The sequence below is a fragment of the Agelaius phoeniceus genome, chromosome 3 (genome assembly GCF_051311805.1).
Source record: "Agelaius phoeniceus isolate bAgePho1 chromosome 3, bAgePho1.hap1, whole genome shotgun sequence".
NCBI lineage: Eukaryota > Metazoa > Chordata > Aves > Passeriformes > Icteridae > Agelaius > Agelaius phoeniceus.
Genome location: NC_135267.1, coordinates 58,927,770 through 59,041,183, shown reverse-complemented (window position 1 = coordinate 59,041,183; position 113,414 = coordinate 58,927,770). Strand labels below are relative to the sequence as shown.

Here is a 113,414-nt window from a genome sequence, read left to right as displayed (position 1 = left end):
CTCCTGGGGAGCATACGCTCGCTGGGTGGTTTATGGCTTCTTTTTTTCTGTAAGGAAATGTAGTATTACCCCTTCATGCACACTACGTTTATATACATCGCATACCTGCAGCACTAAAACGCTGAATGCGATCGTTTTCTTCTCTTCGTGATGTGTGCGGGCGTGGGTGCGCGTGAATGGTTTCAGGATAGTGAACCCCAAGAGTTGATATTTCAAGCTATCAGCAATCAGTGTAACAATAAGCCACGTGGAGATGGCTTTCTAAAACGCTCAGGTTAGCATCAGTGCTTTCAGCAGCCTCTCGTCTCTCAGGAGATACTGAGCGAAATCACTGATGGCCCATCCTACACACCAAAATGTGTCTATGACTGCAAGTAAGCAGCCAGCATAGCACAGGCACTGGGTAGGAATGCCAAACCATTAGCAAAGAGGTTCGCCTGTGACAAGGGGCAGAAGTCAACCTCTTGCATGTTCAGAGCTGGGACTGGAAGAGCTTGGTGTCCCAAGTTTGGGTATGGCTGTGGGAATTATCTACTGTGCACACTGCCCTGGGGGTGAATGTCTTAAGTCAGCAGGGAGCAGAGGGGAAGGAGGCATGGATCGCTGGCCACATCTGCCTGGGTGTATCTGCCTCGGTCAGACCCTTGCTGCTGTTTGGCATGGCAATGGGGTAGCAGTAACATTTCAGCTTCTTCTGCTCCTGGCATGTGACACACCACTCAGAAAGAGGCTAGCATGAGGCATTTGGGCCTCATCAGGCTATTTAGGTAAAATACAGATTGTGCCACTAAAGGGATCATAATCTGATAAAATCTTATTACTGGTCTGAAATGCTATGATAGCTTTTAGATTTTCATCTAAAAAAGGCACTAGTTTTTCAAAGCAAAGCATATGGAGTTAAGCTCCTTATCGGTGTGTAGGGACCACATGATTTTCAGAGATACTGAGCAATTGCAACTAGGTACCAGTGTAGGTCACACTTGAAGCTTGGGCTGCAAGCAGAGCTTGAGAAAAATCATATCCCACAAATCTGAGTTTATGCAAGTCTGCCCTATTCACAGGGCAGCCATTACACAAGTGAATATCAGCACTTCCAGATGGGTAGTGCTGCCTGCCTGGCTTTTATAACTCTAGGCTTGTGTAAATGCAGTAGGAAAATACCATCATCAACAACGTGTTCTTAGAGAAACCCAAAAGAATACAAAAGAGTTTTTGAAAGAAGGGAGTGGCTGTTTTTTAAACTTTTGTGTTTGGAGTGGCCTGTAATTTGGGTCTACAGCTCTGCATGTCATGTTGGAAGTCTGGTGCTGACGTACTCAGCCACAAAACTTGAAACTTTCTTGTTCAGAGTAAGAACATTTTCATCTTTATAGACTGGTTGATGTTTACAGTTGCTGAGAAAAAAATTTATTAATGTGAAAGAAAGTCAATATTGCCTAAGAGGCTTTTAAAAGTCATATTAAGTATCATACTTGGATATATTCTATGAGATATAAAGCAGGAATATCCAAACTTTCACCATAATAGGATGTTTTCCAGAGCCAAAAGAACACTGAGGTGTTCCACACTGGACCTAAGCTGACTAGAAAATACTGAGCTTTTTCTTCTCTGCTGTAGCAAATATCAGGTGAACAGATGGCTAAAATATTTTCTTTGAGTGTGACAATCCAAGAGGTCTCAGCTGAAGGACTTTTCTGATACTATCACTAACAGGATATTGTAATCACTGCAGACATTTAAAATCTGGTACCCGCTATTCAAATAACACTTCCACAACACTCTGAAAGTAGAAAATGAAATACTGGTGATTAAAAAGCATGTCCTCAGAGGTTATAATTTCAAAGTTACAATTCTAACATAATGCATAGTGCTTGGTAAATGTGGGTGGATGAGAAACTGGTAGAACTGCCAGCATTGTCATGAGGCAGTTTTATGTGCCATTGGTTTTTCATTCAGTTTTTAAAGAGAGCGCATTCCCCAGGAAGCCAGAGCAAAAACTGCTGCCAAGAATCTTTTCTGCAGTGATTTTGCTTCATTTGAAAGAAAGAGCTAGTTGTTTAAAAGTCAAAGTTGAGCAAAAACGTTTAGATCTGCTAATATCCTGGGAATGAGCAATGCAGTACAGTGTGGGCACAATCTCTGCTTTACTCCTGAGTGGCTGGAGGCATATGAGAACATTTCTTGGAGAGAGAAGTTTCTTCACAAATACCTCTCCATACCACAACGGAACCATTAATGGTTACACCCATAACAAATACAAGAGTAAATGTGGCAGGAGAAAGACAATCCTTCCCAAAACTTCAGCCTTAGTTTTAGACCTACCTTAAGGAATGAATTCAGTGCATAAGAGATTAGGCTTCATAGATGAGGTTTTTTCAGCAGCTGAAGCAAAATCACAGTGCAGCATTTAGTCTAAAGCCAATGATTGATCAATAAAGCCAAAGCGGAGATAAAATACTACACTTCTGAAATTTTGTGCTCTTTCAGTGTGATTATGTCTAGATCTCTCTCACAAGAGCATTGTATAAGGTGGCAGGATGAGTAAAGAACAGACAACATGAAATAGGAAACACCAAAGGCAGAGGAACACTTGCATAACCTGCACTTCCTTATGTTTCTTTCCCAAAGAGTGGATGTGGGGATCTCTTGTGAATGTAAGCAACATGAGGCTGCATCCACTTCCCATGTGTATATTGTACAGTCCTAATCTGTTTTGCAGCCAAAGAAAATAATACAGAACATATGGACTAATTTTTCTGGAGCGTTAGGCAGTGACCCTTCGAGATTCAAGGCCCTGAGTGTTAATTGCCTTTTCATCTTTAGTAACCCTCTATGACAGCACATTTATTCTCTTCCTAAACAATTGATACTTCCCATCAGTGCTGGCCACAAATGTCAGCATAGACTCATTTCTGTACCTAAGAGCTTCTTCTTCAGGCAAGCTTGCTGTTTAGGAAATTAACTTTAGATTTGTTATCTCCAGTGATGGTCTGAATACCCATTTTCTTCTGCCATCAAATACTACAATGGCCAAAACCAAGAACTCTTCTGTAATGCTGCTCTCCACAGGTTTTCCTTCCCCAGAGGTTGCTCTAAGGAAGGAGTCCTGCAGCTTGTGTCTTCTCCATGGTTTTCCATTGTTTCATAGCAACTTCTCTTATGTTTTTCCATTATTTTTTCTGAACAGCTTTGGAAATAATATTTGCTGGACTCTGAAATAAACCAATATGTGTCATAAAATTTCATTTTTTTCAGCATTTGTTATTTTCCTGAGGCATTTGTCTTTCAGGGATTCATGTGAATTTAGTTCTAGTGCTTTGTACCTTACATGATGAGGTATTCATGAAGAAATTAAGAGCTGAGTGAAAGACTCATAGCTGGAGATTTTCAACAACCCAGAATTGTTTAAAACTGAAAAGTACACACCAGTTGGTGATTTTATTTCATTATTGAAATGCACATTTGCTTTTACATATTCTCGGAATCATAGGAGTCATTTCATCCTTGTATTCCTTGGCTTGTTAACAAAATACTCAAGAGTTGCCGGGGAATATCCTAGGTGTGTAATGATAGACTCCATTATTTTTGCAAGGCCAGACAGTTTTTGCCTACTGGCTAACTCTGCCTTTCAAAAGCTCTGTGTGGCATCTTGGTGAGCTGTGAGACTTCACTCTAGGCTCACCAGTGAGATTCACTGTTGCAGGGCTTCTCTTTTGCATGATTATTGGAACCTTCCATCAACCAGAGTTCCACAGTCTGTCTTGTGCCTGGTGACAACATCTGAGGAACCTGTAGACACTATCCTGAGTGTATTGAATTAATTGATGTGTAGGAAAAGTGTATTTTTGTGTAAGAAAAGTGTTTCATCTGTGAGGAGCCTTGACATCCCATTCAGCTGGGAGGAGGTCTCATCTCTCTGGTGTGGGCGCTGGGGTCATGGTTGAGCATTGCCTTGTCTGGATCAGTGTTGCCATCCTGCTCATCAGTAAGCCTCATCATCACTTCAGGGGGATACTACCATACTTCATAAGCCACTGCAGAACTAAATTTTGCTTTCATCACAGCAGTACCCCATGTGTGTCAGACCATGTGTAAGTGTCATTTTTGAGTCTCCTATTTGAATTTAGCTTGGGGCTATGAGCTGCTAATGGGCTCTGTGTCTCTAAGTGATTTCCTACTTTGCATGTCCTAATTAATGCCCCTCCCTCTGACTGATAACTTTCTTGTCTTTCCAGATATATTATGATTTTGTTTTCATTTATAATTGCTTTTCATCTGTTTGTAATATTGATGTTCCATACTCCAAAGACTCTGTGTTTGTGTCAATCTATCATTCTCAACACTGCTGACTTTTTGTTCTTGCTCATCATCCTTTTGATGCTCCAAACCCCTACTTTTTTGGCTTGTTTTGCCTTTATTACAAAGCTCATCACAGTCTGGCTCATACAAATGTTTGTTACCAAGGGCTGCTTTGTCCTTTGTTCTTCCTTGTGAAGAGAATAGTGGCTCATTGCTCAACCTGCTGCTGTTTCACCTATGGTAAAAACAGTAACTCTGTAATATGAGTCAGATAAAATAATGGAACAATGCAAGTATTTGTTATATTGAAGTGTTTGCTCTGGTCCCTTTTGCTTATAATATTATCTGTTTATAGCTTGAATGAAACTTTGGAAGATTTGGATTTCAGGAGGAGAGTGTTTGATACACTTAAGTTACACTGGTGAAGATACACTCAGGTACAAGCTAAGTGCTACATAAGAGAGAAAAAATAGAGGGAAAAATAAATTTCCACACATGCACTCATTATTTCCTACAAAATGTGCACAATGACAATTTCTTCCTGTCTCAGAGCAGAGATCCAAGCATGAAATGTGACTGTAGCTTCACTTCTTCCCTACACCAGTAGTGACTAGACACCACAATGCCCTGAATCTGCCAGCAGTGGCCATATCTCTGTGGTGGAATTCCTCCAAACTCTCACCTTACTCAGGTAGTGCAGGGCCACCAGATACACCTCTGTAGCTGCTCCCAGACAAGAAGACTCATTAGGACCCCTCTATACCAGCTGTCCATAGAGCAGTCTCTCCTTCCTCCAGTTCTGCTGATGGTTGCCCAGCCAGTGTCTTCAGAAGGCAGAAACCTGCCCTTCAGGCACCTTATGATTGCCTCTCTTGGCAGTTTACATGGGATTTGGGATGTGCAGCTCTGGCTCTCCCAGCTGCTCTTGCAGCAGCAGCGGTGGGAAAGGACACAGGGTCCTTTGGAGCAGGAGGTCTCTGTGGAAGAGCTCCAGTGTGCAAAGGCAGGCAGCCTGGGCTCCCACTGCTGTGTCTCAGAACACAGTCAGAAATTTAGAGAGCTCTCAAGTGTCAGGTACAACACCTCCAAGCATCTCTGCTTGGTGCCTGCTGTTCAGACATGTTAGGATGCACAGACTGTGCTGTTATGGCACTTTGTGTGGAGGATAGGTAGCAACTAAAGAAGTGGGTAACCTCTGTTTACTTGCACTTGCCCTCAATAAGATCAGCAATTCCTGGTACAAATAGCCCATGATTGTTCACCTGAGCACTACCATCTGTGCTGTCACTTTTATTTAGAAAGATGTGACAGCCATCCTTTTTTCTGGAAGGGATTAGTGGGGAGGTAGGGAATCAATAAAGGCAAAGATTTGAAAAAAAAGCCAACAGCAAAACAAACCAGGAAGCAGGGTTGGACAATTAACATCCCACAGCCTCTAGTAATATTGATTGTTGTTTTGCCCTTGAATCCCACTCTGCTTACATAGAAGTATTAACCCTTTGGTAAAATGCAAAAGGAGAAAATAAGTGAAAGTATTTGTACTAGTTCATAAAAAGAGATAAACAAAAATATTAAAAGAGAGTATGGGTTAGACAGTAAGACATTAATATCTAGATTGATAATTGTCAGGATCAGTCATCTTCCAGAATGGTACCTATCACCTCTGCTACACAATCCATTTAACTTGCACTCAAGAAATAATGAAGAATGATAATATGTTATTCTGCATAACTCAACCAGCCTGTAAAGGAGGAACATAATGTGGTTTACCCATTTTGCTTGGCAATTAGTGGTGAGTGATGGAATTTAGGAATGAAGCTGGGAAGAAAAAAAAGAAAGCTAAACTGACAGTAATGACTTAGAAATTTTGCCAAAAGCCTGCCTTCCTTCAGGTCCTCTCACCCCTATTTCTTAATGCATTCTGCATTAAGAAGACCCCAAGATTGTCTGAAAACTGGCAGCTAAAACCTGGCTGTTCTTGGTTGTTGTACAACCAGGATGGACATGCTAAACTTCCCAAATCTTTAGTTACCTCCTTTGGGAAAGCAGGAGCCCTGCTGGGCTGTTTAGCAAAGAAAGACCCCGTGCCCTCTCTGCTATAACAAGAGATGCCAAGAGCACATTAAAAACATGAGGTAATGGATGCCATCCCAGTGCACACTCTTTCAAGCTAAATGCCATTTTGAAGGAGGAGGCATAAACAATCAAGAAGGTTTGCTGGTGAAAACTATCAGCTAGGAATAGAAAATAGAGAATAGAGAATGCAAAACAAGGAGCAGAAGTAGAGCAACACTACTTAGGTGCCTTTTTGAAAGATTTTTAGAAGAGTGCTGAATACACTTTTCAAGTTGTTGACTATTCCAAGATGCCACTCAGAATCTAGTAAATGAAAAACATGGAGGGTGCAGGATTGAGGACAGGAGATCAGCAATATGTAGAACTGCAACAAAACCAGTTCATCGGTTTCATATGTATATCACAGGATGCAATTAAATAAAAGAAATGCAAACACCCCATATTAATCTGGAATAGTCAGCTACACAAACACACAATTGGAAAATGTGAATTTGACAGCAGTTCTACCAACAAGAACCAAAAAGGGATCTGAATTGCAGGCTGAACACGAGTCAAAAACATGTTCAGCCTGCAACATGCTGTGCTGAAAAAAGCTACATTGCAGTGGAGTGTATAAAGTATGTCATGCATATGAGACATGAAGTAACTTTACTGTGCAAGATTCTGTGGGTAAGGACTCTTAATTCTCACTTGTTAAGACTGTGAGACTCCAGAAGAGATTGGACCAATTTGGTAGAAATTGAAGAGAAGCAACTGGAATGATTGGACATCTAAAAGACATACCCCTTTTGTAATATCCTACAGGGAAAGACTAAAGGAAACAGAAATATTTTGTTTATAAAATGCAGATGTGTTGATAAAGCTGGGGGAAATAATGTGCTCTGGATCTCATGTGGTGAGTGCAGGGAATAAAGAGCCTAAACTGAAGCGAAAGAGATTTTGATTAAATGCACTCAAAAAATTTCAAACAATGAGGATAGAGAAACGACAAAATATGCTGCCTAGGGAGACTGTGCAATGCACATCTTCAGAGGTTTTTCAGAAAGAAAAAGGCAAATGTTTATTGTCTACTTATTTCTCTGCAGAGAGAGTTTATCCAGCCTGGAGATAATAAGATGAACCAGGAGTCTCTCAGGTTATACCTCTCCCCCTAAGCCTCAAGGGTCAGGAGAAGGCTCAAGCACTGGTACCCCGCTAGTCACTAAGCCACCAGGGCTGTCCCCATTAGAGCTCAGCCCTGCCCTGGTCACTGACCTGAGGAAATAATCTCCAAGGACTGTCCCCAACATCCTCTATGGACAAGGCTTTCATACATAGGGGGAAAGTATTCTTCTGCACCATGGTATTTACCCTTAGGGAGAAAGAAAAGGTCATAACCCCATTTCTTGTAAAGACAAGCCTAAAAGTGCCCTCCAGTCCTAATTTCTCTGGGTATTTCTGTTCCAAGCTATTTTTAACAAGGAGAATCCAGAAGCTCTCTCTAAATATGTGCAATTTAAGTGAATAAGCTTTTGTGTGTACAACAACAGGCTCTGGGGCATTCATGCAATTTTGCTTCACTTAGTAGCTCTGTATAAATAACATAGGAAAAGAAATATTCTATGTGCATGCATAAGATGTTAAATACAAAATAGTTATAAAAATTCATTCCATTATTACCAAGATGCAAGTCCCATTAGCCTAAATACTTTCACAAATCTGTAGCAAGAGACACTCCCTGTCCCAAACATTGCACAGGTTAAAAAATCACGGTCATGTAAGAATATTTTCTTAAGTGAAAAAAATGAGATTGTCTGAAGTAATTTTTAGTATAAGGCACAATTTAGTATTCCCTCCCCCCCACCTAGGCTTAAGTCATTTTCCAGGAAGTTCAGCTAGTAAGCTTTATACAATGACATGAGTGCTCCAAAACTTCCTTTTCTTATACAAATATACGTATTGGTTAATCTCTTAAATGTCCGTCCAGATTGTCTCCATTTAACAAACTTCAAAGAACTGGATAGGTCAGAGATGATTTTGGGGCATTTACTTATTTTTTTCCTATATTTAACTTTCAAATTGTAATGGGAGGAGAGTGAAATGCTGTCAGGTTCTGTAAAAACTAGTTACTCTCTTTTAACTGTAGTCAACTTTAAAGCTATTTTATCATTCTGGCTTTGCATGTTTCTAAGCACCACTGAGAGTCTGGGTATCAGCACTTCATAAAACTGCTTCCTAAACTGAAATTCAGAGAAGTGTTGCAAAATGAGCCCATATATTTCTCACAGTGAAAATACCATGTGAAAAAAGTCAGGGTTATTTTCTTTTCCTTTTAAACCCCCATAAGAAAAACACCACAGGCATTAGCTAGTTAGTAACCTCTTAGTGCACTGACCTGTTTGATGTTCACAGGAGGGTTAGTCAATATGTTAGCCTTAAATAGGGTACCATTAGTAATTTATGCATGAATTTTATTATATAGTTCAGTCTTTGTCTACCCCACAGCCTGCAAATGCCCCTCCATCACACACTGCTACATAAAATGTGAGTTATGAGAAAAAAGTTATTAATTCTACTTACATTTTGGTCCTATGCAAATGGCATGGTATTGAGGTATGTTTGTAATATTTTGCACTTAAAACTGGTATTATGTTTCTACTTTTAAATATGGCATCCCAGCTAATGTTAAATTTATCATTAATCATTTAGGACATTTCTAATGATTATTATTCCTATGCCACTCTCTATTGATTCTGAAAAGCTCACTAGATTGACCTCCAAAAAAACCCTTGGCATTTGAAGAAATGACATGTAGATGTGTGCTAGCTTCTGTGGATGAGTACGTTAGTAATTCATCTCTACAGAACAGACAATTAAATATCCCTGGTATGCTGTAAATGGGAAAAGATTGCAATCTGCCATGGATCATCCTGAGAATGGAAGCTTAATGAATCAAAAGAAAAACCAGTCAGAAATTGAATTTGATAGGATACACCTGCTAAGTTATGTGCTTTCTGATGATGAGGCTATATCTAAAGCAGCTGTTCTAGAAAATGGAAGGTGAGTCTGAAAAAACTAGAGAGGCAGAGCATACGAAGAAGATTGAACCAATGTTTGTTGCTGTGTGAAATGGTCCTTCAGCTCAGATGCCCTGTTGTTGAATTATCTACCTGTGACTACTTTTTGATATACAAGTGCTCTTCACCCTGATATTTTTTCTAGCACCAGTACATTTATTTTCATCCATCTCAATTTTTCCTGCTAGGATACATAGTCCAGCTCTGTAGCACTAGGAAATGAGACAGTTATAGGTAAAGTTAATAAATCCTCTTTGACTGCCTTCCCCTTTAAGAGCTGAATCCCAAGCCCATGGTTAGGCAGCTAGATTTTCTACACAATACAGGAGGCATCTCAGAAAGGAAGCCAAACAAATCTCTTGCTTGTGCAGAAGCTACCCAAATTGAGTTTGAAGCAGTGAGCCTCGTTTAGAATTGCCTCCACTGATTGTGAATGGGAGCACAAGTAGCTGAGCAATGTGCTTGCAGCATTTTATTTGGGTTAATTTAGCCCACTCCTCAGAGCCTGACTTCAGCAGAGGCCGTGGGGGCTGCCCTGGCAGGCACCAGAGGAGCCTCCTGGGAAGAGGCACTTCTTAGGGTGACTGAAGCAATTCTATAGTCAACTTCTCCATCTTTCTATGTGAATCTTTTGACTATGCAGTTGCTCTTTAGGCAGTGGAAAACAAATACTTTTCCTTAGCAGTTAGTAAGCCTGTCACACCCTAAAAACCTTCTGCCAGCAATTATCATGAAAAATACTATTAAACAGCCTTTCTATGAGTTTTTAAGGGAAGCGTTGCACTCTTTCATGGATGGAGCTAGTATCTCCTGCTAGGCTTTCTCAGTTCTCTTCCCTCAGATTTGGGGCCATAGGATTTTGGCCTACTGTCTCTTAGCGAAAAAGAAAAAAAAAATTAAAAATCATAATTTAAAAAAAATGCTTCAATCAAAAGACACATGCCTGGCTTCATCTCTAGTTTGATATACCTGATAGCAGATGCTGCATATCCCTGCATCCTTCTAAAGAAGGTGGCAGAGTGCTTGTGTAAGTTATATTTTTAGGAATCTCTAAAAAAGGTGAAAATTAAAAAAAACAGGTGTTCCTTGTTTGCTGAAGGGAAATGTAGGAATTACTTCTGAATTTACTCTGAATTGATAGTCCTCTCTATTGTACCATGCCTGAATAGGTATATTATACTGTATAATATTGTTATTTTTATAAGAGATAGGGTATTAATGGCAGTAGTTTCAGTTTTTTCCATTAAGCAATTCAGAAATTACCATGTGTTTGTTTAATTTTTTTACCCAGCTGATCTCACTCTTTCCTGTATTAGCTATGGGATTTGTTAGTCCTGAATCCTCTCAGTTCATAGATTAACATGACAGGACACGTTTCTTTTTACGTCAAAACATTTACAGTGTACTTATAAAAACTAATAGAAGGTTTAAAATAAGCCTGTCTCGTAGCCTGTTTAGGTTGTTTATTTCTAATTTTCTTATAAGTACTGTCAATAAATGTAGTTCTTCTTAGCAGAGACCTCTACATTTTTGATAAAGTCAGATGAAGTTTTTTCTCCCTTACTGTTCCCATTAGCCACAACAAATCTTTGTGTTGCTGCCTGTGCATGTTCTGACTGTCATTTCAACACTGACTCATCTCTGAGAAAAGATTAAGACTTTGACTCGACAGGTTATAATCCTCTGCCTGTGCCAGGAATGCGGTGCTCTGCTATCTTACAACTGCCAGCCCGTGCCTAAGGAGGCATGATGGCCCTGTCTGATGTAATTCAGCTTGTCCTGATTAGATAGGGGGGGAAAATACACACATATCTAATTGAAGCATGGGAATTATTTTACTGGATTGCTAATGCACTTGGAAAATCTATGGTAACATTTATTAAATAAGCGTTCGTGCTCATGTGTCACCTGGCTCAGTTCATTACACAGGATGAAGGTTGGAAACTGCATCCTGTGAAGTAGCTGGAGTTTTTCCCCATTGCTGAACAGGCAGGCAGTTCTTTCCAAATCATCCTTATGGTTCACAATGATCTTCTTTCTCTCTCTACTGCTTTATTTTATTGCACAAATGCTAAGAATGGCACTTGTTCCAGAGAGCATTACGAGAGCTTAATACATACTTCAGTATATTGCACACATTGAAGAAAACTTACCTTTAATAAAATGTAGCAGTGCAGTTACATGCAACACAGCCCACGAATTTTCTTATGTGCTCAGTTTCCTACCATCTGCTTTGCACACAGTACTCAGGCTTGTGGAGCAGCTTCCTGGATTTTGGCATTTTTATTGCAGTTGCCATGCTTCTTCCCTGTTACAATGCCAAGCTTTTCTTTAATCTGGAAAGCAACATACACAGGTTATACACTAGCTGACAAAGATGGAACAGTGTAATTGAAGAATAATTATTTCCACGGGAAACAGCCCGAAATGCCTGGTAGGAGTACATCATATCAAGTTGGCACATACTCATTACCAATTTATATTTAATTGTCATTAATTGCCATACTGAGGTAATGTAGCCATTCAATTTAGAAAAATGACAGAAAAGTCCTGATGATCATTATAAAAGCATAGTTTTCATTAATACCTGTTGGGCTTTGGAACTGTGTTTTGCTTCCCAGAGGGCATAGCAGGGAGAAAGACAGAAGTAGGTTTATGGCACTCACGTAAGAGAAGGACCCTGCCTGGTGTCAAGGAAAGGCTGCGTCATCACCTCTTTGACCTGGAGGTTGCCTCAAGCAGAGTGTGGGGAAACAGGGCAAAAAGGTTGAGCTAAAAACGAGTGAAAGCAAACAAAACAATCCAGAAGTATAAATAGGCCCTGAATTTCATTAATTAATCCAAAAGCAGTTCTGTTTATAGCTAATTCCTGACTTGTTTTTGGCAACATCCAACAGGTCCTTCTCTCCCAGGACAGCTGGAGGAAGAAGAGCTGTGCTGGTGCAGGTTTAGGACAGGTCATGTCAGTCCCCTCTGTAGAGCCAAGTAGGAACTTTGGATGTGCAAACCACTGCTACTTCTCTGTGATGCCAGACTCATGCCCACTGCACTCTGGCATGCCTGGAGAATGCAGGGACTCAGGCAGGTCACAGCATGGCTGGTAGAGGTCTTCCCACAGCCCATTCTTCAGCTATCCCTGATATTCTAACCCTTCTAACCCTGCTCCTTCTTTTCTGTGTCCAGTGTGAAGCCTCAGGATGAAAGGCAGCCCCACCAAAGTCAAGAGCAAAACTCCACCTGTGCAGAAGAAATTCAGCTGCTGCCTGGAACTACAAAGTGGCTCTCCTCATTCAGCCTTAGTGTCTGTGGGAAAAAGACTAAGCAAATATGTAATTTTTGAGATGTGTGAACCCAAACAAAATGTCAAGGTGTTCTGACACCATTTCAAAAGCCAAATGCATTCAAATATAGCAATTTGTGTCTCAGCCAAAGATAGCATTAAAGCCAGCAATATGTATTTCAATAGCTGCAGTTTTGTCCTGTTCTTCGAGGCCTGGCCAGGAGCAAGCAGTGTGTAAAGTCAAAGCAGCTACCTAGACCAAGCACCAGTAACATCCTTGAAATCATCATTCTTTCCTGAACACTGAAGGCTTACTGAAATCTATAGCTGAAAGCCCAGCTCAAAGATAGCTTTAGGGGAACTTCTTAACTACTCTATTGCAGCAGTACTTTCTCTCACCAAGTTAGTCACTCATGCCTTTCCTTGCCACAATCTCTGATGACCACGGGAAGCAGATGTTTTGATTTCCATAATACTTTTTCCCTTCTCAGGTGCACTTCATTTGCTCTTAATAATGGAACAGGTTTGATTTGGAACAAATTTGGCTTCTATAGCTGGCTAGGTAGAAGAAGCATCAGATCTTGATGGTTGTTGTGAGATTTTTTTCCCATTATTTAGCTGGGAACCATTTCACATGTGTGGGGCTCTTCTTACACTTACTGGGCACCAGAAATCAATCAGAGTACAGGAAACAAAAATCTTGAAGGTTCATCAATATTTCAGGCCCCATCAACAACACATTCAATTTTATTTGGAAAGAGATTGGGAATTTTGCTCACTTTGCAGCTTTGAAACAGAGCAAGCCCCGTTCAGTGGAACTGAAACCTTGAGCAGGTGACAGCGCCAGATGCGCCACCTGCCCCTTGCTGCCACCCAGTCCAGCAGACCCACGTGGAATGCCATCCATGTGACCACAGAGCACTGCAGAGCAACAGAGATTTCACATGATTTATTTGTTTCTCCCACGCTTAATGTTGCAAAGGGCCCTGACATGAAGGGAGTAGACAATTTTTAGCCTCTCTCTGAGACTTTGGACCAAAACTCTTGCCCTTCTGCCATCACCCTGCTTACAGATGGCACTGACCATTGGGGGAGCAAAAACTGAGTCTTTACTTGGAGTCCCTCCTATCCTCAGGGCTGGCTTTTAGGCTGATGTTCTATTTTTTGCCTCAAGGACAACAAAACGCTATCCAGAACGATTAACCTAATTTTCAGAAAACACAAAGGCAGTAGTAAGTCAGGCATAACAGACCTGTAGACATTTGGAGAGATATAAACATTTATCTCTTTGCTTAAATGTTACAGCTTTCAGTTCTTTCTTTATTCTTTTTGGTTAATTTATTTGCAAGATTATAGCAGTTTTATCTTTGTTTGATAAATAGTGGGAATTTCTGTGGCTTGGACTACAGCAACATTTTGAGAGCCTCTAACAGGACCTGACCCCAACAGGATTGTAGTTTGTCCTCATATTTTCTTTTCTGCAGAAGTTCAATTTTCTGAAACTTAGGTCCTGGCTTCTCTATTTTCTGTGTGAGTGTTTCCTTTAAGATTCAACAGTTTCCTGCCCGTTGAAAGTGTACCAGATTGACTAATGGAACAAGTGTCATGGTTCTGGAAAAGTATTTCCAAAGCGTGTATATTCTTGTTTGACTCATGTTGTTTCTCTCAGTGGGAGAGTTACTGTGCTTAGGAGAACATGTTAAGTACCAGTTAGTCAGGTAGCCTGGTGATTACATGTAGCTTTCTAAAGAAACATCATGCATTTTTGTGCAGTTTTGACTTGCTTTTATGTACTTTTTTGGCAGCTTGATCCTTCTACTTTTTTTAATTCCCCAAACCACACCATTGTTTTCAAGAGTCTTAGAAAATGAGATATGAATGATTTGATTTTATTCTTCCTGCTCTATAATTATGCACTTCTCTCTCTCTTTTTGCTTTCCTCATATTTCAATGTGACTAATGTACAGCAACACAAAAATAAATCTTGCAATTACTGAAAATGCAGTTCAGGAGTACAGTTTCCAGAGATCAAAAAAAGAACAACCCACAAAGAAATGGAGGTTTGATTTGTATTTCTTGGCAGGCAAGGCAACATGTGGAATCAAACATATAGTTAGGGTCTAGCTGAACTGGTAAGCCACAGCCTTCAAGAAGAAGCTGCGTGGACGTGTTCTGCCCAGTGCAATCCCAGGGAGGAATTCCTCCCACTGTGACTGCAGGGAAACCCAGGATTCTGCTGTGCTGTTGAAGGCAGGACATAACTTTTTTGGAGTTTTTCCCACCGTTGCCATGTTCCATGGGTGGGCAGGGATGCACGCTGCTCCCTCACCTTCTCCATGGCCACTGTGATTTTCTCTGCCTGCGGCTGCCCCAGAAAGCTGAGTATGTTAGACAAAACTCCTCTCTTTGCTCTGTTTGGCCCTCCTTGGGATAAACAAGGATCCTTTACTGTGGGCAGGCTGCCCAGAAAGGCCGGCAGGCTTGGAAAAGGAGACTGAGGTTTTTTTTCTTTAACACTTCCTATGGAAAAGAAAAGACGTTTTCTTTACTTTGGAGCAAATAATAGGCATGTGATAAATCAACATGAGAGAATGGGTATGGCAGTTTTACTGCAAGAAAAACTCAGTGGGGAAAAGCACTAAACTCTGCCTCTTGTCTCCAAACACCCTTACAGGTTAAACTCATTTATTCTGTATTAAATTTGCAGAATATTATCTACACAGTCATTCTGGGTTTTTTAATCTCTGGAGACTTAATTCATGAGAGGTACCCCAAGGTGTAAAATACACAATTTTTAACAAAACAAAAACAAAAACCCAAACAAACAAACAAACAAACACAAAAAACCAAACAGACAAGAGCAAAAAATTCCAAACAAACAAAAACCCCAAAACCAAACCAAAATCACCAAACCAAAAAAACCCTAAATCTCGTGTTAGACTGGATGTTGCTCATTTTAAACTCTTCCATCCCTCTTGTTTTCTATAACAGCTGCATACCTGAAAGCACTTCCCTCCTTTAAGTAATGAAACAATGAGATGTTAGTGGCATACAGCTCTTATGTAAGTCAGGGTGAGGGAAAACCTAGAATTAGACACAGGACAAGAGTAGAAAGAAGTTGTAGGGGATCCTCCTTGAGTGACAGAGAAAAGTGTGGGGGTGTGGAGGAAACCTAAACTTCTCCATTTGCAATAGCACTGGGGAGAACGCCAGTGGCCAAAGGCAATTACAAGAGAGAACAAAGAGCAGGACTCACCAGGGACCCCCGAATGGATTTAATCTGACACAAATTGCGTGACATGTGCGGGTGGTTGCACAGACTCCTGAGGGTTAACTCCACACCCTGAAATTCCCTTTTAATAACAGTGAGTATCACACGCAGATAAAATCGCCTGTGCTCCATCATTCTTTCCATCCCCCCTGGGAAGAGAGTATGAAATCTGTCCAGGCTGGCATCCATGCAGCCAGAGGCTCATTCTCCCTTCCACATCCCCAGGCTCATCGTGCACACACCTCCCTAATGCGTTAGAATGGGCTTAATTTGATCTTGACAAAACAAAATTAAGTAAGCGCAAAACCACTAAAGTTATTATAGTGACTTTCTAAATCACGTTTAACTTCATGCCGTGCCAGGAGATAATCCCCAGCTAAATCCAGCCTCAACTGAAAAGAAATATGCAACTAATTCAGCTCACTATGCTTTAGATCTCAACTGCAGAGTAACTAAAGCTACTAACCACTCTTTTAAAACTTCGTCTTTTCCCAGGCTATTTTAACATGCCATGATCTCAATGATCACCCTTAAAATCAATTTCAACTTCCAGGCACAGATGATGTTAAATTTAAAAAATATATCTCTTTCAAAAGTTTCTCTTCTACCAAAGGGTTTAGATGACCTGCCTGTTCCACCACTTTACCAGTTTGTTCAAGCTGAGCATACAGAGGTGGAAAGAAGATTTTTCTTTGTTGCAGAACAACAAGATGTAAGGGTATTCAACTGACAGAAGCGGTGATTAAACTGTGATGAAATAAATTCACATTTAGATGTAAGACCAAATCATAAGTAAGTGTAAAATCATAATAAACCTTGAATTAATTGAATTTCTGATAATTTTCATCAGCTGAGACTGACTAGAGCTGAACTTTTGTGAGTAATCTTCAGCTCTATTACAAGCATAATTACTAATTTGCTTTTCCAAGCATCTTGCAGTGTTTCTATTCATTCATTTATGTGGAGTTCCTCATCAATGTTTCTTGTAGCTTGAACATGAAGCAGGGATCCTGCACCAATTCCTGCTGAATCAGGGCTCAGTGCATATACTACCAATCACTTTTCTCACAAGGGTGCTTAAAATAGCATCTTCAGCCCATCGTAGCTCACTGGGAAATCTGTCAGCAAATTTCACATTTCTATTATTACAAGACCAATTTTAGAACTAGGAAAAAAATCATAGCAATGATAAAGCTCCAGGTGGAGACAGGTCAGTACTGCAAATACTTTCATAATGAAGTGCTTAAATATCAGAGTGAATTCATTTTTAGCATGTTCATATAACCTAGAATTGGTTTTCCACAAACATTTGGTTGATTAAAATGTTGATTGACAACGGTATTTACACTTCATTTCTTACAAAGCTGCATATGCAAGTATTCATGGCTAATGAGTTTGCATTAGCATGAGCAATTACTCTTGATAGAAATGCTCACGCATTTCTGAGTTTAGGAGAGCAGGTAAATCCCTCCATATTGTGGGCAGTATTGAACTGTGTGCTTCCATCTCAAAGCCTTCCTCCAGGCTCAGTTTATGTTCATCTATTGACATAAGGGACCCCAGAAATGAAACTGTAATGAGACTGGGGGAGGTGGAGACTGGGTGCCATATTACTTATTGACTAGTAAGCTTAAATAGCTGACACCATACTATTGCCCAGAAACTTCATAAAAGCATAAACACAAGTGGTTAAAAAATTTCTAATAATACATCTTGAGAGAAATCACAAGTGCTTGCACATGTGCTATAATTAGGGAGCATCCATTATTTAGTCACTTCTGTCAAATATTACTTTAAAATCAATCCAGTCTAGCACTGGGTTTTTTTCTTTTTAGACCAGACTGCATTAACCCTGGTTAATATCAGAAGATAAAGGACTTCTGACATGCTCCTAAAAGAAAAAAGTGCAAAAAATTCCTCAATATCTATGAGACTAGACATCTATTAGTAAAGAATTAGGTAACTGTAATGTCTGGAGTAGTCACTGTGTTGAAGGGAAAGTCTGATATAAGTCATAGAATTGTTAGGATTGGAAGGGACATAGTTCCAACCACCCTGCCATGGATAGGGGTGCCACCCACTAGACCAAGTTTCTCAGGGCTCCATCCAATCTGACCTTGAACCCTTCCAGGATGGGGCATCCACAACTACTCTTGGCAACCTGTACGAGTGCCTCGCTCCCCTTTGAGTAAAGAATTCCTTTCTGACATATTTTCTAAATATCTCCTCTTCTAGTTTAAAAACCTTCCCCTGTGTCCTGTCACTGTCCACCCATGCAAGAAGTCACTCTCCCTCCTTTTTATAAGCCCCCAGTATGGGAAGGCTGCAATGAGGTTCTCCCAGAGCTTTCCCTTCTCCAGGCTGAACAATGTGCACACACACACCTTCTGGAATAGTTTTCTGGGCTCTGTAGCCCTGTTCCAACCACATTCTGAAGGGTGTCTTAGAGTCCCTCCCAGCATACCACAACACTGAGGTGGTCAGAGTGGTGCTGCTGAACTGACTCACTCTTGAGAGGGCAGCCAGAGACCAGACACTGTCTGAAGAAGTTTTAAGTGATGTGGAGAACTGGCTGACTTCAGCTGGAAACCAAAGTAAAAAATAAAATGAGACTACAATAACTTGCTGTGCTTCTGAAATCTGAAGGCTTAACCATGCATTGCAGATATGTCATTATGAAATATGACTTCATGGTTCTTCATGGATGTGTCCCTTGGGGACCAAATACCACTCTGTATAGGTTGTTTCACATTTGGTTGACTTTGAGCAAATCTTTAAAATCTATAACTGTTACAACAGTGAGTGTAAGAAACACAGATCATGAAGAATATATTTAAATCCTTACTATCCTCCTGGGTTTTTCTGAATTTCAAGAAAAAAGACAATAAAAAGCAGGGTTTTTTTAAGGGCAGATTTTTGGTGTAATTTTGTGTTCCAATCAGAGGGACAGGCATCGGACACAGATTTTTACACCATAATTTTGGGGTCCTAATAATAAACATGCATAAATTATTTTTAAAATGCAACAGTAATTAGGAACCTGAAAAATGCATGCTGCTATAAAACATGTCTTGTAGGCCATAAGAAACTTCCTTTACCCATATACTTGTTCAAAGAAAATTAAATTCATAGTCTCTAGGTATTGTTTTGAAAAACCATTCTGAGAAAAGATCTGAAGATAGGAAGCATTCAGAAAGACAAATTAATAAAAACCCCAATCTAACAATTCTGCCTGGACTCTAAACATTCTGCTAATAAGCAAAGGAATTGCTAACTGCTGGCTGGGTGCTGCTGACTTGTGCTGTTCCTGCTTCATCTGCCACCATATTATTATTATTTTGCCTCAAGCATTGCTGTGGAGCTCACTTTAGCTAATGATCATGCAACTAACAGTCTGTCAGCCTTAATATCTATGGGAAACAAAATGGAATTTGTCCCTACACTATTAGCCATGCTTTCTAAACACACTTCCTTTGGCCATATGTATTGAACATTACATTTAGTACCTACTCTACTATATGCCTACTGGATATGAGAAATAAAGAAAAAGTTTATAGGGCAGTATGTAGAAGTCTACATAAACTTCTCTGGCACACCCTTGAAATACAAAACCAGATCAACTTAGATCATTGTTCAGTTTTTGGAGTAAATGCAAGAGCTGAGAAGCAGCAGGTCAGTAGACTGGCAGCCAATAATAATGCCAATTTATTGAAAGACTCAGTTTTTGCCTGAGGTCATCTAATTACATGTATTGTAACCACAATGAGGTTTAACACAAGGGCAATTAAAGCTTCCATTTCGAGGAGGTAAAGAAGTGAACTCCAGGGTGAATCAAAGGGGAGGAGAGGCAGCTGGGGTAAAATCAGCAAGGGTTCCTGATCTGTGAGTCCCTTAAATGTGGTAGGGATTAATATAGCTAGTGATTGCCCCCCTAACCACTACTGCCCCCAAAGCAATGGGCACTGAGCTGTGCCAAGAGAAAAGCTGGCTGCCTTTGGTTCCCAGAATGAGCTGGAAAGGCTCAGAAGCCCTTGTTCTGCTCTGCTGCATTTGCTCCACTACTGCTGAGATGACCTCTTTCTTATGGCAGTGAAGAAATCTGTGAACTGTCAGGAAAGTGTGAGAGAAGGGAACTGGGGAAAGCAAGCAGTGGGTTCCTTTCAGGCAAGCTATTGTTGAGTCAGAGTCTGTCCCTCTAGACTATGTTTCTCTGTTCCACAAATAGCTTTGCATAAAAAAAAAAAAAAAAAACCAAAAAAAAAAAAAAACCCACAAAAAAAAAAAACCAGGAGAAGTGACTGTATCTTGTTTTCACCACTGTTTTTCCATTTATGAACACAATTATCACTTTCTCTCTCTCCTGTCACTCATTCAATTGGTCAGATTTCAGCTCATTAGCTAAGAAAATGAGAAGTACTTGAGATTTAGTGGTTCTTTTCAAGTGTTCAGTGGCAGAGACAGAAATCTTCTCTCTTGATTTGGATTCAGAAAAGCTTGAGCTTAGGACTTCCTAACATACACCCAAATGAAGTGCTAGGAAGCTTTTGAACTTTTAGGGATGTCCACTTACTCTAAAACATGGCTCAAGGAGTAAACAAGGAGTAAACACTCACTGCAGGGCAAGTGTAAGGCTTATTGTCTACACCTCAGCTCTCCTATTTGTCAGCAAGCAAGGCTGAGGTCCTGAGTATTTAGATATTCCCACTTTGAAGCTAGTGAAAATACAGTCAGTTCACTGATAGCTGTTTAAGTTTTGCTAAGAGTAATGGATTTAATTTTTCATGCAGTGGAAGGTAATCACCCAGAGTGCTCAGAAAGGGTTGAGTACTAAATAGGTAGGCATATTAATTCTCTAAGTCCTTTAATTAGTGTCATTTCATCACATTCTACTTCCTTATACCTGCCCCAGGGTCTTACAAAACACCTCAAACCTGCTGCCATGTTTTGCTCAGTACCAGTTTTCCACCAAAGCCAGTTTGTACCCTAGATTCCTGCACAACCTTACTTTACTCTCCTACATATATTTTGTTATATATTCTACATTATGCTCTGTAAGTATGTATTTTACTGACTCTGTAGCTTCAGAGCTGAATATTTCAGGAACAAAGAGTCTCTTAGAGACAGGGGTGGTGTATATCAGCACCCAACTGGAGTTCTGCATGCAGTTGTTTATATCACATGCTTTAGGAAAGATGCAGACCATCTGGAAAGAGCCCAGGGTAGGCAAGAAGAGGAGTTGTGAGAAAAATAGGGCTGTTTAGTCTAGAAAATGGGGGATGTGAGAAGCCTTTCGACATTTAAAACATTATTGCAAAATAACCTGAATGAATAAATTCCCATGTGACTGAAGACAGGGAAAAAAGCGATGGTTTATGCTACAGCATGAAAGATTTCAGATGACCTTCTGGAAAATCTTTCTAATGGTTAATGGCAGTTCAAGACTGGAATATCCACTGGGGAAGTAGTGGAGTACTTAACTGAAGTAATAAGGGATAAATCCACTGCTTTTATAGGGGTCTTGACATAAGATTATTAACAGTTTAAATGTGTGTCTCCATGACATCCATCTCTCACCATGCAGAAAGGCAGCTGCCTTCAATGGGACCTTCTGAGGCAGACACAGAAGGTGTCTTCAGCACAACAAATTCCCCATTGCTGAAGCAGGCCAGGCTCTCTTTCCATTTACTGGTTCTTTGAGGCCAAACTATGGACCTTTCACTCTTTTTCTTAAGTGGAGAAACAGTTATTCCAGTATTCAGGTGGGAAGTGGCTTGCTCAGCTGATTAGTAAACATTGCTAATTATTCGGTGGTTTTGAAGTCTTGAAACTACATGTTCACACTCTACTGAGCATGAGACACCACATCAGAGCCTTGAGGAAATTAAAACAAATGAAAAGCAAGTTTTTGCTTTATAAATCATATGTAAAACCATCAGAAGTCCTTCTGGGTTTTCAGAGAAGTTGTCTCAAGTTAGAGCTTCATCTTCAAGGTTTTCATAAAAACTGAAACAAGAAAAATGGTTAATGTAATAGCAATCGCATAGAGCACCCAAGAGTTATGTTATTAGAATGCTCTCCTCAGCCCCAAACCACCAGTGTTAACTTCATAGCACTGATACAGTCTTTTATTCACTGAAAAGGTCCTTTGTTTAAACAACACATGAGGTTACAGATGTCACCTGGAGGTAAAAACATTCTCAACACTAGAACTGTCAGAATAGCAAAAGATATACGAGCCAGTCCTGCTACAGTGGAAAGCAGGACAGGGATATTTTGTCAATAAGTGGAGAAAGCTTAATTGTGTACAAACTTTTTGAGCCATAAAGGGTATTAATTTTAAACAGTAAATGGCAAACTAAACACAGGATTAAATATAGGGCCTTCTAAATAACTATATTTGCAACTTTATATTAACATTATAAAAATAAAATTATTTCTAAATTGTGTCATTCTTTCTTACTATACAAATTCAAGTGAATAATATAATATTTTCACTGGTGGTTAGGTTGTACATACATACACTTCTATTGTTGTAGGAATTACTGTTTTCATTTCCATCAATTGCAAGGATTATAAATGCTTTCACTTTTTACATCCTTTTCTCTGGAAAATTAGCTGAAAGTGATGGACACACACATTTTGCCACTGAACAAAATTTGCCTAAGCTTGGAAAACATCTCCATTATACAGAAAAGAATATATATTTTTCACATTAGGACAATAATAATATTTTAAAAATCTATTTGCATTTTAAAGGAGTGTGGACTGTTTAGGAAAAAAGGGAAATTTCAGTCTGCACAGTGTATTTGTCTTTATGGTAACTGCTGTCCTTCCAAATATAAACAAAATGGGACTTATAGCAGAATAAGGCACTTAGAGCCCATTAGAATCTTAGTCTCTATTTCATTGGGGTTTTTAAAATAAAGTTTAAAAAAGGAGCTCCTACTTGAAGTTTCAAATTTAAAGCAAAAAGCAGTTAAGTTAACCAACCATGAGTACATATAGGACTCTTGACTGATACTGTAAATAAAAGAGTTATATTTTTTTCCTGCTCAGAAGCAAATAGGTGCATTTTTTCTGACATTCTCTAGCCATCTCACTAGTCCCTGCTACGCTCTCCTTTATAATCAGCTTAATTTGTGGAGCAATCAATATTTCCATTTTTATGACAAAATGACATCTTGTGTGCAAATGAAATCTCTCAAAGCATCTGTATCAGCATGGCAGTAATCAAATTGCTTGGTTGCTCTGTATCACAAGTAGGGAACACATCAGAGAAATAAAGAGGGACATTCACACACAGGTGGAATCTGCTAGTCAGGGAATAGCCATAATAACAAGCTTGTGAGAAACATATTCTGTTTGATTTCCTGCTTCCAGGGACCCACTTAGTTTGGTATACTTAGACACTCTGCATCTCCACTTGTCAGTCAAGCCACCATCTGCTTCTACTCCCTGTAACCCTTTCCAGGTTCCTATGTACCCCCATATAGCTTCAAATCCCTTCTACTTCAAAGAGTTCCAACAACCTCTGATCCTTTCCCTTCTGCTTTGAGCATGTCCCAGCTCCACAGTATGCGGGCTGAGAAGTGCTGGCCTGTTCAAAGGTTATGTCTACATCCTATTTTGAAGACAGATGCAAGTTTGCTTCAAGCTGGTGGGAAGCCAGCCAGTTTGGATGCAGGGGCCACGTGACTGCATTATCAGCATAATGCTGAGCTTGATGCAGTAAGCCTGACAGAGAAACAGAATATATTAGCTGAGCTTCAGTCAGTGCAGAGCTCAGGCAAAGCAAGCTTACATCTGTCTGCAATCTGTCAGGCAGCTCCATATTGTGCCTGAATCTCATAATTCCCCCTCCAGTCTTAATAGCCCACACACAGACTGAAGCAGGGACAGAAAGCCATTCTGTTTGCTCTCTACAGATGAATTTGCTGATACCGGGCTTCTGTCAGAAATGGCACACCTGCATGGAGCCCTACTCTGCTGTGCTGCCATTTCTATCATAGGAACCTGGTCTACATTTGCCAGAAAGCTTTTATACTCCACATCTATATTTACATTTGCTCAGTTACCAGTAAGAGATTATTTTCTGCACTGCTACCTGTCTTCACCCACTGAGAATCAGCTCGAGAGCCACGAAACATTTATTGCAAAAAAAGATTTGAAATTCTCTTTCCATTTTCAATCTGCCCAAAAGCACAAGATTTCTGATAAAATAAGACTCACAAAAGCACTACTTGCTTTCAGTGGTCCAGCACTGCTAAGGATGAAACCCACAGTTAGCCATTTTGAAATACATCAACATAAAATAAAGAGACTATTAATCCTTAGGACCATATACCCCTGGGGGACCTTACATGTTACCTTTCCCAAAGTCCATTTTCAATGTTACATCTATAGATCATAAAGACTGACACTGTTAAAGACTGACACTGTTATATGTCCAGCTGCAACATACTCTGGCCATGGAAAGCCTTTGTTTAATAAAGCTTGAAGATTCCTGGCTTAGAGTTCTCTGTGCACAAGCATTTTCTCTTTTTTTTCTCCCCCCAAGGAATCCCTGATATATAAAAATGACTTCTTCAAGGAGACACCCAAATGCCTGCAGCTCCCAGAAGCTCCCTAATACTTAGATTACTGAACTGATCATACAAAAGTCTTGATCCCTTTTTGCATGTTGCTCTTGAATATGTCAGTAAATCCCTCTCTCAAATTACAGAAATCATCTTGGAGAAATATTCATTATCTGTGTGGCTTTGTTCTGTAAGAAGTGCAGATATTCTTCAAAAAAGAGTGTCTAGCCTCTCACTGAAGCTATAGAGATTATTAACCATTAATTAGCATGCAAATTAACTGAAATTAAGAAAATGAAGAGATGCAAACAGGTTTCCAAGAGCAGGTACCCACTACAAAATCTAAGATACAGATTATCTCCTCATGCCTCCTGCAGCGGAAGTTGGTCCAGGCTGCAGCAAACCACACAACCATCTTCAAGCTAAAGGAGAAGGCAACAGGACCAGCATGTCCATGGCTCAATAGTTCCTGGTTGTCTTTTATGAATCCTGACCTCATTTATCCTTGTAGCACAGAATTCATGACCTCTCTTGCAGGCATGTTCATCTGGCTTGACTGAATTTCCACTGTGTCAATCTGGTCCTCAAATCTTTCAGCCAGCAAAGAACACTGCTGATACCTGAGAGGAAACAAAGATGACCAAAAATACTCTGGGCCATTTTTAATGGGAAATTATTTCACGTTGTGTTTTGTTCAGAAAGGTCTGACAAAAAGTCTACCCCAAGAAACTTCTTTGTCTTACACATCTCGCTAGTTAAACACCAATAGGTTAAGCATGAAATAATTGCAAATATTTTTTTTGTATGAAAGGCCTAGACAACTGAACATTTGAGTGTTATTGCCAAAAAAGTCCTGTTCAGTCTAATGCTTGAAGTGGAGACAGGCAGCTCCTGACAGAATTGCCCTTGAAGTATCATCCTGTGACTATACTCGAGTGTCTTGCAGCCAGCTTTTCAGGCTGGAGCACTTCTGCACTGTTATCCCAGCTCCACAAGCCCTAGGAGAGCTCTGTGGTATTGCCTACACATTAAATGGGTTATCAGGGATGACTGCTTATCCCTGCAGCTCCTGCAGAGATGACACCTGTGTGTGTATCCCCCACAACTCCCCAGAGGCACCCACCAAATTTCCCAAGCGTGGAGGGAGACACTGGCATTCACCACACACAAACTGTGGTGGCATGAGGAGCAGAAAAGGTTCTCCTCAGGAGCAACAAGGAGATGAGGTACATGGATGCAGCCATAAGCTTTAATGCTCACAGGAATCAACCTGATGTGTTTTGGCTTGGCACAAAACCACATCTGTCTTCTGCTTGAGAACTGTGATACAGGCAATGAATCAGCACTGCCATGGTCACAATACCCAGATGCTACACAATTGTTCTCCCAGCCCTGCTTGGGGTGTGCTGAGACAGCTGCTTGACCAGAAATGAATCCTGCTTCAGCAAACGCCTGGCCAGGAGCTCTGCTCTCCACTGGGTTCCATCCGACCCCCAGCCAGGAGCAGCCCCAGCCCTGAGCATCTCCCAGGGGATGGGCACAGGGCAGGGTTTGGTGGGGCCCATGGCTGGGCAGGGTTGTGGGCAGAGGCTGACAGCCCTGGGGGCTGATGTGGGGTGCTTGACTGTGGGCAGCCCCTGGGGGCTGGCAGGCACAGTCAGGGCTGGAGGTGCCCCTGGGGCCCTGTCACCAGATTTTTTGGTAAAATTTCTGTTCTCAGAGACTTTTCTCTCATCTGGACGTGTTGATGGTCTTTTTCTCCCCCTCTGTCAGCACTCTCTGACCTTGCCTGGCTGTAGGAACTCACTGTGGATCACACTTGCTCACTAGTGGCACGAAAGCAGCCATCTCTTTGAGACACACTTGTTTGGCTGCCTTATTGCACAGCCCCCCAGTCCTGCCTTTGGAGAGACTGGTGCCACAGTGGGGAAGTGCACTGCATCATGCCTGCCTGCAGCTCCAGCAACAGGAATTCCCCACCTTTCCCCCACGGGCTTCCAGCTTCCTTCTGACTACCTCCCTTCTGAAGCACAGACTCTGAATCAAGAAAATCCCCATTCCCTGGGTTCAGCAGCAGTAGTCACTGCCCTTTCAGTGCTGCACCCGAGGGACAAATGCTGTGGCTCCCTTTCTACCCCCCGTGCCCCTGAGCTGCCATGACCTAGGAGGCCATTTCACAGCCATGCCACAGCTCCCTGCCTCAGCACTGGGCTGTCTCTGCTTTACAACCCATTTCTCAGCCATCAAGTTTTAGTCAAAATTTTCTACTACAGGTTACAACAGCTTCTTCCAGCTGCTGGCTCATTTACAAGAAGTGGGTTAGCCTTCACCAGCTTTACTCACTGTTAGTCCTCCCTGACTCATGCTCCAGTTCAGGGAGTTCAATCCTGTCATTCTCTGATGACATTTTATTTTAAGTGCATCAATATTTTGAGTGGAAAGACCTACTTTTAAGTTAGACAGAAAGAGAGGAGAAGTTAAGGTTCTTCCCAGCTAAAAGGCCAACTTTGATACATCCAGGGATCAAGGAGATGAAGCCTATTCTGCCAAGGATCTTGAAGAATTGAAAGCATGAAATATTCCCCATTTTTTAAAGTAAAAGATGAAACCAGATATAGAACATCTTTTTGTCCAAAAAAGGTAAAAAAAAAGCCATTGGAAAGGAATATAGACTTCAGCAAAGGAATAGGCACATGAAAAATGTGGTTAGGACTAGGCAAGGAGATATGGGGTGGGTGGATGGGAATAATCACTAGAGAAAGCTGTTTCACAGCATCTGTAGCAGAGTTGAAAAGACAGACCTGCCACTCCACAGTTGATTTAGTCCACGCTGAATCTGAACTCTAATGAAACTGTCATTTTGGCAATATCTTGTAACAAGGAGTCCTATGTGGCAGTTATGTATTTGCCCTTTAGTTTCACAATTCCCTATATTTAAATATATTTTGTTGCTATTAGTTTGACCTCCGCTAACACTAAATTACTGCTGCTCTGGCATTCAGTGCAGAAATGCCTTGTGAAATGTCTCACTCAGCAATTGCCCCCACTGCCCTTTCTTCCCGAGGCCATCATTACTGTTTGCCTCCCAGGTCTGCAAATCTGCCAGCAGCTCCCAAAGTTGTCTCCCAGCCACACATTTCAGTGACCTCATCTCTGCAGGCCACAGTCTCTCTCACACTTGACATAAACTCAGATCAACAAATCCACCCCCTAAAGCACAGATAATTATACTGCTCTACTGCCAGGAAGCTCTAGTACATCCTAGTGAATGAAATGTGGAACAAACCTAGATCTTTGCCAACAGGTGCAATCTTTGTTTCTGTAGATGTCTATGTGCATCTTCAGTTGGAGTGTGAATGTCCTTGGGTCTTGCATGTGCAGCAGAAGTTTGTCTCAGGGACCCTTTCATGATCCCTGGGAGAGATAAAATTTTTTTGAGTTGTCACAAAAAGGAGTGAGTTTGGTTCTGTCTCCATAGAGTCTCACTCTGTTGCTTTTGGATACAACTAAGGTTCAAATTCCTTTCAAAATCATTAAGCTGCATTTTTAGTGGGACAAAGCTTACCTGAAAGTAAAGAACTTATGCTGCAATGAGATAAAAAGAATGCACTCTCATGGAGAAATAAATGGTTAAAGGATAGGACACAAAGGATAAAAAGTCCTAGGAGAAGATCACCAGTGGACTCCCGCTGGGCTGTACTACATGTTGTTATTATTATACATTATATACAGTGTATTCCCACAGGAATGCGCTGATTGATCTAGTCCTAAGTGACCGGTAAAGTGGGATGAGATAAAGGAACAAAGTTTGCTGATAATAATGAGTTATTCAAAGAATTAAATTTAGAGCCAACTGCTGAGAGCTGCAGAGGGATATCATAATGCATAATGACTTGGAAATAAAAATGCAGTTGAATTCAATATTGATAAATGTAAAGTAATGCACATGGGAGGAAAAACCCAACTATACAAATGCAGTGATAGTCACCAAAGTAGCTGTTACTACCGTGGAAAGCAATCTTGAGGTTATTATAGAGAGGCCTATGAAAATGTCAGCTCAGTGCTCAGTAGCATTTAAAAAAGCAAACCAAATATTAGGAAATAAATTAACACCAAATCAGAAAATGGCATGAAGTTGCTGTACAGGTTTACTGTGTGACTGCACTTAAATAGTGTGGGTTCTTGTGTCCCCATCTCAAACTGTTCTTCTCCTCCCAGCTCAAAGAAGTTTGTGGGGAAAAAAAACAAAGATGCTGCAAAATCTGAAACAGTTTTGATGTGAGAAATGGTCAACAAGATCAGAAACCTTTGTCTGGAAGAAGAGAAAACCAGGGAAGGCATATGATAAACGTCTAAATAATCTTAAGTACCTAGAAGGAAACAGATGGAGAAAAAGTGTTCACTGTCTTCCAATATAGCATTAAATGGAATCAGTAGAGGTAGTTTCAAATCAAGTAAAAAGAGGTAACTTTTCAAACTACAGTTCAGCTGTGTAACTCATTGCCACAGGAGGCTGTGGGCACAAAAAAAATCTTTGTGGGCTTAAAACACTCAAAAAAGGGAATCTGTTGAGAATTCCTGGGTATGGAGACTCAGAGTTTTCCAAAGACACAGACCCTGGGAGTGTGAAAGAGGGGTCTGGCAGCATGGCTGTGTCCTTTCTCTGTTTGTCCATCCCTTTTTCTGCTGTGCATCCATTATTGCCCAGTACTGATGAGCTGTGGTGGACTCGCTATAAACGTTCTGGTGCTTTATGGTTGTTCCCTTAAAGGATCACAGTAAGTCCAAAGCTCACTGTTTCCTCCTTGGAAGTGAGTGAGTGAGGCAAACTTAGCTCTGATGCCTATTTTATGCTGGAATAAAATATAGTTTGGTCTAAGTCAGAAGGGAGGTGTAAGCTGTGTGACTTGGATTAATTTGGCATTCAGTGGGTGTGCGAATGATGACATACCCACCAATGGAACAGATGGTCTGGGCAGCAGAAAAAATATCCAGATAGCTATAAAATAAAGCAAGCTCCTTCCAGGCAAGTTCTTATCTTCATTTCACCTAAATAAACCTGAAACAATTTCATCAACAGGACCCAGCTGTTTACCTCTTTCACTTGAGGTGTATCTTTTGTCTTTGCTTAATTTGGACTCATGCTGGGATTTACTTGCTGGAAATTCATCTTCTTTCTCCAGCTTGAATTTGGGTCCATCTGTTATTAAATCTCTTGCTGAATCTCTTACACAGTGTCTATGGAGCATTATTTAGACTGACCGCCAGAAAGCTGAAATCAGTCTTACATGAATTTCTCCTCAGCCCTGTGCATCCTGGGGGTGGCAGCTGGGATGAAAAGATCCTGAGGCTGATGAGGCAGGAGTGATACTTATGTCTCTGCAGGCATTGCATGGGCAAGCAGAAAGTCTGAAACCTCCTTAAGTTAAGCTAAATCAATCCTGAAGCTGTTGAACGACAGCAAAGGTATCAGTCCTTAAACAAAAACTACAACTTTACCCTGAAGTAAAAATACATGCCTAAAAGATGCATCCACTGTCTCTCCTTTTCTTCTCTGGCCCTTTCCACGCACCCACATAGCTCTCTGTGCTGTAGCTGTACTGGTGTCAGTGGCAGATCACACAGATAATAGCCAGTGTTGCATAAGGAATTTATCAGATATGTCCCAAAGCAATACAATTTTTACATGCCCTTAAGTGACAGCAAAATAAATAATGAAATGTGATAAACAAAAGTGTTCAGACTTTGAAGGTAATACTAAAACTGAGAGCTCCCTGTCAGAGCTTTATCCCAGAATATTTTCCACATTGCAGAAAACAGTTTTCTCTATTTTCATGTAATCTGATAAACATAGTTTCTGTTATCCTAAGCATGAATGTTTGTCAATACTAACTTTAAGTAATAAGAGGCTGATTTGGTTGCAGGAAAAAAGAATGAGTCATCCAGCTGAACAAAAAACACTGCATTCTTGTAAATGTATCCTGTATATCTGTACACTAAAAGAAGCCTAAGATATGATGATGCTATATTGTTTCCAAGTAGAAACAGTACCCAGATCTCTGTGTGGGTGGGTAAGTAGTGGGTGGATGTAATAAAAACCTCTATGATGTATTGTACATATCCCTCTGTTGTTTTCAAATATGGTTCTGAATTATTAATACCTAAAAATGGAATTGTCCAGTTCTGCCCTTATGCATCATTGTTTACTTCAACAAACCTAAATTTAGCAGGAAATGGTGAATATTTAATTGTGCAGCATAAATAATGAAGACTCCCAACCATTCTGGAAAGTCCCTGTTTCAGAGATGGCAAGTGCTTGATTTTATGTTTATTGCTGTACTCTGCTGCTTAAGTCTTCTGATTCATGACTCAGCCACTTGATATGCTGTGCTGAACTCCTCACTTTCAAAGGGGGAGAAAACAGAAGGGTCCCTGACTTTGTCCTCCATATCTAGGGCATCGTTTACCAAGCAGGTGCAAACAAGCACCCAAAGCCCTAACTTAGGCTTACCTTTTACTTTGGGACTCACTAGTGGAAGATGCTGAGTCTTTTGCTCATTGTTTCCCTGACTGGTTTATGCAAACCAGGCCCCCTTGGCTGTCCCATCTGTGCTTTTCTTTGGGTGCTGCCTGGCAGGAAGGCCGTGTGCCTGTCCATGGGAGAGGCCCAGTGTGTTTTTGCCTGACATCCCAGACAGTGGAGGTATGGCTGCCTGTGCTAAGGACACACCCTCAAAGCCAGACATTAATTTCCTCAAGTAGTTTATATGCAGGATCTGCCCAGCTTGTGAAGGCAGGTACTGATAGGAGATGCACTGACAGAGGCAATGTTGATTTCCTCCAGTTTTTGTCTGCACTGCCTTTCCCCATTTTTTTCCCTTTTTTGGCACTGGCAAATGTCTGTTGCCTCTCCTTCAATCTCTTTGATCTACACCTGAGTGTTTTGCAGTTATGAAAATCTGTGGTTAAGGCATAATTGGGCTGTTTCCTTACTCCAGATCTCCAGGAAGTCCATGGCTTTTTCCAAAATCCAAATGGGTTTCATAACACTGGATAACTCAAGGAACACATAAAAATGTGGTTCATCTTGCTGTGGTCCAGCATGCAAATGTGCAGCTGGATGCAGTGGGGCTATGCTGGGGGCAGCTAGATTTGTTGAAATCACAGAAACATCCTGGGAGAGTTGTAAAGCATCTCCAGCAAGCTCTGCTCTCCCCCACAGCACAGCAGCCTTCTGCTCTTTCCTAAAATAAAGGTGTTCTGGGCTGGACAGAGGTTTCATGGTCCCTGTCTGGCTCCAAATGCATCCCTAGAAACATCAGAGTCCTTTGACACCTGCTGACACAGGAGTCTGTGCAGTACCTGTCCCTTTGGGGGATGCAGCCTAAACCATCTCTGCATGCTCAGGGCCTCTCCCCCTGTGCATACACACATCTAGAGGGGACAGTGCCAGCTGATACCACACAATCACAGGTTTTTAAATAAAACAGGGAGCTGAAGTTGGCCTCAGACCTCAGCGTGTCACTGCTCAGTCTGGAATAGTAAATATAGTCCATATTTTGTGTGTCTAAGGAGAATCATCCCTATGAATGAAAGGGCTTCACCATTCATCTACTCCCTTTTCTGTACAGAGCTACATCTACCTCTGTAGAGCTACATCTACCTCTGTGACTTTAGTTCTTCTTTGTTCACTTCCATGCACTCTACTAAGAACCAGAGAAAACTGCATGTTTGTTAATCTTTTTAAGAAATAGCCTGTGTGCTACTGTAGGAGTAAGCTGGCTGGCTCTGGTTGCAACCTCCTGTTCCCAAACCCCATCAACCATGGGGCAATGCAGTCTGGCAACACATTTGCATGGAACTTGTGAGCATGGCTTGGGTTTTAAGGGAGGTAGTGCCAGGAAAAAGGAATTTACAGAGGGATAGATAAGCAGATACAAAGGCACACTGCATGTTTCTTTCACATCAGTTTGTATCTTAATTCCTATCAAGACTGAGTATCCAAGTAATGGAAACTTACCCAAGCTAGAAGAGTGTTCTCCATACCATTTCTCCTCAGAACTTCAGAGATGCAGAGATGCCACTTTTTGATTTTCATTCACTTGTCCTAAACACAGTGTACAAAATGGCCTACCAAAAGTCAAAGTATTTCTAAAACATATTTATTAAGCATAAAGGAATAAAACCTGATTATTTCACACAGCATCCACTTTGTATGTCCTTCTCATGTAACGTGAATTATGAATCCTGTAATTACACACTTCCTTTTGTAGACAATGATAAGCAATTTTAACAATTTTATAGTTATTATGCCTGATCTGTGTCAGATCTACAGTTTTATCTACAGTGTAGATAAAAGTGTTGACATCTATATTTTGTGTCACAGAATCCTATGCACACAGTATAACTTCCATGGGGAGGGAATTGAAAGCAGTGCCTCAGCCAGGAATTATGAAAAGGTTTCTGAGTGTGATCAAAAATCTGGAGATTGACAGAGATAACTGGAATTGAATAGGGAATGTTATTAATACCAGAAGAGTAGGGAGTGCTTGCTAACCTGGTAAAAAGGCATATTATTGTGCTGAAGAAGTATGAAGCAAAACTAAGCAAAGCTTGTTTGAATTATCCTTTCAGAGCCTACTGAGGAATGAGTGGCCACAGAGGTAATACAGAGCATGGTAAAGATATTTTACAGCAGTATATTGTGATTGCAGGTTGTGAGACTATTGTTTAAAATGAAGGACTTTATACTCAGAGGTGCTGCATGACTGCAGTGTCATAGTTTAAGCCCAGCCAGCAACCAAGCCCCAGGCAGCTGTTCATTCACTCCCCCACCAGCTGGATTCAGGAGAAAATCAGAAGGTTAAAAGTTTGAAAACTCATAGGTTCTGATAAAGATAGGTTAATAGGGAAAGCAAAAGCACTGCAAAGAAGCAAAGCAAAACAAGGCATCAATTCCCTGCTTCCCATGGGCAGGCAGGTGTTCAGCCATCTCCAGGAGCGCAGGGCCCCATCACCTGCAATGGTTACTTGGGAAGACAAACTCCATCACTCCAAATGTCTCTCCTTCCTCCTTCTTGCCCCCACTTTACATTCTAAGCATGATGTGATAGGGTCTGGAATATCCCTCTGGTCAGTTTGGGTCACCTGCCCTGGCTGTTTCTCTTTCTAACCTCCCTTTCCCCCACAGCACCCTTGCCAGCATGGCAGTAAGAAAAGCAAAAAAGGCCTTGGCTCTGTGTGAGCCCTGCTCAGCAGTACCAAAAACATCTCTGTATTATCAACCCTGTGTTCAGCACAAATCCAAACCACAGCCCTGTGCTAACACAAGTAGGTAAGTGGCCCAGTCTACAGAGAGCTTGGATGCTCTTAACTCATGTATAATACATAGTTCTGGCCTCATATAGGTTAATTACAATGTATGAGGGCAGATAGGAAACTATTCTTCTAATATATTACAGTAATCTTTTCTCACTCCCAGGTAGTTTATGGCTCAAATGCAAACCTGTCATTTGGGGTTTTTTGGGTTTTTGTTTTTTTTTTTTTAGGAATTCATTCAACTGATATTGAAGTCAATTTCAGCTTACTGATGGAGCTTGCTGACAACTTTTTTACCACTGGCAGCATCCCAGCTGATGATGGTTATCAAGGGCCTAGACCTTTTAACAGTAATTCTGGGTTTTTCATGTTGAAAAGCAGGTGGGAAGAATAGCACAGTTACTCATGCATTTGTATAAGACATAAAGAATGCCGTTAAAACTCCATTCCTAAGATAAAATGACAATTTCCACAGTGAGGATAAAGCCCACCTAACAATATCATCTTCAGGACAGAGCCTCAGGCTAAAGAATGAACTCTTGCATCCAGCAAGAACCATCTTAAATATTATCCTCCCTGCCTTTCAAAAGAGACATTCCTTTTGAGCCTCGCCTTCTCTGGGAAAAAAAAACAAAACTTTAATTACATTTACATAGGTTTAGACATACAGATATACACATATTTGGTTTATTTATACATAGAACAGAAACAAGATCCTATTAAAAGAAAACCAAAACCTATTTTAAGAAAGCATTGCTCCAAATGCACAATTTTCCCCAAGAGAGCCATGAGCTGAGCTGTTAGTGGCAAATAGCAGATCCATCACTTCAGACTTGTACTTGGATATTGCTATGAAGAAAGTAAAATGAAAAGCCACATGGAGCATAATGGAGCATTCACTCTCCATGTGCCAAAATCACTGAATGTGTAAGAGAGAGCACCCTTGTAAGAACAGAGAGGTGGACACAACCCTGAGCTAGCGTTCCAGAGTGCCTGCAGGCTTCAGGTAACAACATGCTGGGGTGACAATGACAATGTGCTTCACCATGTCACAAATATGTAGATTATTTGCATCACTCAGATTGAGGAAGCGTGGGGACCACAAGATTTTCCACTCTGAGAGAGTTCACTCGTTTCCCTCATTCCCTCAGAGATGGGGTAACCTGTGTGCAAATGGGTTGGCAGAAAAAAAATTGGAGCACAAAGACTCAAGACCTGACTGAGCTTCTTCAGCTCCTTTCCTTCAGCTTGACAGCTGGAGATGGTCTGGCTTAACTGAAGTCTTGAGCAACTCTCCACACCACGGCAAGCTGGATCCACAAACAATTCAGGAAAAGGGATGCAGAAAACTCTGATCTCAACCTATGTCTTTCTAGAGCAGACCGGGATAAAAGTGTCGTGTTCTCATTCCCCAAACGAATCACAAGATTTTTTTCAATAAAAGCTATGGAAAACTATCAAACAAAATTACTAAATTCTTATCCCATTGTTTTAATGTAGTCAAAGTTCAGAAGGATGCACAAACTTGTCTTAGCTAGATAAGAAATAGTGCAACAGCCCTGGGACCTTACTGGGGGAAGGAGGCAAAACAGTCTTTTCATGACCTTGGTGAATGTGTTCCTTTACTTTCCACTGTACTGTGTATAATAAAGGCTCTACACCCAGAAGTCTCCTCTTTTTGCATAACCAGAATAAATCAAATAAGGGTTGGGGTTTTTTAAAAGAATTAAACCCAGATCACATTTAGCTGGGAGAAAGTTATGGGCCTGAAAGGGAGAATAGAGGGATACAAGCACAGAGGTCTGGTTGGCAGAGCTGGTCCCAAAGTGCAGAGGAAGGAAAAGGGCTGAAAACGTCTGTCCTGTTTGTGGCATGTGCTGTAGAGGATTGTGGAAGGCAGGGCAGAGGAAAAGGGAGTAGACTGGTTATGTCCTGCTTGGGAGAAGTGAGGCATGATCAGGCTGGCTAGCGTAGGTAAGGAGAGAAAACTCATAAGGGCTGTGGCCTGTTTAAGAGAGACAGGGCACGCACAAGACTATTCATTATACAAACTTGGGGTGTAAGGAAGGCAAATTTATTTCTAGTACAAATTAAAGCTATTTCTCAAAGTGCAGGGTCAGACTCTTCCAACAGATCAAGCTCCACTTACTCAGTGTCCTGATCCAGAACTGGGATATCCTAGGGACATAAGTGCAAGAGCAGCACTGAGGATTTTCTCCGGGATGTCAAAGGTATGGAAGGAATTCACTTAGAGAGAAAGTCATGCCATTTTTCAAAAACTGTTGAATGTGAAAGTTGTTTAAGCAGATGTTCCCTTTATTCTTGTTGTCTAACAAGTGTTATATCCCATAATGCCAAGATAATAACATCCCCTCAGATAAATAAACAAAAAACCAACACGCTATTTCTCAAATTCTAAAGCTGAAAGTGTTGTGTAGGCTTGATCCCAGTGTCTCTGGTTTTGGAAAGGCAGCCCAGATTAGCGTGGCTGCCTGGATGTTGAAAGGCCATGAGCTAGCTGGGACACAACAGGGTGATGTTTGGGCAATCTATTGTGAGGATTTGGCAGCTTTGTTACAGGAGAAAATTATACTGGGTATTCATGCAGGCTATTGCTAAGCTCTTTAAAGCAATACACAGATTAAAAAATAATTGAAAGAGCTTAAAGGAATAGGAGGATGAATTTGCTGTAATCAAGGGACACATGGTACGAAAGAAGGCAGGATCCCAAACTCCATTAAGAATAGGTGCATGACTAAGTGGTATCCTGACCAAAGGCAATACCAGCCCATGGATAGGTGTGTTACAGTCACTGAACAGCCTACAGGTGCTTAAGCAATTTTTAAATGTGTAACACATCTGCCATTCCTTTCTGTGTCAGACCAGTGGAGAGACAAAGAGAGAATATCCAGAGGCCATGGAAGACGCAGACATCATGGAGTCAGATCCCAGAGTTTAAACAGTCTTTACCTTGAGATGATATTCCATCTTATGACATACTGAATATGGAGTAACACCAAAGAAATGATCCTCAGACTTGAAGTTTCAACAACAGCTCGTGAAAAGTGAGTAAGCAAATCTGAAATGTCCTATTAATACCATAGCTGACAAAACAACACTAAAGTCTTTCCCTCTTTGCCATGCATGCTGTGACTAAAGCATTAACTGGCTAATGGCACCATTCTTGAAAAAATTATTATTATTATTATTATTATTATTATTTTTGAGGAGGGTGCTTACTCACAAAAATTGTATTTCTACTAAGGGGAGGAGAGTTTTGCTGCAGGAGCTTAAAAATTTTTCTATGAAGTATGGAAATTATCTAAACATATTTCACCTTGTTTTTTCTTGAAAATAGGAGTTGAGTAACAATTACATAAATAAAATATTATGACACTATGGTTAAATTGCTAATTCATGTAATCATTAAATTACATTATGTGTCTGCCCCTTTTCTTAAAAAAAAAAAGGGGTAAACATATTGTTGCCTCCTCTGGATTGAAAAAGTAGATTATAAAAATGGTAAAGCTAAGAAATTAGAGGAGAGGTTTTTTTAACAACATTAAATGAAGCATATAAAATTTCCTGAGAGCTGCTAAAAAATACCAGAAAACCCTATAGCACATACCATTATCACTTTAATCTACCTCTCAAATAAACTGTCAATCTCACACACTATCCAAACTTTCCATACCATCTGGCGGGAAGTTTACACAGAACCTGAGAAAATTCCTCAGATTCCAGTCTGGATGGACCCAACAGTGTGATTTGTGAGGTTGATCTAACTAAGCAACACATTTGACTACTGTTCCACACATAGCCAAGTTTCTTAGCCCTTGGAGAAGACTTTCACTTTTTATACAGAGAAAGGAGAATAAAAAAGAAAAAGTATGCATTCCAGTATTTATCTAAGTATTAGCAATCTGAACACTTGTAGATTGTATATTGGCAGAGAGCAAGAGGTTGAGGTCTGGCCTGGCTGGAAGAGATACAGCAAAATGTATTCTGCAACACTTACTTAGATTAGAAAAACAAATAAATTCAGTAATTTTATCAAAATGAGCTATTGCAGTGTGTGCATGCTTTACAATCAAACAATAATAATGAGGATGCTTTACAGTCAAGCAGCTCCATAATATCCTATAGCAAAACCTCAGTAATTCTGCTGAATATGATATGAGTTCCAGTCAGGAATATGAGTTACCAGCAAAAGACATCTCACTCAGAGAGCTAACATTACACCAGTGACACAGGCTCAGGATTAGTCCTTTGGTTTTTCTGCAGCTGCTGGAGATGTAAAAATATGGGCAGGCTTTCAACTCCAGAAGTGCCAAGCACATATGCACTACACAATAACTTGACTGTGCAGGGAAAGCCTTTTTAAATGGTTTCATGATTCAAATAGAATATACTCTTACTGTGACTTGCACCACTTCTAATCACAGTTTCCCAGTTTCAGGTATAAATAACTTCTGTACAATATCACCAATGGGAAAACCACCTAAGTGAAAAGTGTATTGCCTAATGCATTTAAACTGTGTTCTGTCACAGCCCTTTACACTGGCTAAAGCACTGCCTGGTTTAGGTAGGAATGTAGTATCTTCATGAAACAGAATCATAGAATCATAGAATGGTTTGGGTTGGAAAGGACCCTGAAGTTCATCTGGTTCCAAACTCCCTGCCATGGGCAGGGAGAACTTCCACAGAACAGGTTGCTCAAAGTCCCATCCAACGTGGCCTTGAAAACTGCCAGGGATGGTTCACCTGTTCCAGTGCTTTACCATCCCCATAGTAAGGAATTTCTTTCTAATATCCAACCTGAATTTCCCCTTTCAGTGTGAACCCATTACTCCTCATCCTATCACTGCAGCTCCAGATGGAAGGGGGGGTCCCTCTCCAGCTTCCCTGTACGGCCCCTTCAGATACTGAAGGCTGCTATGAGGTTTCCATTCTCTTCTCCAGTCTGAATAGCCCCAAGTTGCTCAGCCTGGCATCACAGAGGAGTTGCACTAGTGCCCTTAACAACTTTGTGGCCCTCCTGTGGATTTGCTTCAACAGTTCCATGTCTTTCTTATGCTGGGGGCACCGGAGCTGGATGAACTGCTACAGGTGAGGTTTCAAGAGAGCATAATCAAGGGAGAAAATTAGAAAATTATCTCCCTTGACTTGCCAGCTACACTCCTTTTGATGCAGCCCAGGATATATACATATATATATACACACACACACACACACACGAAAAGTCGGTATTGCTCAAGTCCAAGTATTTTCTTTTTCTCTCTCTAAAAGAAACACAGGAAGGGACAAAGTGGTTTGGTCAAACCACGGACCTGCCAGAACCTTCATGTCCTGACATAACTGAGCTTCAGGGGAGTTGTTTCTGGGGGTCTGAAATAAACAGTTTCCAGATTAGCTCAGATAAGAAGTGCAGAAACTCTGAGAAAATGGTTGTAATCCCAGTATTTCAAGTCCACATTTGAAGTAATAAAAAGTATTCATGTGTGTTTAAAACGTATTTTTCAATAATATTACCAGCCAGCTCTGGAAATTGTAATATGCAATAGGTTGCGTATGTATTCAAGCTATGGGTTCTTATAAAATAATAATGAAATCTGAAGTGTTGGGAAAATTTTGAAACTTAGACTCCCTGAAACAAAGTCTATATCACATTTAGGACCTTTTTTGGTTAATGCAACCAGTGATCTTCATTGCACAATTACCCTGGGTAAGCTGTATCAAAATGCAGATATTCTCCCACCACAGTGTATATACTGTCAGAACACTTAAATTACAGATGACTGAGATAAAATTACTGTGTGACTTTTTTATGCTGACACCCTGTGTGTTATTTGCCTAGCCAAGTTTGTCACCTATGAGGAAACATATGCATCCTTGGAGGCACACGCTGGAGAACAGTAGGAAGAACATTGGAGTATTATTTACATTCAAGACATTTAGCCTCCAGCTTCAATACAAAATCTGTGATTTGCAGCCCAATTTAAAGAAAATCCCACTCTCTCATCTGTCTAAGTTAATTTAACAGCCCTCTTGCTTTGAAGTCCAGAAAGACTTTTTTAATGAGGATAGAAGTAAAAAGCTTGGGATAAAACTCATATAACTGCTCCAATTAACATACCAGTTATGACAAAAACCTAAACACCATTTCTCCACTGATAGCAAAGCAGAAACACCACTACACCACACCACTGATTTCATCTGGAGAGATTTGTGTGTGTGTGTGACCTATAATACAACTGCTAGAATTGTACAGTCAAGATGTTTAAGATATCCAAACACAGAAATCAAAAGTAAACACAGTCAGATCAACAGCAAAAGAGGAACTGAATTGTACTGAGTGAGAAAGCAGACAACAATATTTTTAATTGCATCACTTAATTATTCAACACAATGACCTCAAAGTGTGTTATTAATATTAATTAATTTTTCTATTGCAACTCTCATTTATAGATATCTATTAGTATTTCCAATTTGCATATAAGAGATGCGGGTTTTGAATCTGACCCAAAGACAACTAAAGCCAGCAGAAGACTTTTGTCAGAGCTGGGAGGACAAGCTACATGATCTGCTCTCCAAGACAGTGAGAGGATCTACCCATCTTTTTTGTACACCTTCAGACTAAGAAAAAACATTGTGCTTCCAGCTATCATGACTTCATTTTTTATGCCTGCAACAGAAAAATACATTGGATCCTACTTCTTTGACAAAATACTAGCTAGGCAAACCAACGTGGCAAGGCCATAAGCTATCACTTCAATTTTTAAAAATTAAGTGAAAATCTAAAAATAATCTTCTACTGTTTTTTAACAACATGGTTCAGAATTCCTTTACATTATTTTTATCATCTTTTCACCTAATCATATTTGTGTGCACTTAATACAGCAGAAGGACAGGAAAGCATCAACTCAGGTGACTGACAGAACCAAACTGCACATTTTCCCAGTGCTAGCTGATTTATTAAACAAGCCAATGCATTCTCAGTGTTAAGAGACAAAGCTTTATCCAAGAAATTGCTTTAGAAATGGCACGATTAGCTGTAACACAATGGGTTAAAACTATGTGCAATGATTGCTACACGCATTACTACTATTTAACATCCCCAAGAAAATGGCAGAAAACAGAGGAGTCTGGAAGAAAATGGAAGTATATTTGAGCTTACAAGGGTAAGTTTTGTCTTTTGCAATGGAGGTTAAAAGGAAGCCTTAAAAAGAATGGAGTGGAGGAAGCTGACTCCTTTCAGTATAGATCAAGCTGTCCAGTCAGCTCATGATTTTTAGTATTGCCAGTAAAGTAAGCATTATCATCATTATATTTCTGTTTTCCTGTTAAATCAAGATACAAAGGCTCTGCTGCTATTGCAAAGCATTCTTGAAGAGTTTGGAAACTGCCAAAAATGAAGAAGTGCTGTGAAGTTCAAAATTATTCATGTAAGAGGAGTATACTAAATGATAGAGTTCATAAATGAAGAATTCTATATAAAACTGCTCCCAATGACCAACTCTTTGGCTTCTTTTTGTCCTTTCTATGAAAATCATGAGGGATCACTTACAGAAAAGGGTGTGTTGGTAGTTACATCCAATATATTTGCTAATTCAGTGGCATCTGCAGACGCCACTATTATTTTGCAACCTGCTTCAAAATCTTGACATTATTGATCAATGTCAGGGCTGCCACCAGCTCCCATTGACTCACTAATCATGAGCATATTACCCAACTGATTTTTATCACCATGCTGTGCTGCAGAAGAATCCATGGCTGAAATAGCAATGAGTAATTTTTTCAGCTAGATATTTCTCTTCTGGGAAGAGATCCTTTGTAGTTTTATGCATATCAAAACTTCATGCATTTCAAAAAAAAAATCCTCAAAAACCACAAGCATAAAGGGTTTGGGCTGTTAGTTCTGTATATTCAGACAGTACATGAAATAGTTTTCCACACTTTCAATATGCAGTAGGATTTTTTTCAATGACTGGTGGACACAGCTTATACAAATCTTTGTTTGGCTAACACCTTGGAGCACAAGTTGTTCTGTTACAGTACAAATTGCAGACAGAGACCATGTCTTCAAAGGTTATATTTTTATTACAGTAAAAAATTGCATATTATTGATTCATCTATCTTCTTTCAGCTGTTGCCCTCTTAATGATGTTGTTTACAAGGCAAATTAAATTTTCTGCTCCTAGCTTAACCTGGGCTCTGGCTGTTAAATTAGGTTTTTGCTGTTTGTAAATCATTGGTAACCTATTTCTATAGAACTGGCTGAAATTCTGGGTTAAAATCTGCAGCTCTAATCCTAACTAACCCTTTCCCAGAGAAGTAGTTTATTTTTTTTAATAACTGTCCTTCATCCCTCAGAATGTGTTTTTGCAGGTTTTATGTCCCATGAAGCAGCTGCCACTGCTGTTGCACTGACCAGAAGGATGCTGAAGAAGTATTTGGTGGACTCCAGTTGAAAAGAAACGTGTTTTTCAAAGATCCAGCAAAGATAGGTGGTAAGAGTGGTATTATTCTGTCAGCAATAGTAGGATTTATTTGCTTAGCTTTACCCTACCTCTTTTTACTCTGCCTGATTTTGATTTTGGTAAAGCAGTCAGTTCACCCTAGTAATGACTTAGGAGAAGGCAGCAAGGAGCATGATGATTATGTGACCTCAGAGGGAATTTCACCTTACACCAGTTAATAAACACTACTAACTTCACTTTACAGAAATGGCTCCCCTCTTCTCACCCCTGCCCATCCTTGCTCTTTACAAGGAGGGGTTTTTGTTATTTTTTAGGACTATTTATCTCAGTAGCAGAACCTCAGTGCCTTTGCAGTCAGAGTATGTATGCTGATACCACGTGGTGCCTGGCTGATGCTGTGCAGTCAATTATGCAGTATCTGGGCAGAAAAGCAAGCGCAGCACGTACGAACGTAATGTTAAAGCAATCACCTGATGCCTCAGCCCCATCCTTTCCTCTGCTGCTAGTGGGGAAGGGTTTCTAAAATGCAATCTCCTCCCTTTTTTTTTTTTTTTTTTATTCTCTGTCTCCTTCCCAGTTTTGTAGTAAAATACTTGCTTTGTGTTAGGCACAAATGCAGTCAGGCATATAGAAAGGAGGGGGGTTGTTAATAATATTACAATTTATCAAACAGGAAAGCTCTCATTTTTAGTACACTGGTATTTAATACAGCAGTAGAAAGACAAGCACAATTATACACACTCACACACATTCCAAAGACAGGGCATGGCTGTTTTTCTCTCCTTTAAAAGGGCAAGGAAAACAGGTTTACCACACTTGGGCTAAAAACACCTCAAGCTAGAACCAGTCATACCTTTTTAATATACATCATAATGGGATGCTCATAAAATCAATATTATGCAAAGCATTTTCAGGATCACATTTACGTTTTTCAATCTGGAATTTGAAAAATTATTCCTCCTGTTGTTTTCATAACACTGGTACCACAGCATTACACAATTTTGCTCAAGAGGGATGTGAAATATTATAAAAAGACAAAACACAAAACCCGAGTTTAATACCTCAGTTAATTTCTTTGCTTCCACTTTAACATTTAACACCCTATCTTCTGTTATTTATGCAGAACTCCTCTTGCTCTCATGGTCAGAAACCTGAATTGTCAAGTTGCAAAGAAAAGGTTATCACTTCAATTCATTCGTGGGCAAATTGCTCAAGCTTAGCTGTCAATCAGCAGTCCACTCCAGCATCTGAGCTGATTTGTATTTATCACGGGTGTTTACTCAACAGATTCTCACAAGCAAACTGGAGCACAGGAAATGTGTCTAATGATAACATCATGCCAACAAACACCTTTTCTGCAGATAACATTTGCATTATGTGTTTACTGTTTGCAGAGCGTCTGGAAGACATCAAATGGAAAGGAAGATACGTTTCTTTTTCTGAGCACATATTCCAACAAAAAAACCCAAACAACAAGCAAAAAAAAAAAAAAAAAAAAAAATCAAGACTCCATAGGACAGCACTTCAGATGAGGAAGCCTAGATATAACTTTGCCTTTTCTTCCTGCTCCCTTTCCATATATTCCATTTCTTTTCATCCTACTCCATTGCCTTTCTGTCCCCCACTTTTTTGATTCCTGTTATTCTGTTATTTTGGGAAAAATCAACTAAAGGAAGAGAAAAGCAGATGCACTCAGACTCTATTCCCATAGTTTCAGCTGTTTTATGAATTTTGAATATGAATAGAGATTGAAACTAATCAACAGATGGTTGGAAACATGATTATTCATGAATTCTGAAATCCTGTATTACTTTGCCAGGTATTGTTTGGATGTAAAGAATATATGTGTAGTCTAATCTCCACTTTTGGAAAAGAAATCTAGCAGTCTTTTCAGCTGTCCCATGCCTGATGAAGTGGATATTTTGGACAATAAACTGTGGTACATGCCTGAACCCTTTGAAAAGGAACAACAAAAAAAAAAGGTAAAACCTGACAAATATCTTTATGGATTTCTAAGGCCCTCTGCATGAAAATTAGCCGTCCCAAAATTTCAGCTTGATGAGAGGCAGGAATAAAATATTTTTCGGGTTACTATAAGCAACTATTAGTTTTGATCTGCAACTCCAAAACCCAAAGAAAAGCTGAGGCACTCACAACAATGATCCAGTAAAGAAATGCAAAATTAAGTATAAGTAGTTATGAATCTATGATTTCCCTTAGGCAGACATTGATGTTTAGCAGCAATCTGTTTTATATAAGTAATAAGCTGCTGCCACCTTCTGAAAAAAGTTCAGCATGACTACAAATGCAATCTTTCTCACAAGGCCAGGCTAACAACATACACATTCTGAGCCAAGAAAATCGGGCAACAAAACAAGTTCTCCTCCAGCATCAATACAAAAAAAATCTGTTGCACTTAGAAATTCTTGCTCAAGAAGCTAATCAGAGAGTGGTGTCAACACTTCCATGGAAAAATGTAAGCATGCCATCCTTATCCTAACTTAGAATAAGGATCCTACTAACTTTCAAACTGGTAAATGTGACACTACAGGAAGACAACAGGACTGTGACCTCCCAAATCCTTCTTTATCTTTTAAATGCTCACCTGTTTGAACAAGAGTCTACTCTCCTTGGAGATACCTTCCAATCACAGCTTCCTCACTATAAAGTGTTAGAAAGTGATCATTTTTCTTTGTGTTATCTGCAAGAACCTGCTACTTCAGTGTCACCACCTCTGACAACCAGGAATCAGCTTTCTGGTAGAACTGGATGCAACAAGGATGATGAGATGAGCGACCCTCTGTGCCCTGTAAATGGGATCCCACTAACCAAAGCTGCTGATCCAGAGCAGGGAGTTTCTGCTCCAATATTCCAAATCTTTTGGTGATTCTGAGAAGGGATGATTTGGTGCACTTTTTTCCTCTGCCTCCACCAAATACTCCTTCAATGTGGACCATGCTGGTGTGAGTTTTATTTTGGTTTATATTCTAGAAGCAAAAGTACTGTCAGAGGGTACAAGAGCAGAGCAGCAGCAAACCAGTGTCATCTCTAGGAAATCAGTGTGTCACAGTCAGTACCTCTGTTATGAATAGATTGATCACCTCTCCAAAATATTCCTAAAAATAAAATTGTGGCATTTTAGCCTGATTTTCAAAGCAAATGAGGATTATATCATCTGACTGTCTAGCTCCTCCATCTTCCTGTAATCTTTGAATGTATTGATCAGTTTCAGCTAAAATTGATGGGAAATTGAAAGTGTCAAAAATATAATTTATAGAAATTTAGAGAGCCCATTGAGCACATAGCCAGAAAAAATCAATCTTCAACAGTTGCACTGCTGACAGGCCAACATGCTTCAATGAATCACTGAACTACAGTTCTGTGGTTTGTGAGAGGAGAAAGAGAAATCATAATCCAAACTGCAAGCTGTGTGTCAATTTCCCGGGCAACACCCAAGGCTCCATGGTAGCAGAATATTAAAGTGGACTTGTTTTGGAGGCAATTCTGAGTTATGCTGGGAACATGGACAAAACAAGCCAAAAATACAAAGGAGTATGAAATAGTCTTAAAACCATTACTAATATGTCTTTTTTTTTTTTTTTTGGCTACTTTTTCTAAGCATCCTGACATAATGGTATTTTTGATGCAGCTATTAAGCTTTTTCAGTAAAGATGCTTGGAAGAATGAACAAAATGAAAATGAAAACATGGAGCTATCATTTGACCTGTTACAATATCCCTTAGTACGCAGCTCAAAATCCATCACCTCCTCTCTACATTTACAGGCAGGCTTATGCTTTTCAGTGCTTGTACACAGGTCTCAATGTGCCATTCTAGCACTTTGAGGCTCCATGCATCTGACGAAAAATAACACCGCAGCTGTTTTGAAGGATTGCTGATTTTCAGGGATAATAGTTATTAATTTGTGTTACAGAATCAGCAATATTTTCATGATAAACCAGATGTTGTTGTGACAGATGTAAAACTGATTAATTTAATTGCAAGTATTTATCTGAAACTCATTTAGCAAAGACATCAAAAACTTGCATGGGAAGTTCTTCACCATTGTTTTGTGTGGTTAAGATCCTGTCTGGGATTTTTTTTGCAGGTCAGGAGGTCACAGCTTAGCACATTATGTTTTTCACTACTGGGTTTCTTTTTTTGTTATTTCTGAACAGAAATGCCATGCCTGGGATGGAGTCTTCTGCAATTTCTTTTTTGTCTCCTTAGGTTCACAGAACCACCAGCAGTTTCAGTGACCCCAACCCAACCCCGATTATTTGCAGGCATCATCTCATAGAACTGTCGAATCACAGCATGTTAAGGGCTTCCACAGAATGGAAGGGACTTTAAAAGTCATCAAATCCCAATCCCCCTGCCATGGATAGGGACACCTTCAACTAGACTAGATTGTGCAAGGTCTTATCCAATCTGGCCTTGAACACTTACAGGGATGGGGCATCCACAGCTTCTCTGTGCAGCCTGTTCCAGTGCCTCACCACCCTCTCAGTAAAGAATTTCTTTCTAACATACATCTTAAAATTGCCCTCACCAGTTTGAGCCCCTTGCTCCTTCTCCTGTCGCTGCGGCTGCTGAAGGAATGTCGCTCTGGGGGCGGTCCCGGGGCGGGGCCCGCCGGAGCTGTTCGGGGCGGCGGGTGCTGAGCGCGGCCGCTCCGCCTGGTGCAGCCGGGCGGGGCCGGCGCCTCCCCGCGCCTCTCTCGCTGGGGGTGCCCCGGGGGGAGCCGCTCCCGCCGCCGCCGCCGCCGCCGCCGCCGCCCGGGGCCATGGCGGCGCTACTGGTGCTGGTGCTGCTGGCGGCGCTGGGCGGGCGGGCCGTGCTGCCGGGCGGGCGCTGCGCGGCGCCGCTGGCCGACCTGCGCTCGCAGATCTCGGGCGTGGAGACGCTGCTAGAGGAGTTCCGCCGGCAGCTGCAGCAGGAGGAGCCGGGACCACCGGCGACAGCGGGCGGCGGAGTGGGCGGCGGGGAGCGGTGCGGCGGAAGCGGCGGCTTCTCCGCCAGGCCCGACTCCATCATCCGCACCAAGGACTCCATCGCGGCCGGCGCCACCTTCCTGCGGGCGCCCGGCGCCGTGTCGGGCTGGCGGCAGTGCCTGGACGCCTGCTGCGCCGAGCCGCGCTGCACGCTGGCCGTGGTGCAGGGGCCCGCCCGCCCGCGGGGCACGGCGGCCGAGCCGGGCTGCTACCTCTTCAACTGCACGCACCGCGGCCGGCCCGTCTGCCGCTTCGCCCCGCACCGCGGCTACAGCTCCTACAGCCGCCGGACCGCCGGCGTCGCCCCGCCGCCCACGGGTAAGCGGCTTGCGCGGCGGGAACGGCGGCGGGAACGGCGGCGGGGAGATGGCGGCGCTCGGCGCGGGGGCGGCAGGGCCGCGGAGCCGGCGGCGGGGAGCGGGCGCCGTCCGTGAGGCCGCCCCGGCGCCGGGAAGCCGCTCCCGGGCGGTGGGGCGTCGCCGGTGGAGGACGGGGCGAGGAGAGCCGGGCTGCGCCGTGCCGTGCCGTTCGGAGGGGCTCTCTGGGCCGGGAGAGGCGGCCCGGCCGTGCCCGAGGGAACCTTACCAAGGTGTATAAATACCTTAAGGGGAGGGGGATCAATAGGATGCTTCCAGGCTGTTCCTGTGGTGCCCAGCAATATGACAAGAGGCAACGGGCAGAAACTGATGCCCAGGAAGATCCTGCTGAACATAGGGAAGAACTTCTTCACTGTGCGGGTAGCCACGCACTGCAGCAGGTTGCCCAGAGACGTTGTGGAGTCTCCCTCACCGGAGATACTCAAGAACCCTCTGGACACAATCCTGTGCCATGTGCTCTGGGATGACCCTGCTTGAGCAGGGAGATTGGACCAAATGACCCACTGTGGTCCCTTCTGACCTGTGAGGGCTTTGGGGGTGTTTGGGCTTGGGGAAACCCATCCTTCAATATCTGTGCCTCTGCAGAGCCCTTGGCGGGGCACTGTGCCAGCCAGCCGGTGGCTGGGAGCCAGGCAGTGGGATGTGCACGTTCCCTGGCCCCACACTCCCTGGGGAACCAGTGAAGTCCCAGCTCCCCAGGTACTGTACATATTGGGCACCTTCAAAACATGAAGTGCTTTTTTTCCCAGCTATGCCATAACCTGGTGCATAGCCTGAGAGCAAGCCATGCTGTTCTTGGGGGTGGTGTCCAAATGTCATTGCCTAAGACAGCTTCTTACTCACTTAAATCAAGGTTTTTCATGCTTAATAACTCAAGAACTAGGCTGAAGAAGACAAGGATACCTCACCAGTAGTGCAAACACAGCATGGACATTCTCAACAAGCACCTCTGGAAACTAGGCCACATCAAAAGCAGCTGTTTGTTCAACGCTGAAGCATATTTAGGAGCAATATTATCCAGAGCAAGCAGCTGTAGATGAAAACAAATCTGGATTTCTAAATTTGGAGTCTGTTTCCTAGCACCTGATTCAAAGAATTTGTTTGCCTTCCCCCACCTCCTGTTGTTAAACAGTCGCCACTTAACTAATTTTGACTTAATTTCATTATCTCTGTGGACGATACTTTCCCAAATGTCATCTGCATCTTACTCAGCAATAGATCTCATCTGAAGTAAATTAGTCACTGTGTGCAACAGGAGCAAGACCTGGTGCTGGTGTGGGTGAGAACAGTGCCCAGATGTGCCTGCTGTTACTGCTCTCTTGGGAGGAGAAACATCAGGCTTGAGGTCCATTTAGACCTGCACGTTTCATGAAAATGTCAATGTGAATCCCCTGGAAATACGAAAGAGCAGGGCCTTGATTTATAGAGGCATTATGATTCCTAAATATTTGTTTGCAAAGTGCATGGGCAGGTAGATTAGAGAGCTACAAGGAAGGATCCCTTAGCAATAGAGATGAGGCAAGCTTAAGGTACCAGAAAAACCCAAGGTGTGATTTTAACATTTTCCACAGGAGGAGTATTATTCTACAGTATTATTTATGTAGCAACTTTGTGGTAGTTGTATTTCATAAGCCTGTATGCAGCTGCATGATGAGATTTTACATCAAAGTCACACAGAATTAGGCTTCATTTTGAACTGCCTTAATTCTATTAAAACCTATTAGGAACTAATTTTGCAGTTATGGCACAATATAAATAATATATTGTACAAATGATGCTCTGTCAACTAGAAATCTTGAATTTCTTGAATTCCTTGAGTTCTTGAATTTTGGAATTCTTAAATGCTTTGCCTTTTTGGCAGCTTTTCTGACTATCAGTACTGGACTTGCAAGGCAGTTTCAGTTCCTAGTCTGCAAATTGCTCTGTGTCCTGTTGGTTTTATTTAAAAGTCTGCCTTGTGGGTGATGGTGGTATTGGAAACAGGGGATTATGATTTCTTAATGCAATTACACTGGAGCTGAAACAAAGCCACAAATGAGAATGAACTTTTACTTAAACATCTGTCAGATGTGACATAGACCAGGAGAGATAAAATTAAGATTGAATTATTTTGCTCTAGTGTTTTGTTACCAGTGCATTCTTGAATTACATTGAAAAACAATCTAGACAACAGGATGATGAAGGCACATCTTTTTTCCCTTCTGTCACCCCATGAATGAGTTTAAAAAATTTAGGAAAGAACTTTCCATTTCAAGATTTTTTTCCATGAGGGGATAACATTTTAGCTGCTCCTTTTTTTTTTTTTCTTTCAGAGTACTTTTTCTTGAGTCTTCCACTGTTTTCTTTCTGATAATACCAAACCAACATTTACCCACAGATGTGGTGCCCTCATAATTCCAAAATATTTCTGTGCATTGGGATACAGTGATCTCTAAGATCACTAGTGGTGAGCAATGGGAGGATTCAATATCAAGGTAAACTAATACCAAACACATTCAGGAGTTTGCAGTGAAATAACCTTTTATAACAAAGCCTTCATTCAGAAAATTAGTTGGAAGCTTCATTATTGGCAGGACTAGTCTGTATGGAGGGAGCAGAATAAATAAAAAGCAGGATGGAAAAAAAGCCTATTGTATTGGCTCCCTAAAAAAAAGTGTTCCACCCCTTTTTCTAGAAAGCAGCCAGCTCCAGCATCTCAGAGGGTTGACCTGATATTTCAGTTCCATACTGCTTATTTACATTCAACTTAAATGCAAGTTGAAAGCAGAAGTTAAGAGATGATTTTTGCTGACCTGTGGCTGATAGTGTTTTGTTCCCATGAGTGGTAGCTGCAAGTGGCTCCTTGGAGTATGCCTCCAGTGAGTTTGTCTCCTTGGTTTTTTATGCTGACTTCTTATTCCCCAGATTTGGAGGTGTTTCACTAAGGATCATGTATTCCATTGCTTAAAACTTTGCTGTGGCAAAAGAATCTTCAGCTCAATAGGCTGTCTCCTTCCATGCCATATGTCTCTAACAGGCCAAATTTTCCTTTCTGCCATTGATTTACCTTTCTGAAGATGATGTGGTGGCTTACAAGCAAAGTGTGGTGCCTCCATCCTTTGGACCAGAGGTTTGTGTGGTCCCTCACACATCTTTAACAAAGGGCTTGAACTTCTGTAACTGACTCAATGCAACTCATGCTGCTGGAGTATAAGGTTTGACCAGGAAGAAAGTATCCTTATTGCTTAGGGGAATTGGGGCTTGTCTCTGCCCCTACAGGGCATTGACCAAGTCATTTAAAACAGAGAAGTGACATGAAACCCCTTTCCAAGGTAGAAGCAGAGGACTGGGCTGTGCTGTTTGTGACCTAGGTCAGTTTCTTTTCAACAGTTATTTGTAAACTAAGTAACTGTGTGAAGATTTGTAAACTAAGTAACTGTGTGAAGACTGTACCTAACTCATTTATATCAAATAAAAGTTGCCCTGGCACCATAATGATGGTGTTTATTAACAATTAGTTTTGGGGTTTTATTAACAATGAGTTTTGGGGGTTTTTTTTTTGCACCTGGATGGTTTTTTTAAAGCAAAGTTCATTTTGAGAGGTGAGTGTATACAAATTAGACAAAGCTGCCTTCGTCATTGGATGAGTAAGAAGTGTTTCATACTTTCTATTATTATAGAAAGTAGTTATTGTATGTTTTCCTAACTTTAGACATTTACCTTGAAATTTTCTATGTCTGACCTACTGGTGAAAAAACCAAGAAATAAGAATTTTGCTGTTTAGTCAGAGATAAACAGTTGTCTCACTGCTCCCATGAGCTCCAAGGCTTCAAGCACCTTCATGATACTGTTGAAGAGCACGTGCAAGGAATATTCCCCACAGTGATGGGAAAGCACCTTTCCTTGTGCAGCTCTGCCCACAGGGAGTGCAGTTACAACCTTGATTTCAGTAATTGCTCTTGTGAGCATAGCATCAGTATCCTTTACAGGGTATCCTTTGCAGAGCTTGAAGAGCAGAGAGCACCCTGCCACTTCAGGGTGCCCAGAGAGGGAATGACACTTGAATGGGGAGCTGTAGAAAGATGCAATCTTTGGGTTCGACTTTTGTTCGTCTCACCCAAAAGCTTGTGGTCTGATTGGCAAAAGTACTTAGTACTCACAATTTTAATCAGTAAAGATTGTACTTGGAATATAGCAAAATTCTGTAAATAAATATTCTGAATATCCTAAATATTCTGAAAATCAAGCTTTTGATATCTTAAATGAGGCACTTAAAATTGATGGTGTCTGATGAATTTTAATCATCATGTGCACTGCTTCATCAGGGTGCCACCTCATGCTAAATCAGTCTTTCATTCCTATAATGATGTATTATAAATAGGGACTAGAAGTGTATTGAATTAAGCAGAGTGCTATAAAAGGTATAAAAAAGATGCTGTAACTGCCATCTGTATGTAAGTCGTATTTAAACTTATTTTCCTTAGCTCAGATTTAAAAAGTGCACTCATGCTAATAATCCTGTTTGTTGTACAGGTACCTAGAGAGGTTTTCTATGCTTCTCCATGTGCTTCTAATGTTAATTCCTGAAGACATCATAGGAAATTAACTTAAATAAAAGCAGATATTACTTTGCCTAACAAAATATGCACTAATGAACATGTTCCTCTTTCAGGAAGTTGCACAGATGTCAAACAATACCTTAACCAAGAAAGAAAAGTGGTTTATATAAATAATCACTCAGCCTCCCCTCATAAATTACTGATCTTCTCTTTTTTTGCTGAAGAAGAAGAATTTGATGAGCCCCCACAGTGTCAGGCTGGTCAGGACATTGTGCTGCAGTCACCTGTGGACTGGGTGCTTTTGGATGGCCGGGAGAGCTCCGATGACCACGGAATTGTGCACTACGAGTGGACACTGCTGCAGGGCGACTCATCAGTTGACATGCAGGTACATCTGCAGCCCCCCTTGTGGCAAATTACTTCCAGATTGGTGTGTTCAAGTTTTAAATGTACAGCTACAAATATTAAATATATTGGAATCTGTCTGCCAGGCACCAAAATTAGGATATCTTTACAACCTGAACATTTATTTCACAGAAATGTAGAGCAGACCAGGTTGGAAGGGACCTGAAAAGATCACCTGGTCCAACTGTTTGTGGGACAAGGAGCCTCAATGAGGTTATTTTATCTGTCCAATCCCATCCTGAAGACCTCCAGTGAAGGAGACTACACTGTGTCCCTGGCTAGTTCCAGTGATTATTTCTAGTGGCTTACACAGTTAATCCCTTTCCTGGATGGCATGGGACAGCCAGCAGCAAACAAGTAGATAATAATATTCCACTGGATTTGAGCTCTGCTATATTTGTGCTCGCTGCACTTCAGCTTCTGTCACCCCAGTTAGAGACCCCTCAGTAATTCAGTTACTAAAAATAATAAGGGATTTTCACCAACAGTCTCCTGTCAGTGCTTATGGAGAAGCTACAAAGAAGCATGATGAAAACCTTATGAAATATTTTATCCATACATTTTCTACTGCACTTGGATTTCAAATTACCCATGAAGAGAGCAGTTCTTCAGTTTAGTCTTTTTTGTGAGTGCTGTAGGATCAGCAGAAAAAGAAAGAAAAAATGTCTCAAGTCCTCAGACTCTACTCATAGTCTCTTCACAGCCCACAACATCCAGGACATACTGGGAACTCCACCTAGAGCAGGAAGGATATGTAGAGGTGAGAGAGCGTGAAGCAAAATGAAGCTTTAAGACTAGTTGCTAGATATCATCTTTATTATCAAAGACTTGTTTATCAGACCCATTGCAGCATTATTTTCTTTAAAGAGCAATTAAATACTTTTTAAACTAATCTGTGATTTAGTAACATAGAGTAAAACAAAAATTAGAATTTAATAAAAAACATTAATTTTATATTTTTAATATTACTCAAAGTCACTTTATAAAATACAGACAAGTCATATATCCATTCAAAGCTGTAAAATTCACATTAACATTGGTGGCTTTTTTGTATTTGTTAACAGAAAATGAATTTGACACACATTTATGCTTAAATAAATACTTTTCTATTGTGTTCAAATGAGCAGGGATTTCTCCTACAGATATGTACCCTGGTGATTAACCATGATAATTTAAATTTTAGAGTTGAATTAATAGCTGTGATTTTTTTTCATGCATTCTTCAGTTGATGTCTTTAGTGCTTTGGTTACTGCCCTGAAGTTACTGGATTTTGTGTCATTTATTCTTTGAGAGTAATGTATGAATCCATAGCTACAAGGGAGATGGGAGTGTGTTTAAACAAGATAAAAGGCAGCTGTTGCATTGCTTTTATGTAGCAAAGAATAAATAGAAGGCAGAGGAGTGGAAAGGACTGCTAGAAAGAGATCTTATCATATTGTAGAAGGAAGCCTTTTTTTTTTCCTGTTGTGACTTATTATTGCTTTTTTAGGTAATTTGCTTCTCTGATTGCTACCCCTACTCTGTAGCTGCACAGCTCCTGAACACTTGGGGACAGTAATGGGTTGGGGTTTTTTTTAATGCTGATTATCTGTTTTGAGCCAAAGTTTCTGTGTAAGCAGATACAGGCCAGCATTCTTCGGGGCAGCATGAGAATAAAAAGGAAAGCACAGAGGTCTCCAGGAGGAGTGGTGGTGTATTCAGAAGTCAGTGGCATTTCAGAAGTCTCTGCACTGGGACAAGACTTGGGCTCCATGGCTCATGAGTTTTAAATACCACATTTGCTCTCCCAACAGTCACAGTGAACAACAGCAGGTTTATTTTAGAGCATAATAATTTCTTTAACAAATCAAAGAATAAAATTGTAAGGGGTCATACACTCCATCAGGAGGTACTCAACAGTCTGATCAGATAACTGAGTGCATTCATGTAAATAGAAAAGGAAAGACATTTCAGGTAGGAAATTTTCTCACTGAAAGAAAAAAATGTGTTATCAATACACTCTTCTATAATGGAAGGTCTAGGACTCTGGCCATATTAATCAAAAATTCTTGTTCTCTTTCAGGCATGAAAATTTATTTCTGTGGATCCATGTGATCCATGTTATATTGTCTACAGACTAACTTGATAAAGAAGAAAAGGCCAATATTTTACTGTCTATCCTCTAAAATTACATTTCTAATTGCTCAAAAATTGATTTAAATGTATGTGACCATTTGTTCTCCATTTGAGTGCTGAGATTCACAGCTCCAGGTAACTGAGTAGATCATGACAACACTACCTGCATGTTGCGGGTTTTTTTACAAATGGATGCAAAAAAAAAAAAAAAATATAAAATGTTACATGCTGAAATACATGCTTGAATAGGCTGACTAGACTGCAGGAAGTATTTAATCTTATTCCTGGAAGGTCATGGATGGATCATTGTGGCAATATGTTTTTTTTCCTGTGTGCCTTCACTCAGGTACCCCAGCCAGGAACACTGAAACTGTCCCACATTCAGGAGGGCGGGTATATTTTCCAGCTAACCGTGACAGACACTGCAGGTCAGCGGAGCTCTGACAACGTCTCTGTGACCATCCTGCCCATGGTTCATTCTGCAGCAGGTGAGAAAATGCCTGGGGCTGCCTCTGTGACACCCAGGGTATGGTACTCAGAGCAGAGCAAGGGTCTGATAAAGGTAAAAATGTTATTCTCCATTTTCAGTGTTTTATTTTGCCCTTGCTCATTACATAATGACATATCTTTCAGCTTTGAATCTCTCTTTCAAAGTGAGGAAACAAGCAAGCATCACTTGCCTGTTAGAGAAATAATACTTTCAGGCACTGAGTATTTGCCCTTCTATTGCTAATAAGCATGCAGGATTGGAAGAGTGAAATATTGACACAGGCATCATGTGCATTGTAACAGTCAGATGGTGTGGGCATCGTGACAGGGCTTGTGCTATAGGGAAGACCCAGTTAAAATTACCTAATAGTATGTTTGAGGCAGACTAAGAATAATATTGACCTGCATCTGTAGTCTGAAAGTTGACATGTTTTTTTTGTTTAAATGCATTTAAGTTTTTCTTTCTGATGGTTGTTATTGAAGCCTTATGCTACTGGGGAAGTTGAAACTGGAAGTGACCCATCATTTTTAAACTCTGAGCTTCAGAAACATGTGAAAAGCATAAAAGGTAGAAAGTAAGTTACATTTCAGTGGCTGTCAGTCCTGCTCTTAAATGTAATAACTTCTAATTACATTGTAATTAACAAGTTGCTAGTGCAGATCTGCTGCTCTGGCACAAAGTTAAATAGCATTATCACCATGTTTAGCAGAACCAGTGAAAATCTTGCTCTGCCTCAGCACAATATCTCTATGTGAGAGGGTAGTCCCTGTGGCAATAAGCTTTTATTAAGAAAAAATCTGCTTAATAATGCCAGTGTTCCAGTAATGGATGATAGAGTTGTGTTCATTAATATTTAATTCAGCTAAAGCAGCCAGAGAGGTTTGCTGCTTTGTTTATTTGCTGCTGTGGGTATCTGGGGTATCTTTTGTATGGACCACATAGGGGATTTGCTGTCTTCTTTATTTTTCTAATTCCCCAGCTGCATTAGCAATTCAAGTGCTACTGTTGTAGCCGGACCAGTTCTTGATGCCTTAATACGTGCAAGATCAGTGCTATTACTAGTGCTGAAGTTTAGGAGATGCATTTTCAGATTTTAGGGGTTTTAAACAGTTGTCTGCATTCCTGGCATCCTTCTCTTAGCCTGGTGCATCGTTTGGTATGCAGCAGGATAACAACCAAAGGCTGTGCTCCCTTATGCAAATTGATTTGCTCTTACAACACTAATCAAGCACTGAACTTGATAGTGCTTTACAAAGTGATGAACTGCACTGCTGTTGGAAAGACAAAAGCACAGATGTAAACACTTCATAATTACAGAATCAGAATGGGTTTCAGGAAAGCTTTGAGTATGCAAATGGGACATCCAGAGATACTGTCCATTTCCAGGGGAATCTAAATGTTAAAGCAGGCAGCAGTCAGTTCTTTCTGGTGAAAGTAATTTGTGAGAATGTGACCTAGTCCTATTTTGGTCTGTGCTGTATTGAAGTCACTGGATGCTGATGTCAATAAATGATGAGCATTCTTTGAGTATTTTAATTACATTGTAAAAAATATGCCATAAAAGATCCCATATGGCCCAAATGTGTGCATATAAAGCAACGTATTGGTGTTGAATGGATATGTAGTAGGAATTATGTGTTGGAGGGATGCAGTTACAGCCACAGAGATTTCATTTATTCATTTTCAGGACTGGTTCTGCATCCTTTAAGCCTAGGAAGATCTCCTTTCAGTTTAGGCCAGCAGAATTCAAAGCACTGTAAGGGTGCTGCACAAGGTGTAAGGTACAACAGCCTCCAGGTTGAGTACTCCTGTAATAAACAGATTACCAGGCTAGTGATGAAGGTGCCAGGAACAGCTATTGCCTATATTTGCTTCTGAGTCAATACGATGGCACACAGCTGAGTCTGGACTTTGTGCCTTGTTCATGGTGCTTCTTGACATGACGTGGTTTTGCTTTTTCCTCCATGCTGCAGATTTGAGTCACTGACTCAGTATTTACTCCTTGATTTCTCTTTTGGTAATTTGGGAATTGTTTCTCAACAGCCTGTGTTGGGGTTTGCTCTCGCTACCAGTTTATCTGTGATGATGGCTGCTGCATTGACATCACGTTTGCGTGTGATGGTGTGAGGCAGTGTCCTGATGGATCAGACGAGACTTTCTGCCAGAACCGTAAGTGTGCCAGGCCACAGTGGCACAGCAGACTGTGAGAGTAACCACAGCCTCAATGACCAAAGGGGGACAATGCCACTTCTGGGGCCTCTCTCCCTGTGAGCAAGCAGTTTGCTCCCAGTCTTTCATTGGAATTAGCACATGGGAAGGTTTAATATTTGCATACTTAGGTGCTCAGAAATTTTATTCAAAGCATATTAAAACTGTCAAGGGTCCCTAAGTGACAGGTTTTGTGTTCAGCAGTTAAAAGATCGGCTTTGCACTTGTGTGATGATTCTGGAAACAAGAACTGTGGTCTCTGTGTGAAAAGGTGTCTCAGAGGTACCCTTCACTGTGCTGTTAGACACCTTGCAAGAATCTGAAACACTGTGGGCACACATGGGAACCAATTGATTCACCATCATGCTATTTGCTTTCGTTAGTCATCCAGGCTCAGCTAAGTGAGCAAAACCCACCAGAGGGTGAATGGGCACAATGGCTAACCACTCTTTCATTGTATTTTAGTTGCTGGATTTCACTGTAGGGGTCATGAGTGTACTCTTGCAAGCAAGTGTTAGGTATCTGTGACTCACATTTCATTATATGTGTGAACCTGAGGAAGTTGTTCACTCTGCCTCAAGGCCCATCTTGGACAGTCTTCCTTAAGAACACTTCCATTCCCTTGTTGTACAAACTTTTTTTTTGTACATTGTACAAAAATTTTTGTTTCTGTTAACAGTCAGCTCGGGTCGGAAGACAGTGACACATGCAGCTCTTGGCACTACCCAGCAAAGGACTGCAGGACTGACTGAAAACACAGAGGAAAACTCTGCAGTGAACACCCTGAAAGCCACTGCCAGAAATCAACCACTTCTCTCAGTGGATCCAGACATGTCTAACCAATCGCTTTCTCAGGGACCAAAGAAACAAATCAGTGGATTTGTGCCAGGTAAGAATTGAATCTGTTTCAATAAACCCTTCTCCTTAAAGAAAGGAAGTGTCTTGCACCTTAAATTTAATTTGTGTTTTGGTGTCTGGCTAAGAGGAAAAAAAATTCAAATGTTAATAAATACAAAAGAAACCTGTAATAATGAAGTTCTAAGTAGGTTTTGATTTATTATTGTTAAGTTTGTTTTATACTAGGTGCAAAAAGAAAGTTGAAATGTAGGAATGCTAGAGAAATAATACAGTCTAAGAAACAAAATGTGCAGTGAGCTAAACAAATATTCTGCCACAGGTTCAGCTGTGTAGGCTGATGTATTAAGGCTCCTTAAATCTCATGGGGAGTACTTCAGGAGCACATAATAAAGTACTGTTCAACTTGGGTGAGAGTAATTGCTTTTCTCCTGGTGCTAAATATTATTTCTCTCTCTTTTTTTCTTTTTTTTCTTTTCCTGAACTAGTATCTTTACTATTATGGGCTTTTTTGTTTCTGAACTCTGTCTCCAGGGCAGGATCAGTCTTTCATCATTGTAGAAAAGTCTCAGGCTTTGGTAACAAGCTACCTCAGGTGTCCGTGTACAGGTCCCCAGTATTGTTCTGCACTGTGGCTCCAACTGTGTGATGTTACAGGCAGAGCCCCAGCCCTGGCCTTGGTAAACCTCTGGAAGCTGCAATGAAATTGATGTGTCTTTTAAGGTTCATGCTGATGAATTAAAATTATCTGAAATGGCCATTATATGAAAGCAAAACTGTGTGCACAGAGCCTAGAATCAGTACAAACCCCCCACTTTTATTTCTTTACAGTTTAGAGTGATTCATGTGCCCCAAGACACAGCTTTATTTTCCAGCTGCAACAGAGCAGTGCTCAGTGCCCTCTGCTGTCGGCTCCGGAAAAGGGCACTGCCCTGGCTGGCACCTGGGCATTCCCTTCAGGGTGCTTGTACTTCATCTGGGGAGTGCAGAAGGAGTGCAGAAAACTCCACAAAGGGAACACTGTGAACACTCGGCAAAGGGCGTGAAAACAATGCTGTCAAGAATTTGATGGCCTCAGTGAATTTGTGGGGACTGACAGCAAAATCCTGTCCCAAATGTTTTCCCCTTTTCTGTATATATAGATGACCTCTAGATGACTCCTCACTGCTGACTAAAATTCTGAAGTGTGCCTCAAACCCCTCTCACTCACATAGTCCTGAGTGACAACACCTGATATAGGGCCACCCTAACTGAGCCATCAAACTTCCAAAGGGCTTTGCAGGCTCCAGTGGGAAGTCAGCTGCTAAGTAGGTCTCCAAAATCATTTGGCTTGTGAATCCAGGCACAAAACCAGAACTGAGGTCACCACCTTCAGCAATTGATAATCAAGGGAAGTACAATGCAGAAGCATTTTTGCATAATCATTTTCTGTGTTTACCCATTGCACAGTTGCTTGCACCAGTTTTGCTCTAAAGGTAACCTTTTGCACAGCAGTACACAAGCAAAGAAAAAGATGCTTAGAAAATAAAGAAGTGTGATGGGGCTTCGGTGATTAGTGTACTACCAGTACCTGTTGTAATCTTCTAATTTTCAACAAGCAAGATTTCAAGCTGTTTTAATTCTTGTGGGTTTAATATTTTTCTTTTGGCAGGGCTCAGTCAAAATTTAATTTTAGATGCTTAATTATTTCCCTGTGGAATAAAAGGATCCAGTCTTTACTGACCAGGAGCCCAATACTTCTAACCACAAAAAGCATCAAACAACTCAGGGAGGTTTAAAATCACCTATGGATTGATTCCAGTTAGGGTGCATGGGGTGGGACATGAAGAGGTACTAGGTACATGCTAGGTACATGGGTCTGAAGGGCAGAAACTGCCAAAAACTGCTCTGCCAAAACCTGCTCTGAGCTGCTGTTTCTCCTGCAGACACTGAAATTTCATAGAGTCCCATGCTGTGCATTAATGATTCACAGAGTTCCAGAGAGGCCCAAGTCCTGCCCCACTGGGAAGCACCACAGCCTTTATGGAGTTGGAGAGACAGGCATCTAACCTATTCCTTAAAATCCACCCAGATCCATTAATTAGACTTCCCTCCACCAGTGCCATCTCAGGGAGGTTACAGACCAAATCTAATAATTATGTGATACAAAAATGAGAGGCACAGAAATACTGGAGCAGCTCCATAAAGCTCATCTGGAAATGTGTCCAGGAGGGCAGTAATGCTGGATGCATTTTTGAGAAGAGATAAGCAATGCTGAGCAGAAATCATACCAGCAGCCTCAAAAGTTCAGCAATTGCACTGACAGAAATCCTGTTCTGGGAGGGATTGTCTCCTGCTGCTGGTACCAAGGTAGAACCTCTGCCTCTGAATCACTGTAAAGGTCTTTGTTGGACTGAGGCAATCATGTTCTTGTTGGCCTGGAGCTGACGTTGCAAACATCCTGGCTTCTTATATACTATTTTACATAAATTTTGAAAATAAGCTTTAGTGGTCCTAATGTCACTGTGATGAAAAGCTGTCTACTTGAGATACATATTAGGGTGTATGGCTTTACAGTGGCAGCACAGGTTCTGGCTTTTCACATGCAAATGCTCCATTCAGGGCCACATTTTTCTTAATTCTCAGCTGACAGTTTCAGATCATCATGGAAATACAATCCATGGAAAGGAAAACGTGATGCTCTTAAATCAGGTGACTGCAGGCAAAGTGAAGGTTTTACCTACTAAAGACAGCATGTGGCACATTGCAGCTGGCTACTAGACTCTGTGCTTGATACAGGAGCTTTCCATTGATTTTTAAACAAGAGAAGTTTTTCCTGAGACATTGTAGGACTTGAGAGTTTCTTTTTTTTCCTTTTTACATTTGGTTTTTTATTAGTAGTGGCTAAAGTACCAATAAAGGCCTGTCCCTTCTGCTACTTACCTCTCCATAAACAGCTTTCATCTCTTAGAATTCAATAAAGATGTCTAAAAAAGGGACTTCCTTGTCAAATACAACCAAATTTATCTTTTCTCCTATTCTCCAAAGGATCTGGGCTAAGTTGTAATGTTTTGGACTGTGAGATAGTTCCTGGTAGCAGATATATGAGCTTTCTACCTATGAAGCTGATACTTAAGGGAACTTCCTTCTAGAATCCATTTTCTCTTAATAGATTCTCTGTTCCAAATTTCCTTTAACCTTCCCTACAGTGGCCCTTCATGCTTAGCTCTGACTTGATACAAGCTTTTCAAGGATTTACACTGAAGTATGAAAATATGCAAGTCCAAGTTAAGGACTGTTTAAAACTTCTGCCTGACCTAACAGGGGATCTATTCAAAGTGAAGTGAAAAAAGCCACAACCAACCAATACAAAACCCAAAAATTATTGATTGTTTACAATGGATAAATCTTGTTCTGCATTCCTGCCTTTTCAATGGGATTCCTCTACAGCAGGGCTAGTCCAGGGGAGCACCAAGTCTGACTTTGGGATAACCCCCTCAGGCACTCAGGGCACTGCAACAGACTCATGGTCTACTTTTGCCCTAGCTGAAAGGCCAAACATTTTCTTTCAGAGTCGAGAGTGGATGGAGGAAGAGGCATTTGATGTCAATGAAAGAGTCCTTTCTCTCTCTGCAGACATGTTTCCATGGCAGTAAAGTCACCCAGACTGCATCTCATGCAAAGGCCAGCGCAGCATTTCTGCATGGCTGCTTCCAAATAGCCCCAGTGTCTTTCTCCAGGGAAGTTCTCAAGCCTAGCTGCATATTCTGGCACTCCTGAACTTGCAGATGAATATAGAAAACACTCAGTAGCAGTACAGCACTCTGGAGTGAGCAGGGGGCTGGTTTCTAAGACTCAGTAGCAAACAGGGTCATGCAGATGGGTTGAATTCAAAAGCAGCCTGAAGATTTGCACTCCCCAGCACAGCCAAGCCAAGTGTATAAATCACCATAACAGCTTTGCATTCCCCTGGCACAGGGCCTCTGTCTGTCCCAGGCTGCCTGTGCAGTGCTGTTGGAGGCTGGCATTACAGCATTTGACTGAGTGCCCAAGCCTTAGTCATGTTTTTACTGCAGAGGCACCCACAGCAGTAGCCGTAGCCTAGATCTGTAATTTAGGGTAATTGGAAGGGGCTGTAAGTGGCAATTTCCTCAGAGTAGACTAGAAAATCAAGAGAAAGCGAAAACCAAATTAAAGCCATGTAAAATGCTTTATGCCAGGCTCCTAAACTTCTTTGGGGAAATTGCTCTTTGTGTTCTAGAGATAACAGATAAGATATTGAGCAGCATTGATAGCCTCTCCAGTCATGTAAGAACAGCCACAAGTCCTACACTATCCTTTATTGAAAGGATTCAATTCTTCTACCCTTCCAAAAATTTCCCACTAAACTTTTCTCCATATTTGCCAAATTTCTTTACAAGCAGTTGACTTAAATATTCCCTTTATTTAAATGGCAAGGAAACAATTTTCTAAAACAGGCATTTAGATGCAGGCTGGAGCAGCTCTTAAAAAGAGCTGATGTCTTCTGGGTATTTCCAAAATAAAGACAAGTACTCATTTAGTTTAATTCAGGAAAAACAGCTGGTGGTTTTGGTGTTAGTTACAACACATTTGGTGTTAGTTACAATAGGTCCTGCACATCTCTGATACCATTTGGGTATTTTAAGGCCAGTACATTCACTGTTAGGATTTCTCCAAGCCCACTTTACATGCCAGGACAACCTCAGGAGCCCAGCGAGGAGAGGGCCATGGCTTTTTCTGCAGCATTCCCTGTGGGTCAAGTCAGTGTTTATGCACCCCAGCCAAAATGGCAGGGCAGTAAAGCCACAGCCTGGGAGGCTGCCTTCTGCCTTGGAGTGGGAGCATTAGCATGGACTTTCATGACAGTACCAATGAAACAATTTAGGCTTTAATTAGCAGTCATGTGCATCTGCTGCTGCCACTGCCAGGGACACCTTCTGCAGCTCTTCAGAGCTGGTGCTGGTGGGTGGGACTTACACACAGTGCATGTTCCAAGCTAATTGACTTAAACACTTCCTTAGCACCCACCACTACATGTAATTCCAATTACAACATTTCACATTCATATTCTACAGATTTTGCAGCATAGTGTGTTTCTGCTAGCTGTATAACAGTTCTGAAGGCTGCCAGCAAATGTATCACAGCACAAGGTGTCCTTGCTTTTAGTTGAGATGCGCTGTGGTTTGGGATGTAAAATTGAATTTAAATTTTAGCTTCAGTTTCACATTATTTCAAAAATTCAAGTCATACAGTTGAAGTCAGAAGTTCTCAAACTGTTCTTTTGTTTGTTTTTTTTCCCGTAAGTTTAAGCGCTTCACATTATTTAATACTAGTATCCTGTGGATAAGATCTCCTAGTCACTGAACTGCAGTATTTATTTATCTTGCTTGATTTTGTGCAGATAACAGTTCCTCAGGGAAAAGAACAGATGATAAAAATGGGGATGGCATAATGATGCCAAAGAGAGATCAGCTTGGAGGTGGTCGCCCAGTCCCAGAAACAGGTAAGACCAGCCCTGTGAATTAATTTTGAATTACATCAGTTTTTCAGTCAGGTGCTATAGATACAGATAAAGTGGTCAAGAATTGAATAATGTACTTACATATTCTGAACTGTCCTTAACATGATCTTGCAGTTTAGTTTCATAGTATGAGTTGTTCCAATTACTAACATCTAAGTGGTAGACTAGCTGTATTTTTAAAGAAAAATTTCAGGTTTTCTCTACCAGTGTCTCACTGTGTTAAATAAAATGTAATTTCTCTTGACCTCATTGTAGGTGCTGTGTTACCCTTAGCCTTAGGCTTGGCAATCACTGCTTTGCTGCTGCTTATGGTTGCTTGCAGACTGCGCTTAGTGAAACAGAAGCTCAAAAAAGCCCGACCCATTACATCTGAAGAGTCTGATTACCTCATCAATGGGATGTATCTCTAAAACCTGGATTTGGGTCAGTTGTTTTCTCCCCTTTCTCCTGTGTCCATGAATCTCTGCCTCTATAAAAGGACCAAAATCCTTAGCTTATTTTCAAGTGTAGAAGAAGCCTATGAGATGAAGAACATACTCTTCCCCTTTTGGTGATAATATAAAAAGTGGGTAGATGACGTTGCTCAGAAAATAAGAAACATTCAGGCTCTGGAGAGTAGCTCTAGTTGATTGTTGTGCAGAAGACACTGCAAGGTGGGGAGACCGCAAACTGGATGTGGGGTGCCCATGCCCTCCCCGCAGCAGTTGGGGTCTCAGCCAGGGCTGAGTGCACCCCAGGGCCCGTGCACTGGGGCAGCCAAGGCTCCACAGCCTGGCTGTGTTGGCCAAGGTGTGGGGGGAAGCCTGTGCCATCCCGCTCTTCTCAGTGCTGCCACCACTGTGGGGACCTGGATGCTCCAGCCAACACATTCCTTCACCGTCCTGCAGAGACCAGTTGTGTTCTTTCCACCTGATGCACTGGGAGTATTTTCATTAAAGAATGTGTCTTGCTTTGTTAATTAAAAGCAGTGGCTATCCAGGCACCAGCTTTTGCAAAGAAAATTGGGATTTAAGGAAGAAAGCATGTTATTTTCACTCGGTCTAAACCTCTGTGCTGCTAGCAGACAGCCATGCTTGCTAAATGCTGAAATGAAAAAATGCAGCTCCTCAGCGGATGAGCTTGGACTTCCCAGTGCTCAACAGCAGTCGTGTACTGCTGCCTAAAGAAGCTGTGGGTGCCCCATCGCTGGCAGTGTTCAAGGCCAGGCTGGATGGAGCCCTGAGCAACCTGGTCTGGTGGAAGGTGTCCCTGCCCTGGCAGGGTGATTGGAGCTAAATGATCTTTAAGGTCCTTTCCAACCCAAATTCCTCTATGATTCCATGTACAATCCCAGAGCTGTGTCTCTCCCTGGAGCTCAGGGCTTGTTCAGCCTTTTCCACATCCAGCCTACCACCCTCACACAGTGTGAGAACAGCACACAGCAGTTTCTGCCCAAGATGATGGAGTGTAGGATTCCTGCTGGTTATCCCATAGCTCCCTGCAAAGCTTGAAAGCTTCGGTGATCTGCCCTCACCCCAGAAAAATTCTCATAAAATTAGAGCAAGTAATTGATATGTGTGAGTGAACTGCAGATGTGTTACCAGTAAAATGTGTACAGTACATGTTATATACATATATACACACACACTGTGCTGTCTGTCTTGTTTGGCTGTCCCAAGGATGTCACATTCCTCATGGGTCTCAATAAAACCAGAGTCAAATGAGGCATGCATTGTTTTGTATGTTGTCTTTTGTACTTCAGTAACTTTGAGTCAGCAAGAATATTGCCATGGTATACAAATAGTTATTCAAGTAATTTGTTCTTGATTACTTTATGTAAAATAGCTCTAATAAACCGATTCTATTCTTATATTTATTGCATTGTCTTTCGTTTCCATTGCCAGCTAAATTCTGTGCTACAAGACTGCATCATGAGAGCAGACAGAATTTCTTTCTCCTTTCTGTGAAACAGCCTTACAAGAAGCTGGAATGTGTAGGGTGGGGGAAGTTGTTGAGATACTTATTTCAGGGAGACCGAGAAGGAAGGGCATCTGCCTGTGTGACCTGTCTCTTGAGCTGAGCAGGACAGCAGCTGCAGGGCTGGCTGTGCCAGCCACTCAGGGAATCTGGTTGCCAGTGCTCCTTGCTCATGCCACATGAAGCAAAGTCTGGTTGTTTGTACTTCAGTGTTACAGTGGGGCCAGGAGACCATCTGAGGATGCTGCCCATTTCCAGTTTGGAGTACAGCCTCTCTTCCATCCCAGCCCCCAGAAGACATGGCAAATAGCACAAGACCCAAAAGGCCACATTTTAAATACAGCCTTCTTGGGAAGACTCACTGCCCATTTGATTGGGGTCTTATTTTCCATTATTGAAATTTGTATTGGGTTTTAATTAAGTACCTAAACGTCCTTCACCACCTTACCAAAGCAGAAGAAAGGTGGTCCTTTCTCTCTGTGCCCACTGTGCTCCTATTACCAAAACCCATTACCCTGGCACACAGCCAGCAGCAGAACAAAAGGTTTGGTTTTGTTCTGCCGGGCAGGACAACAGCAAGATCTGGCACAAAGCACAAGCCAGTGCAGCTATGGTGCAAGAGGCTGCTCAGCTTTCCAGTCACTCTCCCCAACAGTAGGCTTTGTTTCTGTGCTGCTGCTAGTGAATAAACCTTCATGGATTTTGCATATTCCAGCTGAGAATGAATGCCTGCAAGCAGAGCGCAGCAGACAGCAAGCAAGGTAGAGGAGTCTGGAGTCTGGTTGGTGCTGCCCTACATGGCCAGTCTTCCAGGGACTCTTTTTTCTGGGATGGGAGATGGTGACGATTGCTGCCCTCTGGGCTTCCAGCTTAAGGCCTATTACTTCCCAGGTGACAGCAAACTCCACGGCTGGAGTGAAATAAAATAGTTTTCACCTTACCAGAGAGCCTGGGGGCATTGTCAGCTGGATGGAGAGCAAGACAAAGTTGGCAAAGTAACAGACTGGCTTGGCAGGTCCTGCAATTCACACACACACACTGGTCTCAATACCGTGTGTTTGCATTTAATGGCTTTCATGCTATTTCATTTTAAGTAAGTCATACTGAACTACTGAGCTAGAGCACACCTGGGAGTAGCAGAAAATACTGTAAACATGCTCAGGATGTTTTTCCCCTACTCCCCAGGCAGCTCACAGTCACTGCCTCCTGCTGACTTAGCTTCTGTAGCCCCTCCCCAGCCACTCCCAAGATTGGGGCTCTCCCTCTGATGTCAAAGGAGTGCTCAGAGCAGGCAGTGCTTCCAGTTCACCTTCATGGCTGCTTTACTAAAACTGCATTCGTGGCCTGCCATGCAGACCCCAGAGCTGGGGAGTTTTACACAGTCACAGATCACAGAATGTGTCAAAAGGGACCTACAAGTGTTTATCCTGTAGAAGACGTGAGACGCTGTGTGGAAGTCATCACTATTTGAAGTCTGTCAGATCTGTTTCTCCTGTCCTAAACTGATGTTTGTCTATCCACATATCTGTGAATATGCTTATTGCACCTATTCTTACCAGTATCTTAGATAAGCAGAGAATATTGACTACCCTGACTGCATAGCCCTGTGGAAGTTGCTCCTCTGTGTATTAGGAGAGGTCATCAAAATTTATTTTGTCAATGTATTTTAATGTTGATCAAGATTCTAATTTCACTTAGACTGTTTATTAAAAACTGTTTTGCCCTTCAGACAGCTTAAGGACACAAATTACTTCAGAGTAGCAAACAATACAATACTTACCTAAGTTTGATCCATATTTAGAAGTAAGGTTTTTTTTTTCCATAATATGGGCTGCTTGCTGCCCACTTTTGCAGGGGATGCTAGCCTGAACATCTCACTGTAATCATTCCATAGCACTATAGGATAATAGCAGGGGCAGTTCCAAGAGCACATTTGCAAAACAAAAAGGCTGAAATAGGTCAGTGTGATGCTCCATTTGCTTTTCAAATCCTAGATAAAGGATAAGAGTTTCAATCTCAAACTGCACAGAGCCAGCCAGAGGCATGAACCAATAGCAACACAAACACGCCACCCCAAAACAAAGGGAGAGCCTTTCTAGTAAGCCCTAACAGAATCCACAGTCATGCATCACTGAGGTCTGTGCTGGCTGTTTTCATGTGCATCAGGAATGGGGATTTTTCAGTTTCTAATGGCAAAAGCTAAAAGAGTAAGGGCAAAGGGAAAAGCCTATAGAAGATTCAGAGAGTGCTGATGGGCATAAAGATCAGACAGAGGCAATAAACAGAGTAATTAATATGAAAAAGAGCCCATGATACAATTGGTCTGAGCTGAGTGACAGGGAAACATGCTGTAAATAAGGAATATTTAAAGGGGGAAAAATTGTGTAAAAGTAACTCTGCTCTATATTTTTCAAATAATAGTTATTTAAAATAGCTGAAAAAGTGAGCTGCACTCTGCACTGGAGTCCTGAAACACAAAGAGAAATCTAGAACGACTGGATCAGCAAACCTCAGGAGCAAGTTTTTAAATATACCTGCTAAAATTTTAGTTTTTGCAGTTATAAGGCTCCTGGCTGATAGTTATAAACCACTCATAAATCAATGAAAAATGTATTTTGAGCAAGCTGGCAGAAACCAGACACAGCAGAAAGGTTCTGTGAACAACTGAGAGTTGCCACTTCCTTGGCCAACAGAAATGTATAATCCTGTTCTAAAGAGGGCATAGCAAGACATTTTAACATAGTTCTTAAAACTACTAGATCCTAATGCATTAAAGAGATGAATTTGAGATTTCTACACTCAAATGAAATGCCTGGACAACACAGATACAGAGAGAGCAGGGAACTTGAATAAGTGCAGGACTGTAAAGGACTTGAAAGCAGGTAGCCCAGTGGAAGATGGGGCCTATAGGCTAATTCCATGCCCATGAGAAGACTGTCCTGAGGCTGCCTCTATATCCAGAGGAGAGGAGCTTCTCTAGAGCTCTGATCAGAGCAGTAGCCTTGGCAGGTGCTCTGAATCACCCATTTTCCTAACCAGAGGCCTTTGAGAGTGTCCTCCTAGTCCATAAGGCACCTGCAATAAAAGTTACTGATTTATCTGATGCTACTTCTACATTATAGCTGAAAAGGGATTTGGCAGAACATAATAAACAAGACACATGGCCTGTTAATAGTACAAACACATAAAATGCAAACATAAGCCCAACCTTAGCTGAAAAAAGGACTTCAGCTTCTCAGAAGCATTAGGGAATGTTTTCAAGAGTATCTACCAGGTCAGTTGCTCAGAAGCATATGATGAAAATGGCTGGACTAAAAGAAACCTTAGAGAATCAAAGTGAGATCCCAAGTAACTCCAACAACAGTCTTTATGAAAATAGTCTCTCTCTGCTAAAAAAGTTTTGCTAAAAGGCACGGAATTGTCTCAAGTTCTATGATGAGATACAGGGTTATTTTCATTTCTCCTTCTGAAGCCTTCAGGCAATTCTCAATGGGCAGCTGGATCTCCTCCATTCATATTTCAGCAATAGCTATGTCCACTCAATTCATAATTTAAAGAAATACAATTTTAGTTCCCAAGCACATCCTGCTGAGCATCTCATTAACACCCTGCCAAGAGCACGAGAGAACAGTAACAGCCTTTCATAAGAAAATTCAGAGTGCATCAGCTGCAGCATGAATTTGTGCTGTAGTAGTAAAAAACTACTACCTGGAACAGAAAGCAGCCCTGTTTGTCAAGGATGAAGTGTGGGAGGTAAATAGGCCAGGTAGAGGGAAGTTTACATCACCTCTGCCAGCACTAGGCCAAGTTTTAGTCCATGCTTATTTCCTCAGACCTGGCTGAGGCATGGAATCCCAAACCTTGCCAGCTGGGGGGTCTGAGCACATAAGTGTGTGTTATTTACAGTAAAAGCAAAGGGGGGTTATGATTCCTTAAGAGTGTCTGACTTACCACAACTGGTCTGCAGGTCACAACCTTTCACAGTTAAATGCAGATGACAAAACTCAAATAGATTCAACAAAGGCAAAATGTATGAACCCACAAAACTAACTTAAACCCCATGCTTGAAGCCATTGTATACCACAGTACTTAAACTCTAATTTACCCTTCCTGATCTACGAAGTCTGAACATCTTGAAATGCAAAAGACCAATTTCAGACCTCATAATCTCCTGCATCTCCCTGTGCCATCTGTGAGGCAACACTTCCCCTCTGAATTTTTTTGTTTGGTTCTGCACAATGGGCATGTGTGACCTCACCATCTGCCTTTTTTCTGAACCAGGACCACCCATCATTCACTTCAGCAGAATACCTCTTCCACATTGCTTGGGACAGGGATCAAGGTTCCATAAAGGTAACTATCTTTTGAACTGCATCCTAATATGTTTAAAATCAGCTGAATAGAACCAAAGTTACAAATCATGAGCATGGTTTGTGTTACTCATCTTTTGTATCGTGTCAAAGTTCAGAAGGAATTGTCTCATGTCTTCCTTCTGTGAACTGCATTTTAATCAAAAGCAGCACAACCTTGGGCACATTAATGAGTAGAAGGAAGAAAACACTGCTACTGTAAGAAAGGGTTAACACCCTTCTTCCTGGCAGAAAGGAGAGTACTAGTTCAGAATTTTCCTCCAAGTATTTTACTTTACTTCTTTTTGCTGATGGGTTAATTACACAGTCTCTCCACAGTCAAAAATCCTGGAGCTTGTCACCCTGTCACAAAAACACTGCACATGTGGAGAGAACTGCTGCCAGCTGCAAGCTCCAGAGCCTACCACGCAGAGCCCCCCTGGCTCCAGGCATTATTGCCCGTTTCAAACTCGATGACTACAAAACATTTCAGGAATCATCCAGGTGGCTTCATCAGCAGTGCTGGTGCACACATGCTGTGTGCTGGTTTCCTTCCAGAAAAAGTCATGTTATGGGCTCTGTGGCCTCAAGCCAGCTGACCAGTCTGAACAGAAAAAGTACGTAGGTCATTCCTGCTACATAAACAGAAAGCATCCCTACAGCACATCAAACTCCTCTGTGGAGAGCTCACAACTCTTGGTGGGTTTTCAAGATAAAGGTACTGGCTTTCTAAGGCTTCTACTGTCTGGATCCCAGACACAACCGGATAAGCAACTCAGAGTTCAGCCAAGCTGCTCTGACTTAGAGGTGATAGTAACAGCCCAGTGAAACATGACTGCACCTCTTATAAAGAGGGAAAGCTTTAATCCTTCCAAGTGGCAAATCACACTCTCCAAGGTAGCTGAATTCAACTATGGACAGCAGACAGAACTGTGCACAGAGCCTGTTTACCAAAACACACAGATGTGGGTTTCAGAAATTCCAAACAGACACCAAAAACCCCACTTACATTCCAGGTAGTATTAACAGGCTTTGTAAGTGATGTAATACATTAATTGACTGAAAATGGACACATAGTTCTCGTCAGTTAGCAAACAAGTATTTTTATACATATTTTCTTTTGGATATGTAAAATCCTGTTGAAGGTTAAAAAACAACAAAACCAACCACAAAATCAGGCAGACACCTAGATACAGCTTCTTCTCAAATTGTTTTATTTGGCAAAGTAGCAATTCAGACAGTTCACACAGCATTTATTCAAGCTCTTCAAGTCTTCTGCATTTCAACTTGTCCTTGTCTCCAAGTTTTTACTTCAGAACCATTGCTCCATCATGGAGGAGTTTCCATTTTTGACTCCTAAATGCTACTCCTGGATACTCCTTTCTGTCCGAGTACCTTGACTGTCATCAACCCCTTCAGTGGAGTGGGTGCACTATTCCCACCAGCCTTGGTCCCTGAAGCTTTATACCTCCTGAAGTGGTTCTCCCCCAGGAAGCTGTCATCGGGTCTCAGCTTTAACACCACTTCCAAGTCAGGCTAGCTTATTACACTGTGTCCAGAGACAGGAATTTGGATACAGTTGAGCTCATATCTTTCATTTAACTGATTAAATTAGTGAGAAGATGTAAATAAAGCTGAACTCAAACTGAAAGATACAGCGACCAAAAGGTTGAACGTTAGCATGCATCAGTTATTTCACTTCAACACCAAGAACTAGAGTCACAGTTGATTGTGGATTAGTACAAATTTGTCAGACGCAAGTGGATTTTTCTGGATTGTATTTTCTAGAATACGTACTATATTAATTTCTTTATAAGATTAATCTTGTGCATGTGCTCCCAGGCTGCAGTCAAATCAGGAGGTGGTACATTAACTTCCAAACATCTAAATAAATTAAGTCCTATAGTATCTTTCACAGAGGAACAAAATGGGGCTGGCCTTTGTTCCTTTTCCATATTCAGAGGCCTTTGAATTATAACCTTTATGCTTTCAGGGATTAATCCTATCACAAAATTATTGCTCTTCCACCATAGGAAGTTGTTTTAGTTTTTTTTTCCAGAGATCACTGTAGGTTGTTTTATTCCATAATCCTTCCTATCAGAAAAAAAAAATAAGGATAATATGCTGTTTACTTTAATTCCAGGTTGCTCAAACATGAGCAAGGTGACGGAAGACACCCTTTCCCCCTTTCCCTAAGCAGCCCACCTTACTGTACTGCTTTGCAATTTCCTGTTGACATTTTATAGTACCAGAACAAAAAACTTATGTCAGAAAAAAAGGTTTATAGCCTTCCAACAATTCTTCTATATGAAAACTGAACAAGTGCATCTATGTGTACTTAGGAGTCCAGAATTCTTTCCCATGTGTTCCTTTTGCAGCAATTTAGAATTTACTTTCTAAAAAGCCAGAATTTTTCCTGGGTGTCCACAGTTATAAAAATAACAATGTTAATACAGCAAATGGCTTTACCAAAAGCAACTTTCTTTTAGAACCAAAGGAGGTTTTGGCTTTTAATAAAGAACCTAGCAATCCATATATCAGATTATCTACCCATCCTAATCTTCCACACAAGCACAAAACCCCCCCTTTTGCTTTTAACTTCATTTGGCAAAGCAGCATTGCATAAATTGTTCAGTGATTGGAACACACCTCACCTCACATTTATGGAGTTAGCTCCATGTGTATCATACCAGCACTGAGCTATAAACCACAACAGAATTTCAAGATTACATTAATCAATTTTAGAAGGAAAGGGAAAACCATGTCTGTTATGTCCAGCTTGAGCAGCAATGTTTGATAAGAGTGGTCACCTACCTCTGATGTCTTGAAATTTAATATATACAAATGCCTGGTTTTAAGGTAAAAAAGCAGCTGATTGTATCTACTACATGCTAGTCTATGACACCATGTCAAAAGCTTAGAAAGGAAGTTCATCTCCTTTTAGTAGCATCTAGCAGACGTTGGAACACAGAAAACCTGGTATTACCTACGTAGTGTCATAAGGTGCACAGAAGCAGTTTGACCAAGGGACACAGGAGCCAAGAGAAGTGAGTGTTCAAGTTCCCCCATCAACATTAGAGTTCACAAGCTACAGGTCTTTATCTGCAGTTTTGCAGAAATTCACTTTGAACAGATGAAAGTGAAATAAAGGCATGTTAAATAAAACAATGCCCACATAAAACTTTCCATCATTTCTTCATCAGATTTGCCTTGAGCATCTAAAAAAATAAAACAAACACCACGCTGTTCCATGCTGATAACAACAGTATAACAAAGTCCAAAACAAGCTGCAATGCTGTTGGTTTTCAAAAAGCTTTTAGAACGGGAGATGAGCAGTCCACTGTAACACTATGTTTGGGTCAAGATGATGTAGCTTTTACAATTCATCCCTGTAGAAAGAAAACACATGCAGTTATGTTTCTTCTCCCCTTGGAAATGGTATTTGAAAAGTTTTGATATTGAATCAGGTTACATTTAAGTGCTCACGCACATCAGCAAGACTTTAGAAATCTCTTCAAGCATTTGAAAAAAAAAACAAACACCAAAGGAAAGGCAACAGCAATCCCATATAATCTCATACTACTATGTGACTTATTGTGAAATATGAGTCCCTCTATTTTACATTTAATGGATCACTTGCTTTAAGGAAACCCCCCCCTCCACTGCACAGCTAGTAACACAGCTACCTGCCATCCGTATCCTGCTGGCTACACACTGGCAAGCAACTGAGCCAACTTACTAGACAGAGTATTGGCAAAACCCATCCTCTGTAGCTGCCAAAAAGGCAAGTTTAGCTTCAGCTGCAGTCTCTCAAGAAAGTGGGAACACTCACAAGTGCATCCCTGTTATGCAGTTTGTACCACTTAGTTTATTTATTTCTCAGAGGAACTCGATTAGCTCCTGAAGGAGCTACAATAAATGAGGAGTAGGTTGTGGAAAGGCTGGGGGCAGGGCAGTGTGTGTGTGAGTCTGTGTATGAGCTAAAAGGAGATCTAGTTAGGAGAAAGGATGAATCAAGAAGTCTCTCTAAATCACTGAAAGGAATCTAGAAAATGCAGAGGTTTGATCCTGTAGGACATTTAAAACACATTGAAACAAGAAACCCATAGAACCTATATTCCAACCATAAAGTTATCATATAGTAGTGATTTGTTTAAATATTTCTAACGCATTAATATTAATGCAAAACACCCATCAAATCTGAAAGCTGTGCACTGTGCCACTCTGAGCAGTGGAAAACTCAAAGAGAAGTGTTTTGCCTTTTTTTTGACAAGGCACAAACAATCTAAAAATTCAGAATGAATTTGCTGCAATTTTTCTTTTAGTAGGTGCATCAGCCTCATTAGCTGAAGCAAACACTGTCTGAATTAGAAAAAAAACTCAGTAATGTGATTGCTGGCTCAATACACAATAGTATTTCCAGCTATCATGCAAACTAATCCACAAAAATATAGTTCTACATGCACACATACAAAACCTTTAAGTTCCAAAGACATTATTATGCTCCAGGAATCATACAGCATGGAATGACAGCATGCAAAACATTGTAAAAGCAACTGAAAAGGCTGTAGAAACTAGTGCTTAAATGACTAGTTTTCTATCTAATGCAGTTGGGATGCAAACGTTGTGATTTGTAAATGATAAATATTTGCATTCTTTGCACTTTGCACTGCCTCCTAATAGTAAAGTACTAATCACACAGCTTTAGAGCACTGCAGTAATTACACACAGCAGAAAAAAGCAGGAGGCAGAAGAACACATCTTGGCAGGGATAAAGAAAAATCTGTTTATAGCTAAAGGTTTGGAAGCTTTCCGTATTTGCCTATCTCACAGAATGGGTATTTGCTTACTTTAAACAGAGAAAAAGAAATGAACATCTGATACCCAGTTTAAATGCAGTGCCAGTGAATTCAGGACAAGCGCTTCATTCATCCCTAACACTTCCAGGAGCTGCATCATCAGTTAATTTTTACATCTTCAAGAAGTGTATGTAAGTAATGACTACTGCTGTTGCTGGCTGTCTCATACGCCTAATTGTGGGTGTGATTTTAATCCTGATTCCTACCACACACTCACAGTGTGTATAAAACCCTGGTCTTTTACTGTGACAAACAATTCATAATCCTTAAAAACAAGGCAGATCCTCAAGAAACTGTAAGCCTAAGAAACATTCTGTATTTACTTTGAAACTATTAAACACAATGATTCTACCCAGCCACAAATGTTAGCAGGGCTTTTGCATATTGTTGCTAATGCACTTAAGGTATTTAAAGTGTGGGTCTGTTTTTTTCTTTTCCAAAATGATATTTCTACTTAAAACATATAAGCATTATATAAATTATTTATATAAATTATATAAATAATTTTAAATAAATTATACTAGCATGGCAATGTTTTAATTGTTGGTATTTTTCATTGCTTTAACATATTCCTGACCACTACATCCTGTATGTGACATTCAAAATAAGGATTTTCATATTTTATTTTTTAGAACATTTACTGTATTAAAAGGGGATCAGCTTTCCTCAAGGTTTTTCACTTGCTCCTCACTACTCATTAATCTAACAACAGCATGCCAGCCCAAACCCATCCCCAATGTAAGTGTTAAAATTATACAGCATTTATTTTCTACAGATAGAAGTTGAATTTTTATGTGCATTATTGGAGTGTATGTATTAGAAAGTGCCAGAAAAGTCTCAGCTCACCTGATAGGTAACAGCTGTCAGCTTTCTCCCTAATGTAGCACAGCTTGCAGACATAAATACATATTGCAAACCAGCATCAGCTGACCTGAGCTGATCCTGTATGGATTGGAAGCTGCCAAGCTATGAAATCCACCAGGTTTCAGCGACTGGTAAGAGTCAGGATATATTATCCTATCCTCCCAGTGGTACAACAAAATCTATCCTGCTAGTGCTTAAAAGGAGACTCAAAAGATTGCTCCTTCCTTGTTAAAACTATCCTATTGTCCTCTAGAGCCACAGGAAAGATCTACTAATTTGTATTCTTTCTGGCCACAGCTATTTACTGTGACTCTTACACAACTCACGTAATATCTCTCCACCTTCATATATGCACTCCTTCCAATCTCCTTACCAGCTCCTGCTTAGCAAGCAAAATATATATTTAGGGTTTAAGTCACACAGTAGTCCTTCTCAGGCTTTTGGAATTGCAGCAAGATCTATCAACTGAGGCATCAAAGCAACTTTGTAAGCTCAAGTTAAAGCAAATGTCAGAAGTCATTAGCTCAAAGCTAGTATTCTTGAAAAAAATGTAAGAAAGTTTGAAAAATTTTTGCTTGCTACTAGGGAAAACATATACATGAATATTCTGCAATTCCCATTATGAATATCCAACAAAAAAACCAAGAAACATTCTCAGAAAAAATCTAATATGCACCTTTTCAGGTAAATTATAAACTGCAAAGAATCAATAATCTTATCAACAATAAGTCTGGGATACAAGTTATGCAGCTTTGGGATCCCTCGCTGCCACTTTAGTGAAAGGCATTCAAATTAAATATCTGAACAAACATTTATAAATCTATCTGAAGTCTGTATCTCACTCTTTTAGATCCACTTCCATTTTCTTGTCATTAGGCAGCATTTGACTTTCCCTTCTCAATATGTCATTCATCTATGAAAAATATGGTGTCACTACTGAAAGTGAAATTCAGAGTGCAGCCTTTTATGAATTAGAAATACAGCATCTACTCAGTGTTTCAGCAGCCCATTATTTCTCCCTTTATAACTTTAAAGATGCAGTATTTAGACTTCAAGCATTTTAGTCTGGAAAGGTGCTATTATAAAATATTTATTATTTGCTATGATCAATCAATTTGCTATGATAAAATTGAGAATAAATTGAAATGATAAAGGAATTTTTTTCTGTAATCTACTGTTTTAGATATATCACATACACTTTTACAATACATAATTGTATTGGGTTTGCCTGGCAAGTTTTGGTAGTGGCAGGGGGGTGCTGCAGGGGTGGCTTCTGTGAGAAGCTGCCTGAACCTTCCTCCAGGTTCTACAGAGCCAACACCAGCTGGCTCCTAGACAGACCCTCCACTGGCCAACACTGAGCCAGTCAGCAATGGAAGCAACACCTCTGTGGTAACACATTCAAGAAAGAAAAAAGTTATTGTGCAGAGAAGAGCAGGGTGAGAGCGTGAGAGGAACAGCCCTGCAGACACCCAGATCAGGGGAGGAGGGGCAGGAGCTGCTCCAGGTACTGGAGCTGAGATTCTGCTGCAGACCATGGTGAAGCAGCTTTGCCCCTGCAGCCCATGGAGGATCTCAGGGATGCAGAGATCCACCTGCAGCCTGTGGAGGAGCCTATGCTGGAGCAGGTGGATGCCTGAGAGGAGTCTGTGACGCTGTGGGAAATGTGGTGGAGCAGGCTCCAGGCAGGGGCTTGCAGCCCCATGGATAGAGGGGCCCATGCTGGAACAGGTTTCCTGCAGGACTTGTCACCCTGTGCAGAACCTACTCTGGAGCAGGCTGTGCCTGCAGGACTGCATCCAAGAACAGCGACCCACCTTGCAGCAGTTCATGAAGAACTGTAGCCCATAGGAAGGACTCATGCTGGAGAAATTCATGGAGAACTGTGTCCTGTGGGAGGGAGCCCACACTGGAGCAGAGGAAAGACCCTTCTCCTTGAGCAGCAGCAGGAAGAACGTGTGACAAACTGACTGACTGTAAACCCCATTCCTTACCTCCTTGCACTGCTGGGGGGCAGGTCGTAGAGCTAGGAAGGAGGAACAAGAGGTGCAGGAAAGGTTTGTTCTTAAGGTTTGTTTTACCTCTCATTATCCTGCTTTGATTTTGCTTGGCAATAATTTCAATTAATATCCCCAAGTCAAGTCTGCTGTACCCACAGTGGTAATTGGTGAGTGATCTCTGCCTGTCCTTAACTCACAATGGAGCCTTCTGTTGTGTTCTCTCTCCTCTGTCCAGTTGTGGAGGGAGAAGCTTTGGTGAGCACCTGGCATTCAGTCAGGGTCAAACCACCCTGATACATAATTCATAATTCTTAAGTTTAACCTAAAATATTTTGTGCAGATATCCTTTTTGCCAAAATAAAATAAAAAACTTAAACCATAATCATTACTCTGCATGGCCTGAGGAATTCCAGCAAACAATACCTGCTAATTTCAAACTAAATTGGTCAACTAACTCATCAGGGGCACTTGAAACACTGAATAGAGTTTCCAAGTAGAAACATATTAAAATGTATCCTCATAAGTACATTTTCCAAAAGAGTGTTAATCATGGTTTATGTATAGATAAGTGGGATACAGTAACAGCCCCAGTTTAGTCATTGAAGTTTTTGTTCAGAAAGGTCATACTGTCATTATACTTTTGTATTTTATAAGCAAATATAAATTCAGCATGACATTTATAAATAATTTCTACTAATACAATATGTAAGACAAAAGTAGTTTTTTAAAAGCTGCCTATCTGGAAATCAAATCCAAAATGCAACAGAGATTCATTGCTGTTATTTACACTTATTCTCTTATGCCTCTGTATCAGCAGTAGTGAGGCCAGCAGGACAAGGTATCCCCTGAAAGTGTTTAAAAGATGGCTTGAAGTGGCCCTTAGGAATATGGTTTAGCTGCGGACTTGGCAGCACTTGGTAAACAGTCAGACTCAATGATCCTAAATGCGTTTTCTATCCTAAATAATACCATGATTCTGTGACACTTGAAATTGTCTTTCCACATAGGTAGTAAGTGAAGTAGTATGTTTTATTTCACAGAGAAATAAAACCAGAGAAATCCTAATTTATAGAAGATCTGCCAATAAGACAGCCATCCAGCCATGTTCCCAACTGCAACACAAGAGGCCCTCTCTCCATCCTATTTTTCAGTAAAAACCCCAAACAACTGAAGTTTTATGTGAAAGGATACCCTTATCAGTATAATCACATAACTGGGCATTGACTGCTGGATTTCTGGCACACTGCATTGTTTTGTACCAGAGATAGGGTTCCTGTGTATGTTCTACTTCTAAATGTCCCAGGGAGTCACATTTGAGAGGATTCCCACTAATATTAGGAGCTTAAAAAATACTACTGCAACTGAACCAAAGCTACAAAGTCATGGCCTAAATTTAAAGAAATTTAACAGTATTCACAAATATGCTTTATTTAGCAATGTACTGAAATCCAAGGAATCTTTTCCTTCCAGCTAGTTCTAGACTTCCTTTCGCTACTAGTTTTACATAGTGAAGCATGATACAAAATACCTGAAGATGGGGTCGACTTCAAACACCACTTAAGAATGTTGTGCTGCTTTGCAAAAGCATCTTAAAGCCCCATTAAAGAACATTCCAAAATGTGAATGGCTCAGCAAAAATGTAACAGCTTCTTTCCTGCCAACTGGAGGGTCTACTACCCTAGGAAAATGCTGCTGGCCTATCAATTCTATTCTGTGAAGGGACACCTCTTCTTCATTCACTGTGATGAAAGAGTTACCTGCATTAGGAATGAAATCACATAATGTAAACTAAAAGAATGACAAACTAAACACAGAAACACTTAGAGATGCTTTTTCAGAGTCTCTAAATAAACTCTGCTCACAGATCTTGAGCAATTTAGAAAAGAAAAAATGAAATCTAGGAAGTGAAGAAAAAACAGCTCTTTCATCTTTGATGCCAGCATAGATAGCAAATGCTAACTCATAATTAGGAATTTCCTTAGCAGCAGCTGCCTGACCATATACTTCATAGCCACCAACAAGGAAAAGCAAAGAAAAGATGTCAGCTCCTGTAAGGTCAGCAGTAGACTGACAGTTATCCTAGAAAATGGAATGGGAATTTTCTTCAAAACACAAAAAGGACAATTAAAGAAATAGCAAAAGTTACAAGAAGTGGACTTGTGAGATTTTCTCTAACAGAGAGTTCCAAAATTTAAATGCGTATAGCAAGATACAGCCTCTATGCCATTGCAGATGAACCCTTCAGGCTAAGCACTTATATTTTCTGATAACACCACTGTAATTTCTTAAATTAAAAATAAATAAATAAAATCAAGATGTATTTCAGAAGAGCACAGAAACTGGTACCAATTTCTGAGGAAAATAATCCTATGGTATGCATGACTGAAGAAGGCCCAAAGAGAAGCTCTTTCCAAGCTAGAAGACAAAATGAAATACCAAACTGCACTGAAGAGATGCTAAAAACTCAGAACTCTAGTCCTTAACACAGTACCCCACCTTCACTTGTAGCAAGGGATAAACACTGCCATTCAAGAAACCTTTCTTGAACTGTTTTATGAACACACACTGCTATCCTTTTTTTGGGATACCAAAAAAATTCCAATTGCTACTATAATCAGATCAATGGAAATAGAAATAAATCTATGAAAACTCTCTGAGAGAAGGAAGGTTTAAGAAGATGACTACTCTTTTTTAGAGCAAGCAAAGCATGGATTCCAAACTGAAATTAAACATTTGCCAGAGGAGGAAACCTACCACAAAGGAAAGCTTCCAAAGCCTTACAAGAGGCAGGAAATGCCTGAGTACCACACTGAGGGAATACTGGCAGTATTTGAGGCCAAAGCATCATTTGCATAACAAATACAAAACATTTGAATAACAAGCACGCTTCACAAGCTTTGAACTAAGCAGTATCTCACTGAAGTTGTTTTAAGAGTAGTTTGTACGTGGTGGCTATATAGGAATCCAAGAAACACTGAAATGAGGTTCCACTAAGCAACAGTATGAAAACTGCTTTATTTGTACTTTTTAGGAATATTTTGATAGGTTAGACTGAGTATTCCTGTATTCAAATCACAAGCTATACCCCAAAATATCAAGGGGGAAAAAGCCAAAAATCTAAATTTAGGTTATAAAACTCAACAGTTGTTTTCAGAGCTCAATGCACATCTCTGCACTTCACTAATGCCAATAATACATTCGCAAGCACTTTCTGCCAGGAAGCAAAACAGCAATGCTGCTTTGTTCATTCACATACTAGCATGGCTTAAGCTGACAGCTGCATTAAGTCTATTTATTTATTCATTTATTACTGGCTGTTCAATTCAGCAAACTGGAAGGTTTCCTACTTCTAGAAAGGCATTTAGAATTTGCTGTATTGCCAAACACAAATACTGCCCCATCAGAGAGAGATGACAGATTTCTAATAATATGTCTGGGAAAATTTTCTAAACACTACTCAACTACATTTATACTTTAGGGAAGAAAGAATTATCTTTTCTACTTTTTGCTACCTGGAGGCTAAAGGAAAAGTGCTTGCACAATCATCTACATTTTCCACAAAGGATTTTACAAAGATTTTTCTTCATTTCTAGTGTTTCAGAAAAATAAAAAATGAACACCCAATTACCACTAACTTAAAGGACAAAACAGTATTTATTAAGTAAAATTTTACACTTCACCCTAATTATTGGGCAAAATAGTTATAAAAAATTCATTAAAAGTGAAGTTTAAACTTAGAAAATACTGTATTTAAAACAACAAATAAGAATCTTCAAAACACCAAAGACTGAAGAAAACATGTCCAAAAAAGACAAAGTGCAACCCATGCAATATTTTTCTTCTGCTTTTAATTTAACTCAAACTTAGCACAACCTCCTTTGGGTGATGTAGTAATGCAGACTGAGTCACTTTTCATGGTATGGAGGAGCAGAAAGCAATGACAGCAGCAAAGGCAGGCCTTGCAGTCTATCTGCTTAAAATTCACACCCTTTCACCTTGCATGTGTGTGGAAGAAGTAAGTGGAACAGAAAATCACTTCCACCTGGACCACTGCTTCTCTTTATCTGTTAAAGGCACATATATCACTCCCATCAGAGGCTTCATTTTGACACTGCCATCTTCTAGTTTGTCATACTGTTCGAGCATCTGGTTTCCCCCAGCAGGGCCAACTGGTAATATCAATCTTCCGCCAGGTTTTAACTGGTCTATAAGCTAGAACACAACACAGAAATTAGAATGTAACCAGCCACCTCAGAGAAGCTGGATCCAAAGTTTGTTACAGTAGATTAATAGCTTTGCCATTATGTATCCATCTACTTTTATGCAGTAGATAACTACTTCCATTAGGAAAAATAAAAAGTGCACTGAAAATGAGAGTATCACAGCAACATGGTACAACAACTGGTATTACAGGAAAATAATTTAATTAACTGGGTAAGTTGCAGTTTTATTTTCTATAGATGTGGGGGAAATATGTAAATCACAAATTATTTTTACAGCAGATTCAATCTTTTGAAACTGTTTAACAGTTCAATAGTTATTGTGCATCAGTACAGGCCCATTGTGAAAAATTCTGGGGGTAACTGATCTCCTCTTAAGCCCTCAGAATAAGATTTGAGATTGGTGACTTTTCATTATTTCTCTTCCTGGAAAAATTTTGTCTACAACACACTCACTACCCAACAGCTCCTCTTTCATTCTGTGAATGGAACAGCCTTTTCTGAAACTAGTCTAAAATATATGAATATGACTAAGATAAGTGACACATAAACATAGTATGTGAGAAATGCTTGCATTTTTTTCCCCATAGTTAAAAGGAGGCTAATCACAGTAGTCTCAAGGAAAATTTCATACTTCCCAGACGTCATAAAAAAAACCCCTTAATCCCCATTGCTAACAAAAGCTATAATTAAGAACTATTTCATTTACAAATAAGCTTTCAATTACTTTTTTAATTGTCACCTCTCAACATTTTGCTGGGAAGACCCTCCCACACACCCCCACAAAAAAAAAACCAAAAACCAAAAAACCTCAAAACAACAAAATCCAAACAAATAAATCCCCCTCAAAAAACAAACTAAAAACACAACCTACTTTAAAAACATGAAGCAAAAAAAACCAAAAAACCACCACCACTGGTCATTGTTTGGAAATGTCCAATCTATCTATAACACCTCAAAGCCCAGTCTTTCACTAACGCTCACTAAGATTTAAAAACCTTAACTGGCATCTAGCATATAAAAATCATACCATGTATTACCATGTGCCTGATGAAAGGAAGAGAAAAAAAAAAAATCTTATCAGTAAAAATGGACTATATGTATGCACACTCTAAAGCCCCTAGTTACTCTTAAGCTTCTCTAGTAAGAAGTGCCCTGTATCCATTCTGAAACCTTCAAACAAATGGCACTGTTTGTACTTCCAGCTGAGCATTTAACTTTCAACAGACTCAGTGCTTTGGAACTTGGGAAATACACTTAAATTTCGTAAATCGTTGTTTGATAAAATTTAATTACCTTATTAAAGAAAATGCTCCGGTTCATTGTTATAATAGAGGGTTGCACACATGTAATTTTAAAATATGTTTATTTAGAGCAGAGTTATTAGAACATACAGCTTTATCAAACCAACTGGAAGCCCAGTTGTAACAGAGACAAAAACCCCACACCATACAGTAATACCACACTGCCCACTGATACTCCCAGCAGTGCAAGCTACCAAGTATTTTACATACAGATGTATGCAAAGCATTCTCTACAGCTAAGATACTACAGAAACACACACACAGAACATAAAGGCTTACTGCTTGGGGCACAACTGGGGCTGCAGCTCCAACATGGATTGCATCATATGGAGCTTCTTCTGCATATCCCATTCGTCCATCTCCCACTGCAAGAAAACACTATTTTTTAAAACATTTTCAAAAGGACTGGAGAAAACAGATGGTTTCCCATACCTACATGTAAAAAATTAACACATTTGTAAAATAAATGCAACAAAACGCCCTTATATATGCATACACATGCTTATAAAATATACTAAATACTATTGAAGCATCTGAAAGCATGGATTTATAATGAAAGTTCTTGGAAACACATGGTCCACCTAGAAAAGAGACTAAAGTATTTATGTTCCCTACCAACTCCAGTGCAGGTGAGTTTCCTCCCTCATTTACCCTCTTAGAACATACACTTTGCTTTGCCTTGTCTCCATGCACACAATTCCTAAATATAATTTACATTATAAGTCCAAAGCATTAAAATGTCAGAAGCACATATCAGAAGATTCCAAAGGTGAGGAAAATACAAAGGAGGTGTTCCCATGGACTATATGCCTACAACTGCACTACCAGTGAAACAAAAGCCCACAGCCATATGCAAACATTAATGCAGTAACCTCTGCACACCCCATGTTCCAGCAGATGGGCCTCACTATTCTTCCTGCAGACAATCACTGCTAACACAGAGAGCCAGGTCAGATTCGTGGCTAAAGCTCCAGGAGGCTGCTTGGAAGATGCCAGAGTAATGAAGGTTTTCAGAGGTTACCAGTGCTGCTTGAGCTTTGGTGGAGAACTCATGGAGAAGCACTCTGTCACAGATGTCTCATCCCATATGAGATCCCATATCTCATCCCAGTTACAGGGAAGCAAAGAGTAACAGTTTGGGGTTTTTAAGCCAATGAAATGTGACAAACTAAACTTGACCTTGAGTTAAGTTTTGAAAGAAGATGATGTGAATATGGCACCCACAGAATTTACAGGATATCAGAGAAAGTTAGGCAGGCTCTCTCTAGAGTTATTTAGAACAAATGTAATAAATGAGGCTGAAGCATCCATAAATTCATACTATGTGATTACAGAAGTTCCAATAAGAAAAAACATAGATGTTAGTCCTCTGATCAGCACAAGTAATTTGGGGTTTCCCATCTTCAGGCTGAGCTTTGATTTCTGTGCAAACATCAATATCACAAGTTAATTAAAACTGAAAGAGTCAAAAGAAGTGCTACACCCCAGTCAGAGGACGAAAATCTGTTAACTTTTTGTCTTCCAAAAACTCACAAAGCAGGAAAAAAACATAGTCACCACAGCAGGTTTCATTTTGACCTCCATGATAAGGAGGGCCATTGGAACAGTAAGAGTATCCTTAGGGGTATCCAAGACAGTACAGGAAGACCTGGGCACCTCCTCAAAACAATTAAAACTGCAGTTATGAGGTCCTTCCTAATAACCTCACAACCTTCCTTATGAGGTCCTGAAAGATGACCCTGGCAGAGACCTTCTGCATCCATGCTCTTTAAGAGTGCATGTTTCCTCAGAAGCTGAGAAGCCTCTTAGGGGTCAGTCACATAAATACTGGATAAATACAATCATAAATAATGACATAAATACAATCAATTCTGACCAGCACAAGCTCCAACCAAGGGACACAAGCAAAAGCTGCCAAGCAAGAAGTACCAGTGCTTCAAGAAAACTCATCCCTATTGATCACCATTTCCACTAAGTCAGATGGCAACAGAGATCACCAGTCATGAAAGTTCCAGCATTTCCAGGGTGTATTCCCTTTGACTGCCAAAGTGGGTCCTACTGGAACAATCAATGCAGCAAAGCATATAATTTATACTTATATCTTAATAGCACTGTAGAACTCTTCTAAAGAAGCAGCAATGATGTATTACTGAATCAAGCTGCTGTTCCACCAGAGATGGCAATGGAGAAAGGTTTCTTTAGCTTATTCATACAGATATTGCTAAAAAATATGTTAGTTACACAAGGAGGCAAATCGTCATCCCCCAGGGTGCACAGCCGGCATTAGAAGCAGCAGTCTCCAGTATTGCTGGCAAAAAAGTGATTTCCAAGTGGAAGTAGAAGCTGTGAAAGAAACTGCTGCCACTTCTGAAGAACACATGTATTCTGAGACATCCATGTCCCTAGTGCACTCTCCAGAGAAGCTGGAATGTGACTTCTGCACATCTTATCACTTTACTGAGAGCAGTAAAACAGGCTCAAAAACAACTAACCCCTTTGCTCTCAGAATCAATAGCTAACATCCTCAAAAAGAGCACACACCCAACCAAAGGGAGAAAAAAAAAAATCGCGCTCCTTCATATGCATCACGCACAGCATGGCTCTTCCCTTTGAAAATCCACAAAAATTCTTATAGTTATGGAAGAAATATATCCACCCACAATGGCAACACAGTTTTAGATATCCAGAACATTTAAAAAAATCATTAAGTTGGCATTCATATATTCAATGTCATTCAAATTATTATATTATTCCATGTCCAAGGGGAAAGAGCAACCCAAATTTTCAGCTTGTATTTACATCCTGAATAATGTCCCCTATCCTACTCACATCTCCAGTTACATGCAGCCTGTTAGTGAAGTAATCATGGTGGAGGGTGGCAGGTGGTGACAAGGAAAAAATGTCAGGACTTTTTGATATAAAAGGGTTCTGCAGCTTGATTATAAATCTAGACTGGATCTACCGATCATACCACCCAAGTCTTCAGTTCCTGTATGCAGACCTGTCTCACATAGAGCTGTAGCACGAGCACAGAAACAGAATTACTTCCCTCAGTCATTTAGAATCCCTCATCCCTGCTGGCTATGGCTGCATCAGCAAAAAGTGCATTATAATAGAAGCAGATCTGTACAGCAAAAGTTTTTGCTGAGAACCTGGCATCCATGCAACATATGCATTTCAGTATAATCGCTGCAGTCTATATCTAAGTCTTATTGTCTTAATATGTACATAGCAAACATATCTGGCTGCTTCTTTTAACATATAATATTGTCTAGTTTCATCCAAAAGGAACCAATTTTTGTGCTTTCCAGGAATACTCTCATGTGAGCCAAAGAGTGGTAAGTAGAAGCATTTGAAACATTCATCTCAAAGGCTTTCTCCTGATACTAAGAAGAAACAAAATAAAAATCAAGCTATTAAAAAAAAAAAAAAAAGCCAAAAGACCTACTGTTGTCATCTCACTGATCTCACTGCAGGAGTTCCATATTGTTGTCTCCTTATCACAAAAGTTTCATACCTTCTTGGTGTTTCTCATAAAGCAGCTCCTCCAAGCACTGACTCTTTCTTCTTCACAAAGCAGCCAATTGACTCCAATTCCCTTTCTCAACCAGCCACCCCACTCTTTTATAGCACTCTTCTCCTCATTGGTTACAGCTGTGGCCTCTTAAAGTCAGGCCTGTTCCTAATCTTTGATAATTGGCCCAGCTGCAACTAAGATTACTTTCTACACTATCTTTATTTTCTTATATTCTATCCCCCTACAACCTACAAACTAACAAAAAGACATGTTAATCCAAATATACCTATTCCCATCTTCTCAGTGCAGTTCTGCTGAGACACCCCAAAATAATTTCGGTGTTCCTGAAATGCAGTTATGGCATATGTGAGATATGACAAAGCAGACTAGAATGTCTGAAGCACGCTGTGAAAAGCCAGCAACTGACACACCTGGTCCTATTTCATACACCTCCCATCAATCACCTGGTCTTCACAATTTTTTTTGTTTGTGTGTTTGGGATGGGGGGTTTTGGCTGGGGTTTTCTGTTGCTGTCTTTTTGTTTTAAATTAACAGCTGTCCATATCCTTGCTCCACATCAAAGAGCTCCCAGGAATCCAACACAGTTGAAACATTCTTCTCAAACTAATTCACAGAAGTATTACTTGCCCATCTGCTTGGTTTTTTTTAATGTACCTCACAGCAAAACTATCCACAAGTCTCTTAGTCACCCTGCTACATAGTCAAAAGTAATATAGATAATGATGTTTACTTAGAATTCTAGACTTGCAAGAGCACCAGAGTTTGTTTCAAGAATAACCAGAAGCATAAGTCAAAATTGCTTTTGTACAGCATCAATGGAAATTCTTCCCTCATTCCCCCCTACAGCCCTAGCAGTCTAACTTCTTCTCCAAGAAGTTCTGAGACACCAATGTTCTCAGTGAGATACATTGCATTTTATAAATGTGTACGTGTTGATAAACTCATTTAAAAAACATTTAGAAAAGTCCCTCATTTACAAGAAAAGACCAAAAATCAAAATAATAGTTAAGCTAAGAGCCAAACATCACATAACAATCATTTTTCCAAGTGTTCTTGTAAGAAGCCTCAAAAAACATCCAGACCTTCAACTTCTTTTTTAAGCATAGTGAATAGAATGACACTTTCCTCTTGCCAGCTTTGCATCTTCTAAGAAAAACAAACAATAACCAAACAAAAAATCCCAAACAAAGAAAAAAAAGAAAACAAAAAACTCTCCAAAATTTTTTTTTTTTTTTAGTAAAAAAAACATTATTTAAAATAATTCACTGTCCTTCTATTGTTTGGGCATTATTTCCTCTCAGTTACTCTAACTGAATTCAAGTACTTTGGTGTCAATCATGTCCCTAACATCCAACTACTGTCAATTTTAAAAACTAGTGAAATAAACATCAGTGCTGCATACTGCCAATCTAGTACTTTATCCACTTGAATCTTCACATGCAGCTTTCTCAACTACCCTATCAGAAGTGTGAAGGCTTTGTTAAAACACTCAAATTCAACTGACAGGGTATTTATTCGAGAACAATTGTGTATTCAACCCCAATTTGAAATAGCAAGTATAACATGACAGACCTTCAGCATGTATTTTCACCAAAAAAACACTCCTCTTTTCTAGTAGAATGATTACACATAGTCTTTGAGATCACCAGAAGTCATATTCTGAAAACTGGGGGAAGATACTGATTTTCAAAGGCCTAAAGACAATTTAAAGTTTTCATTTGGCTTCTCTTTCTTGGGTTTAGCTTACTAAATTCAAACTTTTAATAACATCCAATTCAGTCATTTTCAACCTGCTGCTAGAAAGAATATCAGTTTAATTAGTAAGTAAAGCAGTCTGATGCTCACCAATCAGTTTCACTCTTCCTGAAGACAGCAATGTGGGATCATCTTTTTTGACATTATTTATTGAGTCATCTACTAGTTCTTTGATATGATCAATTCCTACAACTTGTCCTTTGGGACCAACCTGGAATAAAAATATACAGATGAACAATTTCTGCTAGGTTCATTTACAGAATGAGTACTTATACTTCCTGACTCATTTCTCTAAAATAAAAACAAAAACAGGAAAGTGGAAGTATATTTTCCCAATGTTATTAAAACTACTGTTAGAAATGACAAATTCTGACTGCTAGAAGCACCTGATAATTAAAGTGTGTCTGCACACTTCTATAAATAGTTGTTAGAGTGATCTTTTTGAGATGTGATTCAGTTGTGTTATATTGTTAGTGGAGATTTCTTCTTGGAACTTTTAGAAGTTAAATTTGATCATGTTTGTTTTCATTACCTGCAACAAAAAGTAACAACATCAAGGAAAAAGACTAGAACTGATCTCCTTTCACACTGAATAAAACTTACCAAGGATGAAGGTTCTTCTAGAGAAGACCTTACATCAAGGATTAAATAATGATTTTTATTCAAAACCATCTCAAGAGTTCTATTCTTTCAGAAGCAAATGCTGCAATTACCAGTCATGGACAAATTACCTTCCACTCACCCTTGCACTCATGAATCTGCTCTCAGATTTACAGCTCTCCTCCATAGGAAGAGTGGAACTTCTGAGAGCTCTTAACTCAAAAAAGGTCACAAAATCTCTGTACTCTGAGAGGGGGAAAAATCTACTAACAAGAGCTTCTCCATTACAGGTATTTCTTCCAGAATTTTGTCTTTAGTTCAGAAAAAACATTCAAAACTAATCCAAATCTTAAAATCTCTGACCACTTTTAACAGGATCCAGCTCAAAGACTACAATAGCAAAGTATGCCCTAGCAGAGCCCATGTTGCCTAACTGTCTTTGGACACATCTAAACACATTGTTTATGTTTCTGTATCTTACATTTTAATATTGTTAAGACATGGAAAATTAGTAACTAGTTATCCTGGGGAATTTTTTTGGTTTTATTATGAACAAGTCCTATGTTAAAAACATTAAAAAAGCAGTGTTAGCTTTTCTTGTTTGAGTGGGAGACCACCACCCCAGCCTTTGAAACAAAACAAGACACAGAGCAAGTTTTCACTTTGACATGACAGCCATGGGTTGCTGTTTGGAGGAATGACTGGCAGTCAGCTGTACCATAAGCTGGCAAAAGATCCAGTATATTCCAAACAGTAACATCACAGAAATGAAAATTTAGCAAAATGGTCAGAGCATGAAATAGGCTGATAAAGTCAGAGAACCTCCTGCTGCATGTGACAGCCCATTATGCTATTTCTGAGTTCTCATCAATTTCTTTTATTACCCTGGAACTGTGAAGCACATGCAATTGAGACAACACAAAGAGGCACAATTTTTGGATCTCTATGTTAGGAATAAAAATATACCCACTTTTTTCATATCCAGTACTGACAGGATGAAAACTGTAATTCATTTAATTTGCCAGCAACCTTCAAAAGTAAATAAACTTATCTACATAGCTTGCAAAATTATTCCAGGAGCTTAACATGAAAATCTAAACAGCAATCTTCAAGATACTTTACCAATCTAAGTAAACATAAAGCTTTCCCAGAGGTACCACAAATGAGATTATCATCATAAGAGTAAAGTTGTCATCTATGAGCACTGAGGTGCTTGTGTCACAAATGTGAGCTACTAATTCTAGATCTCAGTTAGACTGAGAAGCAACATCAGCAGTCACAAAAAGCACATCTCCAACTGAATTTTTGTGGCAAAACACTCTACCATTAATTCCCATAATATACTTTGTCCTGGAGTGACTTTATGATGCTTGTATGCCCAATCATCTGTAACTTCTTTCAAGTTTTTGTTACTGTTAGCAGTGCTAACAGTACTGCTAACAAAACTTTCTAGCAGAATGAAAGCATTTACTCAATTTTTCATGACACACATCTGTAAGCCATTCCAATGCAAACAACCAAGGAGGATTCTTCAGAGGCACATAACATTCATATGGCAATAAAAAGATAGCAGGATTAATTTCAGGAAATTTGGAAAGAGATTTTCTTTTTGTGCTGATTCTGACTTTTCCACAGCTTGTTTTAGTAGAAAAAAGGGCACAACTACAATTTAGCACATCCCATTGAAAATGGCTATTCCTTTATTCACCCATAACTTCAGTGAGAAATACATATACCCTGGACAGAAGTTTTAATGCTTGTAGGATTGGCATTCCCATGCTACCATTTGATTACTGACTTCACAGAGCAAAAATAATAGGTAGCAAGTTGAATTAAGTGCCATTTAAGATTTCCTCTAAACTGCAGATTGGTTAACTTATTTCAACTACTTTTTTTTTTCCTCCAGATTTTGCAGCTAACACTTAGACAACTAAATGCTTTAGCAAGTGCATGGCCCAATCCTAAACACTCTCAGCTAACTCTTAACACTGGGAAACAGAAGTGATTGCAGACTCAGATTGGTGCTTGAAAACAGAAAACTAAGTAGCAAAGAAAGCTAAATGAGAAATTATCATATGTATCAACACATTTCAAATTAACTTTGCAGAAAAACAAAACAAAAAATCTAGTTGGCAGTTTAATGAAGGTCTCTACTAATGATAAAGCAATTATAAAGCCCTGGAACAGAGAAAGAAGAACTGATTATATTAGTTTTCAATAATCAGTCTAAGAATACAATAGCTACAGCCACTAAAATCCAAATCTTTTAATCTTTTTTGTTTAATCTTTTTTTTCCCAATGTAAGATAGGGAAGAACACAGAAAATTCCTTAGGTACAGGTTGAATAACACAACTGAGATTAAGTTACTTGGCAAAGATGTAAAATTCAAATTAATATCTAACTTTAAAAAGGTTAAATGGACAGTAATGCTTGTGCAATATAACAAGAAAAGAAAGCAATTAAATTAAAAGACAATTTATTATAGACACAAGATATTTTCCTGTGGAAAAAAGATTCTTTTACACCTCACTAAGCTCTCATTGTAACAGGAATCCATGAAAATTTATCACAATGAGAACATTCACAGCTACCCAAGATAATAAAATTTTGAACTGTTCAAGACAAACATCTTCTTCCTTCAAGATATAAAGCAACAACTAAAATTCAATCATTAAAAAAAACCAAAACAATCCAAAAACCCTAAACTTCCTCACTAAGGGGTTTCTTCACCATCACACAATTTATTGGGCTACTTAACTTGAACATCTGCTATCAGCTACCATAAGAAATGGGTACCAATCACACCCAGGAGAGTAAATTATTTTCTGTATAATATACTTCAGTGGATTATGAAGGATGCTTTTTTTTGCTCTGTAATTCAGAGTTACACTTGAGTCCAAGCAGTTCTGATGATCGATGATTAAACTGAACAACTCACCATTCGCGAAAAACACGCTGTAAGAATTCCACTTCCAGATCCTACATCAAGTGCTTTGGCTCCTTCATGTAGCTGATCAGATAGAAGTTCAAGTGCATATGCATGCTAAGAGAACACAGAAAGAGAAAATTTCAAATTATTTTAAGTGTCTGTTTTACTCAAGATATGGTAATTTCCTCAGAGATTTTGGGAAATGCCCTGAGCATTTGCATAAGAAATTTCAGAATTATTTCTATTACAAAAAATGGGGTGGGGAGGGGAAGGAGTTAACTATATTATATAATAATTTTTATTTCATTGGCCTCAACAAATTTCATGAGCGTATTTTTTTTTGTTAGTATTCATATACAAAGCCTCATCTGACCATTTACGCTTCTAGCATAGACTCTATTTATATATTAGGAAAAACACTATAAATCAGTTTATTTCTCCTCAGGTCTGGCGACACTTAATATTCTGGCAGTATATGGCCAATAAAGAATTTAGTTTATCATTATGCTATATGCATTGGAATATCCTGGTACAAAAACTATCTAGGAAGAAGGCAGCTCGAGAGCATCAAGGAAAATGGCTATTAAAACTACTTTCTGTATTACCTGCACACTTGCTGAATTAAAGAATAGGAAAAAGCAGCCATCTCTTACAAAGGCAGATAGCCAGGCTCATGGATGAACTGAAGTAGTCTATAGACACACTTGATAACTTTTGCTATGTGGTGGAGCAGTACACAAACTATGCGTAGGCTGCACACTAAAAAACCAATTTGTTCTTTCATGTTTCAGAGACAGCCATTATGACACTCTTTCAGCTTAATCCATCCCACCCAGAAAATATAAATAATTAGAATATTCTCTGGTAGAAGATTCTTAGTTAATATTTGCTTAGAGGATATATTACCTTTTTGCTCTAACACTTCATATACTACTAGTGCTAAGAATTGGAAAAATAATGACTTAGGGGACTTAATTTTGAAGCATGATTAACACTTATTTTTCCTCTTAGCAACAGTACTTTTTTCTGATCTTTTCTTGAATAATATTGTTAACATCTCTATACAAAATTCCTGGTTTTTTTATATTGATAACTAGGTAAATTCTAAGCCATCTACACAGTTTTTAGTCAAGAGAAGCAGACTTTTACTATGATTTGACACCTTCCAAACATTGCAAAGACAAAATACTTGCTTCTAGTCACCTTTCATCTCAAATAAAGAAAAATAGAAAAATTATATCTGGGTTAGATGCATGCACTGAAATCCCAACTGGAACACTCACCCTGGTCACAAACCATTTGGCAAAAAAAGCCCTGCAACTCAGTACAATGTATCTGTTTTCCTGTCCAAAGATTTAAAGGCATTACCGCAGTACCATATTGGAATATGTATACAGGAATCACTGTCATTCACTCCTGAATTCTGATTTTATATATTAAAAAGTAATTTCTATTGGAAAGATCTCTGGAAATCTTCTGGTCCAGTCCTATTTCAATACATGGGCATTTTAAATTAGGCTGCTTAGAACCCTGTTCAGTCAGCTTCTTTGTATATCAAAGAACAGAACTTCCACAAGCTGCAAAGCCTGTTTCAGTACTTAACTACCCTCATAGTTTGGGGTTTTTTTAATCAAGAAACTAATCAGAATTTCCTATGTTACATTTTTTCCCCCACTACCCCTCATCCTATTACTGTACATCTGCAAGAAAAATCTTGATCAATATCTTCTACTTCCTCACAGTAAGCACTTCACAAAAGCGTCACTGCAATCAACTGCTCATTAAATTTACTAGGGTAAATATTTTATTTCAAAAGCACCTGGATGTTTATAAAATCATTATACTAATCACCTAGTTAAAAGCTTACCATGTGTGGAGCACTGATTGTTGCTTGGAAACCTGTAAAACAAGAGAATGGATGATGTTCATTGTTGTTCAGACAGCAACCTTACAATCTTTATTACCTTGACTGTAAAGTGCAACACCTTCACTGTCACCCTCACTCAGGGTACAACATCCACACCCCTGCAGTTACACAGGTACTCTACATCAGAAGTGAGTTATGGTACCTCAGCTGAAAGCTACACTGTGTCCACTCTGGACAGGAAAAAAAACGGTTTTATCCTTGATCTCAGTTACAATCTCCATTTTGTCACTATACATTGAATGAATATCATATATTGAGCAAGTAGGCTTAATTCAGAAGAGTAGTGTCTCCTCAAATAATGTAACTCCTTTTTAGTCAGCCCCTATGTAAAAACCTGAATTTGTTAGTTTGAGTTTCATGTAGTGGAGACCATAGAATATCTGGAGAACAACCTTGTGTGTTTTGCAAACAACAAATGAGAACAAACACCTATAAGAATGGGAGGAACACTCACCTATATTTGTTTTTGTAAAGACACATACTCAAAGGCTTATGTATCTTAAAATATTTTTAATTTTCCTATATAACTAACAAAATCCTAATAAAATTCACTTACCACATACAATTAAAAGCAGGGAGAAGATCAAGAAAAAAGAAACTAGCACATTTACACAGATCATTCTCTTGTCTTGGAAAGATAAAACTGGGACCTGGATGGGTAATTACTGTCCTATCAGTAGACCTGCCAATTCAAAGCCTATTTTTAAAGATTTCACATAATGGTTTAAGAAACTTTGCACTGGTCCCAAATGAATGATTTCTGTGGAAAGATAGGGAATGTTTCTACCTTAAACTGGATGCAAATTATTTTTATGTATTTACATCAGTTGCACAATCACAAGTTGCTGTGGTTTGAAAAACAAACACATATTTACACATACTAATATTGGCTGAAAAACACCTCTCTACCTGATGTATCCAAATATGCCAACTGCATAACGCAGGAAATTGAAGCTTAGTTAAAAGGGTATGCAATAAATTGAGGAAGAACTAAACAATCTTCCAAATTAAAAAAAATTTTCACATTCTTAACACATAAATAACAAAACCAGCCACAGTTACACAAATGAAAACAATCTCAATCACTTTTGCAAGATGCTCTTACCTATAGACTGTGGAGAGTCCATGTAGGGGTTGTATTTTGCATAGTGGCAACGGTCTGTAGCCAGCATTACTTCAAATACCTTGTCTGTTTTGATTATTCCATTTTCTATAAACAAACAAATATATAAAAATGAAGGCATTGTTTCTCTTCTGCAGTACAGGAGTCTGTGAAATGTGTTAACATATACATAGCATTGTGAGAAATCATGTGCCTTACACAGATCTTACACTCTTGCCCTCATCATACTGGCCATGGCAAGGGTTGGACTACAGCATTCTTAAAGGTCCCGTCCAGCACAAACCCTTCTGTGATACTAAAATTCAATCTGGAGTCCAGAGACCAAATGATGCTTAAGCCAGTGATTGGTGAACAGCAGTTTCCCAGCAGTTATAAATGCTTTCCTGAAATCACTTGCAAAGCTCTACTCCCTAGGAAAACTCAACTTCATGCACACCTTTGATAAATCCTGAAAATATAGTCAGTAAGAAATTAGTATTACTATACACACCAAACAAGATAGACTTCATATTTCTAAGAAGCCATACAAGTAATTATTGAAAGATATACAAAAGCAAGTTAGAAATGTTAAGTTGAAGCATCATTGCTCAGTACTTTAGTTTCCAGATCTGTTTGTCTTGTGTTAGCAAAGAAAAAAAAATCCTTTTGTTAAGAAACTCCCACAGAATCTGAATTCTTATGCTGGGGCAGACTGCAGCCAAAAAGTTTTTATATCAAAACACTCTCAATCTTTTTTCACTTTTCAAAATAAAATATAAATGAACATGCATGTAAAATGTCAGAAGTGGCCATTTTTTCTTGCTGTTTTATTGAAGATTTTTAAAACATTGTTAATTCTATTTTTTTTAAGTTCTCAAGAGCCATTAATGAATAACAGAAAACTTTGGAAAACAAGTGGAAAAAATTAACTAATTACTTTTATTAAGAGACTATATAAACTATAAATAACAGGAAAAAATTAACTAATTACTTTTATTGAGAGACTATATAAACTATAAATAACAGACATTTCAATGATGGATTGCTTCATTAACTACTTTCTTTAAATAAGGATTTATTTGCAAAATTATACTTTAAAAGGGAAAAAAAAAGTTCATTTAAGCACCATTAATATCTAACCCAAAACATGAAAATCAGATTATGGAACTTGTGTAAGATTGTCCTGAAGTGGGTTTTTTTGAAAAAATACACCCCAGGAATGAGCTAACTTCTGCAGAGACTTTACTGACTGCTTACTGGATGCTCCCAACTACACCTATTAATCATGGGATTTTCCTGTCTTCTTTTCTTATCTACTATCTGTGTCCAGAATTAATTATCCTATATAACACAGAGTTGAATTCAGAAAGGAAAATAACTCCTCAGATCATATTCCTTTTTAGTCTGAAGAGAAAGTATCACATAGAACTGCAAAACAAATATACTATTACTAAGGAAAATTTTAAGGAAGACAATTCCTTTTTAAAATATATTATTTTTTTAGAAAGATTTCTGTATCTGGTAAGTCCCAGAAAAAGCATACACTCCACTCACAGTCCCCACACATTAGATATATCCTGTTCTTTGACTTCATTTAGAACTGAATACTACAGCAGTTCTAGTATCTGAGCCAGCAGGCATTTGCAGCAGTTCATAAGTTTACTTACTGAGCAAAATTGTACCCAAAAGAAAACAAACAAATCAATCCATTAATACATTGGCACTAACAACAGAGGAAAAGTAAGGGAAAAAAAAGTTTTCCCTGACCACTAGAAATTAATTGGATTAGTTGTATAGCAGTTCTGTGAACAAAGCTTAGAAACAAAAATCAAACTTTTACTCTTCGAGTCTCATTAGGAATCACTAAGAAGTTAGTATCTCCAAACAAAATATACTTTAAAAAAAGGAGAATAAGCAAGTCTAATTATAACAGAAGTGAGGAGATAAAGGCGCTAGGAGGCTGAAGAGATGTCAAAAAGCAATAGCTGAGAAGTACTCACAAAAGGTCTAAAATAGTGATTTATTTCTTTACATGCAGATAGGCGCATATATTCTATAACTATAGGCAGCCACCTGCTCTTTCCTTTTGTGCCTTTTGGAATAAGCATGCAAAGAACAAAAAGAACATCTTGGAAGTGCAACTGCAGGGCCCTATGATAAGGCCAAGAACCTTCTCTAACTTCACAAAACTTAGGTCCAGTCAAAGTACATACAACTACCAAATAAAATGCTTGCATTGACAGGCAAATTACAAAAAAGCCCCGAAAACAGAAACTACTATTTTACAGATTTGAGCATTCAGGATGCTCTCATTCAGCAAACAATCATGAGATTTGCTGACGGTTGTATTGTCATTGATTATTGCAATCTTTTCCTCAGTAAATAAGAATTGAAGAAAGTTACCCATACTCAGAACCTGTGGAAGAAGCTGAATCTGCTGTCAGCTATTTATTTCACTTATTGAATAATGCTCCATCCTCAAAAAAACCAACACCCTCTCAGCTACCCCCAATAGATTGTCTGCTTTTCAAATTTGCTTATTATACAATGGAAACTACATCAAATTTTAGGTGGGAATTAATAAAAACAATCAAGCCCTAAACAAAAAAGTCAACATTGACTTAGTTAACATTTCTATTGTGTTGATAACAAGATTTTTTTTCCTTAGTCTCACAGCTGAATATAGAGAAACATAACAACTGTAAGGTACCAAACTCCAAAAAAGTCCTTTCTTTCCTGCAACAGTCAGTCCCAAGATGACCAGCTGCCAGGATCTTAATTCTGCCTGAAACGTGTCTCTATCAAATTCTCAATTAAGTCCAGAAAACAAGTATAAAGAAGCCAATAATAGAAGCTTATATTGCAAAGAAGACATTCTAATTTCATGCCATCTCTACCAAAAAACCAAAACAATAAAAAAATTAACTTAATAAGATGTTAACTAAAACAATTTTCTAAATTTTAAAGCGAAGCTGTATATTGCAAGAAAATAATTCACAATTAAATGCATAGTAGAATATCCTTTCCAATTATAACATGCACAGAAGTCTCTCCTTGAGGAGACTGTTGGGTTTTAAGAATGATAATCAATTTGTACTGCAAACAAATCAGATATTCAAGTGTTTACAAGCAAAGATAATGCACAAACACACTGACGGCTTGAAATAAAAAGTAAACTCAAATAAAACAGAGTTATATCAGCACAACTTCCAAGCTTCAAAGGGCTGAAGCTGAAAAGTAAGTACTTAACAGTGGAGCACTGCCTGCCAAGTTCAAGAGTTACTCTGTGCAGAGGCTGTGGCAATGACAACTTGACATAATTGGAGCATGTTTTGAAAACTCTCTCTGGTCTGCCTCTTTTCCACAAATAACACCATGAAAACAGGAAAAGAGCTCAGAGCAGTCCTTGGACTTGAAGGTGGGAATATACCACTGTTAAATGTAACCTGGGAAACTGGGCAGTTGGCTGTCAGAGAGCAAGGAAAGAAGAGTCTGAAAAGGCACCATGGACTTCCAACAAGTAAACAACCTATCTTTTAATTTTGTCTTTTATTTAGCAACAAATGCACTACTGAAGTGCTTATGTTTCAAAGAATTGCCTACCTCACTGACAGGATTCTGACTGTTGACCAAACACGTTTGTAACCATACCATAAAATACTTGCAGTCAACACTTACACCAACACTGGCTTCCAGATCAGAAAAGAGGATGTGTCACTGCCACATGATCGAGCACACAAGCTTACTATACAAACCATAACACCTACTCAAACTCCTCCTGTGGCTGACTGCAGATCCCAAAACCATTTACTACTTCAAGATCCACAAGTAGTGCAACTACTTCAGCATCCACATAGTTCAGCTTCTTAGATTACTTTCTCCATAACCACTGCAGAATACTTCACTTAGGAAGATGAATTTTCAGTGAACCAGTGATATTTTGAAATCATACAGAGATCTTAAGGCATGATGCAAAGTACATATAGCTTTATGCTACAAAAGATTCATTCATGTAGATAGAAATTACTGATGTGACAAATCATCAAATGGTTTGGGTTAGAAGAATCCTTCAAGGTCAACTAGTTCCTTCTTATGTTAGGGGCCCCAGAGCTAGATGCAGCACTCCAGGTGGGGTCTCACCAGTGCAGAGCAGAGGGGTAGAATTGCCTCCCTTGCCCTGCTGGCCATGACACTTTTGATACAGGACAGTTTGCTCTCCACAAACTTGCAGAGAGTGCACTTGATCCCACTGTCAATGTCAATGACAAGGATGTTAAACAACACCAGTCCAAGTGCCAACCCCTGAGGAACACCACTCATCAGGCCTACACCTGAACATAGAGCTTTGGACCACAACTATTTTCAGTGCTACCAGCCAGCCTTATCTATCAAGTGGTCCACCCGTCTAATCCATGCCTCTCACTTTTAAAGATAGGGATATAGTGCAGGACACTGTCAAGTGACAGTCTCCACCTGACCCATGAAAACCAGCTAGCAGCTCTCCAGAGGAGAATGGGCTGGAACAGAACCACAGCTTGATTTGCAAGCAATGTGAAGATTGTTGGCTTTAAGCACCTGATCAACTGACATTTTTAAAGTCCGGGTCTTTTTGTTTGAGCAGAGGAAGAAAAAATATGGGAAAGAATGTGGTTCAGTTAATAGAATTTTATTTAGTAATGAGCATAGGAAGATTTCACTGTAAAGCATGAACACAAAGAAAGCGCTTAGAACAAGAAGTGATGCATCAGCATCCTAAAATCCAGTAACAGACACTGACCCAAATCATACAAAGTTCTTTGTGCTAAATAAATTGAAAGTAGGTGTTTGTAAACAAGTGTTTCTTATACCACTCATACATGCAAATTTCTTGTGCTTTGCTGACAATTTAAGAGCTATCTGCCTCAAACATTCAGCTGTCCATCTATTTTCACTATGATTTGGATTCACAATATCCAAACATTATCCAAACAGGAGGTTGCATACAGCTCACAGGAAGGAATCACTTGAGAGTCTATCATTCAGGGACACAACCACACAAAGATTGAGGAAATCACAAGTCCATCAGTTAATCTTACAGCCCAGAAATGAAACACAAATATCAAGTCCCATGAAAATTCCAAAGTGACAGAAATTTTTAAAAAATGGGAGTAATAATAATAATAAATATTCAATTACCATTTAACGCTACTCAAAACCTGCAGACATAAAACATAGGAATCATAAGCTGGGCTCAACACAAATTAGCATACAGCCTCAAGCTTCAATTAAATACAAAGTTACCTGTGAACATTTCACTTTCACTTTAAGGTAGTATTCCTTCTCTATTTAATAAGGATCACCTTCAAAAACAACCCATCCGCTTTGGTGTAACGGGTAAGAGTTTTCTATTAATTTTCATGGATATTAAAGTCTGCAGTTTACTAATTTAGACAATTTAACCACAGCTGTATTGCCCCCTCCTACCATAGGGCAGTGTTGCAAAGTTGGTATTAACCATTTTCTTCTCTGGGGGAGGAGAAAGGCCTGCTAAACACAGCCTTCTAGCACACAGATTTATACAGAAGTTCTCTGTCACGTACTCACATTTATCATAATGATTATGTTGATTTTATCTAAATCTGTATCAGCAGCTGAATGAAGAAACTTTGAGGAGTACATAAAGAAAAAAGTAACTTTAGGGTTGGTTTCAGCATGCAAAAACATAGAACCTCATTTTCCAATGAACTTTAACACCCATGTGTGGATGAGGGAGACTTTAACCTCCAAGCACTCCTCAATCCCTCAACATTTGAGAAGGCTGAACTTCACTTACACATCACATGGGAAGTCAGAACTAAAGATTTCTATACAAACTGACAACAACCATCAGTAATAATGAAAAAGTGTTGCAAAGGCTAAGATAAAGTTAGCTGGATCAGACAGACAGGGAACTCTCTTCACAGTAAGGCTTGCAGCAAAACTACTTACAGCTTCAGCAGATCTGTAAAGAAGCAGATGGTGCACATCTCACACCTTACTGAGCAGATGCCATGCAGCCACTCTGCAGCTTTCAGAAAAGCCAATGCTGGTAAGACAGCAGCTAGACCACAAAGTTGGTCACTATGAAGGTGGTTTCATTAAGACAGGCACTGGTACTACATGAAAGTTGAGGAAGATCAGAAGATCAGCAAAATATAACTCTGACTCTTGGGACAAAAGGACAAAGAAATGTCCTACTAGCAGAAATTAGGAAGAATTTCTGAAGCTGTATTTCAACAGTGCAAGCATTTAAAACTATTTTGTCTTCAAGTTCACTATTAAAGTATTCAAGTTCTGAAGTCTTAAAATGTAACTCGTAAGTCAGTTCAAGAGAAGTCCACAGTTTACTGATCTCAAGCTTTAAAAGAGTTCACTCAGTTTTTGCCAAATGTTGGTAATTTAAATTAAAAATCAAAACATTAATACAATTAGCCTAATAAAAAAATTAATGAAATTATTTACTTAAAGTGTTATGTAGCACTAAAGAACATGACTTCGTGGCATTAAGGGATAACATTCACATCAACAATCGCTCAAAAGAACTCAAAGGAAATGAATATTACACATTTCTTTCTAGGCTTTCCAGTAGCTCTTGGTGATCTCCTGATACTACATCAGGATGAAAGAAACAGTAGCATTAAAAGAAAAGCTTAGAGCTGTACTGAAGCTAAACCATAGAGGATTCCCTCTTTTTAAAATGCCTACATGCAGCAGTAATGACCTGTTTTGGACACATTTGCAGTATCATTTCCATGTTGCTATGGATTACTAGGCAGCTGCAGACCACCAGGAAAAAATCATATGTGGCATTTTATTTTTATTATTATATGTGAATATATCTTCAATCAAGCAAAATAACAAAATATTTTTAATTAAAAGTATTTATTAGGAATTATAAAGATTTTTAATGTAAATAATCAGCAAAAAATGCCCTCTTTTTTTCTTGCATGATTGAGGACTTAGGTTTTGAGGCACTGAATTTTGGAAGTTTGTGGGAAAGTATGGGTAGGTTTTAACATTACATTGACAGCCTGTCTAACATTCAGTGCAAAAAACATGCCAACAACAAAAAAACCAGTTAAGAACACAATCTTAATTTACACACCAATAAAACACGATGTTATTAAATTTAGGTTGGTTTTTTTTTCTTTCTGTTATCATTTCCTATTATTTGGGATATCTACTTGTCTTGATTTACTTGAAGGCCTGCCTCTTAAAAGATCAAGGGTACAGAAATTCCTTCAAAACATTTCACTGATATGGGCAAATCATTAGCAAATACTCAAATCTTACTTAAAAAGAAAAAAGTTTCACAGAAACTCCTTTAGGCAATTATTCAAATCACTTGCTAACAAAATTCTTTTTAAATCTCAATGCTCCAAAAAATAGCATCACAGATTTCAAGCCTGCCACCTGAGACATGAACTACATTTAAGAAATTTTAGATATTCTTAAATTAACTTATCAGTGGATGTGTTAATTTTTAATTGAAAAAAATAGTTCACTTTCTAACCACTTCACTACCTGGTCATAAGTTACAATGCTTAGTCACTGAAGCCTCAATACATTCATGATGAAGAAAGGGGTGGTCACTGAATGCACACAACAGGCAGAAAAAGTGCTCATACAGGGGACTCATTACATTTGGTGTAATTTTCCATTATTATTTCCCTTCTTCATGTTCATCCAAGTTATATTACTCTTCCTCAAGCAAAATTAGACAGAAGAAATTTGGATAAACCAAGGGAAAAGACATGACAGAGGAAAAATTAACAAACAAAACCAATGTTTACTGCTTGCTGAACCTAGCTTAGGCTTACTGTATGCAATGCTTTCCCATTCATGGCATTTCCCAAAGAGATTTGTCCTCAGCAACAAGAAACTCACACCAAAGGTGCAGATTTATTGCAGATAAGCCTTCATCATGACGAAGCATGCTAAGATGCCATTTTTAATTATTTACTATCTAAATAATTAAAACACTTAAAGAAATACTTTTAACATATTTAAAAATAGAATTCTCAGACCCTGATAATATTTGAATATATACTGATTTCAAGCATCATTCACACTGAAAAATTAAGACCCTGATCTTATGTGAGGTGCAAAATTCTATGGACTCTCCTAAATTAGAGTTGCTAACTTTTGCAACACAAGTTTATTAGGTGAGAAAGGTAAAAGAATGTAGCAAGAAACAAATCCACAGATGGTTAACAACTTCTGCCACAGCCAAGTTAACTCACCTTCACTTTCACTGAGAAATGTGGATTCAAGAGCAGGTACATGTGATGAAAACACCATTGACACAAGATGATCAGAGAAATAAGCAAAGCAAGCTTGTCCTACGTCAGCATGACATTGACTGGAGGAAAAAGGCACAATGAGTAAACTTAATGAACTTTGCTTGTGAATTGGACAGGGAATCAATTCTTGTCTCCTTCAGATGGGAAAGAAAAGCTGATTTCTAAGATGCTGGCATGTAAAGTAGCAGGATTTGGCAAAAGCCCAAGTATGAAAGAAGATGAAATGATCTAGTAGTAACCTATCAGCGGATAGCTGAAGATACAGAGAGGGGAAAAAAGTTACAGATTTAGAATCAAAAGATTTTCAACCAAGCAAGACAACAGTAAATAACTCATCAATTTTCCTCAGCACCTCTATATGGCAGATTCATAATTTTAAAAAAATCTCCTGTCAGAGTTATTTATTTAAATACTGGTAATTATTTCTGTGCTTAGTATGATTTCTAACCCTACTGTAACCTGCATTTAGAGAGCTTCCTAAAAATGTTGTCTGCTAAAAGATCTTACTTCAAATATATTTTAGGGAGCAGTTTACTCAAGTTTGAAGGAACATGTTCAACTATTTTCAGTTAGGAAGAAGCAAAGATTTTAATAATTATTCTGTGAAGGTGAAAAATATTTGTTTTAAGGCTTTAATGGAGAAAGAATCATTCAGATTTAAAAAAGGCATTCTTAAAAAATGAGTACTTTCAAGAATCACTGAAACAAAGCAGCTGAACACCTCGCAGCAACAGCACATTCAAGGACAGCTGTGACGAGCATATTTTAAACAAGTTTATTTTGCATAAGTCAAATTGTGCATCTATGATGCCTCAAATTAACAGTGCAAAACCACGTTTACAGTGCAACAAGAAGTTAAAAATCAAAACAACAAAACAATGTACTGCAACATTCTTCAGTCACTCAGTCACTAAGCATGTGCTGAAAAACATGCAAAGTTCTGGGACCTTCCTTATTAGTTTGTCCCTTTCAAGACAGGGCAGCAAAGATGCAGCCTATAAAGAATAACTGCCTAAATCTGCATTGTAAATACCCAAAATCACTTGTCACTGCCCTAACACAATGATTGCTACATTACAGAAAAGTTAGTTCTATAGTTAAGGCAACAGTGAAATGAGCAGTAAAGCAAATGTCATGAAATAGAGAATTTTATTGCCACAAAACAGAAGCACTAGCAACTGTCAATAACAGCCTATAATTAAGAATAATCTTTATAGCTGTTTTAAAGGAAAAGAACATGTAGCATACAGGAATCTTCCAATGATGTTTTCATTTGGAAGCAAAACCACTTTAATAAGTTCCCATTCTCCCCAGCCCTCATTTATGCACAACCAAGTTTGCTGCTTCTCTAACCATAATAGTATAACAGCTTACAGACACTGAGGAGCTTAAATGTTGATGTTTCACAAGTCATGAGAAAGTGACCCAGTCTTACAGCACTGCCTCCCTCACAAGCAATTCTGTAAGAACAGTCAAGAGAAGAATTGTGGCATAAGGGCAGGGGGTAGAACCTCTCTACCAGGATTTGCTGCAGAAGAAAATATACTGTGTCACTACAACCCGCATTATTTTAAGTTATGCAAAATATACACTACATTACACACACATTTACTAAGTTCCACACAAGACAAACAATGGGCAACATCAAATTACCTGCATCCAATTTGCATTCTCACTTTTAGCACAAAATGCTGTAAATGCTATGTGGCTGTTTTTAGAGAGGGGAAAATACTGTGACGGATCTACTACTCCAAAAGAATTCTATGGAACATTTTTTGTAGTCTTTCTGTAACCAATAATTTTTAACTTGGCTGAAACATATCTGGGAGAACTGTATCACATTAAACAGTACTTTCTTCTAAATCTGTTCCCAACTTTAGCAACAAGGTATCATCTTACCTGAGGAACTCTAACTTGAAAGTTACAGTCTTAATTCAGCAGCTGCTCTGCACTGATAAAGCCCTACAACATGAACAGAGTCCCATTGAAGTTGACAACACAATCTTCCTGCAAGATCAAAAGCCTCTTTGCTTCCACAATATTTTACTGACAATCCACTATTTCCCTTTTTAACACCCCTCAAAATATTTTGGCATGCATATGCAAAACAGAGAGGGGGAAATTACCATCAGTGCATGCTTTGAGATTACAATATTGAGCGCTTCTATTTTACTTTCCTTTTCCTATACAGCTATTGCTGTATACTAACTACAATGGTTTTCAGCTTTGTCATCATCATTTGCAACGCCCTAAACAGTTTCCATGTGTTGAAAAACTGTCATTGTCTTCTGCAACAAAGAAACTGGTTTTGCCTTCAGGTTCTGAGTGCCATAGACTATTCTGGCAGTAATTGCTTTTTGGACGTATTTTGGAGTTCAACGCTGATTTTTACATCAGAAAGTTTTTCCCTGCTGTGTAAGAGAACAGTATTTCACTAAAACAGTATTTCTAGCCCTTTCAGTTGCAGAAAAAAACAAAACAAATGTATTGCAACACTTGTAACTAGAGAAGTTATTATGAATTTATTAAACAGAATTTTTACAATGAAACTCTTCAATAATTAGTAGTTTTTACATGGAAGCTGAAAGTCACTTCAGCATGTATTATTCTGCTGGATGTGATAGTTTTCAAAAGAAAATACTGAGAAAGCCCACAGAATCAGATGATCTAACATAAGCAGAGAAAAGGAGAAAACAAGGGTGATTCTTCTATGACACCAGAATACCGAGGAGGCCACCTTGTCTGTGGTGTTGTAGTATCACTAAAATAGGAGACAACTGTCATAAAACAGGTCCAGATCTACATCCTTTTACATCTAGGACACGAACTTGAGAAGAGAAAGGGAAAAGGCCAGGAGCAGAAACGAGGAACACTGCAAGTATATATAAGAGAGGTTAATTCTATTCTAATATGAAAAATGCAAGCTTCGAATACAGAAGGTGTTGTATCTCCGTCCTCTCAGGACCTGCAGACTTCAGGATGTACTGAAGTACATCGGCGAAGAAGCCCCCGCCCAACCTTTCCACGTTCAGCACGGGGACAGCACAAACCCTGGGCGAGCACAAGGGAGCGCCCAGTGCCGGGCAGCCACGGCAAAGCTCGGCTATCACAGCACGAGTCCGCAACCCCGACAGCTCCGCTCCGCTCCTCTCCCCTTGGGTCCCAGCCCAGCCCTTCGAGCGGAGCCACTCGGGACCCCGCCGGGGAGGGGAGGAGGGACTGCCGCCACACGCCCCTTTCACCCAACACAAACAGCCGCGGCCTCTTCGCCGCGATTCCCGAACCCGGGCGGCTCCCGCTGCGTTGCACAGCCCGGGCCTGAAAGCCCGGAGGGCGCCCGCCGACACCACCAGTCCCGCCGGCCGGAGCGAACCAGGCGGGCGCCGATCCCGGTGCGTGCGGGGGATCACGGGCCCTCCGGCACTGCCGCCGCGGCCCCGCCTCAGCTCGAACACGGCAGACGGGAACGAGGCGGCGGGAACGGGGCCGGCGAGGGGGGGACGCGGCGAGCAGGGAACAGCCACGGCCGCCGCACGGCGCTTCCCCTCCGGGACCGCCATCGGCGCCACCCCGCCCGCCGCATTGCCTCCCGCAACAACAGCCCGGCCCGCCCTGCGACACCGGCCGCCGCCCGGACACACACCCCCCGCCCGGGCACGCACGGACACACCCCCGGTCGGACACAGAGACACGCACAAACAGACACGGACGGACAACAGGACACGCGGGGCCGGCCGCCGGTGCCGCTCCCTGTGACAGTTGGCGGCGGGTCGGGCGGGCGCGGCGGGAGTGCGCGGTCGCTAACGGTCACCGGGCGGCCGGTAACGGCCGCCCCGCAGCCCAGGAGCCCCGCCCGCCCGCGCCCCCGCCCCGAGACTCACTGCGGAGGTTGTGGATGAGCTCGGAGTGGCTGGCGCCGCCCGACTTCCAGGCCATCGCTAGGCACACTCTGCGGAGCAGGTACAGAGCCGCCTTCAGCGCCGCGACTGCGCACAGCAGCTTCCCCAGGAAGGACACAACCTCCAGCGCCGACACAGGCGCCGCCTCCTCGCCGCCTCCTCCCGCGGCCGCCGCCGCTGCGGCTGCCGCGCGCTCGCCGAGGGGAGGGGCCACGCGCCCACCGCCCCGCGCGCCCGACATGCCCCGGCCGCCGCCGCCGCCGCTCCGCCGGCCGGCGCGGTGCCCCCTCCCCCGCGCATGCGCGCCCACCGCGTCTAGGGGCACGCGTGGGGGATCCTCGCACGCCGGGGCCGGGATGCACAGCGGCTGCTCCCGGCCCGCGCGTTTTGTTGCCGGGGCCCTGGATCCCGCGCTGGCGGCGAGACCCCGGTCCTGCCCTCCCCTCAGAAACGGCGGCGAGGCGGAACGGGTCTGGAGGGGCCGGTATGTGAACTTAGGAGCTGTTAATGAATGAGATAGCGAAACGGCACCTCGGTGCGCACGCATTTTCCCCTCTGCCCCGGCCTTCGCCACTCCCGTGACACAAGTCGGTACACGCCGGGTACCGGAGAAGGCGGTGTCGGGGCGGGCGAGCCCCATCACGGTGGCTTCGCCGCCAGCTCCGGGCTCCGGCCCAGCGCGCGACCCGCCGCCCTTGCGACGGAGCCAATTAGCGGCGTCTCCCGGCGCGGTGTTTTGCATGGGGCGCGCCTATTGGCCACGGCTAGCCCGCGCGGGCCAGGCCTACGTGTTGGCGGCTGCCATTGGTCAGGTGGCGCGGGAGCTGCGTGTCCCGTGCGTGTCCGCGGCGGGGACGGGGCAGGGCGGTGCGACCCGCACCCGGGAAACAACGCGGGAATGGCAGCGGCGTGGAAGGACATGGAGAGTTGGCACAGCCCTACATTGGATAAAGGCCGCCAAAGTACCCATGGTTCACAGGAGCAGCTACCGGTGCAATGCCGATGGCGTAGGACAAAGTTACAAATTAAAATTCCTTTTAAGAGGTGTCCAGGACAATAGCTCAGAATTTAGTAAATGACAGTGGGCCTTTATTGTGTCCCAGCATATGCCCATGATGAAGTAGCAATCCTAAGGGAAAAGTTTTAGCACCTTCGGATCCTCCCACAGCCTGTAACATAACGAGGAAAAACAGAGAATTCACTTTTTACCATAATGTAGCATTTCTCTGCTCTGAAACTCCTTTATGATTAATTTTGCCGCAAATATTAATTTGCCACCTGTTATTTATACACGTTTCTATTGTTTAAAGGGAAAGCATATACCATCTTTGCAATTTTGGGAACGCACTGTCAGTGCTGTGACTTCTGTATTTGTCCTGCCTTCTGGTTCCTGCAAATGGGAATAGTTTTGCAGCACTTCCTTTCCTAACCAGGCACACTGGCACAGGTATTTCATCTACATGGGACCAGACAGCAGAGTTTTCAGTGCTTGGCTTTTAAAACATGAGAATGGTGATACAAAACTGTGGATAGGTTGGCCCTATGAATTGTATATTGTATAAATATTGGGGAAAATAAGGTGTCATCCAGCAGATACACAGCCTAAGATACCACCATGGGAGATTACACAGGTTATAACTTCTACTAGAGAGCCCATCTTGGCTGGGAGTGTTGAACCTGTTTCAGCTCCACACAACACATCTATTTCATGCAATCATTGCTGGTTCAGGTGAAGAGGTGAAGGTGGGAATATGCTTCTCTACTTTGCAGTCAGTCCAGGGCAAATCTGGCAGTCACACAATGCATATACGAGTCCCATCCATAGACTTCTCATCTGGTTCTTTTGATCCTGGAGACAGATCTGCTTCATTCTGTGCTCTCCATCTAACTTCTCCTAAGCATGATCTGGCAACTGCAGTCCATATGAGGCTTCCAGCCTGTCCCAGAATATAAAAGGTCTCCCTGATACACCCAGTGGGCTGAGAGAGAAGGAAAGAAGCCATGGAGTGAGAGGAATTCCCAAAGAGCAGCGAGTACAGAGAACAGACAGACATTGTAAAAGTAGAGCACAGAAATACTTGATTGTTTTAAATGCAAAAGACATTTTCTGTTGTCAGATGCAAGAAAACTGCATTGCTCTCACATAGAGAGGTTGCTGCCAAGAAAATAGCTGGCCCATGTTTAAAAGCATTCCAGGGATACTTACTCCCTTGGGAGACCAAAACCACAACAGAAGCCATTTACATACAAGCTGATGCTGCTTACCAGGACCAGCTTGAATTAGGCTTAGGCTTGTCATGGAGCCTTTTTTTTTTTTTAATTTCTCTCTTAGGAGTTTGCAGTCTTGCCCAATCTCTTTCTGACTGAGTGTACCTATTTGCCATGGGTATTCAGAGAATGAAAACAAGCGTGGGCCTTCCTTAACAATATCTGGGGTGTCTGGGTGGATACCAGGCATGTGTGAAGGAAACAGCACTTGGCTTGGCAGGCTTCCAGGAGCTCTCAGACAAGCCAAGTTGTCTCGAAGGGCCCTGGGAAACTAACATGCACCAATAGTGGCAGGATGCACCCATTTATGCAGTAAACAAATGCAGGAGTCCCTAACTTTTTCAGTTCCACAATCCCAGGCCATGAATACATTTTAAAAACCTATCAGGAGCGCATCCATTGAGTCTAAACTAAAAGCAACATAGACATTCTTTACTAGTGAAAAATATGAGCAGAAATAATAAAAAAATTGTTTTCTGGCCATCACCATTCATGTGGAACCTCTCAATTTGCTCTGATACCCAGGATTTCTGTATCCTATGCCCCCTGACTTGTCCAAATCAGTGTGAGCACCTTGGTCTCTGGGTGCCCACTGACAATTGCAGGCACCTCCATTTTCCACATGTAGAGCCATTTCCCTAGACTCTGCAGGGAGCTGCTGCATGGACAGTCCTCTTAGAGAAAAGGCACAAGAATGCCAGCAGCCAGAGTGAGCCACCATATGATTGTTCTGACATGAAGATCCCACTAACTGTAAGCACATCGTCTCTTCTTCCTTTGCTGCACATTCACCCACATCCCAATCCTCTAGCTGTACTTACATACATTTATATATAAACCCCTCCAAGCTACTATTTCTGTTTTATTCCTTCCCTCCCACCACATGAGCCCATTAGATTTTTTTTTAATTCTTTGAATTTAGAAAGAATTTGAAAAATTGCTCATCACTGTCTGCTCCCATCTGCTTGTATACCACAAGCAGAAATTTCCTTGTGAAATGTTCCTGCTGTACATTTCCGCAGTTATGTCCCAAACCCTACGCTAATTGCCTTCTACACCTACACTCCCTCCTCTTCTTGACTCCATTCTGGTTTTTAACTTAATCACTCTCCTTCATCTCATTTCTTTTCCTATAAGCTCAAGCCAGTTTGATGTGTACCTTCCCTTTTTATTACCATTTCAGAAGTTTACATTATTTGGAACTCCACATGCATGTTTTACCAGCTCTGCACGCAAAGATGAGGTGAGAAGGACTCAGTCACATCAGTGACTTTCCCCATTAGGGAGCAGCAGAACTGGGACCCTTCATGAAGGAAGGCCATCCTTCCAGATGAGACCTTCCAGATGACACACCATCCCACAGCATCTAAGCAAAGCAAGCAGAGCAGGGCTGGGGACAGAAATGGCTTTGCCATCAACTGAAGTCAGGCCCCAGGTCAAGCCAGTCAGCGAGTTTGGGCAGCATGGCTGAGCACAGGCCCTCCTACAGCAGAGCTCAGGCCAAGAGCAGCGTGTCCCAGCCCAGATGGGAGCCCGAGCCAAGGACAGGGCTTATGACTGCACTCAGTGCTGGGCCCTCTGCTCTTGCATCTGCTCTGCAGGACACTGCTCTGTAACTGTACTCACTCAAGAGAATGAACTGGGCACATATCCAGGAGTTCTTACCAGCTGTACACATTGTTTTGGCATCTCCAAATAACTTTCAATATTGTCCACTGATGATGGAGAAAAGCAGATTATAAGCAAATCCAGTTCAGAATTAGCTTTATTTTGCCCTAGTACAATCACTGATCTAGTAAGTGCCTTTGTTCTCAGGCCCCCTACTTTCTCTCAGAGACAGGCATGCTTTCAGTTCTCTTCCCTTTCACTCCCAGCTTTAGCCATATTTAAGGGTAGTCCATAGATGCTCCTTGTTGTCTTAGCTGGTATGTTTGGACCCAAGGCTTAGAGGCAGCTTCATCTAGACTTAACATCCTTCTTGAAAACCACAGAAATACTAGATAAGACGTATTTTCTCCTGGTGCTGATTTCCACCTTTTATATGTTTATTTAAATCTGCATTACACTGAAATGCTTTACACATCTTTCATAGGGATTAAGCACAGAGAATATATTTAAAGGTTTGCAAAGCAGCCCTAAATCTGTCACAGCTCTCACTTCTGTCATATAACATGCTGCCAACAATTTCTTTAAAAAATGTAGGACAGGAAAGAAAAACTGTGACTCTTCTTTTCCTCTAAGTGAAAATAAATCTGTATGTCCAACTTCCCTTAATACTTCCCAAATGCTTTTGAACAAGCAATCCTGAGCAAAGAAAGAAATTATCCAAAAGCACAAGGTAAAATAATACACACAGAAATCACCAACTAACCAACAAAAATATTTGCCTAATAAAACTTTTCAATAATCCTAAAGCTTTTTCTATTCAGCTTTTAGCTGTCTGGTCTAATGTCTTATGTATTCTGAGGGTGCCTATTGATATTTCTCAAAAGTTTATAAAAATTAGCTGAAAATACCTTTGGAGTCAACAGTGACTTGCAGAACTGCTGTAAGCAGCTTAATAAAGGGTGCCAGAAGCATTTTCCACTGCAGAATAACAATGCTACTGCCACATGCAAGATTTTTTAAAGGTATGTTTGCTGTATGGCAGACCACTATAGCATCCAGCTTTTGGAATATGTTCAGTGTTGGATTCTGCTGAATGTAATCATGGAGCAAAAAGTTAAATGAAGTTCAAAAGATGCATGAAGCACATAAAATATCAATGGTTTGGTGTCACACCTGAGGGATTACAAAACAGCATAGCAGACTTAATGAGGAACTCAAAAATGCTGTATAGAAGAAATCTGACTGATGCCTTTAGCAGGAAAACTGCAATACACAGTGGAAAATTTGTCCAAGCCACTGTTAAGTCCATCTGATAGAACCTCTGAGACCTGGCAACATCAGCTTTGGAAAAATATGCAGCAGAAAATGAAGCTGTAAAAATCTTTGAGAAAGTCCCTTACTAGACTGCAGTGACTGGACCAATAGTCTCATCTTCTGAAATGACAACTGACAACACAACTGTGTCAGCCTTTAATTTTACAACTAACCTCTGAACTTTTTGTTGCATAGTTGTTTAGGTCTCAAGTGAAATACTAGAAAGGAAGTACATGTGTGCTCCTCTTTGATTTAACATACCATTTAGGACAAAAAATATTCTGTTTATTTCTGCACAGGTAGGAATCTGTCAGAGCAATGAGAGTATCACTTGGAAGTACATTATCATGGTTTAACCCCAGCCAGCAAGCACCAGGCAAATATTTGGTCACATAAGCCCCACAAACCCACTCTAGCCCACCCCAGGGGGAATGGGGAAGACAATTGGAATAAAACCAATGTAAAAAACATGGGTTGAGATAATAATAACTTATCTCTTAACACCTTTAATAATTCAAATCAAAGAAGATAAATAGCCTGTCCCTAGGCAGTAATTGGTCCCTCCTGGCTAATATCCCCCAGTTTATACCATGGGTGTATATTCTGTGGTGTGGGATATCCCTCTGGCCAGTTTGGGTCGGCTCTCCTGGCCATGCTCCCTCCTGGCTTCTCATCCACCTGCTCACCGGCAGAGCGAGGACTGGAAAGATCTCGATTTGGGGTAAGCGCCACTCAGCAACAA

The 113,414-nt window shown here is 40.4% G+C and overlaps 2 protein-coding genes across 7 annotated transcripts; one reads left to right on the top strand and one right to left on the bottom strand.

Moving 5' to 3' along the window:
• The first annotated feature begins 46,948 nt into the window (after nucleotides 1-46,948).
• LRP11 (LDL receptor related protein 11) lies at nucleotides 46,949-75,508 on the top strand. Of its 3 annotated transcripts, none has more exons than XM_077175372.1 (8): nucleotides 46,949-47,667; nucleotides 52,489-52,652; nucleotides 55,131-55,272; nucleotides 57,318-57,443; nucleotides 58,162-58,371; nucleotides 63,739-63,840; nucleotides 70,096-70,167; nucleotides 75,023-75,508. In XM_077175372.1, exons 1-8 carry the CDS (start codon nucleotides 46,956-46,958, stop codon nucleotides 75,034-75,036), a joined length of 1,542 nt encoding a protein of 513 aa, XP_077031487.1. In that variant the 5' UTR covers nucleotides 46,949-46,955; the 3' UTR covers nucleotides 75,037-75,508. The 3 variants fall into 3 exon arrangements, with proteins under 3 accessions (XP_077031487.1, XP_077031486.1, XP_054485614.2); XM_077175371.1 differs by lacking the exon at nucleotides 75,023-75,508 and adding an exon at nucleotides 64,114-64,281; XM_054629639.2 differs by lacking the exons at nucleotides 70,096-70,167; nucleotides 75,023-75,508 and adding an exon at nucleotides 64,114-65,707.
• PCMT1 (protein-L-isoaspartate (D-aspartate) O-methyltransferase) lies at nucleotides 71,355-108,214 on the bottom strand. 4 transcript variants are annotated; one of them, XM_077175373.1, is made up of 8 exons: nucleotides 108,014-108,214; nucleotides 95,266-95,370; nucleotides 94,101-94,132; nucleotides 92,243-92,347; nucleotides 88,794-88,914; nucleotides 83,690-83,775; nucleotides 81,929-82,098; nucleotides 71,355-73,552 (listed from the first exon to the last, which is right to left on the bottom strand). In XM_077175373.1, the coding sequence occupies exons 1-8, from the start codon at nucleotides 108,120-108,122 to the stop codon at nucleotides 73,540-73,542; spliced, it is 741 nt and encodes a 246-aa protein (XP_077031488.1). In that variant the 5' UTR covers nucleotides 108,123-108,214; the 3' UTR covers nucleotides 71,355-73,539. The 4 variants fall into 4 exon arrangements, with proteins under 4 accessions (XP_077031488.1, XP_054484876.1, XP_054484875.1 ...); XM_054628901.2 differs by lacking the exon at nucleotides 108,014-108,214 and adding an exon at nucleotides 107,465-107,777 and having other exon boundaries at nucleotides 81,882-82,098; XM_054628900.2 differs by lacking the exon at nucleotides 108,014-108,214 and adding an exon at nucleotides 107,465-107,775.
• Nucleotides 108,215-113,414: the final 5,200 nt, after the last annotated feature.

What these genes read in the sequence shown, in the direction of transcription:
- PCMT1 (XM_054628900.2), bottom strand. Translation starts at nt 107,723, where the DNA reads ATGTCGGGCGCGCGGGGCGGTGGGCGCGTGGCCCCTCCCCTCGGCGAG. An exon ending in GGACTCTCCACAGTCTATAG is followed by an intron (nt 94,133 to 95,265) that starts GTAAGAGCATCT and finishes CTTGTTTTACAG; the next exon opens with GTTTCCAAGCAACAATCAGT. An exon ending in CCCCAGTTGTGCCCCAAGCA is followed by an intron (nt 82,099 to 83,689) that starts GTAAGCCTTTAT and finishes GTTGTGTTCTAG; the next exon opens with CTTATAGACCAGTTAAAACC.
- LRP11 (XM_077175371.1), top strand. Translation starts at nt 46,956, where the DNA reads ATGTCGCTCTGGGGGCGGTCCCGGGGCGGGGCCCGCCGGAGCTGTTCG. An exon ending in ACTCATCAGTTGACATGCAG is followed by an intron (nt 52,653 to 55,130) that starts GTACATCTGCAG and finishes GCCTTCACTCAG; the next exon opens with GTACCCCAGCCAGGAACACT. An exon ending in CGAGACTTTCTGCCAGAACC is followed by an intron (nt 57,444 to 58,161) that starts GTAAGTGTGCCA and finishes TTCTGTTAACAG; the next exon opens with TCAGCTCGGGTCGGAAGACA.